Source organism: Mytilus edulis, chromosome 6 (assembly GCF_963676685.1).
Source record: "Mytilus edulis chromosome 6, xbMytEdul2.2, whole genome shotgun sequence".
Lineage (NCBI taxonomy): Eukaryota > Metazoa > Mollusca > Bivalvia > Mytilida > Mytilidae > Mytilus > Mytilus edulis.
In genome coordinates, this window is record NC_092349.1 from 55,039,558 (window position 1) to 55,183,736 (window position 144,179).

The 144,179-nt window shown below is 32.0% G+C and overlaps 5 protein-coding genes, 2 long non-coding RNA genes and 2 pseudogenes across 11 annotated transcripts in view; 7 read left to right on the forward strand and 2 right to left on the reverse strand.

Moving 5' to 3' along the window:
- Nucleotides 1–2,838: 2,838 nt before the first annotated feature.
- On the forward strand, nucleotides 2,839–43,162 carry LOC139527907 (alpha-N-acetylgalactosamine-specific lectin-like). 4 transcript variants are annotated; one of them, XM_071323581.1, is made up of 17 exons: nucleotides 2,839–2,940; nucleotides 4,827–4,964; nucleotides 5,295–5,469; nucleotides 5,896–6,108; nucleotides 7,754–7,875; nucleotides 8,726–12,471; nucleotides 13,667–13,769; nucleotides 14,602–14,821; nucleotides 21,818–21,928; nucleotides 23,318–23,487; nucleotides 26,344–26,422; nucleotides 28,201–28,440; nucleotides 29,255–29,272; nucleotides 37,334–37,422; nucleotides 38,286–38,388; nucleotides 39,287–39,506; nucleotides 43,084–43,162. In XM_071323581.1, exons 11-17 carry the CDS (start codon nucleotides 26,350–26,352, stop codon nucleotides 43,109–43,111), a joined length of 771 nt encoding a protein of 256 aa, XP_071179682.1. In that variant the 5' UTR covers nucleotides 2,839–2,940; nucleotides 4,827–4,964; nucleotides 5,295–5,469; nucleotides 5,896–6,108; nucleotides 7,754–7,875; nucleotides 8,726–12,471; nucleotides 13,667–13,769; nucleotides 14,602–14,821; nucleotides 21,818–21,928; nucleotides 23,318–23,487; nucleotides 26,344–26,349; the 3' UTR covers nucleotides 43,112–43,162. The 4 variants fall into 4 exon arrangements, 1 of the variants encoding a protein (XP_071179682.1); XR_011665485.1 differs by lacking the exons at nucleotides 26,344–26,422; nucleotides 28,201–28,440; nucleotides 29,255–29,272; ... (2 more) ...; nucleotides 39,287–39,506; nucleotides 43,084–43,162 and having other exon boundaries at nucleotides 8,726–11,803; nucleotides 12,393–12,471; nucleotides 23,318–23,481; XR_011665486.1 differs by lacking the exons at nucleotides 26,344–26,422; nucleotides 28,201–28,440; nucleotides 29,255–29,272; ... (2 more) ...; nucleotides 39,287–39,506; nucleotides 43,084–43,162 and having other exon boundaries at nucleotides 13,667–13,773; nucleotides 23,318–23,481.
- Nucleotides 43,163–44,621: 1,459 nt separating this feature from the next.
- Nucleotides 44,622–45,672, forward strand: LOC139527908 (uncharacterized). The gene is made up of 2 exons (XR_011665487.1): nucleotides 44,622–44,901; nucleotides 45,056–45,672. It is a non-coding gene; the product is annotated as an uncharacterized lncRNA (long non-coding RNA).
- A 9,448-nt stretch (nucleotides 45,673–55,120) lies between these two features.
- Nucleotides 55,121–66,571, forward strand: LOC139527910 (methyltransferase-like protein 27). 2 transcript variants are annotated; one of them, XM_071323582.1, is made up of 6 exons: nucleotides 55,121–55,363; nucleotides 60,409–60,509; nucleotides 61,338–61,469; nucleotides 62,110–62,245; nucleotides 63,057–63,149; nucleotides 66,372–66,571. In XM_071323582.1, exons 1-6 carry the CDS (start codon nucleotides 55,357–55,359, stop codon nucleotides 66,548–66,550), a joined length of 648 nt encoding a protein of 215 aa, XP_071179683.1. In that variant the 5' UTR covers nucleotides 55,121–55,356; the 3' UTR covers nucleotides 66,551–66,571. The 2 variants fall into 2 exon arrangements, with proteins under 2 accessions (XP_071179683.1, XP_071179684.1); XM_071323583.1 differs by lacking the exon at nucleotides 61,338–61,469.
- A 1,828-nt stretch (nucleotides 66,572–68,399) lies between these two features.
- LOC139527912 (uncharacterized) lies at nucleotides 68,400–71,482 on the forward strand. Its single transcript, XM_071323584.1, has 4 exons — nucleotides 68,400–68,500; nucleotides 69,627–69,725; nucleotides 70,124–70,182; nucleotides 70,961–71,482. The coding sequence occupies exons 2-4, from the start codon at nucleotides 69,639–69,641 to the stop codon at nucleotides 71,385–71,387; spliced, it is 573 nt and encodes a 190-aa protein (XP_071179685.1). The 5' UTR covers nucleotides 68,400–68,500; nucleotides 69,627–69,638; the 3' UTR covers nucleotides 71,388–71,482.
- Nucleotides 71,483–82,304: 10,822 nt separating this feature from the next.
- On the forward strand, nucleotides 82,305–86,712 carry LOC139526492 (uncharacterized; annotated as a pseudogene).
- A 5,857-nt stretch (nucleotides 86,713–92,569) lies between these two features.
- On the reverse strand, nucleotides 92,570–95,757 carry LOC139526494 (uncharacterized). Its single transcript, XM_071321645.1, has 2 exons — nucleotides 95,754–95,757; nucleotides 92,570–93,276 (listed from the first exon to the last, which is right to left on the reverse strand). Exons 1-2 carry the CDS (start codon nucleotides 95,755–95,757, stop codon nucleotides 92,570–92,572), a joined length of 711 nt encoding a protein of 236 aa, XP_071177746.1.
- Nucleotides 95,758–98,277: 2,520 nt separating this feature from the next.
- LOC139527909 (uncharacterized) lies at nucleotides 98,278–104,022 on the reverse strand (annotated as a pseudogene).
- Nucleotides 104,023–130,937: 26,915 nt separating this feature from the next.
- Nucleotides 130,938–132,309, forward strand: LOC139527913 (uncharacterized). Its single transcript, XR_011665488.1, has 2 exons — nucleotides 130,938–131,070; nucleotides 131,787–132,309. It is a non-coding gene; the product is annotated as an uncharacterized lncRNA (long non-coding RNA).
- Nucleotides 132,310–141,328: 9,019 nt separating this feature from the next.
- Nucleotides 141,329–144,179, forward strand: part of LOC139526495 (sodium- and chloride-dependent creatine transporter 1-like) — an 8,391-nt gene continuing 5,540 nt past the window's right edge. Inside the window, exons 1-3 of the mRNA XM_071321646.1 lie at nucleotides 141,329–141,404; nucleotides 142,242–142,401; nucleotides 142,718–142,849. Coding sequence (XP_071177747.1) covers nucleotides 142,242–142,401; nucleotides 142,718–142,849 — 292 coding nt within the window. The 5' untranslated portion in view covers nucleotides 141,329–141,404. The remainder of the gene's footprint in view (nucleotides 141,405–142,241; nucleotides 142,402–142,717; nucleotides 142,850–144,179) is intronic.

Genomic DNA, 144,179 nt, shown 5'->3' on the forward strand with positions numbered 1-144,179 from the left:
ATGTTTTAAATTCTGTAAATGAAACAAACAATAGATATAATATGTAATTAAAGCAATTAAATGATGTTGTATTTAATCAGATTGGGATTATTGTTAATTGTCCATGTGTTTTTATTTCATGGTGTCCATTTGCGTTCACTAAAATGAGAATTTCGATTGTCAAAAGGAGTATAAATACTCTACCTTAATGAATTACTGGAGGGTGAATGGCGACCATAAATCTCTAGAGAAAGAACTAAATAAATCCATTTCACTGAAGGAAATAAAACCTCCAAAATCTGAAATAAGTCGAATTTGAAAAAAAGGTATGTGTTGACAATCTATCAAACGAAATTTTAAGAAATAAAAACTTGACTATTCTGTTACAAAATTAATAGATAAGTGAGTCGTTCATGGATTTGTTCAAACTGGTTGATTCTAAAGAGGGACGAAAGATACTAGAGGAAAAGTCAAACTCATAGATAGAAAATAAACTGACAACGTCATTGCTAAAACTAAAAAGACAAAAAAAACAAACAACAGTACAGAAGACACAATATGAAAAACTAAAGACTAAGCAACACAAACCCCAACAAAAACTAGGGGTGATATTAGGTGCTCCGGAAGGGTAAGCAGATCCTGCTCCATATGTGGCATCCGTCGTGTTGCTTAGGTTATTACAAATCAGGCAAATATTCTTATTCGGTAGGACACATTCGTTAAATAGGAAAGGGTATTGTAGTTAGGACATAAGGAACATATCCGATATCATCTATGAAACGGTTATTTCATAACGGTCAACCGACTCGTGATGTCGTCCGTAAAATTTACGAAGGGATAATTTCAACTTCACTATTTGAAACTATTGGTTCAATAGCTTCCTTGTGAGTAGCAATCATCTGTCAAGGAAAGGAAATCATGATACGAAATACAAGCCCGGGCATATCGTATAAATTTGGTGATATGTACTCCGTATGCAGGCGCTGCTGGAATATTGCTACATAGAAATGGAAAGCTCACAATTGCGAAGCTATAATCATCTCTATTGTCGTAAAGTTTAGTTTTCAACCGAACCTCACTGTCAATTTCTAGATGTAAGTCAAGATATGAGGCAGACTTAGCTGTATCTGTAGTATCCTATATCTCTAGTTCAATGGGATAGATTCGTTCAACATAGTCACCAAATTTTGTATAATTTACTGAGAGAACCTCATCTATATAGCAAAACTATCATTTATCCAATATAGAAAGATAGAAAAGGTTATCGTGATTCAGAAAGATAATAATGTAAAATATTGATGTTAAAAACGAAAAAATCACCTTTTTCTTTTGATAGTTTTGTTGACTTTAATTCAAGAAAAATGACACTATTTTGATACTCTATAAATATACATTAAGTTTACAAAACCAACTGTTTGTCGTTGTCAACAATCTGAACCTGATACATTTCATACCTAAAATTGTTACGCCTTCAAATTACGAGTGTTAAATTTCCCACTGAACATTGATAATTTGAAACTTTAATAAGTCGCATGAATAATCGCAAATACAATTGTCTACTTATTTGTTGATTTAATAACATAGCATCTAGTTCAGCATATATCGTATTACATATACTTAAAAGCTACACACGAACTTAGAAACCTTTAACTATAGAAAAAACGACAAACTATGTCTTTAAATGTATGATATAAAATTATCCGTCTATAAAATACGATGTGAAAGTTCTACCGTGTTTTACATCATATTAAAAAAAATGGCTGAGTGAATAATATAGTGCTTATCATGTAATAAGGATAACACATTTTTTAACAACAATAATAGGTCATAGTTTAAATTGTGTACTCATATGAACAAATGTATGAATTACCTCTAACTAGTTTTTAAATGATCAAACATGACAAAGTGCCTAAAACAAAGTTGATTTTTGTAAAATTTGCATGTGAAAAATGAAATGTACGATGATTCGAACATACCTTATGACCTTCATATATGATATAACAAACTTAATATTCCTTTTTTATACATAATCCTTTTATTAAATTATCAGACGACCAATGAATAGCATGACTACTTTAATCAAACATACAACTGAGACATAAACTCAGATGACAAATGCAATATTAGCCTCGGGGAGAAAACCGTTAGTGTTTTATATTATTTTAACGTTTTATGAATATTTTCAGGATGGACTGTATAAGTAGGGTCTGTCTTGTACTTTGGTTAAATGTTTTAAATAAAACTCATCATACATACATTGAAATTCTGAATTTGCGCCAGACGCACGTTTCTTCTACAAAAGACACACCAATGATGCTCGAATCAAAAGATCGAATAAAAGAGCATTGAGAACAAAACATTCCGAAAAGTGTTGCCAAACATAGCTAAGGTTATCTATTCTTAAGAAAAGCTTTAGTATTTAAAATGACAATGTACACAAAGTACCTAATATGATAGTTGAAGTAGTTTATTGATCATGTTGATAGCTTGTTCAAAGACTTTATACTATTGAATACCTATAGACCATGTTTTAAAGATTAAAGTATCTCTCAGTAGACCTCCAACTGATTGAGTGAAGAGAAGTCATAGGAAGTTTTGGTCTTGTGCAATGCCTATATAATAGTAACTTATTGGTTTTTTATAAGCTTCGTGCATGTACTCTATCTGATTGCGATTCATCCGGGTGAAAACTTTAAACTTTTAACAACTTTTACCCAGAGGACCGATATTAATAATAATAACTAAAAACACAAAGGTAAAAATAACCCACCCGTGAATATAGCACATATTTGTAATATTTTGTAATAAATATAATAGGTCATGCCCAGATGAGAAAATACATCATGTATCGTATGATAGCTAACACCGGTATTTAAGTATTATTATTCATTTTTTTTTCTTTATTATTTGGTCACATATTACACCTGTATGAAATATTAAAAAGGACACCTGAAAATATGGGTAAGTTGTTTATTATTTGAAACTATTAATTACATATTCAACTTTTTTTTCGTAGAATTCATTCCATTCATCAACAAATGTAATTCAGTGGTTACACCGTTTTATAAGTTTTGTAGAATTAACTGTTCCACTGGACACGACTTCAGATAAGAAAGTGCCAAAGAAAGTTTTCAGTGTGAACATTCTATACAATGATGAGATTATGATCATATAATTTGTTTTTACGATTTTTGTTTAATATCACAAACGATTCACAATTTAGTTTTGCAACTTGAACTTTGTAAACCTACGCTTGTTCTTTTAGGCTGAAAGTTGAAAAAACATAACTGCGACAGCACCACACAATATCAAATGACATCTATTAATCTGTATTTTGTCAAGAAGCAGCATAATAAATTAAGAATATACGTAGCTACACAATTAAGAGTAAAATATTGGCTTGGAGTCCATTTGGTGAGATAATTTATGATTTCGAAATCTAAATTTGGAACGCGCTATGCACATTTCTAATACAAAAGACTAACCAGTGACGCTCGAATCATACAAGTTTTAACGGACAAATAATGTACGACGTTAATTATAAGATCATCAAAAACTCAAGTTTCCAATTGTGTTGGCAAATAAAGCTAAGTTAATCCATTCCTGTGGTAGAAATCTTCGGTTTCCATTTTTCCGCATGATGATTTTTGCTCTTAGTTTTGACCATCAGATAAAGATATATTGATCATTTCAGGAACATGATTTCGAAAAACATAAAACTCCTCTGATTATATACATGTAGCCTATATATATCTCATATAAATATGACTCATAATTTCTACAAATCAAGGTACCTATGCCATATTGTCATTTATTTTATAAAATGGTAAAACACTAGTGTTTTATCACGTAATCGCATGATGTTTAACAGTTGTTTAAGTTACATCTTATGACAGTACGTATTAATTACGTGGTATAATCATAAACATGACTGACCAGTTTGACTGAGTCAGTGTTCATTTTATTGATGGTCTTAACGATTGAAGATATTTTCTTGTATATCACATATACTTTCTATCATATCTATAAAGCTACAGATTTACTACCGCGTAAGCTGTGGCCACCTCTTGGAAAGCAGTCATCTTATGATCCTCCTATTATAAGAATGAAATATTTAAAATATGGAAATTTCTTTCGTCTATTGACAAGACGAATAAATTAAACGTAGTTGAGTAAACCTAATTTTTAATAGTAAAAAAGTATAAATGGCTTCTGTCGATTTTGATTGAGATTGAAGTATCCCAAATCGCAAGTTATCGCCATGCTGTCCCATGTTAGAGTTGTCTTTTTGACAAGGTTTTACATCTTTCTTATCCACATAATCATTATTGTTTTGAAGGACGTCATAGGTCAAATTTATTCGATCAGTGTGTGTTTACATGTTTTTATATTTTTGTCTTGTTTATCGAGAAGAACTATTTTAATTGATATTTCATATTAAAGGTCTCTTTTTATGTTGTGATGTTTTACTACTGTTTAAGGTAAGGGTGAAGTTTGGCACGTTTTTAATATTTGAACCCTCTGTATTTGTTTGCATCTGTTCTAAGGCTGTTGTTAAATGGTTGTCGTAAATTGAGGAGGTTCAAATGTGTTTTTTTTTCTGGTTTTTCATACAAATTATACCACTGGATTTCCAGGTTGAATTGTTTAACACTAGTCATTGTACGTTCCGTTATAAATGGCTGTTCGGTATGAGCGAAAATACACATTTACACCAAATGATAAACATGAAATTTAATAACATTACGTCAAGCCGTAAATGATACAAACTCTTAATAATTTGACCTAATCTAACACAGCTTTGAAGATCAATGTAATGAATCAAAATGATTTTTGTTTTATTTCAGAATCATTTTTCCAAATTCAGGAGCATATATGTTTAACGTTTAAGCGTCTTGGTAATGATATATGCATTTCAATCAACATGCAATGACATACACTTGTGATGGTTGTGTTAATAATTGTTATCTGCCTTATTATTCAAGGTAAGGAATATAAATGATAATTTTAACTACTACTGCTACTATTAATAATAAAACTACAATAATAACGTAGAAGAAAACAATAATGAAGTTGCAATAAACATCCTGACAAAATGACATGTGATGATTATTATAACATGTAAAATCTTGAGCGTTCCTGACGATAGCTAACCCCAAATATCGTTTCAGACGCACTACAATTTAGAAATTGTTGGTTTCGTTTTTTTTAAACTTGTGTCAAAGTGGTGCTGTTCTTTAACGTACATCTGAATAGTTTTAATAAAGATAATTAAAAGAAATGCAAAAACTATTTTCTATTTATTTTCATTCCAGGTGTTCAAAGCAAGCTAATATTTTCAACAACTGGTAAGATCAAAGAAATTAACTTGGAAAATGGAGAAGTATCAGAACTTTTTACCAATGTTGAAAGTAACGTTCACTCTATGGATTATGATTATACACATGGCTATATTTATTTTTCGAGAAATGATAAAAACGATATCTCTAGGTATGTCTAGTTCCGATTTACCGGAAACATTTTGAATTATGTTTCGATTAATATATAAAGTTCATTTTGCTACCCTACAGTTTTGTTTAATTTGTTGTCGCATATCGCTTTCAACATCAAGTCTTAGTCTTATTAAAGGAATATTTTGCTACTTTTCAAATGCATATTAAATGATTAAATACTCATTATTTATTATTCTATGTATTTCAAGCTTGAGTGGAATGTACTTGTTTTTATTATTATTATATTTAAAAAATAGTATATTAACCTGTGACTTTCAATTTCCTTGAAGATTTCGAATAAAATAAAATACAATTCCAAATACATTTCCGTTAATCCTTTTAGTTCTTCTAACTTTAGGTATCATACAAATATAATCGTTATAAATATTGAAATTTCTAACTAAAAGCATAACCTTTTTACAAGATTTCGTTACCCTTCAAACCAACCTTATAACTACGAAATTGTGACAGTGGCAGATAGACCAATCGGTGTGGCTGTTGATCCGGTTTACAATCATGTTTATTGGACAGAGAGGTATACAGGAAAGCTTTATCGATGTAACGTTGATGGGTCAAACAAAGCATTTATATTGGAAGATGGCCAACTGTATGCCCTAGCATTCGATCGTTTTAATAGGTGGGTATCTAACACTTTCTTAGAGGTCAATCACAAGAAAGTAATCTAAGAAAATACTGTTGTAGTTTCTTCGATGAACAAAGTAAAGTTAGGAATGTCAGCATTAAAAATGTATTGCCTAATTTTGAGTTCATCAAGTAAAATGACTGTTACTAGTTTGGAGAATGACACTTTTTTTCACTTGTTGCATTGATAAACAATGTCTGGTTTTGTGAGATTTTATAAGCGTCACCTTTTTAAATTTTCATTGTTACGTGGATTTTTTTTTCATATTTCTGTTGTTAGACATAGCTTTATTTCTGACATTGAAGCAAACCGTCCAAATGATACATTCAGTCCTGGTATCTATAATGAGTTTATTTACAACCACTGGGTCGATGCCACTGCTGGTGGAGATTTATTTCCCCGAGGGTATCACAAGCCCAGTAGTCAGCACTTTGTGTGCTGACATGAATTGTCATTGATATGGTTATATTTATAAATTTACTGTTTACAAATTTTTTGAATTTTTTGAAATACTAAGGCTTTTCTACCTCAGGCATAGATTATCTTAGCTGTATTTGGCAAAACTTTTAGGAATTTTGGTCCTCAATGCTCTTCAACTTCGTACTTTATTTGGCATTTTTAACTTTTTGGCATTCGAGCGTCACTGATGAGTCTTTTGTAGACGAAACGCGCGTCTGGCGTATATACTAAATTTAGTCCTGGTATCTATGATGAATTTATTTATTCATTATGCCTTTATGTCATCATCTGATATAGATATGATCAATTGCATTTTCATAAATTTTGGTATGGAACATGCTTCACCTTCAAGCTAGATGGAGAGGAAATACAATTAAACATGTTATATGAATTGAAATACTTACAAAGGTTTTTACTTGATAAAAAGGTGAAAGTTGAATCACATAAATAGTACTTTTTATTTTCTGTTTGAGCATCAACAATTAAAGAGCCAGACAATATCGTGGAGCCATTATAAACTTTTTCAGTCGCCAAAAAACTGACAGAGTAATGTAAAAAAATCGAAAAAAGCACGTCTACAAACACTACATAGAAGAAAAAAATGACTGTGTAACACAAACACAACCAGAAAGCCATATATTCATGTGTATGGAGCATAGGCAGTTCCTGCTCCAAATGTAAAATTGAGAAAGGAAATGGGGAATGTGTCAAAGAGACAACAACCCGACCATAGAACAGACATTTGTTTCTGTGCTCATGCGTTGTGCACTAAATGGATTGTAAGTGCATTTGATTTGTAGAATGTCAAATATACCATTAATAACTACCAAATACAAGTCAATACAATTGTGAAGAGAAGGGACCCCCCCCCCACAAATAAAAACCTAAAAAGAACTATAAAAAAGAAACAAAAGAAAGCAAACATTGTACAGAGCAATTGTTGAACTGTAACTTGATCAAGATTCTATAAAATAAGGTTGATTTATAGTGTTGAACAAACATTTAACTCCGATGTCAATTCCAAAACGGGAAGTCTATAAATCCTGACAACTTGAAACACTGTCATTAAACGAAGGGAATGAAAAATAACTGCTATATTAAAGAGTTGATACATGTCTGTTTAGTATTATCATGCATTCATCATTTTTTGAAGAATAGTGCTATTTACTTTTATTTACAGGTGGCTCTATTACAGTACATATGATGTAATTAACAGATCGATAAAACGAGTTCGATTAGATGGTACTGAAAAACAAACAATGTTCAATGTGCATCCAGAACACGTGACTGGTTTAAGTATAGGTATGGTATTTTACGATTTACATTATGATTACAACTAAAAAATGTTATCCAATTAATTCCACGAGAGTATGTAAGATGTCACACAACCAACTCTGGCGGTTCAAAAAGAAGATACTGGAACGAGGAATAAAATGTTTCCTACATTGTACGAATAGAAGTAAATAACAAACAATATAGAAAATAATTTGGTAATTTAGTTATGAAATGAAAGTCGCAGAACTGGTGATCCCTGTAGAACACCCTTTAACCCAGCAAAGTTCATCTTGCTGTCTATACAATTATTTGTTTATCCAAATACACACAAGTTTAACTGCAAACAGGGTGATTACATACTTGATCATAACATACAACAAATAACTTGAAATGAATGGTCATACTGTGCTTGCTACAGAAATCCAGATTATTTAGCAACAGCTTTAACTATGTTTCTCATCAGAAAACAGTAAAAATAAGAATCGACACTAGTAACAGAATTATGAAATCGGATGTATTGTTATCATACAACCTATATTACACAATCAAAGATCCTCGAAGCACATACTTAGTTCATCTTATCGGTTAAATTTGTCGAGTTTGGATATAACATTTGTATTTAATAGCTAATAGCGTCATAACATACATTTTTCGACAAACTAGAAAAGAAGCCAGACAATTTGAATTGATACACCATTAAAGAACAATACAAATCAAGAAACAGACACGCCACCCACATCATGGAATTCAGTAAAATTCAGGTTTTTAAGTCATCAGGACCATCCCTTATACATCAGAACATGTATTTTTTTCTCAACTTGAAATAGCATGTGTATGTAAATAATGTGTAATGTACATTATTTATCTTTATTTTAAGACTCTAATGATAGAGAAATAATTTATTGGATGGAACATGACAAAGGCAATTTAAAATCTAGAAATGCTGATGGAACAAATGACAAAGTTTACAGCACAAATACAGCTAGTACAAACGTAGGCATTCACGTGTATAGTAGCAAAATATACTGTTCGAATAACCGTCGAATACTTATGGTAACTTTAAGACCGGCAACAACAGTGAATGTTTTATACGCAGATACAGGACAAGTTCTTAGTGTATTTTACCACGATGAACAATGTAAGTATCAATGCAAAATTATGTTATGTCATAAGAACAAAGTATACATGCGTCTACATGTGTCTTACAACACCATCACATTCACAGACATGCATTTTTAGTTTGATTCAAAGTTTTCAAATGAAATTTAAATAATATGTGAATGACAGATTATAGATTATTTGTAAAGTAAAGATTGAAATAAAGAAATATAACATTATGAATAGATTATACCTCGTTTTAGAAATTATGTTATACTTGTTTTAATATTATGTATATATACATATATATATATATTTCAAATTTATCACACGATACAATTGAATGCCTATCATTTAAACTGTTTGCCTCAATAATGTACTTATATGAAGGAATAAAGGCGTTTCCAAATGCTTCTGCTTTAATGTATATCTTTATTAACGCAAATTAGTTGCTGATAGTTAGCATATATCAATAGTATAGCCAACAAAATCAAAATAAATCAGTAACATGTAACTCATTTATTCAACAAAAAAGTATTTCCATCAGTGTTAATTCTTAAAAAATGTGTTCATGTACTTTAACATGTTTAACTTTTAATTAATGCATTGTTGTAATAGGAATGATTTTTTTCTTAAATATATTACCAACTGAAGTTGGGTAAAAGTAATGCCAAACATCTAACAATTGACGCCATTCAGAGGGCCATACTACATTAATCTGTCAGTTATAGTATTTATGTTTTTGAATTTGCATAAGGGTTTCACAATGCTTTGTGAGACTGATTTTCAGGTTAAGGGTTTTGAATATCTGTCATCAATAATCAAGTGAGTAGCAGATTTACGTAAACAAATGTGTTAATGACAATATATTTCACACAGATGTTAATGTAGGTAATAAATAGATATCTATGTTAGGATGTTGCTAATATCTATTTTGTCCTTAAACTTTTTGTAAATGACCAGCTAGGCACAAATAAGCTAACTTCAACATGTCTTTGACGTGACATTGCCATGGCAGGTGACTTGTCTGAACTTCAGGGTCAACTTGATTATGTATAAAAAATATTATTTTGTAGAGCGTGAGTAAGTATCCTATTGTTTAGTGAAGTTCTGTAAAGCTACTGGCAATTATATATCTAAATTGCTATTAGATTCTTCTTTAAAACAAAAACAAACAATAATACCGAAAACTTTTCATTTTTTTGTAGATGAGTAGGTATGATTAGAGACATTATTTTGATACAAAAATTAATATTATATATGTACACCTGAAACGCTTATTTTCATCATCAGGAGCAATTTAAGTACTTTCGATCAAAAACTGTAAAGAATAGAACAAACGCTGTCAGCTGTATAATTGAATACGTCGATTTAAATACATGTACATCCATCAACATCATGTTCCACAAAGAAGAACATGTTGACGCGGTCTTATAATTTGTCTTAATTCCGATAATTGCCTGAACTAGTCTAGTCTTTGTCCATTTGGTCATATTAACCGTATGCCAGCAGAATGTTTCTATTATGAAATAATTAATACTGTTAATACATCTGGGGATTTTTGGGTTGCCAAGACATGAATGTTATATTTTGTTTTGTTTACGGTGAAATACATGTAGCATATACAAATGAAGGTTGAATTATTGTAAGAAGTTCATGATAATACTAAACTATTTTTGCACGGGAATGTAAACTATAGATATTAGATAAATTTGTATTTATTTTGTTTTGAAAATCTATTAGGAGAGTAAATGAATGCTTATATTTTAACTATACTATTACTGTTTGATCGCAACTGTAGAAAAATAGTAGGTGATGTTATCAAAATATATTTCAGAATCGTGCGTTTGTAAATTTACTGGGAACATTAAGTAAAACAGTTAGGCATTATAAGATTTTATCAAAATGTTTAAAATTAAAATCAGATCTATTGTTTGTTGTTCATTTTTTATTAAAATTTTTAACTGTATTGACAAACATCATGCCGCAACGTTTAGAACAATTACAATTGATTGCTAACCTATTGAATATTAGCTGATTCGGTACTTAGTACATAAGACATCACCATGAAAGTTAAGTTCATGCATCAACTAAGACTCTAGGATGACCCAGGTAGGCATACAGTTTTTATTTGTAACTCATCAAATACATTCTGTTTTATCTTTTATTTTCATAAATGCCATGTAAGGGATAACATTTTACTGCCATTTTACTACCAAATGATATGTATTTCAGTGATTCTTAAATTCACAAGTAATTTATCTCCTGTTTATGTGTTACACAAATAACGTTTTGTTTAGTTCTTAAGATGATGTGTGCTAATAATTAGTTTTTTTTTACCAAAGAATGCTGTTAGCGTCAAAACTGTGTGGTTTTGTAATGGACCTATTAACAATAAAGAAATGTACAGTAAGGGGTCGTACCAACACATGTGTCATCATTGCGTTAAAGATACGGACTAAATACCTTGACGCTAACCAGACACTCTGTGAAACAGATATAAAAGATACATATACAATAACTGTTTATTGTCTTTAAATATCAGCTGGTTTTTAACGAGGCTAGGAAACAAGGTGTATGCGAGCCTTTAGCGAACTACTACACCTGTTTCGAGCCGAGTATAAATACAGCTGATATTAAAAGACACTAAACAGTTATTTTCTTTATCCTGCAATTAATTCTATAAATTATCTGTGTTTTGAAAGACACAAAAACACATGTTTTGCATTTATTTTCAATTTGAAATCCCTTGAGGCCCGTGTAGTAATACAATACAGACTGAGTAATCACACATTCAGCTAAAGACGGGTTCGCAAAACAAAAATCTAGAATGGTCAACAACAATACATCGCTAAAGGTAAATAATTATCTATTGTAACATAACAACTAATTTCAACAGTAAAAACAAATTATAAAAAAACTTTGTTCAATTTGAAACAGGAGTGTACGAGTTGTCAGACTCGACATTCACTTTAGAAACAGGCATGTTGAAATTGACATTGTTGTTTTTTTGTTACACAATTATACTCATTCAAGTTTTGAAATCGATAGTTTTCATCGTAGAAAAGACTGGTGTTCATGTGTATGTTATCAGAACAATGATGTGATTCTTATAGCGCTAAAGAAATGTTTGAAAACAAACAAAATGTATAAAAGTAATCGTTAATTCGCAATAAATACGTCAGTGGACTGCGACTGCAATACACATTCTTAGGTCACGTAGGTTCATACAATACTTAGTCCGACAGTGGGCGAAGCTTTTAAGCGATATCTGTATAGTATACAGATACAGCATAGCGATAGCTGTTGGGCTGTATCTGTATAGCAGAACACCCAAGTGCAGGATAAATATGAAATATTTGCTACCTTAAAGACAGTTATTCGATTTCAATAAGTCTTCGCTCCGATTTATGTTGATATAAAAAAAATATTTCGATGTTTTGTAGAACATGATGGCGTTTTCGACAAGCTATGCACTCTTCTGTGAAATATGGGTTCTTGGTATTTTGGCCGCACATGTAGCAGGTATGCTTTTATCAAGAACGATTAATAAGAGTTACATGATATTCAATTTTTAATAGCATTAATGTACACATCACATAATAAGTTGGTGTCGAGTGATTTACGGATGTTGTTACATTAACATGCATTAAATACATTGCATTTGTGTCTGTTGGTTTTTATAAACCGTGTGTCCACCTTTCGGTAATGGTTGTGTGTATGTATATCTTAAACTTAAATATACAAACAATTTAGTGTCAATATAAGTGATTGCCTAATAAAGTATGCATATTCATTGTCTTATGACAATTTGTCAATCTTGTTTTGAAAAGACAAGCACGTCACAGCATACCAGAAAGAATAAATAAATCTAAGTACTGCCTGCTAACTCCAGAAACATAGAAGCCTTGACACGTTTTGATCTTGCTGCAAATGACATAGAAATGCGCAAAACAATTAATAACATAATAAATTAATGGCCTTTCTGGATTGGTTCGAACGGTCAACATCGATCGATTGATTATACTGGAACAGTAAATACAACAGTATGTATGGACTTAAATGCAAAGATTGGTCAAACACGGGTTTTAATATGACTTTTGACAGACAAAGGCTGTTCGCAGATCAGCACCTTTGTTCGCAGATCAGCATAACTATTGTCGAAATCCTGAAAGAGACATATTAGGACCGTGGTGTTATACAACTGACGATGATACATTATGGAAAACTTGCATTTCTATTCCTTATATATTCCTATATTCCTTACTATTCCTTTCTGTGGTATGTTGTATACGGTTATTTTTTCTTTTATTTTTCTCCCTTTCTTCTTTCTCTGTTACCGGTATTCTATTGATAAACAGTATCAAAACATGATCAAAACATAAGATGTCAATAAGGTAGCAAAAATATTCAATCATTACAACACGTACACTATACAATTGTTTGGTTGGCTGTTAACCTAACTCTAACCATTTCAGTATTCATTAAAATATAAAACTTGGAATTGAAAGTCCACCAAAATGATAACGGCCAGAATTTCGTATATTCTGTTGCCCCTAACTTGTCAAAAATTACATCCACGAAAACATTTATTTATTATTAAATTATATTGCTGTGAAATAAAATATAAAACAATGGAAACACTATTCTGTGTTCGTAGTGGCCTCAAGTAGAAACAAAATGTAATGTCCCTCAAATTGAAATTTCTTTTTGTTTTTAGAACTTCTGTCAAGAGAACCTCAATGCGTATTTGGCCGAAATTAAAACAGGTGGAGAAAACAACTTTCTGACGAATATCCTCCCAAAGCCAACAATCGATGACAGTAGGTAATTCGTGAGACATTCCTGTTAATTAATAAGTTTTTGTTGGAATCCAATTTTTGTGGATTTCGTGGATACTGATGAAGCAAAAAAATAAATGTTCAACAAATTACCGATTTTCAATCAGGTTGTTTGCAGACGTTTGCAAGCCACGAAATCAAATGTCCACGAAATTTAAAGTGTTCCTCCATTCCAAAATATAAGGACTCACGAATATGATTGAATCCACAGTACTATACCAGATTATAATCTAGCTAAAAAATGGCACACTTACATGTAGCGACGCTTCAAACAAATACAGTACACACAATATATATGCAAAGTGTCCTGATACTTAAAGCATGCATATTCAAATTGAATCGAGAGTAGATTTTCGGAAAAAATGAGCTAGTACACATTTTGCTTATGGGACGGCTTAAGACCGCCTCAGGGTGTGGAATTTTCTGGCTGTGTTGAAGACCATTGGTAGTCTTCTGTTCTTTGGTCGGGTTGTTGTCTCTTTGAAACATTACCTATTTACATTCTCAATGTTTTGCATGGAATCACTTCAATGTTTGATAATGATAAATTCGAAGAAATAAACCTGATTTCCTAATAAAAACTGCGCTCGAAGTACTGGTATCCTATAAAATCGCCATGTGAAAATGTAATGTTGACATGGTTGATGTTATGTTTGTAAATGCATTTTCATTTCTTTATTGGTAAGCATGTTGATGCAGCCAGGATTATTTTCTTACGTGAAGTGAATGAAATTCTCTCAATTATTACATGTATTAATTCACCAGTTTGAGAATTGCTAACATGGACTTTTATTTATACGTCCATATTTTTTAGCTGATCTAGAGGTTTGGCTCGGTGCAAATGCTTTAAACGTTAAGAGACGATTCATCTGGAACACTAGCTACACCTACTTGGGTTTTACTGACTGGGGACCTGGCGAGCATAATTGGCGTTCTTATGTGCACTGTCTATCAATGCACATGTACAATGATGGTAAACTTCATTGGAACGATAGGGCATGCTCAACCTCGCACTTCTTTTTCTGAGAAAAAAGGTAATTTTAATAACTTATCTCGATGACACTGCATGATAGAAACCAAAACATCGAGTTATAATTAAAATAATACTGATTTATATATAGAGATACCTGTTTTCAGAGACCATTTAAGGGAAATTAAGGGAAACCAAAAATGTGGAATCTTAAGACAGGTGGCCTTTTGACTTAGGTTTAATACTTAAAAGTTTCTACTTAATACGTGTGGTCTCTAAAGCAGGTGTGGTTGTAGTTACTAAGTTTGATATTGTTCAAATTCTTTCCACAACTAAACACAATGTTCATAGTTTTATTTTATGATCATGGTTAGATGCTGTAATATTACTGTCGAAGAACACAGGATGTTTGATATAAAGTATATTTACGCCGACATATTATATAATGTGCCTGTTCGAATTTAGAAGACTAGTATACACTGTTGTCTTGGGTTGCTGTACATGTCTGTCATATGTGTTGTTCATTTATGGTTCTGCCATCAATCAGTTTGTTGGTTTATTCATAAAAAATACCTTTTGTCATGCCGGGACCTTTTATAACTGAATTGAATTTGAAAACTGTTAAATGCTCATTGTGTCCTATGCTTTTTCAAATCCACTTCATTTGGAATTTGCCAGATACATGTAGTTGTCTCATTGGCATTTATGCAACATCGTGTTATTCATTAAGAGTATTTTAAGTTTAAAGCAAAGTTTTAGTAAATAATTTAAAAACATCAATTATTTATTTAAGAGATCGTTTGGAACTAGCTTCATTTAAAAAATTATGGAAAAGTCGGGCATTTATCGATTTTTCAATAGTGACTGCTACCTTGATCAGTACGTCAAAATAAATAACTGTCAGCAAATGAGTATATGAGAACCAAAAAATGTTCTCCAAAAAGTTTTATTGTGGACTGAAAATTAGGCTGCGACTGTTTATAAAGTTTATATTCCCTAACCTTTTTTTGAAATTCAAGCCCTAAAAGTGTAAATTAAAACCCTTTAAAACACTAGCGTTTATTGCATTAGTACAACGCCTTTAAGTCTGTCTCCTGAATAGACCGAAATATTTGAAGCATATTACACAGCAAATTTTATAAAAGAGGGGAGAAAGATACCAGAGGGACACTCAACTTTATAGATCGAAAATAAACTAACAATGTCATGTCTACAAAAGCCAAACAGACAAGTTATAATAACATACACAACCAACTCTTTTGAGGAACACGGACAAGATAACTTACATTGTATAGAACTAAGAGTCTAGGCTAATATGTGTCAACAAATAAATTACTAATACATGTATTTCATGTATAATTTCAGTGTTGGACCTTCAGGTTGCGGAGAATAGAATCCAATGTGGCTGATAAGTCTTTACCAAAATAAAGATATTTAAACTTATTTTGATTTTTATTTACTTATCCAACCGCCCACATAAACCATATTGAAATTTCACTCAATGATAGCTTGCAAGAATAAAAAAAGAGAGGGAAGTTAATAAAATTGAGAATGGAAATGGGGAATGTGTCAAAGAGAAAACAACCCGACCATAGATCAGACAACAGCATAAGGTCACCAACAGGTCTTCAATGCAGCGAGAAATTCCCGCACCCGGAGGCGTCCTTCAGCTGGCCCCTAAACAAATATATATATATAAGAGTTAGTGATAATGAACGCCATACTAAACTCCAAATTGTACAGAAGAAACTAAAATTAAAAAAAATACAAGACTAACAAAGGCCAGAGGCTCCTGACTGGGACAGGTGCAAAATTGCGGCTGGGTTAAACATGTTTATGAGATCTCAACCCTCCCCCTTTACCTCTAGCCAATGCAGAAAAGTAAACGATATACAATACGCTCATTTAAAATTCAGTTCAAGAGAAGTCCGATTCTGAGGCCAGAAGATGTAACCAAAGAAAATATACAAAATGACAATAATACATAAATAAGACTACTAGCAGTTAACTGACATGCATGCTCCAGACTTCAATTGAACTGATTAAAATATTATAATGTCTTCATCATATGAATATCAGGCACAATCCTTCCCGTGAGGGGTTTAGTATCATACCATTATAACTTATATGAGAAGAACATAAGCCGTGTCATGCCAACAACTGGTTTTTAAATTAATGTGTTTAGTTCCGATGCAGAGACCCTAGGCCTATAAGTGAATCAATATTAATGCCAAAACATGCAATCTTTAATGACCTGACAACAGTATCGTACCTATATCCCTTCTTAATAAGTCTATTTAAAGGTTTTGTTAGCTTCTGAAGTGAATACTGTCATTTGTGTGCTTGAAAAAGAATATTTCCATAAAATATTGGATGTGAAATACCTGAACGTATAAGAAGTCTTCATGTTGAGCTGTATCTACGATTTATGTCCTGATACCGATAATAAAATTTAGTAAATGTTTTTACTAGTTTGTGATATCGAAAACCCTGGTGTCATAATTTTGCAGTAATACATAAATTTCTCTCATTCAAATCTAAAACATACATACACGAGCGAATCGTACAAGTTGAGATTTATAAACACCGTAAGATGGTGACAAGGGAACGTCACCATCTAAAAATGGATAATTAACAATAGGAAATGAGAAATCATCTCTTTTATCATAAATTTTAGTATTAAGCTTACCGTTAATGATATAGATATCAAGATCGAGGAAAGGGCAGTGGTCATCATGGTCATTGTTAGTATTAGCTTTATTTAAAGTAGGTTCAACAGGGTAAATTATTGAGAGCCAAAATATCATCCAAATATTGAAAAGTATTATTAAATTTGTGTATCAGATGTTGTTTCGATGGGTCTTTGCTGATTTTTGTCATAAATTGTAACTCATAGCAATACAAAAACAGGTCCGCAATAAGTGGTGCACAGTTAGTTCCAATTGGAATTCCGATAACCTGACGATATACGGAATCTCCAAAGTGAACAAAAATATTATCTAGTAAAAATTTAAGGGCAGATATAATATCAAAGCATGTCCAATTGACATAGTTTTTTTGTTTATTGCTACTTAAAAATGACCTAAAAGAATTTGAACACATATATTCACATTCTGACTTTTTAAATGCCCATTTAATTAGGTGTGTGAAGTTTTCTTAATGAGAATGTGAGGCAATGTGTTATATACGGTAGAAAAATCAAAACCTATCTTATAAAAAAATAAACAGAAAGAAACGTCACTACAAAGAAGCTAAACAGATAGCTTCTTTTTCGAATTAATTTCTTGCTTCAAACAAACCATATACTCGGTCGATGCCATTGATATGGATTTGTTGCTATATTCCCCGAGAGTATATAACCAGCACTTGTAGACATGCATTATCATTGAGATGATGATAATTGTAAATTAAATGTTAACAAAACTTTACTTTTTTGGAATACTATTTTTTTTTTACCTCAAGAAAAGATAACCTTAGCTGTATTCGGCAAAACTTTTAGGAATTGTTGGTCCCCAATGCTTCATATTTTATTTTTATTTTTATTCGAGGGTCACTGTTGAGTCTTTTTTTAGACCAAACGTGCGTTGGTGCAAATACAAAAATTAAATCCTGGTATATATGATGAGAATATTTATTCACCTTAACATCGTGAGATCGGAAGGATACAATATTTATAGTGTACACTCGATGACCTTTTAATCTACCCTCTAAAATAGCTTTAATACATAAAAAAAACGATTTCAAATATCTACCTTTGTGATTCACAAACAAATTCAAAGCGTTGCTTGAACTGTTTAAATAGTTTCAAAAATTATATCAAGGAATTCGTTAGTTGAATGTGCTAATGAAATCAAATCAACAAATTTGCTGACAATGAAAATAATTACAGACTTTCCTGTTTCTACTTATTCTCACCATATATAGTGTGAACAATTGTAAAGGGATAACTCGAGACAGATGTCAATATCTTTGTAACCTTTCCTTTGAAAAAAATCTGTGATGAAGTTTCGAACCAAGGTGTCACTGATGTTGTTAGATTTCAAATAAAAAAAAGAATGGAACTATAATCAAATTAATTACATGTCTTTTGACATTTAGAATTCTAACTCCTCTCTTCATCTACTACGTATGGTTTTATCCCTAACCCAATTCGATGCTTGTCACAATTTTGGTCTTGGAACTAAACAATGTCGTGGTACGTAGATACGATTCAAGTAGTCAGTCTGTCGAAGGGAACGAGGGAAAAATCTGTAGCTATGAATCTTCTTAATGCGTACATAGTTATCAAAGGTACCAGGATTATAATTTAGAAGGCCAGACGCGCGTTTTGTCTTCATAAGATTCATCAGCGACGCTCATATCAAAATATTCATAAAGCCAAACAAGTACAAAGTTGAAGAGCATTGAGGATCCAAAATTCCAGAAAGTTGTGCCAAATACGGCTAAGGTAATTTTTGCCTGGGATAAGAAAATCCTTAGTTCAAAGTTTTTGTAGTCGGAAATTTATATAAACTGTGGTTAATCCCATTTTTATCATCTAGGGACTGCCCTGTTTACCTTTAAGAAAAAATATTATAAAAAAATAAACAGAAAGAAACGTCAGTACAAAGAAGCTAAACAATAGCTTCTTTTTCGAATTATCTTCTTGCTTCAAACAAACCATCGCACGCCGGCAAAGTTGGCCGCTCACTCTGTCGAGAGTACACATACTTTCATGACCTGGCCAATTGTTGCTAGAACACTTACAGTGTTGCCTGTTAAAATAGAACCTAACAATGAAATGATAATTCCAAGAAAAACAAGACCTTCTAATACCAGAACTCAGACAACTCAATCTTCCTTAGAGAGCCCATTAATGTCATCACCTAAAAACCATTATGCAATTGAATCAGAGTGTCGGGGCAGTCGATAAGTCTTTGATCTTCCCATTGACATATATGTTTCATCCGTCTTAAATAGTCCACCTACATCTGAATCTTAAATAAAACATCTACTAGTTTATCGTCTGCATCTTGTAAAAATTCTACTAAAGCCGGGTCTCTTGGTCGTTCTCCAGAACAGAAGAACGTCACAAAAACCAAAGAAAATCCATCCTCTCAGAAGTCTTTTGATTCGAGGTCTCGGGGTAGGGGTCGAGGAGTCAAGGAGATCGACGAATCTTCTTACACAACAGATTTGCAACACTTAACGACGAATCGGAAATAGAAATCAAAAGTGGTGTGCCACCCTAATTATCACAATCTCAGGATGACCTAAATAAGAATGCTGGCAAACTCGATAGCATTTGTACTTCTATTATAAAAAAAAACATGACAAATATCATTCAATGGAATAGCCGAGGTCCTTAATTAAATCTTCTTGAGCTTACGCTTCTACTCCAGTCTTTTTTGCACTTTGCATTTTGCCTTCAAGAAACCTATGTAAAAGAAAGTGACAACGATACAACATCTATAGCACATTTTCTAAGATACACGAACGTGCCGTAGGCGGATCAACCATTTTTGTGACGGACAACGTCATTCATAGAAAAGTCCAACTCACCACAGATCAGCAGGCAGTTAGATATAACAATAGCAGTAGGTTGTTAATATATTCCACCATAAAGCTAAACTCGAAAAGTTCACTGACCAATCACCTTCACCTTTTTATACTTATGGGAGACTTTAATGCCCACAATCCTTTGTTGGGAAGCAAGTCTCATAATGCCAAAGGTAATATCATTGTAGACTTTGTCACTCGAAAAGGATTATGTATTTTTAATGATGGATCTAATAATTACCATCACCCTTGGTACGATTCTTTTTCACCTATTGATATCACTATTTTCGATCCCTCTCATCTTCCGGATTATTCATGGTGTGTTTTTGATGATTTACGTGGAAGTGATCACATTCCAATAGCACTTTAACATATTTTGAATCCTTGCTAGAAACTGTACAAAGCAGACTGATCTCCTTTTGAGAATATCGTCAAGCGAAAATTCAGTAAAAGATGTTTGAGACTGTACAAGATTCAATTTTAAATTCTAACACATTTATAACGGCAATTGCTAACAGAACAATTCCTAAGACCTTGACAAATCCGAAATATCCAAGCAAACCATGGTTTGATGAAGCTTATGATCAAGTCATACATGACCGAAAAAAATTTTGTCTCGGGAATGACATCACGCACTTCGATGACAAATGTATGACATGTATGAAGCATAATACAAAAAGTAAAGGTAAAAATTATAAAACAAAATATAAAGCCACAGTAAAATATTTAAAAGATGGCAATAATTTATTAACATTTGAAAAAGATATTGCCAACAAGCTTGGTGAAACTTTTGCGAAGTCTGCTTTCTTTAACAGCTACAGGGAAGATTTTAAAAAAGATTAAAAACAAAAAGAAAACAAAAAGTTGAATTTTAAATAAAAAAAATAATAACTCTTTTTCCTGGAAGAACTTAAAATGTCTACATGTATGTCAAAAGACCATACCACAGCTAGTGTGCCTGATAATATTCACTTCTAACTCGTACAACACTTTCCAGATTCCTCGCTTGAAAATCTTTTACAGCTCAAGAATAACATCTGGGAATCTGGTGTTTTACCACCAATTAAGAAGCTTGCAACCGTCGTGCTTATTCCAAACCAAGTAAAGATCACACGGATCATATTTATCATTAACCTAATGCTCTTATCAATTATGTCTGTAAAACACTAGAACGCATGGTCAATGATCGCCTTGTTTGGTTCCTGGGATCAAATAAACGGTGACCTATAGTTGTTAATGTCTGTGTCATTTTGGTCTTTTGTGGATAGTTGTCTCATTGGCAATCAAACTTCTTTTTTTATATTTAAGCCAATATCCAGTATGGATTCTGACAAGGTCGCGTTACTCTTGATCATCTTGTTCGATTCGAATCATTTTTCAGTAATGATTTAGCGAAAAAAGAACACGCGGTGTCGGTCTTTTCTCTTTCAGAATGTATATATAAATATATATATATATGAACTGACTGATGAGTTGGTACGATGCTATGTCCATATCTGTAATTGTGTGTGTGTATTTTTAGGAAAGAATATGTATTTCCGTTCATCCATATGCAAGCTACAGACATAAGTAAAATGTTCCAGCTCATTTGTTTTTGCATGTATTGCTGAGAGGAATTCGAAGTGAATACAAGGTAATTTAATATACATATATAAACTTTATGAACGAACATTTAATACATGTATGAATAAACTAAAGACGATAATATCATATTAACCAACACAATGAACAGTATAGCTCGTTAACAATATTCATATCTTTTTATGTTCTAATTCATAACTTCAAGCGAACATAAATTATTTACAAAATAAACTCAACACCTTTGTATGGGATCAGCTCGCCTGACAGTGTGCAGCAAAGCATTAATTTTATTAAAGACAAATGCAACGTAAAAAATGTTCATCAGTGTTACTGTCTGCCTAGGCCGCTGCAGGTAACAAACACAAAAACCAATCTACAAAAATAAAAACAATTTTCATTATGTACGAAAATACATATGAATCAAATAAAGATTCTGTTCTTACACACATTATTTTTCACATTAATAAAAAATAACACAAATAAAATACATTAAGTCGGGTGGGAGGGTGGGAAACTTTACTGCACCAAAAGCGAACCTCGAATGACAATATCTTTAATTTACAAAACCGCCAAAAGTATAGCACGAAATATTTGAAATGACCTTATTCAAATATTATGGTCAATTCTACCTCGACCAATGAAAAACATTTAACCTATTATATACTTTCAAACACGTGTAATTTCATAAACAAATACACGTGGTAATGTTTACATACCGGTGTACATAACTTTAATAAATATATATATCATGTATATAATATGGCAATGCAATCTGATTTAAATACATATATAAAAGTCTTTTTCGGATCTACCAATCAACATCAAGATAAAAAAAAAGATGAACATGTTGATGTACATGTATTGTTATAGTTTTTCCCGATTCCGATAACTGCATGAACTAATTCATGTTTGCACTATTTGGTCATATAACCGTATGGCAGCATAATTTTTTTATTATGAAACAAAAAAATGTTATTTCATCTGGGGATCTTTGGGAGTACAAATTCATTTAAGAAATGAATGTTAATTTTGTTTCTGTTTAAGGAGACATATCTTAAAACAATTGAATGTAGAATCATTGTATGAAGTTCATGATATTACTAAACTTTTAGATAATACTATTATAATACTATTTTTCCACCGGAAGGAAAACTGTACCAGTTAGATAACTATATATTAATTTTGTTTTGATAACCTATTAGGATAGTTAAAGTATGCTTATATCCCAAATTTACTGTTGCTGTTTATTTATAATTTGACAGAAATTTAAAAATGTAATGTCATTTACAGAATTTGTAGAGAATATAGTAGCAATTGTAATTTCAGAATCGTGCGATTGAACATTTACTTGGTAAATTTAGTTGAACAGTTATGCATTATAAGATTTTATCAATCTGTAATATAATATTTAAAATAGATAATGATAACTATTGTACTATAGTTTATTTTTTGGTGAAAGGATAAGAACTGTTGTTACAAATATCACGCCGCAACGTTTATCACAATTACAATTGATTGCTAATCTTTTGAAACAGTGCTGATTCGACACGCAGTACAACTATAAAACATCCCCACTAATGGTATTTTCAAACAGCAACAAAGCTCTGAGAGGTAAGCACAAACTACTGATTTTCTACTCTCCAAATACAGTGTTTTATTTTTGTTTTATAAATTACATCTGAGAGGTAAGTATACAGTACTAATTTTCTAATGTCGAAATACATTGTGTTTTATTTTTATTTTATAAATTACATTTGAGAGGTAGGTATACAGTACTAATGTTCTACTCTCCAAATACATTGTGTTTATTTTTATTTTATAAATTACATCTGAGAGTTAAGTATACAGTACTAATGTTCTACTCTCCAAATACATTGTGTTTCATTTTTATTTTATAATTTATATCTGAGAGGTAAGTATACAGTACTAATGTTCTACTCTCCAAATACATTGTGTTTTATTTTTATTTTATAAATTACATCTCAGAGTTAAGTATACAGTATTATATTTATACAAAGAAATAACCCCAAGTCTATAAAAAGGCGAATAAATTAAACATATAGCCTTTAAATATTTGAAATCTACTAAAAAATTCTTATTCCACATACTACTTGAACTATTTCTTTAGATAACCACAGTGAATTATTTGACTTAAACTAGCAATATTCACACGGATAACAATATAAATTTGGAACAATTTAAAAAAAAACTAAAACTCTGTCATTTATTATTGATCAGTGAAATAGCTAATAGAACATGTCGTTTATAATTGATCAGCAAAATAGGTAATATTACATACTACTTATACAATCAATATCAAATAATTACTTGAAAATCAGTCATCACAAACCGCAAAACTCTTAGACGCAGACATCAAATATCCAAATATACAATAATGTTTTCACATAAAGCAGTGAAATGCCTCATTTTTTATTATTCATAGTACCTATATAAACATACTGATGAGGCGGTACGATGTTTGCTGTAACCATGGATACGTTATTTAGGAAAGAAATACTTTTTACATTTTATAAATACGCCAGCTTCATACAAGAAGAAATGTTCTGGCTGATTTGTTTTTGTGTGTATTGCTTAGAGGTAGAAAATTCGAATAAAAATTAAAAACCTACAGAATCAATAATAACTGCTGTTAATCTGGGGATTTTTGGGAGAAACGACTGTGATTTTTCTGTATATGGAGAAATAACATAAAAAAATTCAAGTTTGAATCATTGTACGATGTAATGATGCTGTTGAACTTTTAGATAATACTATATAATTTCTACATGGGAATGCAAACTGCACAAATTAGATAAATATATATGTATTTTGTTATTAAAACCTATTACAGTGTATTAGGAAGTGAATTGATGCTTATCTTTAAAATTTTCTGTTACTGTTTGTTAATAATTTGATAGAAGTTTGAAATTGAATTTACTGCAACTGTAAAACAATACAGTAACTAATGTTATCAAAATACATTTCAAAATCGTGCGTTTGTACGTTTACTGGGAACATTAAATAAGACTGTTAGAAATATTAAGATTTTATCAAAATGTATAATATCCAAAATAGATTATGATAATAATTGTAATATAGTTTATTTTTTAATGAAATATTTTAACTGTTGTGACAAACATCACGCCGCAACGTTTAGATAAATTACAATTGATTGCTAACCTTTTAAAAAATTGCTGACTCGGTACGCAGTACATATTATATAAAACATCACCAGGAAAATTATTAAGTTCAAGCAGCAGTAAAGCTCTGAGAGGACTTAGGTAAGCATAAAGTATTGATTTGCTACACTCAAAATACATTCTGTTTTATTTTTTATTTTATAAATTACAAGTAAAGGTTAACATTTTGCTGTTCCTTTCAGGGATTCTTAGGGCGAAAATATTTTCAATTTGAATAACATTTTTTTCTCAGTTTATAATCTGTCGCCTTGCACATTGCAGTAATATCATATACACAAGCTTCTTTCAGAGCAATACAGTGAGTTTGATTATGATTAGTATGAAGTTTATTTATCAAATAGTATGTATTCGTATGTTGAGCTGTTTTTGTCAAAACGTTTAGGTGTCTACAATCCCCTTCCCTTTCATGAATGTGACTAACCGATTTAGACGATTTGCTGGATTTGTTATCACATGAGCAACAAGACGGGTGCCACATGTAGAGCTGGATCTTCTTAGCCTCCCGGAGCACCTGATATCACCCCCATTTTTGGTGGGGTTCGTGTTGCTTATTTTTTAGTTTTAGTTGTTGTGTCATGTGTACTATTGCTTGTCTGTTTGATATTTTCATTTTTAGACATGGCGTTGTCAGTTTATTTTCGATTTATGAGTTTGACTGTCCGTCTGGTATCTTTCGTCCTTCTTCTTGGAATAGTCTGTCCTCAATGTTCTTCAACATAAGTTATTTGTATGGCCGTTTTAATTTTTTTGATTTCAGAGTCACTGAAGAGTCTTTTGTAGATGAAACGCGCGTCTGGCGAAAATTCAAAATTTCAATCCTGTTATATCATCATGATCATGTATATATAACATGTATAATGAGTTTATATTCTAAACTAAAATCCACTTAATTGCAAAACCAAAGGTTTAAAACACATCATCTTAATTCAAACACTCTTTACTTTTAGTTTTATTGACTGCTGCAATGTGTGGTTTTTATACACAATTCAAAATGTAATACTAAAAACAAAACAAATGAAAGATATATTTATATAAATAATATTTTGCTGACACGTTTATCAAATATACACACATACATATGTCTACTTAATGCATTGAAGACCTGTTGGTGATCTACTTCTGTTGGCTGTTCTATTGTCGGGTTGTTGTCTCTTTGACACATTCCCCATTTTCATTCTCAAATTTTGTTAAAGACAGTAATTCGATTTCAATCAATCAGTACTCTGATTTATATATTATAAAAAAAAACTATTTCGCTGTTTTGTAGAACATAATGGCGTTTTCGACAAGCAATGCACTTTTCTGTGAAATATTGGTTCTTGGTATTATGGCCGTAAATGTAGCAGGTATGATTTTTTTCTAGAACGATTAATAAGAATGCCATGGTATTGAAGTTTTAATAGCATTAAGGTACAAATTACATAATAGTTTGATGTCAAGTTATTAACGGTAAGTTGTTACATTAACATGCATTAAATACATCGCATTTGTGTCTTTTGGTTTTTTATAAACCGTTTGTCTTCCTTTCTGAAATGTCTGTGTGTATGTAGACCTTTAACCTAAAAATTCAAACAATTTAGTGTCAATATATGTGACTGTATGATAAAGTATCCAATCACGGCATAGGTATTGTCTTATGACAATTTGTCATTCTTGTTTTGAAAAGACAAGCACGTCTCAGCATACCAAAAGGAATGATCAAATCTACGTAATTTAAGTATTTACACGGGAAACAAAGAAACCATGACACATTTTGATCTTGCTGCAAATGACATAAACATGCGCAACATAATTAATAAAAATAATAGATTACAGACCTTTCAGGATTGTTTAATACGGGTAGGGGGAGAAGAAAGGAAACTAAAATTTGGGGAAAATTTACGTCATGATACTATTGATGTAGTTATTACTTTTTTAAACGCTGTACAATACTCAGCTAGTTAATTTACATTTAATGACGGAAAATATTGTTATAGCCGTAAGATTATCGTATATCATAGCTCAACTTTAGACTTTTCATTTGAGGCTACTAGTAGCTTATCAAAGGAATTTTCTATATTTTCTTATATCATATCTAAATGTGTAGCAAGTGGTCAGCTTAAAGCTTAAAGCTGTCAAATTCATGTTCACCGATTTGACTTAAATTCTCATATTCAATTTATAACAATGAAAAACTTTTTTCCGAATTATTAAAAGTATAAAATAAACAATTTACAAGGCAGGGGCTCGAATATATGTAGCTTCGTTTCGTGTTTATTTTTATCTAGACACCATCTAATTAAGTATCGAGATTACCTCTAATACCTTCGATGACCATATAAGGGATTTAAACATACATATAGATATACATATATTAAACTAACTCTTGCAATTCAATTTTTTTCAAGTCAATTTAGTATCATATTCTAGATTAAAATATATGTCAATCATCGTTGTTACTTATATAAGAACTTTTGTGGATCGAATCAGTCAACCAAATGATTTACCTTTGTTTCACTATCAATGTTGACGTTCTTTTCCTTTTCATAACGGATCGTGTATGAGTATCATGCGTGATCTCTCTCTTGCTAAGTGGTTACACTAAAGTTCACATACATACGGATTCAATGAGGTCGAATTATTTACTTGCAAGTGAATACTTCCACATCAATGTTTTTTGCTAATTTTGACTAAATTGAACCATATTTGCTGCCGAAAGAGAAATATTATTATTTAAAAAATCTCCTTTCATTATTAATTGATAAAAAAAAATCATATTTCATATTTTTTATATAGCTCGTAGCTAGTACCCTTTAAAAATTTAAAATGTAACAACTGAAAGATTCAAACAAGTTAAAGAAACAAAAATAACGAACTCCAAATGGATAACAATTGTCATATTCCTGACATGATACAGGCAAACCTGGTTGTATAGCTAGCTAGACCCCTCACGAGTATGAGAGTCACATACAACTTCATTATATTGACAACTTCGTGTATGTATGAACAAAACAAACAAACATAATTGGTAAAAATATCAAAAATAGGGATTGTGTTATAATCTTAACCACCATTAAAGCAAACAAATATGTAACACAGAAACACAAAATCTAATGCATACTGATTCCAATGTTTTCCAATTAAGCAAAAGAATGTGTGGACAATGTGGAGGGTATTGATTATACTGGAACAGTAAATATAACAGTACATGGACTAACATGCAAAGATTGGTCAAAAACAGGTTACAATATGACTCTGGACACACAAAGGCTGTTGGCAGATCAGCATAACTATTGTCGAAATCCTGATAGGGACCCATTAGGACCGTGGTGTTATACAACTGACGATGATACATTATGGCAAACCTGCACTATTCCTTTCTGTGGTATGTTGTAAACGGTTATTTTCCTTTTATTTTGCCCCATTTCTTCTTTTCCTGTTACCGGTATTCTATTGATAAACAGTATCAGAATATGATCAAAACATAAGATGTCAATAAGGTAGCAAACATATTCAATCATTACAACATGTACAATATACATTGTTTGGTTGATTGTTATCCTAATTCTAACCATCTTAGTATACCTTAAAATATAAAACTGGGAATTAAAAGTTTACCAAAATAATTACGACCAGTATTTCGTATATTTTGTTGCCCCTATATTGTGAATATTTACATCAACGAAAACATTTATTTATTATGAAATGATATTACTGTGAAATTAAATATAAAACAATGGAAACACAATTCCGTGTTGTAGTGGTCTTAAATAAATTTTAAATCGCAGATATAATGACTATTACATTGTAGAAATTCATGGGTGTTGATATCTGTGTGGTGTGTGTTCAACACAATTATAGCATTAAATACTATTCATTATATTCTGCATCACTTAATTAATCAATTTAAAAGCGTGCTGCTGAAGGTTTTCATAAATTCATACAGTAATTTCCTATGGTTGAAACTTTTGAAATGTTAAGAATTTGTGCAGTAAAAGCTTGATTGTATTTTATGGAAATGATAATTTCCTACGACATAAATGTAATTAAAACAATTCTTTAGCGTATCAGAAATTCAAGAACAGTAATGCTAATCAATTTAAATGATATCAATTCCAGTCAAATCATCAGTATTGTAACGGCTTCAAACTATTTAATCAAATGAAATGAATTATAAGCTTGTATACACATTTTTTCAGAAGGAACAGATAATCCAGGTAAGATGACATTGTAAAGCGTACTTTGGATTCATTCTGTTTCGTTGAGTTCCGTTGGAACAGGTGAACCACAAATTGAAATGTTCAACGAAATACAAGTTTCTTAAAAATTGTATCCAGACTTTGGTAGAACCAAGAAATCTCATATCCGCGAAAATGCAAGGTTTCCGCAATCTACGAAAATTTGTTCACACGAAAATAATTGAGTCAAAAGTATGTCGACATAGGGCATATCTTAATCTTGGTGTTAATAAGGTACAACTGAGCTATAAGTATTATTCACTGAATCAGATATCGCAAAAAATAAAACAACAAAACTATCGAAATCCAAGGAAGTTTCAAAACAGAAAGTCCAGTATCAAATGGTATTAACACAAGTTTAAACGAATCTCAAACGATTGGAAAACAAGTCGTATTCATGATTAAAAACAGGCTATCTTTATGTAAAAAAAATGGTGGATTATACCTAGGTAAACCTATTATTTGTATGACAATCGCACAAAAAAGTCAATTGCATTAAAACCGATGTTTAACAAAGCACATAGACATAACAGGTAAAAAAGTCAAAATTGGGTAATAGTCGTCAATATTGTGTTTAATTAGTATTGTCAAAACGTACAGTGTTGCCTTACCGGTAAGTCAGGTAATCGTTCGACCTACTAACCGGTAGGTTCAGTTGACGTTTGAAGGCCCTATGTATAACACCCCACAAATGTACGTTTGTTATAATACGACAAGGTGTGTACGTCCTTCGTAATTATAAGACTTCCTTTCGAAGCTTGACTTTTAATAATCCAGTGCACTGAAGCTTTTGCTTCGTATTGAAAAAAATATAAAAAAAACTTCTTGAACTTTTCGAATTGAAAATGTCTGAAACCGATGATTCGATCTTTCATTTCTCTTGATGTCTCAGAAAATAAGATGGAATGTTGCAAGTTGAAATGATAAATTAGATATAAGAAGATGAGGTATGAAAGCCTGTTACTAGTACAAAATAAATAAAAAAATGTACCATGTAGTATACATTATAATAATACAATGGTGAAGTCAATCCTAAGATTAAATCGGATTACTGGTCTAAAGTTACCGTTTCAAAAACATGTATACTAATTATGTGTAATTAAAATCTTGCTCCTAACTAAAAGACAGATTGCATAAGTTCTGATTAATTTATGCTTTAACAGTTACAATACATATAGCAATCAATTTACTGGACAATAGATTTGTTGAAATATTTACCACGATGATAATTTTCAAATAGAATACAAGTATTTAATGATTTAAAAACACATTTATATCAAATCTATTAAAATTGAAATTAGATTCTGGTAAAACGGTTAGCGTTTTTGATATTCGATTTTCGGTCCTTCTGACGTTTAACCGGTAAAAAAACTTAAGGATGTACTTACAGTTGGGTGCAGACCAAGCATTACATAAAGTAAACGCAAGTTAACGCCGCGTGCACATATTTCGTTAGTTAACTTCAAATCTCCCGTTTACTAGTAAACGCACGTTTACTATAATTACGTTAACGTGATCGAAATGGAAATTTCTAATGTCTACCCTAGTAAACGGGCGTTTACTATGTGTCCGTTTAGTCAGTAGTAAACGGGCGTTTACTTCAGAATTCTTCAAATTTATTTTTACGTGCACTTAAAAGTAAACGGGCGTTTACTACAGATTTTACAAGTGTATTTTTACGTGCACTTGAAAGTAAACGCACGTTTACTTTTCGCGTTAACTGATTGGGTAAATTTAGAAATAAACTTCAAGTTCATTTGCACATTTTCTTTTCAAAAGTTACAGGTGCAAATATCGATACGGAAAGAAAGGTTATCTGAGACATAGGGAGAATATTTTTACATGATGGGATGTAAACATCATGGTTTACGTTGTTTCGTTCGCCATTTATAATTTGTCTCTTCGAATTCCTAACTATAACTCGGTGCATTTAATACATTATTATTAATCGAAATTCACCTTGTTTGCCTTGGATTAACATGATAAGTTTCTGTTATGACAAATGATAAAAAAACGTAAATTGTACAGTGTATTGAAAGGGATATCAATAAAGTGTAATATAAGTATGTACATTTGTACCATCTCGTCAATTTAAATGTTCATATATTGTATCTTTACATGGATATATACCTATTTTACTATGCAGCTATATATAGTGCTAATATGGTCTGTTTTGGTTATAATTCGATTAGTCTGAGGTTAGAAAACTACTGAAATTTGTTTCAATATTCAATATTTTGAATAAAAAAAGGACGTGCTGGCACTCTTAATTGATGCAAACAAAATTTTTTAGTCATACTATTCAAATATTGCTACCTTTTTCATTATACAATCAATCCTTACATGAAAATATAACCCATTTACTATGCGGCTGTATAGATTTACATGATAAAATGCTGATATGGTCAGTTTTTGTTGTTGCGGACAAATAATTTTATTATATGAGTCTGTCTGAGGTATGAAAACTACTGAATTTTGTTTACGATTCAATATTTTGAATAAAAAAAGTACATGCTGGCACTCTAAATTGATGCGAACAACATTTTTTAGTCATAATATTCAAAAATTGCTACCTATTTTATTATACAATCAATCCTTACATGAAAATATAACTCATTTACTATGAGGCTATATATATTTACATGATAAAATGCTTATATGGTCAGTTTTGGTTATTGCGGACAAATAATTTTATTATATCAGTCAGTCTGAGGTATGAAAACTACTGAATTTTGTTTACAATTCAATATTTTGAAGAAAAAAAAGACATGCTGGCACTCTAAATTGATGCGAACAAAATTTTTTAGTCATAATATTCAAATATTGCTACCTATTTTATTATACAGTCAATCCTTACATGAAAATATAACTCATTTACTATGAGGCTATATAGATTTACATAATAAAATGCTTATATGGTCAGTTTTGGTTGTTGCGGACAAATAATTTTTTTATATGAGTCAGTCTAAGATATGCAAACTATTAAATTTTGTTTACGATTCAATATTTTGAATAAAAAAAGGACATGCTGGCTCTCTAAATTGATGCGAACAAATTTTTTAGTCATAATATTCAAAAAATTGCTACCTATTTTATTATACAATCAATCCTTACACGAAAATATAACTCATTTACTATGAGGCTGTATAGATTTACATGATAAAATGCTTATATGGTCAGTTTTGGTTGTTGCGGACAAATAATTTTATTATATGAGTCAGTCTAAGATATGAAAACTATTGAATTTTGTTTACGATTCAATATTTTGAATAAAAAAAGGACATGCTGGCACTCTTAATTGATGCGAACAAAATTTTTTAGTCATAATATTCAAATATTGCTACCTATTTATTGTACAATCAATCCTTACATGAAAATATAACTCATTTACTATGCGGCTATATAGATTTACATAATAAAATGCTTATATGGTCAGTTTTGGTTGTTGCGGACAAATAATTTTATTATATCAGTCAGTCTGAGGTATGAAAACTACTGAATTTTGTTTATGATTTAATATTTTGAATAAAAAAAGGACATGCTGGCACTCTAAATTGATGCGAACAAAATTTTTCAGTCATAATAATCAAATATTGCTACCTATTTTATTATACAATCAATCCTTACATGAAAATATAACTCATTTACTATGAGGCTGTATAAATTTACATGATAAAATGCTTATATGGTCAGTTTTGGTTGTTGGGGACAAATTATTTTATTATATGAGTCAGTCTGAGATATGAAAACTAATGAATTTTGTTTACGATTCAATATTTTGAATACAAAAAGGACATGCTGGCACTTTTAATTGATGCGAACAAAATTTCTTAGTCATAATATTCAAATATTGCTACCTTTTTTTATTATACAATCAATCCTTACATGAAAATATAACTCATTTACTATGCGGCTATATAGATGAACATAATGAAATGCTTATATGGTCAGTTTTGGTTGTTGAGGACAAATAATTTTATTATATTAGTCAGTCTGCATGAGGTATGAAAACTACTGAATTTTGTTTACAATTCAATATTTTGAAGAAAAAAAAGACATGCTGGCACTCTAAATTGATGCGAACAAAATTTTTTAGTCATAATATTCAAATATTGCTACCTATTCTATTATACAGTCAATCCTTACATGAAAATATAACTCATTTACTATGAGGCTATATAGATTTACATAATAAAATGCTTATATGGTCAGTTTTGGTTGTTGCGGACAAATAATTTTTTTATATGAGTCAGTCTAAGATATGCAAACTATTAAATTTTGTTTACGATTCAATATTTTGAATAAAAAAAGGACATGCTGGCTCTCTTTATTGATGCGAACAAAATTTTTTAGTCATAATATTCAAATATTGCTACCTATTTTATTAAACAATCAATCCTTACATGAAAATACAACTCATTTACTATGCGGCTATATAGATTTACATAATAAAATGCTGATATGGTCAGTTTTGGTTGTTGCGGACAAATAATTTTATTATATTAGTCAGTCTGCATGAGGTATGAAAACTACTGAATTTTGTTTACAATTCAATATTTTGAAGAAAAAAAAGACATGCTGGCACTCTAAATTGATGCGAACAAATTTTTTAGTCATAATATTCAAAAAATTGCTACCTATTTTATTATACAATCAATCCTTACACGAAAATATAACTCATTTACTATGAGGCTGTATAGATTTACATGATAAAATGCTTATATGGTCAGTTCTGGTTGTTGCGGACAAATAATTTTATTATATGAGTCAGTCTAAGATATGAAAACTATTGAATTTTGTTTACGATTCAATATTTTGAATAAAAAAAGGACATGCTGGCACTCTTAATTGATGCGAACAAAATTTTTTAGTCATAATATTCAAATATTGCTACATATTTTATTGTACAATCAATCCTTACATGAAAATATAACTCATTTACTATGCGGCTATATAGATTTACATAATAAAATGCTTATATGGTCAGTTTTGGTTGTTGCGGACAAATAATTTTATTATATCAGTCAGTCTGAGGTAGGAAAACTACTGAATTTTGTTTATGATTTAATATTTTGAATAAAAAAAGGACATGCTGGCACTCTAAATTGATGCGAACAAAATTTTTCAGTCATAATAATCAAATATTGCTACCTATTTTATTATACAATCAATCCTTACATGAAAATATAACTCATTTACTATGAGGCTGTATAAATTTACATGATAAAATGCTTATATGGTCAGTTTTGGTTGTTGCGGACAAATAATTTTATTATATGAGTCAGTCTAAGATATGAAAACTATTGAATTTTGTTTACGATTCAATATTTTGAATGAAAAAAGGACATGCTGGCACTCTAAATTGATGCGAACAAAATTTTTTAGTCATAAAATTCAAATATTGCTACCTATTTTTATTATACAATCAATCCTTACATGAAAATATAACTCATTTACTATGCGGCTATATAGATGAACATAATGAAATGCTTATATGGTCAGTTTTGGTTGTTGAGGACAAATAATTTTATTATATCAGTCAGTCTGAGGTAAGAAAACTACTGAATTTTGTTTACGATTCATTATTTTGAATAAAAAAAGGACATGCTGTCACTCTAAATTGATGCGAACAAAATTTTTTAGTCATAGTAATCAAATTTTGCTACCTATTTTATTATACAATCAATTCTTACATAAAAATATAACTCATTTACTATGCGGCTATATAGATTTACATAATAAAATGCTTATATGGTCAGTTTTGGTTGTTGCGGACAAATAATTTTATTATATGAGTCAGTCAGAGATATGAAAACTAATGATTTTGTTTACGATTCAATATTTTGAATAATAAAAGGACATGCTGGCACTCTTAATTGATGCGAACAAATTTTTTTAGTCATAATATTCAAATATATGGTAATTTTTGGTTGTTGCTGACAAATAACTTTATTATATCAGTCAGTCTGAGGTAAGAAAACTATTGAATTATGTTTGCGATTCAATATTTTGAATAAAAAAGAACATGCTGGCACTCTAAATTGATGCAAACAAAATTTTTATGTCATAATATTCAAATATTGCTTCCTTTTTTATTAAACAATCAATCTTTATTTCAAAATATAGCTCATTTACTATGCGGGCTATATAGATTTACATAATAAATTGCTTATATGGTCAGTTTTGGTTGTTCCGAACAAATAATTATATATTACGAGTTAGTCTGATGTATGAAAACTACTGAATTTTGTTTACTATTCAATATTTTAAATAAAAAGAGGTCATAGCCGTCAGGCTGGTAAAAAAAATTCTGTCACTTGTATTATATGGTCAATTATGGCATAAAAATATAACTGAATTACTACTATATAGAATAAGATACATGTAGTTGTTAAACAGTTAAAGGGTAAATATTGTCAGTTTTGGTTAATTTTACGAGTCAGTATGTCTAAGATGAGAAAACTGTTTGATTTTGGTGAGGATTAAATTACATTTATTTGAATCAACATACTTAAACTATTATTTGCGAAGAACAAGAAATTTACTATAATTATTGTTCAATTAAATACAAATGTGTGATAACATTTTTAAATAACTGTAATCGTCAATATGTCAAGCGGAAATGACCAGTTGGTCAATTAATTTTAATGTTCCTTATCATTTCATATTTTATGTCAATGTATCCAGGTTACGATGATAATCTGCGTTAACGGGCGTTTACTACAAACAGTAAACGCGCGTTTACTCATTACGGAAATAGAAGACGCGCATTTTCCCACGTTAACGCGGAGGTAAACGGGAAAGTAAACGCCCGTTTACTCTTTACAAAATTAGAAGACGCGCCGTTTTTGCGTTAACGCGGAGGTAAACGCGAAAGTAAACGCCCGTTTACTTTTAATGTCTACTGCAATTTCGGAGTTAACGCACAGTTAACGCGGCGTTTACGTGAAGTGCACGCGAGTAAACGCCGCGTTAACTTTTTCGGCCCGTCTACATGTAATGCTTGGTCTGCACCCAACTGTAGGTGAGGTTTCAGAATTTGTGTCAAATGTTCGGACTCCTTGGTGTTTTTCCATACAATACAATGTAAAATATTTTGCCCCATAACACCCATTTATTTTTTCGTATAAGACTGTTAAAATAGCTCATGAAAGGTCAATTGCCAAAATCTTAGAAGATTCTTAATTTTTGTATTATTTTTTTTTGAGACCTTATAATACCAATGCAAATATCAAATGAATATAAGGTAAAAGTCTGAGTCAGCCTTTTCTCGCCATATATGAAATCTCAAATATCTCGAAAAGGAGGTCCATGACCTATCAATATTTTTAGCTTATTTTTATCCTTAATTGATGCTCTATCAGCTTATGGTATCAATTTTAACTTCTTAATTTATTAATTTTCACCTAACCTCACCTAAGTACATCCTTAAATTAAAGTTATTGCTGTATTAAAATTTTTGACATTTAAATAATCGAATTAGAAAATTTACCGGATTTCTAATAACATAAGCAACACGTCGGGTGCAACATGTGGATCAGAATCTGCTTACCATTCCGGAGCACCTGAGACCACCCCAAGATTTTGGTGGGGTTCGTGTTGTTAAGTCTTTAGTGTTCTATGTTGTGTTTTCTGTACTATTATTTGTAGGTTTGTTTTTTTATTTTCAGCCATGACATTCTTTCTATGAGTTTGACTCACCCTCTGGTATCTTTCGTCCCTCTTTTGTGATTATTGTCTAGCACATGCATGTATTGTTATCATATGATATACTATTTTAAATGTCTATGATAGGATTGCTTGTTTTCGTAACGATATAACACAATTTAACAGAAATTTACCTGTCTAGATTGACCGCAAATAAAAAGAGGTGACAAGGATTATACATTATAAACTACATCAAATTCATGATAACGGATATACAAGACGATGATATAAAACATAGATTGAAGTGGTAATATACTGTATCAGTGTCGTACTACTTTATAGTTGTTTTGGTCTTTATTAACATTTTTACTTCATTTTATTAAAATACATCAGGATGGGCCTATTGGAAACATGGCTGGCAAAAATATGATGATTCGTGTTATATAATTCAATACGCAAGGAAGACTTGGCATGAGGCAAAGGTATAGTAAACAATACAAAATTGTATTTCTATTGTTACTTAACTCTTTGTTTGTTTGTGTATTGATTGTATGTTATGATGTTTGTTTGCCATGATGTTATCTAATCTTATCCATTTATTTGCTTTCTAGTGCACCTTTTTTCTATATTTATTACAAAAACGATCATGTATCTATACATTGTTCATTATGATTATTTTATCTCTTTACATAGGATGTCGTTTTCTGTTTCTCCTTTTTTTTTATATTCAGCCAATATTTCTCACATTTAATTAAGTAGTAGTAAACTTAGGTTGTCAATTGAAAAAAACATATAGTATCCCATTCTGTGGAACAAGCTATACAGTCACACGTAGGTGTATTGGTTTATTAGACCACGTTCGAGTTGTGTTCTTCACCGGAAATGTACGTCAATTTTGTGCGACTCTATTTCGTCATGAAGTAGATACATTTGTAGAGGGGAACACCTGTATACCTTCATTATTAATGTGCAAGCATGTTCGTGTTCGTGTAAGCAGGATGAGCTAGAAATATGTTTGTTTTGTCGGTACTTAAATCACAATTCCGTAATGACAGAGGTGCTGATTATCAATTAAAGAAATTTAATTTGACGAATTGTTCAAATCAAATTGATCCAATTTTAACAACCCCTCGCTCAACATGAGAAAGAAGTGACAATGACCCTTAACGCACCAATGGTGCAGTTCACTAAAACCAAAGTAGTTTTTGACAGAAATGCAAAGAACTCTTAAGAGGTATATTGTCTAAGGTAAAATTAGTGATTCATTGATACACAAACATAGAAAAAAACCTAAGTTGAAGAAAAATGTAATGTCCCTCAAATTGGGAATACCTTTTGTTTTTAGAATTTCTGCAAGGACGACCTCAATGCGTATTTGGCTGAAATTAAAACACCTGGAGAAAACAACTTTTTGATGAATATCCTCCCAAAGCCAACAATCGACGACAGTAAGTAATTCGTGAGACATCATGGTTGATTGATAAGTTTTTTGTTTGATTCCAATTTTCGTTGATTTCGTGGATACTGATAACACACACAATTAAATATTCAACGAATACAAATTTTCCATCAGGTTGTTTTGCAGACATTTGCAAACCACGAAATCAAATGTACACGAAATTGAAATTGTTCTCCATCCAAACAAATAAGGACCCACAAATATAAATGAATCCACAGTACTGTACAAGATTATAATTCAGCTATAAATGGCTACGCTTCAAAACACAGACAGTGAACAAAAGTTTTGCAAAGTTTCCTGATACTTAAAGCATGTATATTCGGATCGAGAGTAGATTTTGTGGAAAAAGACAGATTTATGCTCTTGAAAACATTAACTTTATGCATGTTATTTTAATTGTGATTCATTTATATGTTTTGGGGTTTAATGTGACGTCCAATTGCATTGAGCTAGTACACATTTTGCTTATGGGAAAGCTTAAGCCCGATTCGGGGTGTTGAATTTTATGGCTGTGTTTAAGACCATTGGTAGCCTTTGGCTGTTTTCTGCTTTTCGTTCGGGTTGTTGTCTCTTTGAAACATTACCTATTTACATTCTCAATTGTTTGCATAAAATCACTTTAATAATTGATAATGATCTATTCGAGGAAATATTCCTAATAAAATTTGCACTCGAAGTACTTACTTAATATTCCTGTAAAATTGAGCCGTGAAAAGGTAATGTTGATGTTATGTTTGTTAATGCGTTTTCATTTCTTCATTGGTAATCATGTTGATGCCGCCGAAAATATATCTTTTTTACGTTCAGCGAATGCAATTCTCTCAATTATTAACCAGTTTGAGAATTACTAACGTGGATTTTCTTTTATTCTTACATATTTTCTTTAGCTGATCTAGAGGTTTGGCTTGGTGCTAATGCTTTGAACGTTAAAAGACAATTCATCTGGAACACTAGCCCCACTGACTTTGATTTTACTGACTGGGGACCCGAGGAGCCGAATGGTCGTTCTTATGAGCACTGTCTATCAACGCACATGTACAATGATGGTAAACTTCATTGGAACGACAGGGCATGCTCGACGGCGCACTTCTTTGTGTGTGAAAAAAGGTAATTTCAATAACTGATCTTGGTGACAAAACATCGAGTTAAAAGTTAATTAATACTGATTTATATACAGTGAAACCTGTTTTAAGACACAACTTAAGGGGGATCAAAAATGTGGAATCTTTATACCGGGGGTCTTTTAATTCAGGTTTCACCGATATGCAATGTACTATAGAGGGACATAAAATAAATGGTCTTATAACTACAAAAGATTTTGCTTAATTAAGGCGAAGTGAACGTAATTAAACTACAAAATGTTTTTTTTTATTTCATATATGAATTCTGCTTGTAAAATTACACCAGAAAATAAAATAAAAAAGGGGGTAACCGTTTTCGTTTTTGAGATACGAGCCGTTGAAATTAATAGCATGATACGCCAAAAATACAAAGGATATATAGGGAAAATAATCAAAATTAGCAGATATATTTACATTATCAAGATTTTCTATTTTGTTTGTCAACAGATTTTTTTTTAACTTGATATACGATTCAAAAATGAAAGACGAATCCATTGGTGCAAAGAAAGTCCTTAGCAACCGTGCTTGTTTTTACGCTACTCCTTGTTGAAGATTAAAATTATTCGGCGACGTCATGGTCTACAGTAACGTCGCCACAACTTTTACGTCGTAACTCTATTATACCGTACAATGTCGTAGCAATGTCGTGCGTGTGTATTACCCATCTTCCTATGTATTACAAATGATCTAGTGTTGTAAATTGATAAGAAAAGAAAATAACTAATTTTAAAGAATATTTCTGTCGGCAAAAAATTGCAAGTTTGTAATTAAATTTCCCGCAAATGAGAGAAAGGTACCGTATATGTTATGCTTTTCTATATTAGAGTGGTTTCCACACCTTTTTAAATGCTTGCATGGATTGTAATTTTTTTTATGAATCACATATCGAGTTTGAATTTGTCTCGGTTAGCACAGTGTTGTCAGAATGAATTCGTGATAATGAACACTGTCTATCAACGCACATGTACAATGATGGTAAACTTCATTGGAATGATAGGGCATGATCAACGTGGCACTTCTTTGTGTGTGAAAAAAGGTAATTCAATGACATATGTCTGTGACACTAGTTTGCTAGATACCAAATATTGAGTTAAATGTAAACCTATACTTTTTCATAGTATGCTAACTCTTTCGTTAACTCAACAAACTTGTATTAGTCATTTTTATGATATGCTGTTCTATAACGGTCCTGGAACCGGAGTTTATCTAATGCATACTTACGACTACACATATTATGTGAACCTGTTGCAAGTCAAAAGACTAATAAACACAGTTGCCGTAGGTTGCTGTCTTCCATATCTGTTTTTCTTTTATGGTTTTGTCATATATCAGTGTGTTGATTTATTTATGACAATTCATATTTTGTCATTCCGGGACCTTTAATAACTAACTATACAGTTTGAATTTGAAAACTGTTTAAGGCACTTTGTGTCCTATAAACATGATGATAACATTTGCTTTAAAATCTTGTCTTGATAGCAATTATACCGCATCGTAATTTTTATTTAAGATAGGTGCCTTACACTTCTGCTGGTATTAAAAAGATAATCGTAACTGGAATCACGATTATCCCAATATGCATGGCGACGGCAGATATAGGTAAAATCTTTACAGTCATTTTTCTCAAATGTAGCATGTTTTGTCAATAGTTACTCAGCTGCAAGGTTTTTCCATACAATTACATCGTATTTAAATCTTAACGTTGCACTGGAATTGTCTAAGTGCTTTGAAAATTGCCGTTGAAAAATTCGGGATGATAATCGTAACTCGGAAAAAAGATAATCGTGATTATGGTATTAAAAAATGAGAAGATAATCGTAACTGGATAGTGTTTTATTGATAATGACACTAAAAACGTATATATGATAGCACATGATGAAATCATGGTGATAAATAAATCACGTTTTAACATCTTATGACATTTCTTTTTGTGCATATATTATTAATAGTTCTAATGAAAACAGCTACATACTATTATATCATAAAATTTGAAGGTTAAACAAGCTTCAATAAATTTGGAAATGGGAAAAACACAAACTATGTTAAAATACAGAAAACTCCAAGAACTAGGAATGTCACAAAATATGGGAACGAGCGAAGAGGCAATTTTAAAGGAAGTTATGATATATGGCAATAATTTTCGGGCAAAATGCATGTGTCACCCTACATCAGATTTGTGATTAAGACTGTTAAAAACATTGAGATTTATCCTGAATAAAATATATTGTTTTAAATCATTTGTTGCAGGTGGCTATATGTGCTATTTGCCCCCAACCCCCGGGAAGCATGCAACTAACCCTTGTTATTTGTTTCGCACGAATAAAATTGAAAAAATACAAAATGTCCAATATACTTGTTGGTAGGTGACCGTTTTGTAGTGGTGGACATTTTTACATGTATTATCTCCCCACAATCCCTATATTGCAATAGTAACAAGAATGATTCTATTCATCAAAGCACGTACTAAGCTGTATACTGATATTTTTTTCATAATTTTCAAACCAGATACTGAAGGAGATTTGAACCGTTTCGTAGTGGACATTAACATAAATACGGTATCACTCTGGTCCATATGATGTGCTATTTTTTTTTTCAACAATTAAACTGCCGTTATAAAAGCATAACTTCTTTTGTAAGACCCTTATGTTTATATATCTTGCAAACATTGAGAATGAATGTTGAATAGGGCGTCTAGGGACATGCTATTTTTGGTTATTTTGAATCATTAAGGAATCAATAGCTTATTAGTCCCTTTAAAAATAGTATGTTTCTTTGCTTAAATTTGTTAAATCTAATTCCATGTACTGACTACACAAACACTCACTTGTAAAGATGAAACACATTTTTTTTAAAGTGGCTGGGACAAAAAATCACGGTTTTGTTGAAAAACGCCCATAAATCGAGATATATAAGTAAATTTGTCTTAGATATAAACCTGTAAGTTTCTTCATTTACTTTTATTTTCCGTTAATGACGTCATCAATTAGCTGGACATTTGAATTTTAACACACAAAATACCATTGAAATGCTGAAAGACACATTTATTATTTTTCAGTTACTATTATCTGATAAAGAAATTACGATTATCAAACACGAAAAATTCCATAGATTTACGATTATCAACGGCAATTTTCAAAGCGCTTAGACAATTCAAGTGCACCGTTACGATTCAAATATGATGTAATGGTATAGAAAAACCTTGAAGCTGATTATCTATTGACAAAAACATGATAAATTTAAGAAAAATGACTGTAAAGATTTTACCTATATCTGCCGTCGCCATATTGGGATAATCGTAATTTTAGTTACGACTATCTCTTTAATACCAGTGACTTAAACGCTAGGAAAAAATGAATAAAAATAGCATGTCATTATTAAATCAGCTCGTCGAGTCTGGAACTAACATCATTTAAAAGTTAAGGAACCGTCTTGCATATATCGATATTACACTAGTTGTTTCGACATATCAGCACAGAAAAGAAACGAACAAGACAACTTATACTGCATGGACTAGTCTAACATGTGTATGTACACTGATGCACATCTTTCATGTATATTTTCAGTGTTGGACTTTCAGGATGTGGAGAGTAGGATCCAACATGGCCGATTTCTCTTTACCAAAATAAAGATATCAACAATGCTTTTAATTTTGATTGACTTATCAAATCGCCACTTAAACAAGACAGAAACGTCACTTAAAGATATCTTCCCAGAAATAAAAATAGAAAGGAGAGATACAATGGTATCACTGAGAATAAATAAATCTATAAAAAGAAAACATGTACATGATATATCACCAAGGCTACACTTTAGCATTGTCTAATCGACAAACATGACAAATCGGTTTTTTTTTATGTTGAAGATTCACAACAAAGGAGCAAGCACTTACTATCGGTTTTTCGATCCACATGATATAGATATAAGAAGATTGGTATTATTGCCAATGAGACAACTCTCCATCCAATTAATAATTTATAAAAGTAAACCATTATAGATCAAAGTAAGGTCTTCAACACGGAGCATCGGCTTACACTGAACAGCACACTATAAAGGGCCCAACAATGACTATTGTTAAACCATTCTAAACAGAAAACCAACGATCTAATATATATATTAAAACTAGAAACACTTATAGCCCAGGAGCCAGTACTTCGGTACTGGCATGAAAATACGGATTTTTTTGTGTTATTTAAATTTAGTTACAAAATGTTAGAAAAAACGATAAATTAAGGAATGTATCTCCCTCATACAAAGCTCTGATTTCTTTCACGGATTTGACTATACTTTTTGGACCTTTTTTTATTATAGCTCTTCATCATTTATATAAGCTTTGGATTGCAAATATTTTGGCCACGAGATCACTGAAGAGACATGTATTGTCGAAATGTGCATCTGGTGCAGAACAAATTGATACCTTTAAGGTTATTATAAACCGCACCAACAGACGACAACCACTGAACATCAGGTTCCTGACGTAGGACAAGTGCATACATGTTTCCATAACCATTAATCTTGTATCGTTTGGGAGTGATAAGCTTGGTCTTTACAATTTTAACAGACAGCCATTAACTTGTCAAGTTACATTTGTATATTGGGTTGGGAGTAGCACATCGTGTTATGCAATCAGCGGAATTCAATTATTTGGCTTGTTCATATAAACTTGTCATTGAGTAGATAAGTCATCGTTCTGTCATAAAAAGCCGAGTGCTAAATTGCATTTGTCTAACTAGGCGGGGCATGATATTGAATATAATGAAGATGTGGTATGATTGCTAATGAGATAACTCTCCGCTAGAGACCAAATAACACAGAAATTAACACTTATAGTTCACCGTACGGCCTTCAATAATGTACAGCGCCAATACCGAATAGTCAAATATAAAAGGCCCCGAAATTGTAAAACAATTCAAACAGCAAAACTAACGGCCACATTTATATAAAAAAAAATAACGAAAAACAAATATGTAACACATCAACAAACGACATGCAACAAATTACAGGCCCCTGACTTGTAACAGGCACATGCACACATAATGTGGCGGGGTGAAACATGTTAGTGGGACTCTCCTAACCTGGGACAGTGGTGTAACACTGTAACAAACTTCAGTTAATTATTTATATGATTTATTTTACACCTAGGACTATATTTTATGTTATCTCTTATTTTCACTAACACCGGTAATCTAGTCAAGCAGACCGTGTTTATCACGTGATTACGCACCTATTGAAATTTAACAGGTGAGTCTCAAATCAGTCGGCACATGATCATTGAGAGTAGCACACGTTTGTGCAGTTGGGTTTGTGGTTTAGATAGCAATTTGGACATTATAATTGTCAGGACAGGACATGGATGTCCAAAGGCTAATTGAAACAACACTCAGGTAAGTTATTGTACTTATATTTTATGGTACATTGAGGTCAATTTGCTGTCGAGATGATATTTCTTGCTCGCGGTCCAAATGTACGGATAATTGCCATATTATTCATATTTATAGATAACGTAAGTAATTTTTGGGTTCAATTATTATTTTGCAGGGGTTTTTAGGCCCGGTTTTAGTGTGCGTTGGCACGTTGCTAATTGTCGACTGGTCGGAGATAATGGTGTCGATGAATTAATGGTGTCGGGGTTAAAAATGGTAACAACTCGGTGATATATTGGTTGGAGTTACAACGCATGGAGGCGGTGATAAATTTATAGTCCGTTTCTATTTATTTGGAGCAAAAAGTCCGTAAAATTATATACATTTTTAGTTGAGAAATCGAGAAGTCCGTGCAGTATTTATGCAGTTTAAAGCAGTTATAGTTTGTTATTCAGCATTATATTTATTCATACAAATTTAGTGTTCTCTTCAATCAATTTAGAAGCAACCAGATATATGTGAAAATTAGTTAATTCGTCCGTTTAATTATAAAGAGAAATTTAAAGGGGAACAACCCAGTTCATCATTTACATCTACAGTACGTACAACGAGGAACGTATCCGGGCAGTGTGCGGAAAGTGTGCAGGCCGAAATTTGTTTGATTTATGTTTATTTCATGACATTTTGTTTTGTTCCGTGTGTGTTTATTTAGTTACATTTGTGTTCTCATTTCATATTACATTTTTGTTGAATTTACTTTATTTTGTTTTGTTAATTAAATTTATATTTTAATTTGGTTTTGTATGACATTGGCCACCTGACAATTCCCAAAGAACTTACTTCGTTACAAACACTACAACATAAGAACGAACTATAAAAATCCGTTGAAAGAGGTTCTTTTTCAGTATTATATTTTGAATACTTTTTGTGTAGATCTCTGTACCTCCCCCTTCAAAATAAATTACATGAACAATTTTTGTTGAATCCATTATCAGGATATATATGATGTACTAACCAAGTGTTTTTACAAATAACCACATCCACGAAATATAGAAATAAGACTTTGAAGCGGAAATTTGTTCTAGACCGTCACATATAGCCATTTAAGACAATTCACGTGCGTAAATCGTATGGCTACACGAATAGCCTTTCATTACTTTAAAACATACTTTACGTGTATTTAAGTCTGGTGATATGAAGGTTGATATAAGTCTACGTTACGGTGTACCAAAATAAATATTAGGGTATTTTCGGTGACTCTGTCGTACTGGAAGCCACAATTGTCCCCGGACGTAAGCACTAATTTCCAAATCGATCTAATTCCAATAAAGCATTAGCAAAACGTCAAAGAGATGAAATTCATTTGAAGGCCCATCTAAAACATTGAAATAATCAATTACAAAGGGTCATGAAAGAGGTTTACTGTGTGATTGGCATTGGAAGCCTATTCTCAGCCTTTTCCTCTACTGTTGGATGCCTATTTCCAGTTTTCAGTTATTTTTGATGAGACAAATTGTCGTTGGTTCTACGCATTTAAGGCTTTCCTAACACATACTTTTGATTTTGTGTGCGACATGTGGCAGTCATTTCTCAAATTTTAGCATATAGATTCCACAACTGCAACAAGCGTGTTACGATATTTATCCACTCGAGACAGTTAAATTTTATTGAAGAAATATCGTAACACATGAGTTATAGTGGTGAATTCTGTTTCTCTAATGATTTTTATCCTTTCTTTTCAAAGATTTATGTGACGTCATGAGGCATGACCGCCTTTTTTCATGACTTCACAATAGGAAAACTCATACGAAACCAAGAAAAATTAACGTCACAATAAAATTGTGACCAATCATTTGCCGAGAACAGATTTTTCACTAGAGAAGCGAAATAGTTTTCTCACCGATCAAGAAATGTGAAAGTAGCGCAAAATTTAGGGAAAGTCATTTCTCACATTTTGAAAATTGTAGATAGTCTTGGTAAAAGATCATGTCATTACTCCATGAGACACTAACTTACTTTGAATTCCTTTCCATAAATGGAATGCTAGCGAAATTTATAGTATCTTATTGCCTGGAAAATGTCTTCGGAACTTTTTAACCTCGTTGCACCATATGATATTTTACGGGAGATACAGAACCATCTAATTGCGAACCGTATTGTGGGAAACGGCACAGTGGTTTGAAAAAATGCATAAGAACGGTTTCCTCATATACATGTCTAGAAAAGTCTTTCTTGTGAAAACATTAGTAGCCTTTTCAACTTCGTATTATCTTCCAAATGAATTTTGCTAGATTAATATATTACATGTAGGAATATGAATAATTGTTCAGCTTTTTACACTGAGAACCGGTATATATTTGTGTAACTGACAAGCATATGCATATTCATCAATATTTTTAAAAGTACTAGCATGTCACCATTTCTACTATAAATGAACTATAATTCAATCTTATTCATGTATATACTACCAAAATTGATGATATGGCAGTGCCTGGATTTCTTTTCCAAACTGGAAAGGAATTTATACAATACTCGGATTATTTCGTTCAACATAAGTTTCTGAATATCTCTTCCTTACGCTAGCGCTGTATTCACTTTCCGTCTGACATAAATGACATTTTTGGAACTGTATTAAGGAAGCTCGCTACTCAGTTTCAAAATAACAAGCGTTTTATAACACTAGTATATATTGATAGAGGTTTAATAAACAAGATAAAGGAACCAAAAAGTGAAATATATATATATATATAGGTCAATATGCTTATTTTCGAGATAAGAAAATTTTAATTGATTTTTCATAGCTCTATCATTGACAAGTTAAAGTTCTAAAAAACTATTAGAAAATATCAAATTTAATAGATGCCTTATAATTATAAGCAAGAAAATTGGCGGTCAATGTGCAAAATTGTTTAAGGCATAAAAACCGGAGTATTCCGAAAATCTGACAAAAATCCCAAAACATGGCAAGCTTACATCCTTAACATTAGGAGAACAGAGACAGATTGAAAATGCCCTCATGGCATTAAAAATGTCGCCGTAAATGAAAAAACAACTTGTAAATTTGAACCTGAATTTTTAGCACTTTACAAAATTTCTGAAAACATAAAGCCTACAATGTACCTGGTAAAAACATTTGACCGAACACACATGTTTTGCAGTTTAACCATCTTTTGCTGTAAGACTGATTTCTTCATCGTGTTACCGTTGTATATGAAGAGGGAAAATATCAATTGATACCACCATTAGAACATGTACCATCTGTTGGAAGCCATACACAGTGACATGGGACATCCTGGGAGATATCAAACATCACTGGGCAAGGATATTTTTTACTGGCATTATAAATTGCACCAATGCAAAATATACAGACACGAATAGAGGAATGTGGAAGATGCGTCCGTAGGAAATCACCTACCAATCAACGTGGAAACCATGTCAACGATATGGGACTTAATGTGCATGGACTTCCTTTCCCTTGAACCATCGAAGGGAAGCTATCGACACTATAAGTCATCACGGATCACTTCACTATATTTGCTGAGGCAGTTAGAACCACGAACCAGCTAGCCAATACAGTACGAGTTTTATTACAATTTTATTTTACACATAATTTATAAATCATAGTTAATAATTCTGGACTCATTCAGTATAATCATGGTAATATCAAAACAAATTACCGAGTCAATGTTTACGTAAAATCTCTAAACAATTATAGCGAAAAATAATGGTATAAATAAAAAGTTTTTGCATAAAGCATACGCATGCCACACATGTCTATTCAAATTTTTTTTTGGTTATAATTATACGATATTTGATTTTGTACTCCTATAAAACATGAGGAAATTAACATGCGGTTACGTAACAGGAAGCAGTGAAGAACTAATGCAAATTCCTAATAGTAATGCAAAACATAATTGCAAGTGAAAATCATTTTACACAGACTTACTTCAAGGATGTAGAAAAACTGTCTGACAGAGCAAAGGCTTACTATACTAAAGCAAAATATGGGGGGAAAAGGAGAATGTCAGACCACATTACAAGACTTGTCACTTTGTATCCTGTTTAAATACCTAATATGGAAATCTATTAACTCAATGACAAAAATAAATTACTAAGAGTGCAGATACAGCACAAACAAACACCCGTTACAAAGAAAAGCATGATATATCTGTTGCATTTTTTTTTTTAGTAAAACTGAGTTCCAATTTACATACATTTTTGAAAAGGATAATTCACAGTGTAGATACTATTCTGTACGCTATCCAGAAGTCGCGATTTTCGAAGCGAGAACTTTTTGGATCACATTTTAAATTAGAAGGGTATACTGAATTAAACGGTAAGTTGATCGTCTGTACATTGCTTAATGATTAATTTAGCCGACATCGATATTCTCAAATGGTTTAGAATTAAATTCCGCACATTCATTATTCGTATCTTTGCCTTAATCAAGAAATGTTCAAGTGCATCACTAAGAAAAATCAGTCGGCGAACCTAAAAACAATCTTTTTACCCTATTAGTGTACAAATTAACGTAAAAACCAGACTTAATTAACTAAATGAAGAATATTTCAAGTGGTGGTAAAAGTTTCAACCAGATCTTTGAAGCCAGAAATAAGAAAATTACACTTGTTTGAATTTCTCACTGTACGATCAGTCTCGCTTGTATATTTTTAAACTGTATGATCAGTCTTTATGTCACTGTATTCTAGTGGTGATTTCAAAGCTATTTACGATACATTAGAAGGTGGCATTTTTCTCAATAACACAAATATATTTCAACACATTCACATCCTGAAAACTTATGAATCATTTTCCAGCTTAATAGGGTGTACTCGACTTACTACATTAAGTATAAGGATGTTTAAATGTTGCTAAAATAAGAGGAAGGTTTGATGTATACCAGTATATAAGTTTCAGAAATGTCCTCCGTTATACTTAAAATTGTACAAACACACATATTTAGTTGTTATATAAACATGCATGTATTTACACACATTCGAGGCCGTACTGTAGCCTATAATTGATCACAGTTACTTCACTTTGTTTAAGATGTAAAGCTGTCTCTTTGAGTATTTGGTATTTCGGTTGATACGAAAGGATACAAGTTATTACATTATACCGGGAGGCTGTGTAAAAATGAACAAGGTGAACTCAACAACAGAAATATTGAGGTAAAACGCATTACTTAGGAAAGTGATCCATTAAACACTAGATGCTTGGTAAAATCTTTCAAAATGTTTTCTTTAATTCCACGTTATTGAAGGTTTTACTGCAAGTGTCTGGCCTCAGACCACAATTATTATTCTCCTTTGTTACAATGCTTCTTTTGGTAAAAAACAAATCAAATTAAAAATTTGCACCGTTTCAAACATGAAATAAATGTAACTGCTTATATATATGGACCATTATTAGTCTAATAAAATATGCTTCTAGGACAATCCTATCAGTGCTTTTTCTTTTGAGAGCCTTATTTACATGCCAATGGTACGATATGAATCATGTATAAATGACTAAGACCGACTAAGGCTTATTTGAGGGGTGGTCGAAGGGGTCCTGATCCCGAAATCCCGAAATCGAAAAATATATTCCCGGATCCCGTAAGGATCAATCCCCAAATCCCGAGCTTAAAAACACCGATCCCGACGCCTCGAAAAAGGTCCTGCCTGCCTCTAATCTCTACCTTACTTTCATTTGTGACAAATCACTATTTTCCCTTTCAACAATAAATTGTTATGCCCCATTTATGGGCATTATGTTTTCTAATCTGTGCATCCGTCCGTTCGTTCGTTCGGTTATCCGTCCGTCCATCTGTCCCGCTTCCGGTTAAAGTTTTTGGTCGAGGTAGTTTTAGATGACGTTGAGCATGTTTCACTGATTTTAATATATATGTCCGTCCGTCTGTCCCGCTTCCGGTTAAAGTTTTTGGTCGAGGTAGTTTTAGCTGTCAAGTTGAGCATGTTTTACTAATATTTTAATATATATGCAAGTGGTATGACCCCTTAAATAGTAAACATACAAAAAAATCAGTAGAGAGAATACAGAGAGGCTCTATATATTAAAGTAGTATAATCGTAGTTTACATATAATAGATAAACGCGAAAAATAATTGTCCTCTATAAGGAGGTATAATAATTGTGATTCTTGCGATCTAAAAACACCATGATATGGAGAACGCTCTGAATGGCTTATTTATTTTTCATTTTTGTTATCCATTTTTCGATTGGTTTGTACTTGTGTCACATGTTTTACTTTTTTTTAATATATATGCAACTGGTATGACCCCTTAAGGTAGATTCATGGTATACCGCCATCTTGGATTGAACAATCACAGTAAAAAATCGGTCTATTTATTTGCCTAAATCTGCAAATTTGAAGACAGATTTGCAATTTATTGGTTAGACTGTTTAATAATATAACGAAAACTTGGCAATTTATTGTATAATCCAAAATATTTAAACAAATATAATTTTTCTTGCTTTTAGAATCATTTTTTTCAAACGAGCCATTTAAGGGAAGATAACTCTTTTAGTAAAAAATTTATACTGGACAGATAGGGATTTTTTTTCTTTTTACTTGTAGCAAGAAAACAAGTTCGGTGACACCATCTTTTCTTTTTATTTTCTTAAAACATATTACAAAACCTATCTTTTCACATTTTTTTTCAAAATTCTATCTCATAGATTTTTTTTTATGCACACAAATGTGTTTTCCCATGAACAATCTAACCAAATTTAGGCAATTTTCAACGACTCATAGCTTGAAAAATAGCACGGTGACCCCTCCTTTTTATTATATATTTGAAAAGAGCATATTAAAATCTTCACTCTGGCTAAGTATAAGAAAATTCTGTCTCAAAAAATATTTACTTATGATCTACCTTAAATAGTAAACATTCAAAGAAAACAGTAGAAAGAATACAGAGAGTCTCTATATATTCAAGTAGTGTAATCGTAGTTTACATGTAGATAGACGCGAAAAATAATTGTTCTCTATAAAGAGATATAATAGTTGTGGTTCTTGCGATCTAAACACCATGATATGGGAGAACGCTCTGATTGGCTTATTTATTTTTCATTTTTGTTATCTTTAATACCATTGGTTGTATTTGTGCATGTTTCAAACCGGAAGTCTTATCTATGACTAAAAGTCAGTCCGATGACGGAATCATATCCGGATTCCTTTTTGTCGTTTTTCTCCCAAAATAACTCAATCTGAATAATCATAAGAATGGAATGATTATGTTTATTTTCACATAGCCTGGGTCGTTGCTTACACTTGGGACAACATTCTTATATAACGATTCATGAATCCTAAAAAAAACAAGATAATATAGGGTATGTAATGTAAATTTACCAAACTTCTGGAAATATAAACGGAAGAGGAAGTTGTCTATGAATAAAAGCCGGAGTGATGACGGACACATATCCGGACTTCTTTTTTTCCGTTTTTCTCCCAAAATAACCAAAACTGAATAATCATAAGAATGGATGACAAATGCGACTATGCATGGTACCTATAGGACATATAGTCACAATGATCAATTTATTTTCGAAGGAGGAGAAGCGACACCCAAAATGAGGTCTTCTCGTTTAATAGTATAGATAAGAGTCCGTTAGGAAGTATTACAAGAGAATGTTAGCAAAGGATTAGAGCCGCCATCTGACAATAATTATATAAAAGAGGAAAATGGGTTGACCGTTCGAAAGAATTATCGAAATGAAAGCGAAAACAAAAAATTTCAAAATGATTACAATACAATGACAATAAAATGTGCTAAATTCAATGAAAAATGTTGTCTTTTCAAATATCGAAAGAGATACGATTTTTAAATTTGAACTACGTGTGAATTAAAATTGTTGGTTCATCACTGTTACTATTTATACAAATAATTAATGTATATTTAAATTGCTATGGATCATAAATCTTTTTCCTAGTTGAACTCACTTTCCTGAAGGCAATATTTTGCTACAGTAAATTTGGCCCTTTGTTTGTGATTCAATACTAAGAAGTTCAACATGTTTTGTTTCGTGGTTCACTATTAGACATTTGCGGAAACTAGGTCTATACCTAGGATTACACTTTAGACTTACGATTACAGGTGACTAAAACAAAGGGTCATCTCAAAATACACCAAAAAAACACAATACAGATACAAAATAGCAAATGGTGTTTTCTATAAAAAAAAAAAAAAAAAAAGAAGAAAAGATGTAAGCAACACGTTAACATTTCATGTTTCTGAAGCGCTTTTCTGGATTTACTATCAGGACCGCACAAAGCCGAATATTTGAAGACAAGGATGATCAAGGATTTAGATGTATGATATATATATTATCAGCTGGAGCAATAAACTTTCCCCGCGAAACAGGATACTTTTAAAGGAATGGTTAGTATACGAAAACTAGCAAAAATATTGTTCAGAGGATACTCAACAAACTATTTAATTTGAAAAATTAATGTTGGTGTCGTTTTTGTTATGCACGATTACAACTTTGTATCCGCAACTGTTGCCTTGCCGACTTAAGTAGATTCTGATTTGTATGCCTCATTTATGGGCATTATATTTTCTTGTCTGTGCGTCCGTTCGTCCGTCTGTCCCGCTTCAGGTTACGTTTTTAGGTCGAGGTTGTGTTTGATGAAGTTGAAGTCCAATCAGCTTGAAACTTAATACACATGTTCCTTATGATATGATCTTTCTAATTCTAATGTCAAATGAAATGAGAGTTTTTATCCCACGGTACACTGAACATAGAAAATGATAGTGCGGACGGGGCATCCGTGTACTATTGACACATTTTTGTTCTAACAATTTCTTCTCGCCTGCTACACTTTTGCATTTTTTTTATCCCTAACAATTAATTGAATAGATTTACGTATAAACTTTGTGTTGAAATGAACAATGTCGTAGTGAGAGATCACGGGCTGTTCCGGGGGTTGAAACACCCCTTTTCTTGTCGATCAATGCTTTTGAATAGGGACATATGGTCGGACCCTCCTTTTTATCTTGGGTTGGAATCCCCTTTATAAAATTGCTGGATCGACCCCTGCGTTGTCAGTGCACTCTATAATCTATATAACAATTTCATGAAAATAGTACCAGTCTCGGAACAGGGATAAAAGCACATGTTTCGAGCATACCAGTCCCACCCATGTTCATGGGGGATAATTATCGACATCACGAAAAAAACCGTCCATACTTAATGATTCCCAAGATCTTTATTATAATAATTGCATAAAAGAAAAACAACTTGGAACTCTTTTGTCATTTTTTGTTTGTTGCTGTTGAAAACAAATATAGCAAGGTTTTAACTATTTGAGTACACCTATTCTTACATTTCAACTGAGTCTGGCGAACAGTCTAAAATATATTTCCAACATAGAGAAGTTCGTTGATAACTGTTTTGATTTTGGTTTTTTTCTAGGATAGTTGTGATTTTTTTCTATTGAAACCAAATTCGTAGACAGAAGTGTTTTGTCCTATTCAAGAAAAAAATTAAAAAATTAAAAATTATACCGAACGGCAAGTCAAATTTCATGAAGAATAAAAAAGCTCAAAACCACCCGTCCGCTGTATTTCCCTTTTCTCTTTAAAAACAAAATAAAAGAGAGACATTTTCTAGCAATTGTCCCAATCTGAGGGGGAGGACAGGGGGGTACCCTTCTCCCTTCTCCCACCCCTCTTCTCCTTTCTCCTACCCCCGTTCTCCATTCTCCCATTAGAATAAAACATCTCCTTTTGAGATATTTTTTTCTTGAAATATTAGAAAAAAATTTAAAAGGAGAGATATTTTATTTTTTCTCCTTTCTCCAACTTTTTCTCCTTTCTCCCAGCCTTCCTCTCCTTTCTCCTACCCTCTTTCTCCTTTCTCCCACCCCCTTTCTCCTTTCTCCTACCCCCTTTCTCCCTGTCTCCCTTACCCCTGTCCTCCCCCTCCAATCTAGCTACTGCAACGACAATTGCGATATTTTTTGTGACTCGTGTTAAATTTATTTTAAAAATAATGTTAGTTTATTCTATCACACCTCGAACAATTACAGCATTTTCAACCTGGATAACACCGTATACAATAATTGATATTAACACATTGCTGCAATATTAGAAAAAAAATCGTTGTTCAACTAACAGAAAAACATCACTATCGTAACATTGTTTTGGATCGACGGTTTATTTTTACACTTTGAGAAAGCCCAAGATTTACATGCTACCTGTAAGTGTAATTGTAATCCTAATCGTAGGGTATGACAGTTTCCGCAAATGTCTATTAAGAGGGTAACAATTCTTGCGTTTTACCCTTGTAAATAATTCTCATGTACAGGTAATCGAAAACTGATGTACAGATGAAAACTTTTTTTATCAGAAACTAATGTGCATTGAAAATGTTGAGTAAAATAAATGTTTTGTAAACAGATTTGCAGTAGATGAAGATTAGTGGGACCCCGGCTAAATGTGAACCCGGCCTTAAATAGTGTGATAAAAACATGACAGGTAAGAAATATGTCTGATTGTGTATGTATCTGTTTGTGTATTATGTGTGTGTATTATGTGTGTATTTTATGATTCAACGATTTTAACATTACAATGTAGATGTTTATATTAACATCTCATATAGAGCCATAGATTAACTCTAACTAATTAAATCTATGGTAAGACAATGCAGTAACAGTTAAATTCAATTCAATGCAATTCAAATATTTATTGTCATATAAACTCTGAACAATAAGTTTGTGAAAAATAATATAAACATACACAAAATACATTTAACAAACAAAACCATGAAAGATTTAGGATATCCGGAGTCAATATCTCGCTTTCTCGTGATTTCACTTAAAATCCACTTAAACTACGTGTTCCAGCCAATCTGACCCCTTGAAGATGAAACTGCAGAAGAAATGTCAAGAGTATTTCATCTGAGCAAATCATTTGATCAGAGAAGAATTTAGAATGAAATTCAAAACAGTGTGGCTGTGGCTATTGATTGACATATTAAATTCATCCATTGGCTGGGACAATTTAGGTGAACGTTTGTATGTAACGATCACTGCTCACTATGTACTTTTAAAGACACTTAAACTATTGGGTCACCAAAGGTTCTCAACACCTTAATAAAGTAATTCGAAAAATTAATCAGAAATAACACGATGTTTTGATTCATACCAATTATATAAATCAAAACATAAAGGTTATTCCTGATTATTTTTTGGAATTATTTTATAATTAAAGGCGTTAAGAAACCTTTGGTGACCCCACAGTTTAAATGTCTATCAGTGGTCGTTACAGACAAACGTTCGCGTAAATTGTCCCAGTCAATGGATGAATTCAATGTGTCAACCAATGGCCACAGCCACACTGTTTTGAATTTCATTCTATCTAGTGATGATCTTCCAGAACCAGTCTAATCCACCATGATGCCTTGAATATCGACACCAATGCCAAGACCTTCTGCCTCATCCATTTTAGTTGATGTCGAGTATGCGGACAATGTTTGGCTTCACTGGGCTAGGGAAGTAGCAAAAAAATGTGAGCAGATGAGACCCAAGAAAAAGAAGACAATGAAACCAGGAAAGGGAAAATCGACAAGAGAATTAATAAAAGAAAACGAAGAAATAAAAAACGAAGAATTGAAACATTTGGTAAAAAAGAAACAAAAAATATTACAGGACTCTTCATCCTCTGAATCATCCTCATCAGAGGAGTCAGATTGAATTATGCACATACAGTACTAATAAATATATAAGTTAGCAAAACGTTTTAAATGATTTTTTAATATTGAAAATGAAAGTAACAAAATTTTCACCACCTTTTCCATATTTTCCCCCTCTTTTTTTCCCTATTCTTGATTTTTTTTTGATACGATCTTTGTTGACTCAATCATAAGCTATATTTGAATTATTATCTAATATCATTCCAGAGAAGTAATGATGATTTAAGTATCGAGTGTTATATATGAACGAGTTTACATAAATACTATCATGTATTATTATTTACATAGTGTGCTAGTGACCTAATACGGTATATATAGGGTCAGTAAATTCCATATGGGGTGAGAGCGAATTTCGAATCCCCATATGGAATTTACTGGCCCCATATATACCGTATTAGGTCACTAGCACACTATGTAACGAGTTTATCTTACCGACTATATTTAGTGTGCAAATTAGACTAGTGACCTATCAAAATGAGCAAGTCCTCAATACTGTTGGCATTAAGAAACTACTTCCATTGATCCTACAAAAACAGATACCAACAATAACAACTTGTTAGGTTCAAATGTGTTTTATGAATTTATTTCAATCTTAATCATCACTTTCGTCGTCTGTTGAAACCTTTACGATTTTTTCTCAGTATACCGTTTTGTTTTTATAAAGAGACGTAACACCACTACTAACCGTGTATGGAATAAGCCCCGCCTCCCCACTACCTTATACGGAATATAAAGGGACGTTACTCCACTACTAAGATAAAATAATATATATATACTATCATGTAACAAAAAGATTGTAAAAATACAATGTAATTTTAGGCGATTGTCATACAGGTGAGAGGTTATGCTAGTTAATCTTTAATCCAACATTGTCTACATACATGTACGAACATGCATGGACCAAGTATGGAATATGACTGTCACAGTTGTTATCCATGAGTTTTGCTTCATATGTTCGAGCTTATTATTTTGTCATTTGCTTAAGGAATTTCCGTGTAGAACTTTCCTCGGAGTTCGGTATTGTTATTTAACTTTAAATTATGATAACCGAAATTTTAAAACAAATGCAAATTAATGCGAATGTTTGTTTTGTTTGCTTAACGTGCAGTGACAAATATTTATAGCATGTCGAGCGCACCCCTAGAAAGTGTTCTTAAATGCTCCATATTTATGTTTGTTTAAAACAATTTATAAGCTCGTTTTATTTCGGAAAAAAATTGCTAGCACTGCTTGCAATAATCCTCTTTCCATTAAGAACCGAATTGCCAAATATTAGAGTACGCCGAGGAAAGGCTGTGGATTTTCTATCAAATTTCCAAATGGTTACTAGCACTGAATCAACACACAAGGATACATAATCTTTAATTTTCCTTTTTATTGAATAATCAATAAATCGAACACACATACATGTATAAGCCAAACGCACCCTGCAATGATTGAAAATTTCTCAGTGAAATCTAATTAACACGTCTAAACAACAAAATACCTTACAACATAAATAATCCACAGCTTTACAAATTCTAAATTAAAAAGGAAATCACGCGTTAAAATCATTTGAAATAACCATTGCTAAAATGCCAAAAATGGAAGGGATTACAACTTGTAGCCAGAAAAATGTCGATTGTTGTGAGACACATATCCGGAATTGAAATAAAATAAAATGCAGATGTTTCACCAATCATATCGTTTAGCATTTATCTTAATGTATGTAGTTCAAGAGTAACCCTAATAACCAATTTACTTCACAAATCATGGTTAGAAATGTCAACTGTGATATAAGTCTATCGAAACAAGAGTCATATCGCTTATTACTAACTTTCTCCAAAAACTAAATCGGGTCGAATGAAGTTTAATACGACGGTTGACGTAAAAATATTGCTTGGTGAAAATCGAGGGTGTTTGTGGGCTTTTTTCCCACAATTTTGAGATGCTTTGCTTTTCATAGAGCATTAACTTAGAGTCCCCTCATAAAGTATGAAGTTCAAGAGTAACCCTATTTACCAATTTATTTCACAATGTTGAGAAAATGATTTAATTATGATACAAGTCTATCGCAACAGCATTCATATCGCTTATTGCCAACTTTTAATACACGAAATCGGGTAGATTGCAGTATAATACGACGGCTGTACGCATTTAATGCACACACATGCTTATAATGATTGGTGAAAATCATTAATGTGTGTGTGTCTTTATTCCACAATTTTCTAATTCATATGTTACAGCATTAATTAAAAATCCCCTTTTAATGTATGAAGCCCTGATAACCAATTTAGTTCACAAATCATGTTTATAAAAGGGTTGATAATGATATTAGTCTATCAAAACAGCGGCGGGGTCTTCGATGGCAGTTAGGTATGGTCATTTAGGGACGTTTTTATCGGCAATGACACCTTATTTGAAGAGGGGGCAGGAGGGGTTCGGAAATGCCAATAATAAAACCTTGCCATCCCGGACCCCGATATAAGAACAATCCCGAATTATGAAACATCTCTAACCCCAGATGAACGGGTTAGTCATTAATCATAATTCTTTCCATTTGATACCATTACTTTTGCATATATATTGCTATAAAACTGAAGAAAGCAAGACATGGCACCCTCTTGGAGAAACTGGTAAACCTTTGTAGAATTGTGTAATTAAAGAAGTTTTAATTTTGAATCCGTACTCCGTAATCGACAGTTTAAAAAAGTATTTTTTTTAAATTCCCTTAGTTTTTTTATTTGAGTTATACGGATTTTGAAATTTGATAGTTGGGTTTTGTTGTTGGCCTTGTGCTGTCTTTCGGCAGTAAAACTGAAATATTTGTCAATTCAAACGGAGTCTAGCACGATCTGCTTTTCAAAGCCGATCATATTCTAACTTATAACCCCAATGCTTACAGGATAGTATAGTAGTATAGTCAGTGATGAGTATAGCCATCATTACCAGTTATGGGTTGTTTTTAAAAACATGAAACAATTGCTACCCGCATCATTTTCATCAAATTTTATATTCGATCAACATAAAATGAAAAAAAAGCAAACTCCGATGTATATACCGAGAAGGTTAAAAATATAACAATGCGGTCTCCAATGCAACACAAACTATCGAACCTAACTTCAAGTTTAATCCGACCCACAACAAGGGATTGGTGAAATTGTTTGCTATTCATGTTTACATTTTAATAACGCATAACGCTACAATATAGTTACGTTTTGCTTGTGCAAATAATGTGAGCAACCTTCTTTAACCTGTCTAGTAAGCACATTGGTATAAAATGTTCAGTCTCCAAAAAGTCTTTTTTTTATTGAAACAGAAGAAACTCAATAAAAGTAGTATAACACACGCATTTTTCAAAGTTAATCCTGACAATAGCTCAATCAATTTATTTAAAAAGTTTGTGGTGGTGTTCGTGTCGCTTTGTCTTTAGTTTTCTATGTTTTGTTTTCTGTATTATCTTTTGTCTGTTTGTCTTTTTTTTTATTTTTGGCCATGGCATTGTCAGTTTATTTTCAATCTATGAGTTTGCCTGTCCCTCTGGTATCTTTCGTCCCTTTTTCGTGATAACATCATACACCTTATCGCTAATCCCGACTGACGCGGCCGCTTGAACTTTTGACGCATACAACAATCACTTTTCCATTGTGGCGTCCGATATTTTGTTTTATGACGTCAAAATGTTACGAGAACCTGTGTGATATCCAGCAATGGCAGACAAATAACGATTACTTGGCTTGTAAGCGTTTGCTCAAATGAATACACTTCGTATTGAAAATGCCGTTACCTTTGATAGTGCTACATATAAATATAACATAAAATGTTTTATAAATTTCCTCTTTTGTTTTAGATCATTTTAATGAGAGATTGAAGGAAATTTTGGTAGGAAAAGTGACATCAGACACAGCAGTCAAAATCTATGATGAATGGGGACAGAACGGATATGACCAGGTAGTGTATGGATATAAATATATGTATATATAAAAATAACATCAAACTCGAGTCAGTATTGTATTCTGTCTACGATAGTAGGGAGCAGGTTAAGCATTTAAATAGGAACTGTTTATCTATATGCCAAATTGGACAAGGAAATTCTTAGAATTCGTTATTCTGAGGTCAACATTAAGTGATGCCTTAAATGATTACCGGAATCGCTACAGCAACTAATACCATTACATCAGTAACGAGTTACTCCAAACCTCAATACTTCAGCATTGTTGTATAATGTCCCTTCTTTATAAGTTGCGATGCCAATTAAACAACTATCAAACAAAGTTCAATTGACGTGGGATACAAGTTTTACTCTTGACGCTAACCATATACCTCATTTAGAAGGAGCATTAGGCTCTATGCACGTTACGAAGGCATGCAACAAATCTTTCCGGGGTCGTCGTTGACCCGTTACAAGGCTACATTTTAGTCCGTAGTCAATTTACGTTACTATAGGTCATCGTTAGGTCTTCACAAATTAGGGGAAATCATAATCTCTTAATATGTTAAGCTCTTTCAAACTTCATTTGGACGAATTCAAAAAGTTTCTACATCAGTCCGGTGCATTTGGTGCTTACAGAATAATGTGTTACTAAATTCTATAGGAAAGTTTCATTATTAAAGTAAAGTTTGTGTTCTGAATCAGCTGTAAAAACAATGCATACAGTAATATGGCAATAGATTATCTTACACTGTGTATATTTTTATCATAATACACGTAAGAGTATTTATATTTGAAAAAAATAACTTTTGTGACAAAGTACTTGAATATGTTTTTCCGATGAACAGTCGGTTTCAGCACAAGCGTACATTGGACCAGCAGTTACAGCAAAGACTATAGCCTCTTTATATGACAAATCTGAGAGGGACACGATTCAATTGTTGGATATAGGTGCTGGAACAGGGTTAGTTGGAGAACAGGTATTTTTAAGACAACTAACAGATAAGGAAAAACAAAAAAGAACTTATTAAACTCCAATGTATTGCAACAGGAAGTTAACATCTTCTTTCTTTGAACTCGGTGGACATGTGGTCTAAATAGTTATACTAGTGTAATCACTAGCCAGCCAATACTCAGGTTGTGAAAACCGCCCGTATGGGTGCTCTCGACTCCAATCTTAATTGTCTAGGATTGTCAGTTTTCCTATGGAAGGTCGGTAGTTTTCTTCAGGCACTCCGGTTTCATCCGCCAATGAAAACTGACCGCCACGAAATAATCCAAAATGGCTCTTAAAAACACGAACAATCAATTCTTTGGACTTGGATAGTTAACTATCTTACCACATCACCGTTTTTTTTTCTATTATATAATAATAAAAATGAATTACTGGTAAGTGATTATTAGAAATGGCTCTTATAAAAGAATACTTTAAGCAAAGACAGTAGTCAGTAAAACACTAGTTTTGTGCTGAATTAAATAAAATGTATTCCAACTTTTAATTCCAAAGTTCTGGTCATTAAATAAGTGCCTCATAGCACAACATCACATTATTTTCAGTGGAGATGTTATCCAAACGCAGTCTTTTCAATAATATAAATTTTGAAATTGAAATTTCTTCAGCTACGTAAATATGGATTCAGCAAAATCGATGCACTTGAACCAGCAAGTGGAATGTTGGCGAGCGCAAGACAGAAGAACCTTTACAGAAACTACTACAATCACTATTTAAAGAAAGATACATTGATCGATGCAAATGGTATGATGACTGAGGGTTCAGATGGGTTCCTTCATTTTTTGTATGCTTTATATTTTAGGTTATTTTCTACATTCCTAAAATATATACCAGCACCCCATTATTCTCTATTTTTTGCATATTTTACTTTGTTTGGGGGTCTATTTTCTGCAGTATGAATCCATTATGTTGTATTCTGTGAACCCCACCGCAATCCCTCATGTATTATATGTATACACACAGTACAGTAGAGTGACGTGACGGGCAGGTATACGCCAGTGATACAGTAACCAAACGCAATCATAGATATCTAGGAGTGTTTTCTTCTAATTGGATCTCTGTTTACGAGGGTCTTGGTGGTGTTGGCAGAATAGAGAATAATAAGGCAATACTACAAGAAATGTATGATGGTGGTTTTGGTGGGGGCTAGAACATAAACTTTAATAATTACGGGTTAACACATTATAGAAAAGAGAAATAGTAGCAAATAAAAAGACAATGTAGAAATGAATGACTGACCATCCACCATCAAGTCACTTGATTGATTTTTTTTATGTGACAAGCTGTATTCTATGAATTGTAGACTTAACACGTTTTCATAAAAAAAAAAAGCATCATTGCCTAAGCTACAGAAACTTATCTATTAACTTTTAAGATTACTACAATTCTTGTGATTTTGCGATAAAAAAGGGGGTGTTTCTGTGATCTTATTTTTATTTTAAAATGTACTTCAACATGTTTGAATGCTAAGGTCGTCTAGTTTATGTGCTTTACTATATAAGCTTTTACTAGTCAACAGCAATAACGATACTCGTATAATTTGTATTTTTTGCAGGTTTTTATGATTGTGTTTGCACATGTGGTTGCCTGGCTCCAGGTCACATTCCTGTTGACTCTCTTCATAATTTTCTGCGTTTTGCGAAAAAAGGTAAAATAAGTTATATATTTAGGATATTGTATGCAACATTGATAGTTTGTAATAAATATCTGTATCAAGTCGGGAATTTGACAGTTGTTATTCATTTGCGTGATGTGTGTGAGCTTTGATTTTGCCATTTGATTAGAGACTTTCTTTTTGAATTTTCCTCGAAGTTAAGTTGTTTTTTTTATTTTACTTTTTGTTGCATATATTTCATTCTTGTTAATGACGATTGTTCAATGTTCAAGTTCGTTTGCGTACGAAGCACACATTCGTGAACAATCATTAATTTACTAACCGCAATAGTCTTGAGCTCTATTTGTTACTAAAAGAGGGACGAAAGATACCAAAGGGACAGTCAAACTCATAAATATAAAACAAACTGACAACGCCATGGCCAAAAACGAAAAAGACAAACAGAAAAACAATAGCACACACGACACAACATAGAAAACTAAAGAATAAACAACACGAACCCCACCAAAAACTAGGGGTGATCTCAGGTGCTCCCGAAGGGTAAGCAGATCCTGCTCCACATGTGGCACCCGTCGTGTTGCTTATGTGATTACAAATCCGGTAAATAGTCTAACTCGGTAGGTCACATTCACGAAAGGGAAGGGGATTGTAGTTACGACGTAAGGAACATATCCGATATCATTTGTGAAACGGTTATTCCATAACGGTCAACCAACTCGTGATGGAGTCCGTAAAATTTACGAAGGGATGATTTCAACTTCACCATTTGGAACTCTTGGTTTAATAGCTTCCTTGTGAGCAGTAACCCTCTAAATGTCGTTATCAAATTTGTTATTAGATGCCCGTTCGAACCAGTTGATACCATTAATAGGGGCATGCTAGGGTCTCACATTTTTGTTAACAACGAAGAGTTCGGAAATAGCACATTGATCTGTTCGAAAGTACTGTTGTAGACCTGGAGATATAAAGGTAGTATAGCTAGTTGAGTTAGGTAAGATATTTTTTTGCTCAATTGGTTAGAGCGCTGCCTTCAGATCCCGAGATTGGGGGTTCGAATCCTGCTGGTACCATCCATGGATTTTCACAACAGTAATGATATTTTAGATCATCAATAAATCAGGACTGCCTAACCTTCGTATGCATCTGAAATCACTCCTGGAATTTATAGGGGTTGATTATGCTCATTTTTTAGTTTTTTGGTAGACTGTTGCTTGTCTTTTTGTTTTTCAGGTTTTTTTTTTACCATGATTTTAAGACTCACGCCTACCGATGAGTTTTGAAAGCCCTTTGTTAACTTCCGCCTCTTCTTTTCAATACATGTATCAATTTCTTTTAGATCATCAATAAATATAACAAAATTTCCAATTTATTATAACCTTTGGTTCCTGACGATCAAAATATTTTTGAATTGCGAAAAATGTTAATTATGTGTAGTATTAGACTTAAGGGGGCTCGCGGGTCTAAATAATTTTTACAGAGGATGACCTTGAGGTCACTCCGATGTATTGTTATCGCTTAAATTTCCGTCATGCATAAATTAGTCAAATTAGTTTTGGGTTTTCAACACCAGTGAAAAAAGTGCATTTTCATACCTGCGATTTCTGTTCTCCGGTTGTACGATGTTTCAACAAAATATGGAATCATTTCAGTTGTTGATTTAGCTTGGAGAAAATTTGACTGAATTATATCTTATTAAATACGGTTTTATATGTTTAATTGGTGTTTAAGAAAGAGGTCAGGTGCTCTTGTTCATTCATAAAATTATCGTTCATTCATAAATTTATCGTAAAATCAAAATCACTACACAGGTTTATACACCGTGACGGTGTAGTGTAAATGACTACCTGTAATCTAAAAATAGCGGTCTCACTAATAACGACAAGAAGCATTTTAGCGACAAGAAGCGTCAAGAACGGACAAGAAGAATAATTTTAGCGACAAGAAGACTATTTAGCGACATGAAAACTTCTCGTATCGCATGAGGATGACACATATCAAATCAACAATTATGTGTGGGACTTAGTTTTAAGAAATGATGTCAAAGTAACACTATGAAAATATTTTTAGTAAGCTGAAATATATATTTATTTTTTACATGTTTATGTCTTGTAAGATATTTTATTTCTGTCCCATTTTTCAACATTAGCGTCTCGAAAGGTGAAATGTTTTAACTGAATGGTTAATTTAAATTAATTATGAAAATTGTTAAAATTAAATCAATAAAAGTAATTAGTGCCCAGTTATAAACACTACCAGGGGATAATCCATAATTATCCCCAACTTTAGCCTGGTAAACTTGTTGTCTCCTTGTGAAATATAAAATATATTAAAAATGATTTCCTGCTTAAGTCTTTTATTGATATAAAGTCAAAACCTTCTAGCTTTTCACTAGACTATATATAACAACAAACCAGTGTATTCTCTACGACTATTATTATATAAGTATAATAGTCCAAGGTATACTGATTTCTTGCACAACAATATAATAGTTATTACGGTGAGGTTGTATTTCCTGTCATTTATTCATCATCCAAGCACGAACTTGTATCAGAAAAAATATCTCTGTAAATTAACCCCAGTTTCAGGTATAGAGATGTGAACTGTTTCTGTGACATGTGCTTTTGACCATCCACAAGAACCTGCGGTCATCCGATGTTCAGTACTTCAGTACTTTGATTTTAATTTAATATAGGATTTCGCTATATTTTTCTATAAATGAACTTTATCTTTTACTTAATAGAAAAATGAAATGAAAAAAAAATGTGTCACCGTTCACTTACGCTCACAATCTGCCTTCGAAACAAGCATACATCTTTGTTTATGTCCCTTTTTTTTCTGTTGAATGAACTAATAGGAGAAATAGAGGTAAATTAAATATCGAAATAAAAAAAATAACTAAATTACAGAAATCGCTTAAATTATACAATTATTTAGTTTATGTACAGGTTATTCGAAAACAACAATAAAAAATATAGGTCACCGATGAGTTAAAAAAGATATTTCAATTTTAATGCTAAAAAAAGCATTTTTGCAACAAAGGGAGACAATTTGGGGCTTTTTTTAATGATATCTACATTTTAAATGGCCAACAAGAATTGATTTTTGGAATGATTTGTGTACCATATATGATAAAGTAACAACTTCTAAAGGTAATTGATAAAACTTGAAATGAAAAATAAATGTTTTTTTCTGAAAACTTTATACCCGCGACCCTCCTTAAGTTTGTTTTAAATGTTGTTTTTTTTTGTTTTGCAGGTGGAAATATTGTTATGACAATGAAAAAACAATATGATGTTCCAGGATATTCCGAATCAATGCGATCTTTGATAAAAGATTTCGAAAACAGTGGAAAATGGGAAAAGAAATTAGAGTCACAATTCCCAAATTATTTTGAAGATGCTATAGGTGTCATCTACGTCTTCCAACTTCTATAAATAAATATGCTGTTCCTTTCATATACTAGTAGACTCCACATTCATTCATTATTTGGCATAGTTAAATTTCCTTGATATCCATACTTAATCAAACCTTGATGGGTCACCAACAGTAGTTGATGGCGGACATAAATGATAGATATACAAGAAATAAATTGATTACGAGACATGTCGGTTTCTTCAAAGACAAGCATAATACATATAGGAAGATGTGGTATGTGTGCCAATGAGACAACTCTCCATCCAATGTATGTATCAAAAAAGAAGATGTGATATGATTGTCAATGAGACAACTCTCCACAAGAGATCAAAGTGACTCAAAAATTAACAACTATAGGTCAGTCTTATGAATTTCCCTTGTTGCGGTTATCAACGGAACACTTTGATAACCTTAACAGTCAATGATTGGACTCGTTGCAATCTTGTTGTTAGTTATGAATAATAAAAGATGAAAAAGATATCGCAATAAAACAGCAAAGTTTAACCAATGACACAAATAACCAATACATGTCAACATAAAGTCTTCATGAATAGACAGCTGCAAACAAATGACACAATGATAACCAAACAAGGTCAACATATGGTCTTTAACAATAGACAGCAAACCAAACACAAATAACCAAAACAGGTCAACAAAAAGTCTTAAACAATAGACAAACCAAGGACACATATAACCAAAAACTATAGACAGCTTTTTTTAACAATTTTAATTCATAACTTATTGCTTTAGACCTAAGTATTACAGCAACATCAACGGTGTTTGTATATTTGGTTAATGCCTACCTAGGAATGCCCTTTCATTCGATATATGTCCTGTTTTTTTCTTCATAAAATCGATCATTCAATTTGTTGTTGTTGAATAATTACATTAGATGTATGTTTCATTATGATACTTTATTCTGATTGGCTAACTGCACATCTCGTGTTATTCCGTAAGCAATTGCATTGCTCAATAAAACTTTTCATTCATGATAACACGTGGTCCCACAATAAAGTGCACAAGTGAATTAAATAAAACAATAATAAAATTCGAGTTTTCATGATCATAGCTAAAAAATGTAATTACAAGTATTGAATGCTTCTTTTTGTAACTTCATTGGGGTGTAAAAGCGTTGACCGTGCGCACATTTTTAGTATGAAGCGCGGAAGCGCTTCATACAAAATGTACTTCGGTCAACGCTTTTACACCCCAATGAAGTTACAAAAAGAAGCATTCAATTCTTAAATAAATGAAATATTTTAAGCTAAAAGGCTATAATTTGTTAAAAATAAGAATATGTGGTATGATTACTAAAGAGAAAACTATCCACACGTGACCAACTGACATAATGTAAGCAATAATAGGCCACTGGTAAGACCTATTACAAAGCAAACGTATCCCGTATAGTAAGATATATAAACGTAACTGACATGAATAATGTAAAATATTTCAATCAAGACAACCAACGATCCGATGTCTGATGGAAGAAAACAATTATTTCAAGACTGGTTTAGACTAAAGTTGTAGTGAACTTTCCAACAAGTAGTATAAAGTTTTAAGAATCTTGGTGGTTTGAATGGTAATCCCCTTTCAAAAGGAAAATAATACTTAGTGTCTCACAAAGTGTACTACTACATGTATATGTACTAGTGATTTCTGATAATTATTTGACTTTGTCCATTCCGCTAACGTTTATCTATAACAGAAACAAGTCATGATCTATTTACACTACATGACGCTGAATTTCCGGAAAAGCTTAAAATATTTAAGTTGAAATGAAATGAAGTGAAATTTCAGAACATCTTGTGTGAAGAGGTTTTGTCGTTCTCAAACGGAAATCTTCACTTTCTGATGAAGGCGTTTAATAACAAGTATTGAAGTAAATACATATAAAGGGACATTTGATATAGCATCGTATATGATCAGTGATCTACCAAATATCTACATCAGTAAAGCTGAACATTGTACCGGTAAGTGTGATATAAAGATTAGGAAAGTTTTGTTGCAATTATAAAGAATATATTTTTAAAATGCAAATGAATAATGTTCTTGTAATATATTTTATAATCGAGATAATTTGACTTTTTAACTGTAATTATAACGTCTGTATGTGTATGAAATTATTAGCCTGGTATCACATGTATCATTAATTAGTATTTTATTATATTTCACATTTTCTTGCATTTAATTTATTTTGGTAAAAGTGTTGGTTATTATAATAATGTCGGTACATACCAGGGGCGAATCCAGCCAATTTTAAAAGGGGAAAAGGGAGGGGGGTCAAACACATGCAAGTCATTTAAAAAGGGGATTCCAGCCATATGTCGCTTACAAAAGGTATACCTTATACTGTATGTGTATGACGCATATCAAAAAGCTACTGTTGGCTTGATCATTCAATAATTACTCAATATTTAAAGTATGAAATGTTTTGGAAACTAAACATTGTTCGATTCGGTGTAAGTAAAGTATATCAGAGCGACGATACAAGCAGAATACATGCACATGCATTCATCCTCATACATGTAACTCAAAAAGATGAGTCTAAGCACAGTTTTATACATAGATTGCCTTCAGTCTGGTTCCTTGTTCTTGGTCTGTTTTGGTACGATATGACTCAGATACCCGTATGTTGCAGAGAAACAGCTTAGCTTTGATTTCGTCAACTACTATATCCAATATTAAATATTTTTTGGAATGTTTAAATATTTTCTCATTAAGTAAATAAATTGTTTGTAACGTCTAGCTTAAAATATTACAGGTACTTCAGGCCAAAAAATCACAAGTAATTTCAATTCCAAAATATAGATTATTTTAGGGTGTCGAACCGCATGAAAGGCGGTACAAATAGACAGTCACAAAAACAAATATCATATAGGATATGGTCAGATCTTTTTACATGCAGATGAAGACTGGCCAACCCTCCTTAGACTTGTTTTTGATTGTTTGTGATGGGCTTTTGTTAGGAAGAAATGAATAGTTACACAAAAACACTTATTATGACGACATTTCTTGCGAGTTCCTAATCGTAAAATACATCTTATACAAGAATATATAATAGTTATAAAAATATATATTTAAATTATATTCATTCAGGGAACCACAGTCATGAAGATATCGATAGTATCAAGTATCATCTGTCTAGTTATAGCTGTGGATCTTACATTTGCAATACCAACTGCCCACAGACAAAAAGTAAGATATGTGTATATACATGTCCTTTGTATGCATACATTTGCACACGCAGTTGCTTTATCTTTAGAAAATCAAATTATATTAACCACATTTAAGCAAATGATTTTTGGAAATAAATGGAAAGTTTATAATATCAGTAACAAGACATCCATCATACTGCCTTCTCATGTGCCTTAATAAATAAAACTACGCAAATTATGCAAGGATACAAAATGAAAACTTCATCGATGCTGGAGCCGATACTATAAAAGAAGGGATACGAGGTATGCATTCCTGACACAAAATAAAAACATGCTAGCTACTTAAAAACCCAAAACGCAATGTAACTGAGCTTTTAATGCTGTCAAAGTCACAATGAGGTAACATATCCTTATGTTTTTATTTATGTTATATTTTAGAGATGGGATTGGTTTTCGAGGGCAAGGGAATTGTATAACAATGCCAGAGATCACATTAGGTAAGACATAAACAATTATGTTCCTAACATCCAACCGTCTACAAGGTTAAATGCGAAAATAAAATGTATCGTACTTTCAATAATGGCCATTCACCCTTGCGATCCTCACTTGAATAACAGTTGCCCTCTTTAAGGGTAATGAAAAAACATTAAAAAAAAACAATGAATATTAAAAAATGAATGTTTCATCCATAAAATAGAGAAAAGATATAAGATTTTAAAAAGTATATGTATAATATATAATAAAAAGATTACTTTTGGATTTTAAATAGCGATACTTTGTGACGCGATGTCTACTTTAATTATTATCGTTATTTATCCAAAATTTAGGCGTTTGTTGGAAAGTAAGTGCATGTATGCGTTAGTATGTTATCGTTGGAACTTTCCCCTTCGACAAATAGACAGTACAGGTCCGTTTGTCTGGTTAATGGATGCCTGTATTTAACATTTCAAACTTCACCATCAGCATAAATGTTTGAACTTTAATTTGTTTATAATGTTTGATCTGTAAAAGGAGGATGTGAGTATACGAAAATTAGACAGCAGCACAACGATACAAAACATTTAAGACATCTAGGGGAAATACATGTAACTATACTATGAATTTGTAGTAAGCTCCATGATGAAGACCGTACTTTGACCTATAATGGTTTACTTTTACAAATTGGGACTCATACCACATCTTCTTGTATTTATTTTATCATGTTGACATTCACTAAGGTCTTACATGCAAAAACCGAAGTTTGTACTAGATATTGTATTTAATATTGTGTTTCAGTGATGCCGTTGATACCGCTGGAGATGTGGCTGATACCATAGGGGTTCATGCACGGGAACACCTAAATCTCGCTGCAGACCATTTAGAAGACCTAGGCGTCCCACGTGAAAGAATTGACGAGACAGGCGAAAGAATAAGTAATATAACAAGTCAGGTGGTTCAGAGAGGACAGGACATAATTGAGAATGGTCAAAATGGACTTTCCAGAGTAGCAGAACACGCAATGAAGAAAGCAATGGAAACTATCGAAAACAATAGAGATTTTCTAGAAAACAGTCATAAGCATATTTCGAGAGTAGCCGATTCTATGGCAGACATATTCGGCAATTTCCGGGATTTGGTCAACAACCGACGGAATCAACAAGAACCATCAAGCAATTCTAGATTGACACTAATCACTGATGATGACGTAAAAGTGATTCATTGAACATTTGAAATTTGAAGTCGGAAATAATTTGTATTTTACAGCTTTATACATTATATTCGTTTCCCTTACTCCTTCAATAAAACCATCAAATTATATTGTATCTTAGAAATTCAAAAATGCAGCCTTTCTGTGCTACATGTATCAATTCACACATGTTTTCAAACAACTAGAAAACACACACTTATATAATACCTCGGGTCATTGTTTTGTATGGCCCCGCAAACGAAGTTGTCGATGCCAAATAGTTTTACCCTTGTCCGAAATTCCAAAATTCCGTCATTTCGTCATTCCGCAACAAACCATTATACAGAATTTTTTCTAAACGCCTTCAGATATTGGGCTGATTTTTGGTTTGTACGTTCACCATGATGAGTTACAGATCAAGTTGAAGTTTCGTTCCGCTCCACTAATTTTTACTGAAATTAAGAGCTTTGGACTTTGAGAAAATTTTAAAAATCACAGTTATACTGACTTTTTTTAAACGCCTTCAGATATTGGGCTGATTTTTGGTATGTGAGGTTACCATGATGATTTACAGATCAAGTTTAAGTATCGTTCCGCTCCGCTAATTTTTGCTAAAATTATGGACTTTGGACTTTGATAAATTATTGAAAATCAGTTATACTCATTTGTTTCTATACACCTCTAGATTTTGACCTTATTTAATTTTGATATGCGAGACTACCATCATGTTTGTGTCCATATGTGTTATTGAAATTGCAAATTTTTCAACTTTTTGGGACGGGACCATTCGTGTCGCTTTGACACATCTAGTTTTAAGTATAATATGATTAATGATTTTGTATAAACATATTACAATGTAATACAATGATTCATGTAGGCGATAATATTTTGATGCACTAAGACAGATAAACAACTGAAACATGTTCAACAATGACTATTTCCCCGCAAAAATAGATTTAAAAATAATATTTAAAAAACACATTTTGTAGTTTTTCTGTCTGTGAAGAAATGTCATAACAAATGTGATACACACTCAATAAAGGCAACAGTAGTATACCGCTGTTCAAAACTCATAAATCCATGGACAAAAAACAAAATCGGGGTAACAAACTAAAACCGAGGGAAACGCATTAAATATAAGAGGAGAACAACGACACAGCACCGACAATCAACACACACAGAAACGGACCAAGCATCAGAAAAAGTCCCACGAGAATAACAAATATAACATCTAAACCAAATACATGAATTTGGGATACACAAGCTTAAGTACTGTGTCACGCCTTATCTTAATATATCAAAAATAAGAGAAAATAAACGACACAACATTAAAATACAACACACACAGAAACGAACAATAATTTAGAAATGGCCATCTTCCTGGCTTCGTACAGGACATTTCAATAACCCGTGTTTAAAAGGTGTGTACCACATTTTTTTATGTTACTTTGTCTGTTTCCTGAAAACCACTGATCTTGTTAGTCCGTTATTGGCCATGCACAAACTGTTCGTCAAAAGCCTTAGGCTTACTGCAAACAGAAGTGTTTGCCACCTGTATGATTTATTTAATAATGTTCCATTTACAAATATTGTTGCTTTTTTAAAAGAAATTGGAATTTATCATAGAATATAAAAATGTTATTATATTTAAATCGATTTTAATTTTTATCACGTTATTTTACTGTTAATTTTTATTTGTATATACTCAATTTGCTTTAGTCAAGAATTTTAGTATATTGAAGGACTTTTTGTCTTATTTTAAAAATATGCTTTAAATTGTAAAAATATTCGAATTAGCTCTTGCCGCGATATAGCCTTTTTGTGCTAATGCGGCGTAAAGCAACCAACAATCAATCAATGTAATTTCTGCCAATCATTCAAAGAATGCCAATGAATAAGACGGTTACATATGCTTCTTGGAGTAGGAAAACATGTATGGGTTTCATCTTAACTAGTCGAAACACTAACTTCAACTATATCATTAATGAGACTGGTACGATTGAAACCATAACAAACTAGAAGCTATCAAGAGCCTGTATCGCTCACCTGAAACAACCTGGGTTTTAGAATTCATAAAAAAAAGATAAAATTTGGCCAGAAATTAACAACACTTGGCTAGAACCTCATAAGGAAAGGAACATTTATGCTATGTTTGGTTTCATTCAACTCAGTGTTTCTCTAAAAGAAGAAATTTGTATGTATTTCCCATAGGGTCCTATGTTGAACTAAGTCCCCCCCTATGGCGACCATCTAGGAATTTGGATTGGCGACAAAGTAACAACACTTGGTCGGCATCTCATTAGGAACATTCATGCGATGTTTGGTTTCAATCCATTCAGTGGTTCTCTAGAAGAAGTCATTTATATGCATTTCCCATAGGGTCCTATGTTAAACTAAGTCCCCCACTGGTGGCCATCTTGGATGATGGATCGGCTATAAAGTAACCACACTTGGTCAGCACCTCATAAAGAACATTCATGCCATGTTTGGTTTTATTCCATTCAGTGGTTCTCTAGAAGAAGTCATTTGTATGCATTTCCCATTAGTCCTATGTTAAACTAAGTCCCCAGCTGGCGGCCATTTTTGATGATGGATCGGCTACAAAGTAACAACACTTGATCAGCACCTCATAAGGAACATTCATGCCATGTTTGGTTTCAGTGGTTCTCTAGAAGTCATTTGTATGCATTTCCCATAGGGTCCTATGTTAAACTAAGTCCTCCGCTGGCGGCCATTTTTGATGATGGATCGGCAAAAAGTAACAACACTTGGTCAGCACCTCATAAGGAACATGCATTCATGCCGTGTTTGATTTCATTCCATTCAGTGGTTTTCTAAAAGAAATCATTTGTATGCATTTCCCATAGGGTCCTATTTTAAACTAAGTCCCCCGCTGGTGGCCATCTTGGATGATGGATCAGCTACAAAGTAACAACACTTGGTCAGCACCTCATAAGGAACATTCATGCCATGTTTTGTTTCATTCCATTCAGTGGTTCTCTAGGAGAATTCATTTGTATGCATTTCCCATAGGGGCCTATGTTAAACTAAATCCCCCGCTGGCGGCCATCCTGGATGATGGATCAGCTACAAAGTAACAACACTTAGTCAGCACCCCATTAGGAAAATGCATGCTATGTTTGGTTTTATTCCATTCAGTGGTTCTCTAGAAGAAGTCATGTGTATGCATTTCCCATAGGGTCCTATGTTAAACTAAGTCCCCACTGGCGGCCCTCTTGGATAAAGGATCGGCTACAAAGTAACAACACTTGGTCAGCACCTCATAAGGAACATTCATGCCATGTTTGGTTTCATTCCATTCAGTGGTTCTCTTAAAGAAGTCATTTATATGCATTTCCCATAGGGTCCTATGTTAAACTAAGTCCCCCGCTGGCGGCCATCCTTGATGATGGATCGGCTACAAAGAAACAACACTTGGTCAGCACCTCATAAGGAACATTCATGCCATGTTTGGTTCCATTCCATTCATTGGTTCTCTAGAAGAAGTTCAAAATGTAAATTGTTTACGACGACGACGGACGACGGACGCCAAGTGGTGATAAAAGCTCACTTGGCCCTTCGGGCCAGGTGAGCTAAAAAATGGGTTTTATATCCCGGGGAAAGCTAAATTTAATCATCCTGACCGGATCTCTGTCTAAAGAGACCATCAACGTCGGTTATTACAATATGACTAGGATATTTCCATGAATTTGAATTTAAGATTGGTTTGTCGGTGGTCAAGTCAGACTAAGAATCAGATGACGAATGAAATGTATTCCAAAAGAACTGATAGAGTCTGTATTAGGGCAGGCAACGTTGCTTTGGTTAATATATGTTCTCCATCCATAACGGGGATCTAGGTTAAATGCACGAAATACACTTAGCAATTATCTATTTTTTCCAAGGACGTATATTAGTTATACGTCCTTGATTTTTTTCCGTATCAATAGTTCCACACTTAACAAACACGGGTGGTATATAGTAATTGGGAGTCTTTCATTTTATTATGATTATACTTTTGTATTCGAATCTTCTGCCTCACTGACTTAGATTTTGTGGTCTTTTTATCAATAGCGTTTAAATCTTGTCAAATTATATAATTTAAAACAGTATTTTACAAATGTTTGTGACGTGAATGATACATGTACATGTTATAAATTTCGCGTTGTCGATTTTTTGTAGAATATTCATTTATAATTTATTCTAAAGAAATATGAAGATATTTCGTTATAAATGATGTGTCATGTAAAAATTATTATTATAGATTATACTAGCAAAGCGGATAAGTTTAAATGATGTAAAATAGTTTTCCATGATACATGTAATATAATATCAAACTTATTTCTTAAAAAAATAAGAAAAATCATTTTTTCACAAAAAAGTTGAAATTCAATCTAAAATAGAGTTCACAGACATCATTAACCATGTACTTAGAAAAAGCTGTGAGAATATTTAAACAAAGTTCTTAGGATCCATACATTTAAATGCTTACGTTATTATAAAATGTAATGTATGTTTATTACGTTGAAGGCAACTTAAGTTTCTGTTATTGTATTTGTAGATCTTACTTTACTGAACATTCTTGCTGCTCACAACTATCTCTATCTATAATGAACTTGGCCAAGTAGTTACAGTGGAAAATATTTTGCATAAATTTACAAAAATTTATGAAGATTGTTAAAAATTTACTTTAAAGGGCAATAACTCCTTGAGGGGTCAAGTGACAATTTTAATCATGTTGACTTTTTTCATGTCTTATTTGCTGAACATTATCAATGTGTTACAGTTTATCTCTATCTATAATAATATTCAAGATAATCAAAAATTCCAAAATTTTCTAAAAATGACTAATTCAGGGGCAGCAATCCAACCACGGATTGCCTGAACGGTCTGAACATTTCAGGGCAGATAGATCTTGACCTAATAGTAATTTCATCGTAATTTCAGAGATATGACCCCAAAACTGCATTTATCCCTATGTACTATGTTTAACCATGTATGCCATCTTGATTCACGCGTCGGGGCCATCGGACACAATTTTTAAACTATATACCCTAATGATGATTGTGGACAAGTTTGGCTAAATTTTTCGTCTTTAGTTTACTTAGTAGTTTCAGAGGAGATCTTTGTAAAAGATTACAAAAATTTACGAAAAATTGTTAAAAATTGACTATAAAAAGTAAAAACACAAAAAAAATGAACTCCGAGGAAAATTCAAAAAGCAAAGTCCAAAATCAAAAGGCAAAATCAAAAGTCCAAACACATCAAACGAATGGATAACAACTGTCAACTGTCATATTCCTGACTTGGTACAGGCATTTTCTAATGTAGTTAATGGTGGATTGAACCTGGTTTTATAGCTAGCTAAACCTCTCACTTGTATGACAGTCGCATCAGATTCCATTACATTGTCAACGATGCATGAACAAAACAAACATACTCAAAGAGTAAAAATGTCAAAAATAGGGGTACAGCAGTCAATATTGTGTTATCATGATCCTTATCACTATCAAAACAACAAATGTAACGAGGAAGCACAAAAAGGCATACATCAAATTTACCATACACATTTTGTGTATCTTATACGACTTTATTTATCTATGCAAAGTCTACATGTACCCGTTAAGGATGGAAGGTTTTCAGTACTCGTGTAAATTGCGCGTTTGAAATTCGCACAGGTAGACATAAAATAGTTTTGTCGTTCAAAGTATGACGGCATACATAAATGCAGAGTCACTTAAGGGAGCTATCATTTGATTTTTATGGGGGGGGGGGGGGGGGGGCTAAGATGAAATTTGAAAAAAATAGGCAGGACAGGAGTTTTGAGTTAAAAAAAAGACAGGATGAGACACTTGCAAAAAAAAAGTCAGGACGACAATTTAGGTAAAAATAGGTCAGGATATACTAAAAAAAAAGGCAGGATCGAACAGAGTGATTGAAAAATAAAAAGGCAGGACAGAGATTACAGCTAAAACAAGAACTATCTTTTATTTAAAAAGATATCCGACGTATTTAAATTTGAGTATATTATGTTCAAAACTATCATTTCGATAACCTTCAGAAGCACAATGACTTAATGATGCAGGACCTCTTTAGTAAAATCTCCATCTGAATGTAAATACAAGAAATTCTTTACTAAGTCTGGTTATATTAAGCAAAATAATATATAAGAATATTATGATGACACCTAAACATTTTATTTGTCAAAAAATCCAGTGCAATTAACAAGAAACAAATATACATTTACTACTGTTTACATTAAACTTAATCCATGGTTAACAAAGCTAGAAACTATTGGTAGTATATAATTCTGTTAACATTCACCAAAACCCCGCGGAAATCTCACATGCGTACAAATGTAGGTGCGTTCTAAAAGTCATTTACGTTCAACAAAGTTCACATTACAAATTATGTAATTGTCCCGAATAAACAGCTGTCATGGATGCAAAGAGCTATTGGAGAAACAATTATTTTAATAAAAAATATAAATCTTTGTAAGATCTAGTTCAAATATTTATAGTTTTTCACTTGCTTTCCATCACGATATAATTTTTTGAGACGTTTTTTCAAACACAACCAAATCACCAACCATGACAGCTTTTTGTCCAATTACAGAAAGGATTTTCGAGCATGTGTATTATGTTGCCATAGTTAAGCGTCGTTAAGTTCAAAGGGCACAACCCAAAACTATACCGACTACGTCGGAAAAAAATGCAGGACACAAATGTTCATCCTAGCCCCCCCCCCCCCCCTAAAAATTAAATGGTAGCTCCTTAAAGTAGATATAACCAAAAAAAAAACAGACTTTACAGTAAAAGTAATAATGATAAATAAAATAATTGTGTGGTTTAAAGTATGACACGATACAGTACAGTTTCACGTCAAATGTATATAATAAAAAACAGACTAAACAGAAAAAGTAGTATTATTGAATAAAATAGTTTTGTTATTCAAAGTATGTCAAGATCCATAGGTAAAAGTAATATTAATAAATGAAATAATTTTGTCGTTTAAAGTATGATGTTTTAAATACGCACAGAGTCAAGTCAAATGAATATATAAAAAAAAAAAGACTTTTAAACAGTAAAAGTAATATTAATAAAGACAAATTAAAGAATACTATAACACGTTATTAAGATGATAACCAACGTCAGTACGCAAAATCTATACTTCAAGACCATCTTGTATCATCTGTGAAGTTGATACGGAATATTTACCAAAAAGTTCTTGCTATCTTTCGATGAACTTTTTTTTAGAAGGGCAATAACTCCTTAAAGGGTCAATTGACCATTTTGGTCATGTTCACTTATTTGTAGGTCATACTTTGCTGAACATTATTGCTGTTATCAGTTTATCTCTATCTATTATAATTTTCAATATAATATCCAAACACGGCAGAATTTCCTTCAAATAACCAATTTAGGGGAAGCAAACTAACAACGGGTTGTCCGATACATCTGAAAATTTCAGGGCCAATAGATATTGATTTGATCAATAATTTTATTCACATTAGATTTGCTCTAAATGCTTTGGTTTGAGATATAGGCCAAAATCTACATTGTACCCCCTATATTCTATTTTTATCCATGGTGGTCATCTTGATGGCATGGTCGGGTCACCGAACACATTTTTAAAACAAAATACCTCAATGATGATTGTGGCCAAGTTTGGTTTAAATTTGGCCCAGTAATTTCTGAGAAGAAGAATTTTTCGTTAAGTAATGGGAATAGCTCACTAGGTCTTTCTGGCCAGAAGAGATAAAAAGACATTTGACCCCATTAGTCGAAGAGACAGATTCCACCATCATGATAAAAACTGGACAAAATTACAAACAGAAATTCCATGATAAAAAAAAATCCACAAAGAAACGAAGAGTTAATTTCTACATGACGATAACAAAAATTCAACATATTTTGCCGAATCATGTTTTTTTTTATTATAACGGTAATATCTAAAATTGTTGAGATATCTGACAAATAGGGATTTTACAAACCACAATATCAAATGTAATCAAGTTGATCGACGCTAGGGATACAAATGTAGCAGTAAATTATCCTTTGGTGCTGGCGGTAAAAGACATTTCAATCATTTTAAAGATTTAATGATCATTTATTACAACTAAAGGGACCGTATAATATTAAGACGAAATTAAACAACAAACAAAAAAATCAGTAAACGTAAGAACAGCGAAGAGCCACTTGTCTGACAAGCGTTTGAAAATAGTCTGAACTCTCTATAAAAGAGGTCCGAGTTGTCTTTAAATTGGCCCGAGTAGTCAGAATAGGCTTTGGTCCTACATTTTGTAGTTGTCATGATTCTAAATTTAAAGCTGTCAGATTTCGAATTATTACAACAGAATCCACCATGCACTTGCACTACACTATTATTAGAATAGTAAAATAAAATAATATACTGTACAAATGGATGAAAATAATATACATGTAACTGTTATCATATACAAATAATAATATAATACATAACAACTAACCAGACTATACTGATTTGTATCACTACAATTTAATGGTTATCACGATGAGGTTGAATTTCCTGTCATTTATTCATCATCCATACACGAACATGTCTCAGTAAAAAACATATATCTGTACATAAACCTCACTTTCAGATATGGACATGTGATTTTTTTCCTCCGGTAAAGAAATGTGATTTTGTTTTTCTGAGACAAGGTGCTAGTGACCATCTACAATAAATTGCGGACTTCCGATGTTCAGTACTTCAGTACTTTTATTTACAAGGTCAGTTGCTTGATTTCTCGTCTACTCTCACCTACAGTGAAAAAAGTGTATGTGCTTTGCAATTAGCTACACGTATTGTACACTCTAAGTTTAAAAATTTGAAAGAAAAATAATAATAAAAGTTTTATAGACGTATTTACACAAAAACAAGACTAACCATGACATACTGTTTAAAGTTAGAATAATCAGTACACTTGTTTAACTTACCAAATAATCGTTTTTCGTTCTGGTAAATAAATCCACTTTGAAAATGTATTGCTAGGGTCTAATCTAAAAATCTATGAAGTATGTTATAAATATGAATGCCATATTTGTCAGTAAGCCTAGAATAAACAAGAAAAAACATTTTTACTTTTTATAGTTTTTGGTTAAAATTTTCATTTTTTTTTTATAATTATTTATAATTTGAATGAATAAAGTTGAATGAGAGACTAATTTTGTCGAAAAAATCTTAGTACATTAATTCTTTTTAGTACATGTATCACCAATGCTTGACGTCTTTATTTTTAAATACTGTAACTGAAGTGTAAATTTATTCAACAAATTTTTATAAAAGACAATTTCGCTATGCTGAATGACTTCGATTTATCAGTCGTTGTCATACACGAGGCTTAAAAGCAGGTAAGTATTTTTATATATTTATTTACTTCGCCCTTGACTTAATTGATGCCTTTGTACTTTTTTCGGCCTTTTTTTACTCTTTTGTAGACGAAACTTGCATCTGGTGTAAATACAAAATTTCAATCCTGGTATCTATGACGAGTTTATTCAGAACGTCCGGTGAAATTATTTTTTAAAATACATTATTCAGAAAACACATATAAATTTGGCATTTTAACTTTTTTTTATCCGAGCGACCCCTTTAGGAGTTATTGCCCTTTATAGTCAATTTTTAACAATTTTAATAAAATTTGTAAATTTTTATTATCATTTTCCACTGAAACTACTGGGCCAAGTTCATTATAGATAGAGATAATTGTAAGCAGCAAGACTGTTTAGTAAAGTAAGATGTACAAACACATCACCATCCCCAAAACACAATTTTGTCATGAATCCATCTGTTTCCTTTGTTTAATATGCACATAGACCAAGGTGAGCGACACAGGCTCTTAGGAGCCTCTTGTTTTTCTAGAAATAAACGTTATCCTATACTTATTAAAACAATAAAAATATAGGGTCACTTTTAATATAAGCTCACAATCTGCCTTCAACAGATGCATGTATTTTTTACTAAGCTACTTTTTTTTCTGTAAATCATGTATTACAGGACAAAATGTAGGAGGAAAAACATGAAATGTCATAATAAAAAGAACTACATTAAAGAAATTGCTTAAATTTTAGAATAGTTTAGTTTAAGTACAGCTTATTGAAAAAAATAATGAAAAATATAGGTCACTAATGGGTAAAAGATATCTCAATTTGAATGCAAAAAAATGTCATTTTTTCATCAAAGGGAGATAATTTAGAGCTTTTTCAATGATTTGAACATTTCAAAAGTCATCTGGGGCCAAAACAAATTGATTTGTTTGGTTGATTTTTGTACCATATCATATATTAACCTCTGATAGTGTAAGAAATAAAATATGTAATGAAAATTTTTCTTAAAATTTTTGCTGAATTTTTATACCCTCGAGTCTCCTTAAGATACAACTTCAGGTGACAGGAACGGTCCTGACTTGGAAAAGCCACATGCAAACTCAATATTGCTCCCCTTTTAAATCTCGACCAGTGTTCGTAAAAAGTAAAAAGTAACATAAAAGAATGCAGGTTGCCAGGAACATTCAATTGGAGAAAGGGAAAATAACACAACTCTAAATAATTTTGAAAACTTATTGGCTATACTATCTTTATGGATCAAAATTTCAGAAACGTTATGTACATTATGATCATGTTGATTGTGTGAAACGTCACACAAGGCAATCAAAATGGTCAGGGGGGAAATAGGTGTTATTAAGTCTTTCCACTATTCTGTAAGGGATATAAGCCGATAACAGTCCATTCTGTAAAATATTGGACCTGTCCAATATTTTACAGAATGGACTGTTAGAGGCTTATATCTTACTTAAAACATTGTTTTACTTGTTATGGACCATAAAAAAGCATACAAAAATAGTGTTTTTGCAAATTTTTTCACATCAAGTGTTTAAATAGTTTTGCAAAAACTTTATTAGTACTATCCTATATCTTGGCCCCTTTAAACACTAGCTCAAACTCAAACAATAGATAGAAAAAAAGAATGTACAGTTGAAGGTAAACTACATGTAAAGGTACATGCAAAAACAGTGCATGCGTATCACGAATTTTACTTGCTCTAGGCCTACATATAAACTCCCCGTGAGTACTTTCAATGCATTTAATGTTTGGAAATGGATATAGACGACGATGAAAGTATTTTTATAACGCAGAATACTTTCCAACAAGAAGAAAGCGACGTTGACGATAGTGATGATATTGTTTCCAACTTTGTGTTAAAATTGGATCTTTATTCTGATATATCCAGTGCGGACAACGACGAAGAATTAGTAATGGCAGCTAATAATGGCAAGTTTTTAATTTATCTTAACATGGGCGGAATCCAGTAATTTAAAAAAATGGGGTCCCACACCAGAGTAAAAAAAGGGGAGTATTCCAACAACTTTTCACCATTCAAATGTATTGATCGGCCAATAAAAAGGGGGTTCCGGACCCCACCCCCCCCCACACCTGGATACACCAATGCTCAAAATGTAATCCTATTATTAACTGATTCCTCAGTTCCTTTTAAAACGCAGTGGCGGATTCATGTATTTTTGTAAGGGTTTCCGCTGACTGACATAAGAAGAGGTCGATCCAGTCATGCTTCAGTGATTCCCCAAAAATATTAATTGAAATTTTCCTCGACTAATTAGAGGATGGCCCAAGGTCCCCCTTGGTCCGCCTTTGAATAACATTATACGTTTAAAGACGGCCGGGTTCAAGTTGAAGAAAAAGGTTCAATTATATTAAATGCACCGCGTTCAATTTTATTTACAATGCAACACCATATATACATGTAGAATATAATAAAAAGCACAAGTAAAAGAGATAATATGCATGCAAGCAATTTGAATTATTTAGATGTTCTTATCTTCTAAGTTTCTGCATACTAGTATTATATCATACCAATCAAGTTAAAATTTATGAGTCCTTCTGTAAGTCTTTGCTGTACGAATTTTGTACTGTGCAAACATATTACATCAGAAATACTGAATAATAGAGACATGCCATAGTGTACATATACTGAAATAAATTTTCTTTTATTTCAAACTTGTCATAGAAAAATCGATTGTTGTTGTTGCAAAAGATCTGACCCAAAAGAAAAGGCAAAAAAGAAAAAAATACAACAACAAACAAACGAACAAAACATAAAAAAAAACTCGCACACATTCACTTTTCGATTTTTATACAAGGTTTGTGTGGCTCTTTTTATCCGATTATGTTTGTGTTACTCTTTTCAGTGTTTACCGAAATATTTCGTCCCTCGATCCCACTTGGCAAATGACAAAAAAACAAAACAAAACATTTTTGTTTACATATAAAAAAAGAAGATATTGTATCCTTCTTGTGTTTTCGTAATATACATTGTATACACTCAATATGACCTTTTAGGTGAAGACTGTTTGAAACTGTTGTTACATTTCAACGAAACATTTATTGATCATAGTATGGCGTTTTTAAATAAAATGCATTCATTAAGACCCCCCTTTTTTAATCAATAAAATGCAGAAACGGTTTTAATTTTTGACTTAATTATATAACACAATTGCAAACTGCTTAGAATTTGATTTTACAAACATAATATGATTAAATTTGTCAAAATAAAATGACTATACTTTAAGATATATCCGTTTTTAAACAGTCACTTGGAACAACGTGCGAATCAAAAACTTTTTGATCTCTTTAAACTGCTGCAAAGGTTATTTATTTTTAAGTTTGTCATATTCCAATACAGGCAATACTATCCGATATTTAGATAAAAACAAACTTGAAAACAAATGCCCAAATCTGTGAATTAAGAAAAAAATGATGTCCTTGATTGATTAAGCAAGTGTCCGATTTGCATTTTGTACACAGTAGGAGGTGCACATCAAATGAGCAAATTTCTCTTAATTTTAACCAAAATATTTTACTGAAGGTCTTCGAATTTCTGTCCCTATCCAAGATACCCTCATTTTTCAGTGGCAGTCCAAATTTCTCCGACCGTCATCCCAGATGGCCTCTATCGTATCAACCTACCAATTGTATTTATTGTGAACTTGTTCTCGTCCTGAATATGCATGAAATATTTGCCACTGGATGTTAAGCAACCAACAATCAATCAATCGAATTGTGTCATTGTCTATAAAGCGTTAATTGTTTTCATTTTTTTTTATTGTAGCTGAAAATGATGGTCAACAGAAAGAGATTAACAACAACAAAAGCGGAAGATTTGTATATCCGAAGACCGATGACGACATAAAACAGCTTGTGCAAAAAGAAATCCCCAAAAGCACGAAAAACAAAACTGAGTGGGCTGTGAAACTGTTCGAAAATTGGCTAGAGCATAGAAATGAAATAGCGAAAACTGATAATGAGATTTCTAAAATTGAAGGTAGATTAGTTACCATGACAAATGATCAACTCAACACAGTTCTTGGGTATTTTATTACTGAAGTGCGCAATAAGAAAGGACTTGAATACTATCCAAATACACTGTATGAACTAATAATTTGCATCCAGCGTTTTTTAAGACAAAATGACCGGTCCATAAGTATTTTAGATGACAGAGATTTTAGTGCCTTGCGCAGTGTTCTAGATTCTAAAATGAAAGAACTAAGTAGAAACGGAATTGGTCTTAAAACAAAGAAGGCGGATGTTATAAGCGCTGACCAGGAAACATACATGTGGAGTAACAATATTTTAGGAACTGATACGCCAAAAAAACTCTGTGACACCTTATTGTACTGTATCGGGTTAAACTTTGCCTTGCGTGCCGGACAAGAACACAGAAATCTACGTGTTGGTACTAATTCACAAATATTCGATATTTCGATGCTCTAAGCCCCCGCAATTCGTTTTTGAAACATCCTCTGTATATTCTAAATACTTTCTTCCATCAGTAGGAGATATTTTCAAAGATATTTGTGAATTAGTACCAACAAATTATAAATTAATTTTATAAAGCAAAATATTTTACCCTGTATTATAGGGAGAAAAAAAGAGTCCAATCAATTGACAAAATTTCTAAACCTTATCATCTAAGTACATCCTTAATGGTTGCCGAGATAGTTAATAATTTATACCAATATTATTCTTATATAAAGTAATCAATATTTACCTCAGTGACATGTACTTTTGGTACATATTTATAATGCATCTTTCAGGACAGTCAGTATTCTGGTATGCCCTCACTACTTTTGATTGGAAACATTAAAAAAATCCAATGCAAAAAAAAAAGAAGTCCAAGACAGCCTTTTACCGCCGTTTTTTTCAAACTTCAGTTTTACTATCTTTAACCTATCAATACTTGTAACTCATTTCTTTGCTGGAACAGTGCTCTTCTGACTTGTAGTATCGATTCTATATTTTAGATTTTTTCATCCGAGTACATCCTTAAGCTCATACTTTCGCTTTTCTTTGTTAATGATTTGTCCCCATTTTAGTTTACATGTAAACAGTATCAAAATAATATAAAATATGTAGATGTGATACGATTGACGATGAGACGATTATCCAACAAAGTTTAAATGAAGTTGATACTCGCAATTATGAACAACCGTTCAGCCTTTAACAATGAGAAAAAAAAACATTTTTTTTCTTTCTTTTTTTTTAAACGCATATCATTGTGACAATACAAATTTTGAAATAGATTTGATGCAATAAACATTTGTTAACAGTTTTGTGCAATACATGTAAACTATTCTTGCGCTGAAAATAATATTTGACGACACAATTCATCTTTTTTTCACTTTGATTGTTCAACAATTGTCAAATGGTTAGATTGCGGAGCATCAATACCCGGATGACGTTTTACACAGATTTTTGGAGCATGCCTTAAATTAAAAAAAAGATATCCCTCCCCCAACTCCTCTCTTTAGGTTGATTGGTCGTTTCATTATTTAACTTTACACTTTTTTCAAAATGAGGTGCTATGTAGAGTTTAATTTTGATATTTGCATTTCATTTCAGACCAAATGAGGGAAAATGTCAGGCGTTTTACTTGAGATCAAAGAAATATCCAACAAGTGATGAATGGTACGACGATTGTCCAATCGGAGTCCACCAGCTGCAAAAAACGGTGTCGGATTTGTGTAAAGGTGCTCAATTTTCTGGTAACTTCACAAATCATTCTCTACGTGCGACGGCAGCGACAAGGCTATACGCGGCAGGTGTAGATGAGCAGCTAATTTCAGAAAAAAACTGGTCATCGTTCATCGGCAGTGCGTGGGTATAAAAGGACATGTGAAGATCAGCTTATAATGGTCAACAGCGTTGTTAACGCAAAAGTTCACAAGACGCAAGACTCCACACTTACAAAGAGCATTGTCGACAAAGTCGACAAAGTCGACGTCAAGGGAGACGACCCGAAAATGAGAATGGCCGTGAAATAAGCATTGACGCTGGAAGTGTTAAAATAATTTTGAAGTTCTAAAAAACTGTCCACAAAATAACTGATTAGGAAAGTTACCTTAATAAAAATGTGTTTGTCAAATTGCCGTCATGTTTTCTTTCGATGTAAATTTACAGGAGACAGATGTTTAATGTTTAGTGAGTGGACAATCATTTACTTGTAAGAAACTATTATGTTACCTTAAACTGTCCAATATTTTTAAGAAAAGAGAGATCTATTCTTAAAAATATTGGACAGTTTAAGGTAACATATTGGTTTCTTACAGGTAAATGATAGTCCAATCACTGAAATAAAGAACACGTAGAACAATAGAATTACGTCACAACAATGTTTTAAGTGGAAAGACTTATTGTTTTTCTTCTGATTATTATTTTTTTTTCCGCCAAATTTTGTTCTTGCGATAAATGTTTGTTTCGCAATATGTCGCTTAGATATTTTTCATATTGTATTGTATAGTTTATGCGCTTTTAAATTTCACCCTGCTAAGCCGAACCATTTTCTTTGTGAGAGTTATCTCCCTATTCACTGTTTATCATCTGTGTGCATCTCCTTCGTAACAAAAAAAGATATCGACAAAATTCTTTTTACACATTGTTCGTCAAATCCTCAGGAATTTTTGGCTAATTTGGATCAAGCGATTCGATGAAATTTTATAGGAGTTATCTACCTTTACGGAATAAATTTCTTCGTATGTTTTTTCAACTCATAAACCGTTAACCGTATAACCCTGGAATGTTTTTATTTGAGTCCCCTGGGTCCTAACTTAGAAAATTAGGTCAAGGTCAAAGGTCAAGGTCAAGTTCTCAATAGTGACTTTTGCTTGTTTTTGCATTTTCTCCGACACTTTGAGAGATACATTTAAAAGAACAAGTGCAAAATGTCTGCTTTATTGTAATGAAGATATGCTACATTTAGTCTTATCCAATTAAATGGCATCTTATAGGAGTTAGTGCCCCTGGAATGTCTTGATATGAGGTTATTTGATTATAACTTCAATTAAGTTCATTATAAAGACATTTGACCTTATACAAAAGGTTAAGTGACAAATGACCTGGAAAAATGGCTACCGGAAGTGACCTTTAGAAAACCGGAAGTAACTTTTTTTGCATTTTTTTCACATAAAAGTACTCAAAATCCATATATTTTGTCATATAGATACATGAACAGATTACTGAAGACTAAAAATGACTTCCAACAAACCGGAAGTGGCCAATTATCTCCCATTCTACATACAAAAGTATATAAAAACTATATATTTGTGGAATCAGTGTGAAAGAAGCTATCATATGAGACCGAATGTGACATTCATTTGACCGGAAGTAGCATATTATCTCCCTTATATCACTCAAAAAGATAATTAAACCATCATTTATCGCATCAGTATGAAGAAACTACCTTCTTATCCAAATTTCTATGGTGTGGAAAGACTTTCAATTGTTCTCTGAACAATTGGTTTTTAATTATAAATGTCAAATAGTTATTGTCTCAACCTATCAACATAATCAAAATTGTTGATTTCACAGTTAATATTTACTTTTAGCATGTTCAGTAGAATAGAATGTTTTTATTATATTTTATTAAATGTTAATTTACTTTTCTCTTATAGGAAGGAGTGAAAGGAAGAGAAAGCAGGCATCAGTTAAGAAACAGATCAATTTATATCAAAATGTAATAATTCCATCTGAATATAACAAACATTGCACATCCTATGAAGATTTATTCACATTTAAATACTATGATTTGTAGTAATATTTTATTATATGTATTTGTTATATATTAAAAGTACATGTATTTTACTTTAGAAAAATATTTTAATTTTTATATTTTGCTGTGGAGAATATCAAAGAAATTTAGAAAAACATAATTAAAGATCCAAATGCATAATTTTTGCTTGTTGATTTTATTTCGGGATTTAAAAAAAAAATCTATGTAACAAGTGTGTGTCTGATATTAGATTTATAATTTTCCCGAAATGTTAAGGTATTCGGCCCATAATTAGCCAATAAACAACAAGCAAAATAATTTACATTTTTATCAAGGATTGTGAGTAGGGGTATCTAAGAGTTCTTAATATGAAATAAAAATCCGCAAAATATTTCAGGTTAACAACAGAACTGGGTTACAGTGACCCCCATTTTTTGTCCTCATATGCCAGATAAGGGGTTTAAGTAGTATGTAATTTAAAAAAAACCTATATAGTATAATTTACTAATCTTTCTTTCAAAAGGGACTTTACATGTAACCTTGTAACCTTAAACAAAAAATTTAAAAAAAAAAAATTTGCTTTTCTATTTTTAGAACAGTGTTATTGTTACTAATAATAGAAAAAGGGGGAAATTCTAAAATTTGTCAATCTTATATCTTCACCAGTTCAAAAGTAAATATTTAAGCAGAGCATTCAAAATTGACATTTAAATTAACTTTACATATTGTTGCATCCTAAAAAAAAAATTAGAAACTTTTACAGTACCGATTTCGAGAATTTTTATTTATAATGTCAAGGTCGCAGATCCTAAATGGAGACTTGGTATCACTGATCTGATGTTATTTGGTATAGTTTATGTAAATCTTTAGAAAAACTCAATATACTTTATATAAACTTATAATAATAACTAACTTTGATATTTATGACATGTAAAGGTCAAAAGGTCAAAGGTCAAGGTCATTTTTTGAGCTAAAATAGGACAATAATCTCCTTTTTTGTTAAATTTTCAAAAGTGTATCTACCTATTGGTCCCATAATTTTCATGACCTTTGTTAATAAAGACCATTTAATGATATCCAAAGGATCAAGGCTTGGTTCCGACCTTTAGGGGTCAACAGGTCAAAGGTCAAGTAATTTTAGGAGCTAAAATTAGACCATGATCCCTTTTTTTGCTCACTTTTTAAAGTAAACTTTATTAAAAGAATTGCTTCATCTGCAATTCATCTGTTGTGGGAAATAAATTTATGACATGTGGGTTTTTGATAACTTTATGATCTACAGTACATAAAGAAATAACTTCAACATTGAGATCAAAAGGTCAAAGGTCAAGGTTATTTTAGGACCTGAAATTAGACAATTCTCTCGTTTTTTGGAAAAATAAGTAATTGAAACATGTTAAAAGTAGGATGAATTAAAAGTATAGTACTTAGTGTACATATTTATTTACTTTCATTTCTGTATGCCCTTGAAATTTGACCCTTTGACCTAAAGATTGAACACTATCCTTTATCTAATGAATATCAACTAATGGGATCTATTGGTTAAAACATTTATTTTAGCAACATAGTAAAATACATGTATGAATGTATGTCCTGTTTGTATATGTATGTGAATAAACAGCTGCGCCATGAGCGCATGATACGCCCGACGTCTTGTGTGGAAGTTTTATGCAATAATCATAAATAGTTTCTGAGAAAGTTATAAGCAATAACCATATATTGTTTTTGAGACACGGCGGGACATGTGAAACCCCCAACCCTGGTTTTTTTTTTACAAAATACTCAATAACTCCAAAATAAAGTTTTGAATCATCACCAAAAAGTATACAGATCTTTAGATTAATATAACAAAGAAGTGTGTAAAGTTTTAAGCAATAATCATAAATTGTTTTTGAGATACGGCACAACATGTAAAAAAACCCTCCCCCTTTTTTACAAAATACTCAATTACTCAAAAATGCAATTTTGAATCATCACCAAAAAGTATATAGATCTTTAGATTAATATAACAAAGACATGTGTAAAGTTTTAAGCAATAATCATAAATCGTTTTTGAGATATGGTGCGACATGTAAAAAAAACCTCCCCCTTTTTTACAAAATACTCAATAACTCAAAAAAAAAATTTTGAATCATCACCAAAAAGTATACAGATATTAGGATTAATTTAACTAAGAAGTGTTTAAAGTTTTAAGCCATAATCAAGAATTGTTTTTGAGATACGGTGCGACATGTGAAAAAAACACACCGCTGTTTTAGTTACAAAAAGTTTTAATCTTATTTTCACCAAAAAGTATACAGATCATTTGACCATCATAAGAAACAACTATGTTAAGTTTCATGAAATTTGGATAAGTCGTTCTCAAGTTACGGTGCGACATGTTTACGCCGGACAGACAGACGGACGGACGGACACCGGACATTTGTATACCATAATACGTCCCGTCAAAATTTTGACGGGCGTATAAAAAATGAATAATGTGTTTTATAGTGGCAAATATATTTGTTTGATGGTTTTTGAAGAATGCAAACATAGACAATATTTATAGTTTTGCCAAATATATCCAATGTTGTCCAATGTGTAACACCATTTATTCAATTTTTGATGAAATCAAACAAAGTTTAATTTTCGACCCCGATTTGGACCAACTTGAAAACTGGGCCAATAATCAAAAATCTAAGTACATTTTTAGATTCAGCATATCAAAGAACCCCAAGGATTCAATTTTTGTCGAAATCAAACTAAGTTTAATTTTGGACCATTTGGACTTTAATGTAGACCAATTTGAAAACGGGACCAAAAATTAAGAATCTACATACACAGTTATATTCGGAATATCAAAGAACCCCCATTATACAATTTTTGATGAAATCAAACAAAGTTTAATTTTGGACCCTTTGGGCCCCTTATTCCTAAACTGTTGGGACCAAACCTCCCAAAATCAATACCAACCTTCCTTTTATGGTCATAAACCTTGTGTTTAAATTTCATAGATTTCTATTTACTTATACTAAAGTTATGGTGCGAAAACCAAGAAAAATGCTTATTTGGGCCCCTTTTTGGCCCCTAATTCCTAAACTGTTAGGACCTCAACTCCGAAAACCAACCTTCCTTTTGTGGTCATAAACCTTGTGTTTAAATTTCATTGATTTCTATTTTCTTAAACTAAAGTTATTGTGCAAAAACCAAGAATAATGCTTATTTGGGCCCTTTTTTGGGCCCCTAATTCCTAAACTGTTGAAACCAAAACTCCCAAAATCAATCCCCACCTTCCTTTTGTGGTCATAAACCTTGTGTTAAAATTTCATAGATTTCTATTCACTTTTACTAAAGTTAGACGCAGACGATGACGCCAACGTGATAGCAATATACGACGAAAAAAAATTCAATTTTTGCGGTCGTATAAAAAGGATACAAATAAATAAGATCATCTTTATATAATAAAAAAAGACTTTTTCTTTAAAATATGTCAGTAAAGCAAATTCTAATTGAATTACAAATACCTTTTCAGTTTTAAAAAAAAAAAGAGAAAGCTTACAGGAGTGGACAACCAGAAATGCATACCTGTTTCAATGTTTATTATTGACTTATGTTGAATTTAAAAAAAAATGTTACACTATATACATTATATATAAATGTAGTACATTAAATTAGCAAATTTATGTATTTGAGATAAAGGTGACATAAAATGTTGATACATGAAGGCGGAATAATCATTTCATACAACAAATTACAAGAAAACTGAACTTTGACTAATAAATCACACAATGTGGTCAATTTGAGAGAAAACAAGTAAGCACAATTCATTTTTATTCTAAATGGTAGCAACTTTTAGAAAAAATGTTTATGAAGTCATTTATGAGTTCACAGAAAAATAATGCATGATAGAATAGTTTGAATACTCAAATATACAAAAAAATTACACATACATACAAATTTATAATAACTGCTCAAACATAGTACTAAAGTATAGATTATAATACAAGTCATGACATAAAAGATCTCTTCTTCAAGCAATCTCACAATTCTTAAAACATATTGCCCATTTTTTGTACCACAGAACACATTAATTTTTTATCATTAGAAACTCTTGGCTTACCAAAAGCATTTTTAGACATAAAAACATCAATAAGTCAATCTTCTCCTTTACGAGTATAAATAAGTTTTAAATGAGCACAGTTCAAACCTGATCCAGCAATATTCTCTGCTGTTGTCATTTTCATTACACCGCTAGCAATCAGGGGATGAAAGCTTGGCAAGTTTTTAGCTTTTGCCTTGATGAAGTTTTCTTGCAGTAAATGAGAAGTAGAATTGTAACAAAGTTTAAGCAACAGTTCTTTAGAAACATTAGCAGCACTAAGTATTTTACCAAGCATATTAACATCATCCACATCATTGTGGGCATTATATTCCTCCTTACAAAAATGTTGTGCTAAAAATGGCTGATTATATTTTTCTATTTTGGGAAAGTTTGATCTTAAAAGGGCCAATGAGTCTATAAATCCCATAACAATCTGAGAAAAATTATCATACATATTACAGTTATAAATAGCTGTTGACAAAACCCGAAAATCAAAATTTTCCCCATTTTGTGCTACAAGTACAGCATTACTCAATTGATTTAACCACATAAAAAAATCAGATATGGCAACCTTTATATTAACAAAGACTAGTTCAACCCCTTTGTTAAAAAGCTTTCGTCCATCCCAAACAATACCAGTCACCTTTTCGGCTTCATTAGACATTGGTAGCTGTGGTGGTATGTAACGGTTAAAACTGGTTTGAGTTCTGTGTCCTTTGGCAGCTATCTGTACTATGTGAGGAATGATGTTTCTTCTGACTGAAAATATACAGAAAATCAATACCAATTTCAGTTTTTCCAGATGTTTGTCCAAGTTTGTTGACCTTTTTGAAGGTGTTTTGTTTTCATATTGTCTACAGTATTCCTTTGTAACATAATTATAATGAAACTGGACTAAGTGCAATTATAAAGATATATCCTCTATTGTTACGATTATGGAGCCATGATAAACAATGAAAGATATAATACAAAAGTTATTACTAGTTTTATATAGATTATTGTTGGTCATCTTCACGAAATTGATTTTCTCACTATAGGCGTAAACCACGGCCGACACTGGGCTAACCGAGAGATTGGTCGGTTAATCTATATTGAGTATGCGGCTATATGGGAGATTGGTCTGTTAATCGGGTTGGTTATACGTCTGTTAAGAGTAAAACTCACAATTTAATGTTAAACTGTATCAAATATACAGATTTTTGGCATATTATAAGAACCAAATCAAAAAAAAGAAAAGTGTCTGACAAAATGATATCTATCATAGAACATTTTCCACTTGTAAAAACATTTCATAGTCTACGCAGTTTTCAGTAAAATTAAAAGGCGTCGCGCAAGTATGTAGTATTTATGCTTATACGCATAGGAATTTTTTATTAAAAGTCGAAACAAACAATTTTAGATATCATTTAAAGGACACAAAATAGTACTTTGGGTCTAAAAAATAAATTTGCATTGGTGAATATTTTATAATTGTAATATAACTTGAATATTACCACGTTTTAGTGAAAATTATGGGAATAAAGTCTGTTAATGAGTTGGACAATTGAAATTGTGTCAGTTAAGAGTTATTTAGCCACAGTTATTTTGCTACCTTTATATTTTCCCATAGAAAATTAAGAATGAGATGTTCCTAAGTAATAAAAAAAAAATGATAATACGGTGCAACAGTATCCTACAGAAGCGAATTAGCACCACACATTTTTTTTTTCTTCCTATATTTGCGTTACAACGCAAACCTCAAATATCTTGATTGCAATTCGCCGTTTCAGAATCTAATGCATCCTGGGTAATATTTTCAAAAGCGTACACCAAAGCGTTTTGATTGGTTTAAAACGTTATAAACAATGGAAATTCAACCAATGACGTAACGTTATTCTCACTTTGGGGTACGAACAATGAAATTACCCATGATGCTTTAGATTCTGAAACGGCCAATTGTTCATTAAGTTTTGTAAAAAATGTCCGTCTGTCATTCATTTCGGTTGTGATTTACTAGTAAGAGCATTTTTATTTTGATTTTCTTTGCATTTTATTGAAGGGTGTCACTTCAATATAGCGTGATATAAATTGGCGGCTGGAATATGCATGAATTTATTATTAATGTTTTCAATCAGCCTCAATTTTTGTGTCTGTTCAAAGTAGCACGTTCTCAAATCCGACTGAAAGTGTATTTCTAATACAACACAGGGTACCGGTAAAATAAATATAAACTGTACATCTGTCCAGTGCATATAACGTGTTGTCATTCTCATATGCACATGGTATTTGTCACTGGACGAAAAACCCTAATTCGTAAGCATCCTCCAATTGGTTCTTTATTTCTATTACTTAATCATATGTTGTTTACAAAAAAAAGTAAAATCACAAAAATACTGAACTTAGAGGAAAATCAATTCGGAAAGTCCATAATCACATGGCAAAATCAAATAACAAAACGTATCAAAAACGAATGGACAAGAACTGTCATATTCCTGACTTGGTACAGGCATTTTCAAATGTAGAAAATGGTGGATTAAACCTGGTTCTATAGCGCTAACCCTCTAACTTTAATGACAGTCTCATAAAATTTCGTTATATTTACATTGATGGCGTTAAATAAACAGACACAATCAATAAAATAGTCAAAATATGGGTACATCAGTCATCATCGTATAACAATTTTAAAAGGAACAATTTAACAGAACACAAAAACATCTACTATCTACGAACACATTCATTGATTTGAGTGTCTGACATCAGAAAATTTTATACGTCACATAAATTTGTCGTTCAATGTGCATACAAACGATTTTAAAATTTTACATAGGCAATGTTAGACATTCTCAAGAAGTAAATGGAAAGGAGCGAATGCAGCAACATTTTGTCATCTTAAGTTTTAATACATTTTATTCCGTTTAGTTCCTTTCTTCATAAGTGTAGAGGAGAACGGCAGTTGTCCGCATGTAAACTTCTAGCATTTGTCACCAATATGAGTACATCGCAATCCGTTACTGTTTCAACACCCAGGGGTGTTTCATGTGTGTATTCTTGAACAATTATTATTTTTTCTCTCTTTTTTAGCAATGCATCACTCTCTACTGTCCTTATCTATTATTCTATATTCTGCTACTCCATCCAGATTATCGTGTATACCATGAGGGTTCGGATTGGGGGTGTTGTTTATTTCTGTATTCTTTAAATTGTTATGTCACGTTTCTTCCGTGACGTTTTTTTCTTTTACCTTTTATTTATCTTACTCATTATTCTTTCTCTATTCTTTATATTTTAGCATCCCAATATATTTTACTTACTGATGTTTAGTTACATTACGACGTTTATCTCTGATTTATATACTAGTTACCAAATTGAATGTAGATGACAAGTTGGTGTCATGCATGACAATTAAACAGAATCCACATGACATATGCGACCATTCTTGGATGAAATTAACATTACTTTAATATTACACTTTTTGAAACCGTTTTTATCAATTTTCTATTTCCATTGTTTAAATTGTTCATTGTTCACAGTGGCGGATCCAGCCATTTTAAAAAAGGGGGGTCCAAACCCAGAGTAAAAGGAGGGTTTCCAACTATATGCTTCCATTCAAATGCATTGATCGGCAAAAAAAGGGGGGTTCCAACCCCCGGAACCCCCCCCCCCCCCTTGGATCCGCCACTAGTTCATGTGCTGTTTCCGTATATTTTATGTTTCATTGCTCATGTGTTGTTTCTGTATATTTTAGCCGCTCGTCTTGAGCCTACCCATTTGATCCGATAACACCCCATATAGCAATAAAATTATACTTTTATTGCCATTCATAACTCTTAACAGACCATTTAACAGACCGGGTTTTATACATCCGACCCATTAACAGACCAGGTTTTAATTAAAGATTGATTTATGTCACCAAAATACAGATTTTCGTGAAGATTTTTCACACAATGATTTCAGTATGGTTAACAAACATAATGCCTGTCTTTTTCGATGTTTAAAATATTGCATGCACGTAAACTCAACCAAAACGTGTCATTTTTTGTACAGTTTGTGTGTGTAAAATGTGTATAAATTTATTGATGAGTAACCCGCCTTATCATTTTATAGATCGTACATTGAAGCTAGAAAAATAATAATTACACCACTGGATTCAGTACATTGAATTGTTTTGTTAGACATGAATATTTTTTTATGATAAACATATATTTAAAAAGTTATACAGTGAAACATGCTGAACTTTCAATGATTTTCTCGATAACACCTGATTAACAGACTTTAGCCAACCCGATTAACAGACCAACCGCCGATATAGCCGCAGACTCAATATAGATTAACCGACCAAACTCTCGGTTAGCCGAGTGTCGGCCGTGTAAACATCGAGAGTGAGAGATTGAGTGAAGAGGATATATCATAATCTGTGTTTTGCTGTTTTGCCCATGACTAAAGTGACGCTTGCATTGACAATGCTTAGATATCAGCAATAATTTGAATCAATATCAATGTTTTTGTTCAATGAAACTTTTTTGCTTTTGACCTTCAAAGGAAAAATTAACAAAACAGCAATAATTTGAAATATTGATGTCAATGTGCAAGTAATTATCTTTAAAATTATTCTTTTTTCAATTTTTGTTTCAGAAAAATACTTACTCAAATCTGTAGTTTCTAAATCAATGATTACAAAAGTTGGGTTGTCTAAGGAGGACACTGCCGTAAATAAAGGCTTGGGGTTAGCATCTGGAATCCTCTCAATGTCCTCAGCTTGTTCACTAAAACTTATTTCTATAAAAGATAACAAAACACATGCATTACGGTATTAAACAAAGGACACTTTCCATCAATTTCTAAACATTATTTATACCAGGGATTATGTAACTTTTGATATTGTCTTACATTTGTATATATGTGATACTACTCAAACCGCAGCTAGGAGCTGTCTTGAAACTAGCATTGATGTGAGAATGAGTTCTCTTTGTTGAAAATATCACTTATTTCACAGATGAAGAACAGCAATAAAAACATGGTTCCTTTGCTGCAACTTACGTTCCTTTTTTTTTTAACTTTTCAGGATCTTTTTAACCATATCCATTTTAATCCATTATAATATATTCATGTTTTTGAAATTCCTAGTAAATCCTTATAAAACATACTTGACTCATATTCCACTCACCAGATTCATAGCTAGCTCCTTCTGTTGCCTCACAGGCTCCTTTGGATGTAATTCTTTCTTCTTTAAGTTTTAATCGTCTTAATTTTTGTTCTGGTAGTTTTGATTTCTTTTGCCTTTTTTTTCTTTCATGGTCTTTCTTGGAATTGTAAGGGACTGTGAAACTCCAGGAAAAAGTCCATGTCTTTTGAATGTCTGTAATTACAAAAAAGATGTTCATTTGTCAAATATTTTGGTATTGTATAATTACATCTTTAAAGACTTTAGACTTTCTTTGGGGAGGCTCAATCTTCAATAATCAAATTTAATTCAATAATTTGTTTTCTCCATTAGTCAAAATACAAAAAAAACAGGATAAAAATGGAAGCAGAAGAATGCAGATACCATAATTTATAATTTTGATCTTCAACACATATTTTGTTTTGCTAAATAGTAATGCATTTTAATAATAAATTAAGTTTGTCATTTATATTAACACCAGTATTTAAAAAAAATGTGACTGATGATGCATGTTAAATTCTACAGATGAATTCTATTGTCCAATTGCAGAAATATGTTACCTAAATAATGAATTGTAATTGGATTTCCAATGGAAATAGTCACTACATTCAAAACAAATTCTTGAAATCAACCTTTGAAATGACAACATGCACAGAAATTACATGCAAGACAGAAAAACAGAAAAAAATAACATAAAAGTTTCATTTTGATTAACCTCGAACAAGTAGTTTCTTCCTTCATTAATACAGGCAGCAGAGGCTTTTACTCGAAAATCCAAGCTTTCAATCTCTCCATAGTGCAGATGTTTTGGAGCATGCAAGGAAGCTGCTCTATTTGCATGCTCACATGCCTGGCTAGACCCTAAATCTGCATAAGAAGCTGCCTTCGAAATGACTGGCTCAAAAAGGTTTTGCAGTTTTTCTCGTAAAACAGGATCTGATAGTGGAGCCTTGTATGGTAAGCTTCTATGAAGGTATTTCACACTAGGTTTCCTTTTGTAGCCACAGAACCTGGGTTGACATAGGTTATGATCCCCAAATTGATGTGGAATTAATGCTTCCAGGTTATTTTTCATGTCATCTGGTTGATCTTGATTTTTGGCAAAAACATATTAGATGGATTTTGTCAAATGTCTTATGACCAAGCTGCTAATTTTCAAATTCTTGTTACTTTTTTGTAGATCATATAATCTGGCAACAATATTTTTGATGGTATGATTTTTGTCAAATTTTTTAGTAACTGTTAAATTAAGTTCAGATTTTAGCCTTGCTATCAATGTGTTATCCCCATCTCCCTTGATAGTCTTTACAGGGGTTCCTTGTTCCAGTAACTCTTTGACAGTCTGCATTCCTGCTTGGCTTTCCATCAATCTGGCTGACCCTCTGTGATTCCACACACATCTGTGTGGTCTTGGTTTTCTACCTGGCCTATTTCTCTTCCACCATTTGCATGTTCCACACGTACAATGCTAAACAATTGTTTTGATAACTTTATTACCATACTCACGCTTGCTCATCAAAAATGTATGACCTACAGACATATAACTAATCGCTATTTTATATCGAAGAAAAATAGAAATTAGATGTGAAGGAATTGATTAAAATTGGCCTAATAGTTTCAAATAAAAAGATCTCTATTAGATGATTTAACAGATAATTCATGGTAGCCAATATCTATATTGTTTACCACAGTTATGCACTTTAAGACCTTGACAATCAATAGACTTCAAGATTTTGTAAGAGCTAAGTAGTAAGTATGTACAAAATGGAATGATGGACGGTAGCATGACTAAATCTCTCTCTGTCAATGTCTGTCAAAATTTTATAATTTTAAGATAATTAAATATACATTACCAGTTAAACTATCAAATCCCCTTTTCTGCCATCCATGGTCAGCACAAACAGTCATTCCAGAAAAATTAACAGCTGGCACAGATTCATTTCTGTTGAAAAAAAGCAAACAAAAAAAAAGATACACACTAAAGAACAGCAATCAACATGTCAATATTTCAGTGGAATAAATCATACAGCTGGTGGTTTGCTTCTAGTTTTTGTTTGTTTCACCCTCAGCTGCCACTATATGTAATGCTAAAATTGAAAGAAAAAATTGTTTTCGACTTAAACAATGTTAAATAGTCAAAAAATCTATAGTTAAAAAATAGACTGTTTTTCGCCGGCCAGGGGAACTAAAAAATGGTGGAAATGATTTCTCTGTCTAACATGACATCCCTAAAACGCTTTGTTGACAAGGCAGTATTAAAAACAACATTATTTGGCTGTTTTGGAGATTGCACTGTAATTTTCAAGATAAACAACAAAAGAGGCACTTTTTATTTGCTTCAGTTTTCTGTTTTGTCTCGTGATTTGGTTCACCATACCCCTTCTTATCCATCATGATCATCCAAAAGTACATCATTGGAGATGAAAAACAGCACCAAAAGCATTGTTTAACCCACACATTCTGTATGTATGTGCCTGTTCCAAGTCGGGGGCCTGTTAATCGGTGGTTGTCGTTAGTTTATGGGTTACATATTGGTTTTTATTATTTTGTACATAAATGAGACGTCAGTTTTCTTGTTTGAATTGTTTTACATTGTCATTTTGGGAATTTTATAGCTGACTATGCGGTAGGGGCTTTCCTCATTGTTGAAGGCTGTACAGTCCCCTAACGTTGTTAATTTTTTTGTCAATTGGCCTCTTGTGGAGAGTTGTCACATTGGCAACCCTACCTGCTATATTCTTTTTTATTTTTTCCTATGCTTAGATAAATACTAATTTTATGTAAATTCTGGATTTTGTGTCAGTTTACAATGTAGTTTTACCATATCCATTCTTATATAAACATTGTGTAATTAAAAAATCAGTGTAATTTATACATATTATTTGAATTAGTATCTGTCATGTCAGTATGACTATCAGTATTAGTATCTGTCATGTCAGTATGACTATCAGTATTAGTATCTGTCGTGTCAGTATGACTATCAGTATTAGTATCTGTCATGTCAGTATGACTATCAGTATTAGTCTCCAGCATATTCTCAGTTCCAATTTCATCCTCTGCAGCATTGCTGTAAAATATTCAATACACAATTTCTATTAATGAAATTCACATCAATTGAACCAAGATCAAACAGCAATAAAATTATATCAATTTCTTAACCAATTTTTAAGCTTACACAACTTTTTGCAAATATTGCGATTAAAACAAAAATAACAATGAAATAGATATGTTATGAAAATCTATTTAAACCATAAAATATATTCTATATGAGCCAGTCCATGCGAAAAGGTACAAAAACGAAAAATTTACGAAATTCTAAAAAGTGTGCATAATTATTGGTAATAGACTTGTGATTTATAAAACACATTTACTTTCCCTCATATCATCAAGCTGTGAGCTACACGCACCTGCGAGTGTTGAGACCCCCCCCCCTAGTTTTATCAAGATTTTTAGTGAATTATTTCATATATTTCAATCATTTTCAAAATACAGTTTAAATGGCTTGATTTGCCTATTGATAACGTTAAACCTGGTAGCAGTGGGGATAAGGCTCTCGCTTACGATGCGGATATCAATGCAATCAAACCGGGCAACGGTTCGAATCCCGTGCAACTAAGGTTGATTTATATAATATTAAATAACTTAACTTAACTTAACTTTATAATATTAAATAACTTAACTTAACTTAACTTTATAATATTAAATAACTTAACTTAACTTAACTTAAATTTCAATTTCTAAAACACAAGATGTCATAGTTTTTGCATTTTCCCTCATGTTTTAATGTTGTCTTTCTTTCTTTAAACCTGTAGAACTGACGGAAATTATTGACTTTTGTCTCCGTAGTGTCATAATTTTTTATAGTTTCTGGTCGGTATAGCATTAGTCCGGGGAACAAATGATTTTACACTTGCTCAAAACCAGAAATTCAGATATTTCTACGTCTTTTTCGGTTTTAGTTGACAAATTCGGGATAGAATTGACAATCTTATGAATGTTTACATTAATGTAATTTTTTTTCGTATTAAATCGTTTTTCAAAAATACTATGACAAACTTTGATAACGTGTCCTGTAAAGTTTACCAAAAGGACTTTTTGTACCTTTTCGCATGGACTGGCTCATATATATGAGGGGGGGATAGGAGGGGTCCTCATTCCAAAATCCTGGGCTTAGAAACTCGAAATAAAGAGTTCCCGATTTTAAATAAATTGAAATCCAGACATCCCTAAATTCGAATAAAGAATTCATGGATCCCAACAATTAGGTCAATCCTGAAATCACGAGCTTAAAAACACCAGATCCTGGATTCCCGATAAAGGTCCTACCCCCTTCCCCATATATGGCTATGAAGTATTCTATAATACAATTTTGATGATTCCTAATAACAATCACACACAAAAATCACCCCCCCCCCCCCAAACTGTTGTTTATTTTATTGAAAATGTCTGTTTATGAGGAATAGTACTATGACTTATCACTTTAGAACTTCAATAAAAAGGTGTTTAACATGTTCTTAATTTGTGTTAATTAGGCCATGCATTTGTACAAACACTTTCTTTAAAATAAAAAAAAAACTCTTATTTTTGTATGCTTTCTGCATACATGATCATAAGTCTCAAAAAAACATGTATACATGAAAACTAACCTCTTTTCAGCTTCAAATGCCTCTCTGCATCTTTGATCCATACTTAAATTGGCAAAACCTTCTATCATTTCCCCTGCTCTCCTTTCCATAACTTTTAAATTCTTATGTGAAATAGGTGGCAGGTTCAAAGTGGACAGTACATTGTTTACCCTCTGAGGACCACCTAAGGCATCAATCATTGCTGAAAAAAGTAAAACATTATACATCATTGTACATTATAACAACACTTGTACATGTATGTTTAATTTAAGTGCAGACATTTCTGACAAAAGCTTTTCTCAGCAAAATCAATTTGAGTTAATATATGCTGATCATATTCCTCTGTAAATGTTTTAAATAAAAATATTGTCCGTTCATCTTGCTTTTTCTACATGTATATTAAAAAAATGCTGTGGAGTCTAACATCTTTTATTTCCCAAAATATCATGCAAGATTTCCTACATGTAAGCAAATATTACCATTTGTAAGAAAATAATAAAAAATGGTGTCTCAAGAATAATGCTTTAAAAAAAGGATAAATATCTCTCATATAATTCTTACTTAGTACATGTAACTACATTGAATAAGTTTCTATTGTAGGAGTAAAACAATTTTTCATATAAAAACTTAAGTAAAAGAGATCTTGAAAATGATTTTGGCTTATACACACGATAAATACTATAATTCAGTCCTATTTTTGGCAATCTGCTCATGAATAAAACATTCTCTGATTTCTCATCCAATGTCTTGATGAAAAGAGGGAGGCTTTTATCTGGTGTTTTTAAGCTCAAATTGGTATGATGTAGAATGTTTTTATTTTGGGATTATAGACCAGATTGAATTTTTTTTATCTCAAGACCTCAGGATTTCTCTTACTTGTGTTTAAAAGCCCAGGATTTTTTGGATCTGGACCCACTTAATCCCTCTTAAAATACATGAATGGGGTACCTGTGTTTGAACTAAAACTTACATGTTTTTGTTTTATCCCATAATCCTGTCTTGAAATTATGACAATAAAATGGAATTCAGGGGAAATCATAGAGATGGAATTGAAGGAAAACCAACCATTTTTCTGTTTAATGAAAAGCCGGAAATTGATAGATATAAATCTGGGTCTGTTCGCCCTGTTACACATTCGCCCTTGATCCATTCGCCTATTTTTTTTTTGGGCATTGTTGTTCAATTGCAAAATATGCATTGGTCAGGTTCAAAGTTGGTTGAAAAATCGCAGAATATTTGCATCATATGTATGGCTGCAACTAATAACTATATAAGAACGAACTCAGGGTGGAAAAAACTAGGACGTACCAACCTACGGGAAGTATGTAATCAGGGTGAACATACCAGATACCAATACATGTAGTACAGTACATGTTCAATGCTAAATGATGAATCGGAATGAAGGATAGGATACAAATAATAATTAATAATAAATAAATACTGAAAGGCATACTAGATTGTTTCTTACCTGCCCCAAGCTTAGTATTAACACAGAAACTTGGCATGTCCTTGGAACTTGGCTTTTCTTTGTGGGTTGATCCATATGGAACCCTGTTCAATTCCTGGCACGATGTGCACTAGATATAAAAATAGCCACCCAGTCCACATTTCATTTCTCCTTTTATAGTCTGGTGGCTTAATATAAGAGGGCCGTTATAACACCTCGAACAAAATTTAAGATGGTCCAGCAGTGTTCCCCATTCCACCAATCTTCTCCCCGAATGCCAAGAGGTACTGGTATTTATCTTTCATTCTGTGTACTCCCCAAAAGTTTGTCAAATCTGGGGCAGCAAACTGCCCAGCCTGTTGCTCCGGCTATACATTAGTGTCCCACACCATAATTGTGGTCAATTTCAATGTTTTCTGTACCTTCAGGTTCACTTGTTTCTTGTAGTATCTTTGAAAACCTCCCCCGTTTGTCGCGACAGACGACCGAGTCGGCCATTTTGTGTTATTGTCACAAAAGTGAGAGGTTTATCAAGCTATAAAACCAGGTTCAATCCACCATTTTCTACATTAGAAAATGCCTGTACCAAGTCAGGAATATGACAGTTGTTATCCATTCGTTTGATGTGTTTGGACTTTTGATTTTGCCTTTTGAATTTTCCTCGGAGTATTTTTGTGTTTTTACTTTTACATTGGATATGATTATTATGTTACTTTCAAAACACATATTCGGACTTAAAATTAGATACTATAACTAAATTAATCAATTTAAAATGGAAACTGAAAGAATATTTGTATTTGTCAAATTTTTTAAATGTGAAAAATAATATTATTGAAATCGCCGGAAAATACCGAGGTGAAAAGATAAGATCCACCTCGGTAGACTTCGACTAATTTTAGTCACGTGGTCTATTATGGGTCGGATACCTTTAAAGAAATTATTAGTCATGAGGTCTAGCATATACATTTGATTTTTCGGGATAAATCACGAAATATTTGAAAACATCTGTGTTATACATGTTGTACTTGGTTTTATTTTTGGTCGGGATATTTCCCGAAATGTGTTTCAAATCTGTTTGTTAAAATGCTCTGCCAACATACAACATATATGTAATAAATAATAATTTTGAGAATGATTTCGGGACATTTCCCGAATAATTAGTTGTCACATACATCTTTACTACAAATATTTTGAAACTTTCATATATTTTGGGAAATTCCCAAACAATAAATGTAAATTTTATCAATTATAAGAATAAAAACATGAGATGTTGTAAAAAAAGTGTGTTTCTTTATAAAATCTTCATTCAATTTATGGTAAACATTGAAAAAGGTTATACAAAGGAATAAAATGGATTTTACTCTTTTAAAATAGATTCAGTTTTTGATACTTACGGCTTAGTCAACTTATTTCCCGATGATTTTAAAAGTCGTCATGGGTTCTGTCGTCAATCGATGTCCTATGTTATCTTTCGTAACTGCTGAAGCCACAAAATTCATATTTTGCAAGCATGATGCTTTATTGAATATGTGAAAAGTAGGTCATTGTGACCTACTTTTACAGAGAGATATGCATTCTGTTTCAATTCCTTGTAAAACATTCTTTGAAATGGAGTTGGTCCATTTTTGTCTATTTCCTACCCTTGGGGAATTGAAGGGGGTAGTTTAGAAATTGTTGGTCAACTTCTGTCACGTTTTTTTCTTCTAAAAGAACAATGTTCAAATTTTTATTGTATGTTCCTTGGGTGATTCTTTATTGAATGTGTAAAAAGTAAGTCACTGTTACCAACTTTGACATCAAAAGTCGATCAAGACTTAAAACATTGCTTACTTGTATAAATTTACAGGGTGTGAATTCAATCATATAATAAAAAAAGCACCACCATATAATAAAAAAGCACCATAACATAATGAAAAAGCACCACCATCTAATAAAAAAAGCATCATCATATAATACAAATGCACCATCACATAATAAAAAAGCACCATCGTATAATACGAAACCATCACATAATAATAAAAAAGCACCATCATATAATGAAATATCCACAGCATATAATAGCACATGCCATGTAAGACAGCGATGGCGTTCCATGCTATAGATACCGTTTACAACGTTAATGGATTCATGACCATCTAGAGTAATATCTGGTAATATTATCCTATTTTGTTCAAAAATGAAAAAAATCATAAATATACCATTAAAATTCATTAGTCTAAGAGTAGATTATTTATCATGCAAATTAGGTAAACTCACTTCAAATTTTTGTGTTGTCTGATTTTTATATCTGGGGTCATTTTTAACAATATCACAACTAGAGCAGGATCTCAACATTGACGACTTCAAGTCTAAACCTCCTGATTGCGCCTGTGCCAGTTTCCAATTCACATGTAATCCGGCTGGCCATGTTATTACCGGATATCTCAACATTGTCAATAACACTTCCCTGAGAAATTTGTTATCCAAAGGTCCGAAATATCGTGAGCCTAAATCCATCAATTGGAAATACAACTTCAAAATACTGATGGATTCAGTCGAGGATTATGCCAGGCAATGGGCTAAACGCGGCGATAAAGAAGATGAAGATACTCTTTCCAAATGGATTAAAGCTGTGAGGTCGTTGATACAAATATCAATTAAGAAACTAAATGGGGCTATCAATACCCACGATACGTCAATTTTGAAAGACCCAAATGTTGCAAAACACTTGTGCTATGTATACCTCCATGACACAAAAATAAAGTACAATAACAAAATCACGTTTTATCTTTGAACTTCATGGTTTTCTTATTCTACAATCAGTTGTGTATTCAAAAGTACATCAGTTACATGTATGTTGGTCAAATTTCAGACAGCTACATATTTTGCAAAATTTTGACGGAAGAGGTCAATATTAAAAAAAAAAATTCAGAGCATTCTTAAAGTATGACCCCATTAATCTCAATGGAAGTGTTGCAAAACTTTTTTTATGAATAATACACAATAACATGAATAAACGATTAACATATTGAATGAGAATATAAACAGATTCTTTCAAATATATGGACATACTGACTATGGCACTATTGAAACACATAATTATGTCATAAATTCTGACTTGTGTAGAAAAAAACGAATGATCAGTATCAAATCCTACAATATTGACAAAGACGCAGAAGCAGAATAATAAGATAAAGTTTTTAATACAATGATTGTCACAACGTCAAACACTCATTAATAAGTAGAAAGTATAATGGTGTCATGTTGTTATCCTGCTATTTTAAGTCAGGTAGGCTGATATTTGGTAGTTATTTTGAATTTTGAATATTACATATTTTTTTGCATTGTCCATGCTATCTGCATTTTAGTGATGAATTATTCGTGTCAATTGTGGAGCACACTTCGACTAGCTAATGGTGACCGAGAAGCAATCATAAGGCATGTTGTAATATATGCTCCAATATATGTATATCTTTACACTCATAGATGTTTTATCGTTAACGATTTATCTAAAAACGGGTACAGTAATTCATGTAAAAAGTAACTTTTGAAAGTTTGAAAACTGCAGATAAATATAATTATTATACAAGTTGTATATAGCTTGCTGGAATGAAACCTTCCAAAAGAACTTCTTGGAATTTCGTTGCATAGTTATTAAATTTCTCAATCTTGTTTATCTTTTTTAAATCTAGATATTTGAAGTTAGGTATATGCAGATTCCTTTGGTCCTGTTCCCTTAAATCAATAAACGGAAGCCTATTTGTATTTATCACCACTACATTTCCAGGATTCTTTGCATTGGGAGCATAATTTTTGTTTAATGCATTTAGATCTGCACATGTTGAGATATATGTTGACGGGGTTCCCCTACTTCCTTTAAGCACATGATCAAAAACAGATACAGTAGATGCAGGATTTTTCGCTGAAAGTCCATGTGTGTAGTTTTCATCTTGTCTTAGTAATCGATAGACAATCATTTTCTTCTTTTTACTCTGCAAGGAAATACATGCTTATCATTAGAAAAAAAATATTTACTGCCACAGGTTAAAATATAATGCATTTTCATCCATTTATTTCAAGAGTTTTGGGTTTTAGTTTGCAAAAGGTAAGTACCTTCGACCGGTAGCTTTACCTAGATATTCCTTGTCGTCACATATAATGCATATCACCAAACTGCATACGATATCTTACAGACTCGTGCAACTAAGATTATCGCTTACAGTTGTGAGGGCCCTGAATAAATGTCTGTGAAAGGAAAATAAAACATAAAATTTGATCATATCGGATCACCTTATTAGGTTACCGGTAATTCTTAAACACTTTAACTATCTCTATAATGAATTAACTTGTTTCATGTAGACGTCTTTTGATATTATTGGTTTTTTTTTTCTCATTTAAAAATTAACAAGTGAGAGCTACAGATACAATGTAAACGTACGTTTTTTTTAAATGCACTTCCTAGACCCATACTTTCCTAATTGTATAATAAGATACAACAAGAATGTGTCCCCAGTACACGGATGCCCCATCCGCACTATCTTTTTCTACGTTTAGTGAACCGTAAAAATGGGGGGAAATCTCTAATTTGGCATTAAAATTAGAAAGATCATATCATAGGAAACATGTGTACTAAGTTGCAAGTTGATTGGACTTCAACTTCATCAAAAACTACCTCGACTAAATCTTTAACCTGGACTAAAAACTTTAACCTAAAGCGGGACAGACGGACGAACGGACGAACGAACGAATGAACGGACGCACAGACCAGAAAACATAATACCCATAAATGGGGCATAAAACTACAAATCTGATAATCACATATTGGGCAACACGAACCCGGGAGTCATCTCGGGTTTTAAAGAGGTTGAGCAGATCCTATTGCACATATGGAGTAGTCATTACCTCGATCATGTCCTTTTATATCGATTGCCTAATTATTGAATGGGAATGTGTACCAATTTGAGCACCTCAGGAGCACTTGAGATCACCCGTAGTGTTGGTTGTGTTAGTATTACTCAGTATATAGTCTAAAGTTTTACTCTATGTGAAAACTCTTATCTCGCAAACAAGAGTGGGTTCTCATTTGATGTAAATTCGACCAACATTTGTCACCTTTTTCTAATTATTTTACAAGACAGTCGCAGTAGTACGATTTACATACAAAGACAATATTATTTGAAACTTTGTCCGCAGTAACAAAAACAAGTTTATCGTAAAGAGATGATAGACATTTCACAGATAGTTTGTCTCTGAAAACGAACTTTGTTCAATCATTCACACAGTTTTATACTCATAAATTCGACGTCTTATCATGTTTATTAGAGACCTGATTTTTAAAAGTAATTATAAAATAACAACAATGTCAAACTCCGAGGAAAATTCAAAAATTAAAGTCCATAATCAATTGGCAAAATCAAAAGCTCAAAACACATCAAACGAATGGATAACAACTGTCATCTTCCTGACTGGGTGCATGCATTTTCATATATAGAACATGTGAATTAAACCTGTTTTTATAGCTAGCATAACTTCTAACTTGTATGACAGTCGCATATAAATTCCATTATATTGACAACAATGTGTGAACAAAACAAACAAACATAAAAGGTAAAAATATCAATAATAGAGGTACAGCAGTCAACATTGTGTTACTATCATAATCACTTTAAGAACAAACAAATACGTCAACAAATAAAAAACAAAAAGTCATATAGACAAAGCACATTACCAAAAACGAAAGACATTCTGACAATGTGTCCATTTCAACGTGTTCCCATTTAGTCCATGCTCTTTCGTAGTCCTTAATGGAATCTATAAGTATTTTAAAGTTATGGTTCAAATTGATGTTTTGGGTTTCTCTGAACATATATAGGATCATGGAACATGCGAAATCACCGTTCGGAGATGTTCATGTTGAATTATGTTTAGATCCTCCGTAATAACATGGTCAGAGGGGCTGTACATATAGGGCTAGTGAAAATAATTGCCAGTAAGTCGATAGAGTATCAAATGAATTTGGAAATGTTAATAGAGATAAAAACAAAATATGAACCTACTTAAAAGAATCAATTACAGCTTATTCTAGGGAAACTAGCTCTCAGGTTTATATCTTTCATTCAAATTTTCTGAGAATCTCAAATAGACCTTTCTATTATTTATATTTTTTTTAGACTTCGACAATTTCTAAATAGTGTAAACCTTGTACTATTGAACTAACAAGTAAACTTGAATTGATATATTTTAAACTGGTATATTTATCATTATGATCATATGTTTCTTATTAAGCAGAATTTATTTTCAAAATAAACTTTTTGCATTTTTGTCATATTAAAAATCATTTGATTAAACACGTTAAACGCACTATGATGGATATTAAATGTATTTATAAAAGCAAAACATGTAGATTGTGTTAGTATTACTCAGTATATAGTCTAAAGTTTTACTCTATGTGAAAACTCTTATCTCGCAAACAAGAGTGGGTTCTCATTTGATGTAAATTCGACCAACATTTGTCACCTTTTTCTAATTATTTTACAAGACAGTCGCAGTAGTACGATTTACATACAAAGACAATATTATTTGAAACTTTGTCCGCAGTAACAAAAACAAGTTTATCGTAAAGAGATGATAGACATTTCACAGATAGTTTGTCTCTGAAAACGAACTTTGTTCAATCATTCACACAGTTTTATACTCATAAATTCGACGTCTTATCATGTTTATTAGAGACCTGATTTTTAAAAGTAATTATAAAATAACAACAATGTCAAACTCCGAGGAAAATTCAAAAATTAAAGTCCATAATCAATTGGCAAAATCAAAAGCTCAAAACACATCAAACGAATGGATAACAACTGTCATCTTCCTGACTGGGTGCATGCATTTTCATATATAGAACATGTGAATTAAACCTGTTTTTATAGCTAGCATAACTTCTAACTTGTATGACAGTCGCATATAAATTCCATTATATTGACAACAATGTGTGAACAAAACAAACAAACATAAAAGGTAAAAATATCAATAATAGAGGTACAGCAGTCAACATTGTGTTACTATCATAATCACTTTAAGAACAAACAAATACGTCAACAAATAAAAAACAAAAAGTCATATAGACAAAGCACATTACCAAAAACGAAAGACATTCTGACAATGTGTCCATTTCAACGTGTTCCCATTTAGTCCATGCTCTTTCGTAGTCCTTAATGGAATCTATAAGTATTTTAAAGTTATGGTTCAAATTGATGTTTTGGGTTTCTCTGAACATATATAGGATCATGGAACATGCGAAATCACCGTTCGGAGATGTTCATGTTGAATTATGTTTAGATCCTCCGTAATAACATGGTCAGAGGGGCTGTACATATAGGGCTAGTGAAAATAATTGCCAGTAAGTCGATAGAGTATCAAATGAATTTGGAAATGTTAATAGAGATAAAAACAAAATATGAACCTACTTAAAAGAATCAATTACAGCTTATTCTAGGGAAACTAGCTCTCAGGTTTATATCTTTCATTCAAATTTTCTGAGAATCTCAAATAGACCTTTCTATTATTTATATTTTTTTTAGACTTCGACAATTTCTAAATAGTGTAAACCTTGTACTATTGAACTAACAAGTAAACTTGAATTGATATATTTTAAACTGGTATATTTATCATTATGATCATATGTTTCTTATTAAGCAGAATTTATTTTCAAAATAAACTTTTTGCATTTTTGTCATATTAAAAATCATTTGATTAAACACGTTAAACGCACTATGATGGATATTAAATGTATTTATAAAAGCAAAACATGTAGATTGTGTTGCCCTCCCCAATTTTGTTGTAAAAAGAACGTGGAACTTATTTCTGAGAATTTTGAGCCCTTGATTCCATTGAGATAGATAATTAATCGGTGGGAATATTGTGTCCCTTTTGTTCGCTTTGTATACTGTTACTGCATAATACAATGGCTAGGAAACCAATCAAATAAAATCTGTACTCTTAGTGGAGATATCGAATCGCTAGAAAATCGGTTAAATTTTAAGATAATAACATACAAAACATGATGTGTACTTACTTAAAAGTATTGAAGACAATTCAAGTACAATTTGTTCTTACTAAAATCTCTCATATATCTTTAAATCACGTTCTTCTGGAAAATTTCAAATTGATGCAAATTAAGAAAAAAAACTGAATGACACAAACAATTTTTAAATTAAAAATGTGTTAGACCTTGACGTATACAATAAGACAAAAGTAATACAACAAATTTAAAGAGATCTTTTATGAAAAGAGATCTTATGAAAAGAGATCGTCCCAAATAATTTTATTGCGTTGTCTAACAATGACAACTACACAAAAAGTTATTAAAGAACATTTCAACTGCGAACGAAGATAACGTATAAAGACTTTTAGTTATAACTAGTATTTAACCTCTATTTGTTAAGGTCATCCGCCATCTTGGATTGTAAAATAGCAGGAAACAACTGGTCACGAATTTCAATAAAATGGCAAATTGCGAGAGAAGAATGTAATTCATTTTAAATTTGTAAAACTTTTCAATGAACAGGATGAAGAAAATTACGACGTGTTCTATAAACTAGTAACTTATTTACGACTGTTTCTTTCAAATACAGAATACGTTTTGATTGATTTATTTTCTTTTCTACTTTGCCATTTAAATGGAGATTGTTCAGATAAAGTTACTTTTATAAAGGAATGAGTTATGGATTTACCTACTTTTTTGTAGCAAGAAAACGAGTCCAGTGACCCCAATTTTTATTTCTATTTTCTGAAAGCACAAGAAAAGAGCTATCTTCCCAGATTCAATCTTTAAATTCTGTGGTTGATTTTTCTATCACATTATTATTATCATGCATACTCAGCATAAATGCATACAATTTTGCACAACCTGTACATTAAAAAGAAGCCCTATAACCCATACGTTTAATATATTTATTTGAAAAAATGAAATAAACTACATTTTAGCTAATTATTAAAAATTAAAAAACATATATATGGGTTTTAATTAAGACTCCCCATCTACTTGTATTATGAAGAAGTATTTATTTTAAAAAAACGAGCCTAGTACATTCGATACACAACAATTGAATTACTATTTCGTTCATAAATCATTTATAATTTATCAATAGGAACTTGTAGATAGTTGTCTTTTTTCTCATTTGTACAAATAAAACGAACTGTGGAAATTCTGGACAATTATTTCATCTAAAACTGTTTTAAGGAAGTAAACTTTCTATTTAATTATATTTTAACATTTGGCTGCTTTTTATTCAGTACGATTATGATAAGGTACAACGTATTGCCAGGGATGACGAACAATGATCGCATTTATGGTGTTTATTGTTCAAACGGCTCATGATTAAAATAAATCGTCTAGTTGTAGTGTGTTGATAGATCGTGCTGCAAAGCATACGTCGACGTAAAAAGATACAAAACAATGTGTCGTGAACAGGTCGATATGAAAAAAGAATTTCATCACAATGACAAGGTGAAAAAGTTGAAGATGATTTTATTATGACAACAATTTGACATTTGACCTTATTTTTTTTATTAATACAAACTGTAAATAGTAGTAGGGTAGCTATTTCCAAAGAATGTCACATATCTCAACTTAACTATTGCTGCCTGTCCATACTTTGAGATTTAAAACATTCATAATTGTTCCAAAGACATCTACTGTGCAACTTTTCACAGATACCTTAGACTTCTTACAATGAGTAATATTGTGGGTATCCGGTATGTCACAAAGTTCAAATAAACTATTGTTAGCAGGTGTTACGGAGATATTTTCCCCTCTAGGCTCTACCTTTGTAGCATAGCTAGGCATGGCATTGAATATGCTAAATATCAGTAAATGACTATACGATCACTAGTCTGGAACCATAGGGTATTATGTATGTCACATAGCCCACTGCATGAACGCATGCGTTTACTAACATTTAATTTTTCAATAAATTCCTTTCTACTTAAGTTTAGAAATATACTTGAAATTTAAGGCAAATTATACTACAAGTTTGTCAGAAATTACTGAATTGATTCGATTTGAAAATTAATTCACATTAGAGTAAATTTACAATACAATATATATCAAGTTTATCAGAATTTATAAAAAGTTTTTTAGTTGGAGTTGAATAACGAATAACTCGAATTTAAAAAAATTTCTACTTCTAATATATGCGAATTTAATCTGTTATGTTTTTTTGCAATTTAAAGTCTAGTTAAATTACATTTGACCCCATCTTTAATGAGAGTTATTTTTATAGTATACATATAGTTAGGAGTGTTTTAAAGCAAATTAGCAAAATATAGCATTAATTTAATATTCAAGTTATTCTATTCTTTTTTTCTTCTTTGCATTTGTTCACTGAATTATCGGATAACGAGGGAAGTTACTATACATTACTTTTGTACAGACATTTGAGACAACAGTTATTTAATCTGAGGTTGGATTTATCGGCTAATAAATCATTTATTATAAAAGACTATGTTTAGGGGTCAAATTTCAAGAAGTTGATACTAATTCTTTACTCCCCTTTCCATTATCATATAACTTCTTTTACATTGCAAATTCCTATTTTCCTCGTACATAATTTAACAATTTGGGGGTTATTCAGAAATAAGGCTTTTAATTTTCTCAATTTAATTGTTTCATAGTTTTTATGTCGGGGCTTATTGTAGCCGACTATACGGCTTAGGGTTTTTCTCATGGTTGAAGGACGTTCTGTACGGTTGCCTATAACTTAAATCCACTTCATCTGAATTTTGGTGGATATATATATATATATATATATAAGTCTGAAAATTACACCAAACAGTGTTAGAGTTAGATTTTCTACTGACAAATTTTTGTCCGTCCCTCAGCGGGATTCGAACTCACACCTTTGATACACTACAGCACCAATCGCTTAGCCTCATGTCCAGCGCTCTAGACCACTCGACCACATCCGCTATATTAAAATATAACTTCAATAGTCGTAGTGTTACCTTGTCACGGAAGGTGAATCTAGAGATAGACATGAGACACGTGTTTTTTAAGCGTGTGTAGATGTTATATTATTATTTTCATACACAATGTATTTATCATTTGTCAGCAATCTAACTCAATAATTTTTATATATCATATAGGATCATGATTCATTTCATTATACAGTCACTAGAAATAAGTATATTTTACAAACAAGTCTAAACAAGTGACAAACCATACAATATACATGTCCACTGGATCTAAGAGTGATATAGATACAAGGTTAATACAAATATTTATATAAGTCTGAAAATTACACCAAACAGTGTTAGAGTTAGATTTTCTACTGACAAATTTTTGTCCGTCCCTCAGCGGGATTCGAACTCACACCTTTGATACACTACAGCACCAATCGCTTAGCCTCATGTCCAGCGCTCTAGACCACTCGACCACATCCGCTATATTAAAATATAACTTCAATAGTCGTAGTGTTACCTTGTCACGGAAGGTGAATCTAGAGATAGACATGAGACACGTGTTTTTTAAGCGTGTGTAGATGTTATATTATTATTTTCATACACAATGTATTTATCATTTGTCAGCAATCTAACTCAATAATTTTTATATATCATATAGGATCATGATTCATTTCATTAAACAGTCACTAGAAATAAGTATATTTTACAAACAAGTCTAAACAAGTGACAAACCATACAATATACATGTCCACTGGATCTAAGAGTGATATAGATACAAGGTTAATACAAATATTTATATAAGTCTGAAAATTACACCAAACAGTGTTAGAGTTAGATTTTCTACTGACAAATTTTTGTCCGTCCCTCAGCGGGATTCGAACTCACACCTTTGATACACTACAGCACCAATCGCGTAGCCTCATGTCCAGCGCTCTAGACCACTCGACCACATCCGCTATATTAAAATATAACTTCAATAGTCGTAGTGTTACCTTGTCACGGAAGGTGAATCTAGAGATAGACATGAGACACGTGTTTTTTAAGCGTGTGTAGATGTTATATTATTATTTTCATACACAATGTATTTATCATTTGTCAGCAATCTAACTCAATAATTTTTATATATCATATAGGATCATGATTCATTTCATTATACAGTCACTAGAAATAAGTATATTTTACAAACAAGTCTAAACAAGTGACAAACCATACAATATACATGTCCACTGGATCTAAGAGTGATATAGATACAAGGTTAATACAAATATTTATATAAGTCTGAAAATTACACCAAACAGTGTTAGAGTTAGATTTTCTACTGACAAATTTTTGTCCGTCCCTCAGCGGGATATATATATAGTTTAATCTTAGTTGTCTCATCGGCAAATATGCCACATCTCCTTATTTTTATAAACATCAAATATGGTGTATTATGCTATTAAACTGTTTAATCATTCGTATATTAATCGGCATTATTCATATTCCTTTGCATTATCAGTATAGTCAGGGTTTTAATTTTTGCAATAAATTAGCATATGTTGTAACTGTTTAGCATACATCTAGTTGTGCTTAATATGAATCCAAAATTGTATCTCTATGTTCGTAGAGTTTACCTCCCTTTGATTGCAAAAGATGCATCCAGGGGAACTAACTGCGCTGCATTTACAACAACGTTTTATTTGGTTATTCTCAAATATTAAATACATGCTAATTGGTTAATTTACCGTTTATATCTTTCTATTTACTACCACAACAACGCCAGCCCATAAACGAATTTGTAATATACAATCAAGGTTAAAAAAAAAGAAAAGGTAAAATACTGTAAAATGTTAAGGACATGATGGCTATTTTCCTAAACAGATCATATATCTAGCTAGTATCTGTTTATGTAAACAAAGCAGTTGAAAGAGTCTGGCCAATCTTTGAATTAAGAAGCCGAAGAAAAAGAAAAATATGAAGCAACTGTCAGATATAATAGTGTCCTGTGAAAATGTGTCCACCTGGACAGTTTTTCATTGAATTTTGGTATTTAATAATGTCCATTGCCATGAAATATTGTCGCTTAAGTGGACATATTTTTACTGCAAAAACCATGAAATAGTGTTAACCACAGAACAACTTTCATAGAATCTGCTATTAAATTGTGTCCTCCAAGGGAAGTAATACAAAGGTCATTAAAAAGTTTTAATATACTTGAATTTTAATAAAATCTGAACAATTGAAAAGAAACTCGCATGACTGATTAATATACAAATGTTAACAACCATATTATGGTTGGAAATGAATATAGAGACATTAATTCCTTGGAAATACCCAGTTAATGCTAATGAAAATGAAAGAAGGAAGTTTGTCAAGTATAAAAATCAAATTTGAGCAACTTTACTATACTTATTATGAGAAGAAGACAAAATAAAATATAGAATTTTGATATAAATAATGTCCATTGTAATAAAATGTTGTCCTGTAAGTGGACAGCAGTTAACAATAATAGTTACAGGTATGAAATATGGTCCAACTACAGGACAATATTTATTAGTAGTTAGTGTTATTAAAATATGTCTATGTCCTTGGAAAACAATACTGAAAAGCATTTTGAACTTAAATCATTATACATGTACATTTACTATACATAAGAAGATAAGGATGGTATACATGTGTACTGATGAAACAACTCTTTTTTCAACGTAACAATGTATTCAAGTTCGCAATTATACATGTAGGTTACAATACGTATAGTTTACAAGGCGATGAATATCATTTAATACTTTATCATATAAAAAATTGTCGGTGTGGACACATAATCCCTGGACAGAATTATAGAATTAAATAATGTCCACGTCCATGGACGCTTTTTCATACCTGAGGACATATTATGCATAGGAAATCGTGTCCATGGACAGTATTTACTATGAAATAATGTCCAGTGGACAATATTTCATGAGGGACACTATAAAAATTCTACACAATTCAACCACTACGAAATGTAGAAAATCGGTCTTTTTTTCTCTTATACTATTTATTTCGTATCTGCTAATTCATTTACTGTAGTTGCATTCAGATTCCCTTATACAAGTGTGTGTGTGACAATCTGTCCATGATATTAAAACAAGTATGACAATGATTATAGGGAAATCATAGTGCAATGGTTATGTTGACATGATGACTATGTTAAAGGGGCACTAGCTGTCAAATTCATGTTCGCCGATTTAATTCAAAATCTCACATTTTATTTATAACAATGTAAAACATTTATCCAAACTATTAAACGTTTAAATAAATAATTTACACTATATTGTCTTCTATAAATTTTTATTTTCTCACAACTAAAAAAAACAATTTGTATTAGGATAATACATAAATCCACCAGAGACCAACAGATATGGGTTCATCGCATGACCGTCACCAATGAGCTAATCTCATACACTGTATTGAAATTAAGCCACCAATTACAAGTAATTAAATATAAAACAATAACAATTAAGCGAAATTAAAAAAGCACGGTCAGAATATACAATGTACGTAAATAATAAACTAAACGAAAACAAGAAAACCCAAGGACTTGATAGTGAAGTTGGACAGGAACGTCCAAGAACCGGTTTAAAAATATCAACAATCCGCTTATATAACTTGGACAGTGTTGGAACAATCGCCGATGTCGGATTTAGGACAATGACTGCTCAATACTTATCTGACATAAAACATACGTCAAGTGCTTGTTTCTAATTGTTCTTACTATAAATATTATCTGAATCAATGTTCGTGATTAATGATTGTAATCATACTTGTAACATAAAATGTGTATACGTTATAATATTTGGAGTGTCCATAAAAAGAAGATATGTTGGATAAAAGTTTCTGCTTTAAAAAGCCTCAATCTGAAAAGTCAAATACTTTTGATAAAACGGTTCTAACGCGTGAAAACAGAAGGTCACCAACGGGTCTTCAATGAAGCGAAGTATTCCCCTACCCGGAGCCGTCCTTCAGCTGGCCCCTAAATATTATCTAAACATGAAAGCAGTGATAGGTTCATCCTAGTACTATAACCTAGCCTTATAGTACTGAAATGTTAACTGCTTCGACAGTTTACCGTACCCTTTTGGGGTTTTTAAATATTTAGAACTAAATCTCATAGCCTATATCTAATCTATTGAACTGAAATCTTAGGCAAGTATGCTCTCTGCAAATGTGAAAAATCGTATATATATTCGATTCCCGACTGTATCAAACCAAACTCTTGAAAATAGTGTTGCAGACGAATCACAAAGCAGTATACTATATTGTGTACTGATCAGAATATGACTTTATTTTACATCGTAATTGACAAATGTGTAGATCCTGTCTGAACGTTTAAAACGCGTTAATTTAAAAACAAATATATTCATATATATCTCAGTAGCATGGTTCGAATCCCGGCGAGGGAAGAACAAAGAATTTCCGAAAGCAAATTTACAGATCTTACATTGTTGGGTTGATGTTTAGACGTGTTGTATATACAGAATGTACACAGCCATGTATCACCATCACTGCTGATGATCCGATGGATAAATCTGTTGTAGAGTTGTCACTGGTTCGGAAGTACTTATAATATATATATATAAAATATTGACCGCTTACTTCTCTCATAAAGCGAAGGAGAAAAAAAACAGGAATAATGATGGACTTTAGCATGCGAAGCACCAGCTTTTTTTTAATCATATGAGAAAGTTGAGCTGTGACTGTTTTGTTTCATAAATGAAAACTAGACAATCTTGCAGAACTATTTGAAAGTTTTAGTAGTCAGTTTATAACAACCGATGACGAAAACACAATTTCCATCCCATTATTACATTTTGACGTTATGCATTTCTCCGTATATTCTCTACACCCAGGTTGTCACATATCACAGAATTTCATAATCTGGCTAAAATTAGTTCAAGTTGTTATTGTATGAAAACTATCTTATCTTAATACTGAAATCTATCTTTGTTTTTTATTTAATGTCACACGAACATAAAGTTCGAAACCGAGAACTTTTTCTAGAGAACCAATATCATGCATACATGTAAGTACGATTGACAAAAAAATACACCGACTCATTTAACATCAAATCAAAAAGGTCGAATCAAAGGACTATGTTCGGAAAGGTAACATCAATACGAATAATCCGACATTGATATTTTGACATTGAGACCGAACTTAAAGGTAATTTACATTTTGTACAATTCATGATGACAAGCTCAAAATCATCGTATGTCGTAGGTCTTCTTCAAAAGAAAGTTTTTTTACAAGAACTTCCACACAGGTAAAATGGCAAACACAATATGCCTACATTCTTTGAAAGGGCAGTTATAAAAGAAAGTATTTTTACTTGAAGTATCCTATACAACAGTTGCATGTTGCTTTTGATTTAAGTTCTATTTAACTCTAGATTTTTTTCTTGTATTACAATTATACCACATCGGTAGTTTCACGGTAAAGAGTTTGTAATTGTCCTATGTACAGGCTTAGAGGTTGTGGGTTTGTTCAAAGAGAAGAGACAAAGTCTTGTAATAATATCAAGCAGTGGGTTCTTTTTCGCACTATAAATGGAGTCATTATTTTAAAATATCAACTCAGTGTATCGGTCTACACACATTGTAAATCAGAGTATCTTCTAAAACCGTTCGCATTAAAATTGAACTGTTTGTTGATGTTACGCAGCTATTTAAAAATCTTAATCAATTTTCTCTATAAATATGTATTAAAATAATAAAGATTTTCTTTGTTTATATGAGAACGAACATTTGATATTCTTTGAGGGAGATTATAACACCTGAATCTTCTGGTCTTGTTATACATGTCTCTGGAAAAAGACCATTTTAGATAAATGAAAGAAAAAGCCGGCTTCGCAAAAGGGGAAAATTGATATTCTCCTCCCGAAATCGTCTACTGCCCCTCTACAACAATAACATGGTCATCCCCTTAAACAGTACGCAGGAAGAGAAGTTGAAAGAGAACAATTTCGCAATTCCTATGAACGGTCAATAGATCGTTTCGTCGTGCAGTGGCAAGTATTACAGATATATTTAGGACGAACCAATTCAACAAACCGTATCCATTTCAATGAATAGGATATAGAATATTCATTTGTCATAAGAAAACTGGATCTGTCGATATGTGAAGGGAACTTTATCACCGAGTTGTCTACGTATACAAAAAGAAGATGTGATTATGATTGTTAATGAGACAACTCTCCACAAGAGTCCAAAATGACACGGAAATTAACAACTATAGATCACCGTTCGGCCTTTAATAATGAGCAAAGCCCATACAGCATAGTCAGCTATAAAAGGCCCCGAAATGACAATCTAGTATTTTAATGGCCACTAGCGTGTCAAAACTGAGGCTGTGACTGTGGTTCTTTTTCGGCAAAGTGTGTTTAGCTTAGATCTTTAAAAATAAACACACGTTACTTGTTTTCTTGTCGAAGGCCAGTGGTTTTCTCTGGCTTTCTCTACAAATTAATCTTGATTGTCATGGAAAGCCAAACGTAACGAAAGTGTCACTAAAACCAGAAAACAACTAATTGTTCATATGATTCTTTTCGTTTACGGGTAAAATGATTTATTTTAGTTTGAACCATGTTTTTGCAAGACATAAGTGCGCACACATTTTTTATCACTTTTTTATACTGATTTTCGGAGAACCCTAATTGTGCGCCTATTCCTAAGAACAGATATACTGTATTTTTTCCCAAAATATTGAATAAATAATTTTAATTTCGGTGATCTTGAATAATATAGTTAATACAAGAGTAGGTATGCCATTGTATCATTCAGGTTTGTTTTTAATTTTCACCGGCAGACGACTTTGTCAACACCGACTCCAATGAAGCGAAATTTCGATTACAACTGAGAGAAGATGAGGGAGTGGGGAGGGGCAGAGGAACGGTCCCCCTTATGGAATATCATATTTGTAAAGTGCTTACACTTTTTTAAAAGTAACAGTCAAAATATTTGCTTACTAGTCCCTTTTTTAAGTGGTTTATCATTTTCAGACAAAATGGGTATTAAACGGATCTATGAAATGTTGTAATATATGGGCAATCGCACCGCAATCCAATCTGTAGAAATCGAGAAATCGTTATTATGTGTCTTTGTATGTACATGTAAATTTCATCTTTTAGTACCATAGAAAGGAAGATGCAAATGTGGTTTAATGGAATCTTTTGTGTAACTATTACAGCTATGTTTGTTTACCAATCACAGTTTCTATGATAAAGACAGATGTGGCATATACAATTTGGTATACATTGGCCTTATGTATTAAAGCAGAGTTCAAGATTTAGATAAGCAAAACTTAAAGGATATGGAATTTTATAGAGGTACGGTTAATTTTCCTGTATTTTTTATACCTCATGTAACGTGTCGAAATTTCGTACTTGCAAAAATCCAAATTATCCATTGGATAAAGCACATATGATTTACATAACAATGCACATTACAAGTGTACAACATATAAAACATAAATGAAAATTAATCACAAGTCTATTTTATTGGAAGGGAAAATATACATGGTCCATGATCGCATGCTTTGTTCTTTTAATGCTAGCCTAGCGAATCAAACTCTGAACCTTTCCAAATGCACTGTCTAGGCATGGAAGTAAAATTTATACTTCCATGGTTTAGGTATCTATTAAAATCTGAGATCCGAATTTCCACAAGTTTTTTTTAAATATAAAGGTCTGTATACAAAGGTCGTAACATGAGTTTATCAATTATAATCCAATATGGAGTTTAAAACTCCCCTGCGATTTAAATTGCTTATGGGTGTCCAACAGATCGTTTAATAATAAATACTAAAAATTTGCAAATACATGTACATGTATCTGTAAAATTGAAGTCGTGTGCCGTCTGAACAAATTTCTATAATACAGTTATAAGATAATCACGTGTCCGAAAATATGTAAAACAAATATATGTGTAAATCTAAAAGAACACATTTGACACTACATGTATGGTCTTAGTAAAAAAAATATTAAAGGAAATTAGCTGCTTTCCATGTTTAAACTATTTTTTTCATTTTTGCCCTTTAAAAGTTATAGATGGTGAATTTCACTCCTTCTTTCATTGCGAAATAAATAAACATGTAAGAAATAATAATTTCTCTGCAAATGCTTTTCAAAATACTGACTTTATGTGTTGCACTAACAAACAAAAACTATAATACATACTCATCATGATCAATCAATAAAAAAATTCAACACATTTTAGGCTCGTTTTTAAACTGAGGACAGGGCTTGATTTACCGATGCATAGTTTGAAGTTTTGTGGTTAATTAATATGCTGTAATTTATATTTAGATTTTTCACTATATTACATGTATATACTTGCAACAATAGATATATACATATATATTATATGTGTGTGTATATGTTAGGTTTTTTTTTCAGTTTGTCACAAACACGTTTAATTTGTTGAAATATATATGACAATAAAGATTATTATTATTTATTTTATCAACGCCTGACTTTTAATTATTCAGGTTTTTTTTACCCTAACCATGGAAGTGAAATAACTAAAGAGGTTATATGACCTCATTGCCCCAACTCTAATGTAAATTAAATCTGGCAGATATTTTCACATCCGCAAGAACAAATGTTTCGTAGAAGGGTGCATTTTCTGATAAAGGATCAAAGGACGCCAATAGTACTTTATTATAAAACTTTCATCACAACATGGAAGTATTATATTAACAGGAACTACTACGACCCGACTTCAAACGTTTCATCTGCGATGCCGCGCGCAATTTAATGACATGTTACATGTAATTAGCTTGAAACATGGCACGTTATTTACACGTGTGGTGTGGTGCCCTACAATATTGTCATTCTCGGTTGCTTTCGGGATTACGGAAATAAACGAAGAAATCGAAAGTTGTTATAAATTCTTAGGAAACAGCAATCGGCAAACCTCGGCAGATTCCGTTACCCTACATCTGCATACGTGTGCCAATTGAGTGATTGATGGATTAATGCGAGTCATCATTAATTCTATAGAAAAACACATTGACGATGGAAATTTGTACCAAATGTATTGAATAATTGCCTCATTTTTATTGATTTATTTTTCGGTAGAAATTGGACTATATGTAATATATATCGCAAGTTGTGATTATATAATAAGTACTGTTTACTCCACTGAGTGGCACGCATTTCCTGCATATTTAAGACGATTGTAAATTATCGTTCTGATAAAATCAAAAGATCAAAGAGATTTTAGATCAATGTAGGAATTATTAAGCTTCGCTCTAAATCCAGGGTAAGACCACTGATTGGTTGGTATATACGAATGTTCAGCTGAACCCCGATGTGTTGAATTTTTTTTTAGTACTGCGACTCAAGGATTTGTATAGTGACATTATACAAATTCTTGTGCGACTGTTTAATAAAATATATACCAGTATCATTTGGACGGTTTCATTTGGTCGGATAGTGATAACATATTTTAGGGGACAGAAATGTATTATATAAATAGCTATATAACGTAGTTAGATCTTTGCTGTATTTTGTTGATTGGTACTTGCTCGATTAATTTTCGTATTGTAAACTGGAAATTTCTACTTTCCAGGATTATCCAGTAACTTAACCATATATATTACTCTAAACTTCGCAGTTTTAATATTTATCAAATATATTTATTGTTAACCGGCGGTAACCGGAACACACCTTAATCGCGATTTAAACTTCACCCACAAACTAAGAAAATAATGTCACTCACTATTTCAAATCGTTGTAGAATAATTAATTCTGGGCCGATTTTCATTTTTTATGCATCAGTCTATTTGTTTAAATAAGTTGTTCACGAATAAAGGTCTACCGACGCGATTGAAATAAGTAAAGGTGTTTTCCGACAGGTAATATTGTTAAGCTGTCTCGATTAAAACCACGTGATTGATAAGAAGTATCTCTGGTCAATTTATGACCGCGGCATCGCAGATAGTCACAAAAGAAATTAACGACAGTGTACTAACTAGACAGTTTCCATATCTTTTCTACAGGGCTACCCGGGTTATAAATAAGTGCTAATTAATCGTTGTAGTTCCTGTCAATATAATACTTCCATGATCACAATAAGATCGTGGCGTTCCTGATCAATTAACTTAATGGGACGTGTTAAACTATTATATGATACTTTGAACTCTGAATTGATAGTCGTTTATCTACAAATTTAGAAAATCGACATATAATCTAAACAATGTAAAGTTCTTTTTATACAAATACAAATATAAATACAAAGGACGCCAATAGTACTTTATTATAAAACTTTCATCACAATAAGATCGTGGCGTTCCTGATCAATTAACTTAATGGGACGTGTTAAACTATTATATGATACTTTGAACTCTGAATTGATAGTCGTTTATCTACAAATTTAGAAAGTCGACATATAATCTAAACAATGTAAAGTTCTTTTTATATATTTACAAATGTAGACGGGTGTTTAAATAGTAAATAATATAATTATATATTCCATACAGTTTTTCTCTTTCTTTTATTTATTTTTTGCACCATGCATGAATAGACTAAAAGAAAATATGTCTTCTTAGCTAAAAAGCTGCTAAGAAAGGCGAAGTAAAAACATTTAAATTATATTCTAAAATACATTTTATAATATCATAACGTATTCTATGGTAAACATGTTAAGACAAGGAATCTACATTTTTTGTATTGATCCTTTATAAAATTATTAAGAAAAAAATGCATAATGGATATTTTACTATTTATCAAAAGATACTTCAAAATTGTAAGTGTTTTTATTCTTTCCACATACTGTAGATAATTAATTCCATGTGTAAAATGAGAATTTATAACCAAAAATTATTTAATATAATGCAATCGAAAATGGAACAAGGTATACAAATAGTAGACTCCCTTAAAACTTCTTTTTACTTCATACATGTATTCTGTCAGCAGAATAAAACGAAATAGGAAAAAAATCGGCATAAAATGTTTACTGCCATTGTAGAAAATAATTGCTATATCTATATAAGTTTATATCTTTAATTCCAATTTTCAATAAATAGGTTTTATATCTTTCATTCCAATTTTCAGAAAATAGATTTATATCTTTTATTCAAATTTTCAGAAAATCTCAAATTGACCTTTTTATTTATAGACATGTCTAAAACGTGTCAGACCTTGTACTATTCAACTAAATGAATTGATTTAATATTTAATTACAAAAATGTGTTGTTTTTGTTAAAACTTACATTCCACCATTCCAACGGCAATTGTATAAGTATTTGTATTGTCATTATAACATGTTCCGTATCATGCAGAATTTATTTTCAAAATAAACTTTTTGCATTTGTTTCGTCCTTTTAACAGATAATTGAAACAATACGTTTACGCACTATAATGGAACTCAAATACAATTATCTTAAAAGTAAAACATGTAGGATGTGTTGCCTTCCAATCTTTTGTTGTAAAAAGAACAAAATATACTGCTGTTTTATGTTAGGGTGATGGTTGGCGCCTGTTAAACAGTTAAAAAACCGCTGTATTTGTTTGCACTTGTCAGGAACCTGTTGTTCAGTGGTTGCCGTTGGTTTTCTTGTTTAAATTTTTCGAACACTAGTCAATTTGGGGCCCTTTGTAGCTTGCTGTTCGGTGTTAGCAGAGGCTCAATGTTGAAGGCCGTTCTTTGGTCGATAATGGTTTACTTTTTTACAGATTCTGACTTGGGTGGAAAGTTGTCACATTGACACTCATGCCACATCTTCTTATATCTATAAAGAACTTACTTTTGAGAATTTTGAGCTCTTGATTCTTTTCATATAAAAAATTAATCCGTGCGATATAGTATATCCCTTTTCCTCGCTGTGTGTTCTGTTACTGCATGAAACAATGCTTAAGAGTCAGTCAAATAAGATTTCTACTATAACAGGTAATATAGAATCGCTATCAAATCGGTTAAAATTTTGAATAAAATTTAAAATAAAATCATACAAACCTGATGTGTACTAACTTGAAAGTATTGACGACAATTTAATTACAGAACTTTGTCAATTTGCTATTATACACCGAACTGCAGTCTATTTAAGCGTTTGATAATGCATTGATATCATTTTGACGTATCACAAACAAACAACTTGTAACGTTTAATGTCATTGGCCAAAAGATTTAAATAATGTGCATGTGAACAGACACAGGTGACAGACAATGGAATGTACTACGTTACTCCGAACATTTAAAGAATTAAAATAGTGGGGTCGAAATATTATACTGAAATCATTGGTGGTTATATATAATCCTTAAAAATGATTTGTGATTTTACATAATCACTGAAAATTATAAGAATTGTTTTACAATTCCCAAGTATGTGTTCAATGATTATCAATAATGAATACAGTCTCTCTTTGTTAAAAATAAATCAAATTCAGAAAAAAAATCATCTGTAAAATAAATAAAATTCAGAAAAAAAAATCATCTGACTATACAGATGATTTTTTTTCTGAATTTGATTTATTTTAAACAAAGATAGACTGTGTTCATTATTGATAATCCCTGAAAACATTTCAGAGATGTGTAAAACAATTCTTAAAATTTTCAGTGGTTATGTAAAATCACTGATAATTTTCAAGGATTATGTATACTCACTAATGATTTTAATGTTTATACAAAATCCCTGAAAATTCAGGGATCATTCTACATAATCCCTGATTATACAAATTCAATGTAACATATATATGCGTATGGTCATGACCATATGCGTATACTTATATGGTCCGACCATACGCGTATTTTTTAATTTTTTAGTCAACATATTGCCATTTACTCGTAATAACAAATCGGTTATGACCATCGGTAATGACCATCGGTATAAAATGTGTTTACTTTAAATTTGACAATTAAGTAAAATTAACAATGTGAAACTTCTTATTTTTATTTAGCTTATCTTTTTATTATAATATAACGATAACATTACCTATATGACAGCGTCTTTTGAATGAACGGTCATACCATATGAAGAGTTTAGAAGTATTAAAAGTAAACTGTAACAGAGTGTTAATTACCCCGACCATATGAGTATATACCCATATGGTCATGACCATACGCGTATGGTCCAAATACTCATATGGTCCGGAACATTTACACGAGTTGTATATTTTTATATATATCAACACACGGATACGATTATATAGAATTACCCACAGTTAATTTGTTTTATTTTTAAAATGAGAACCTACATGTTTGTATTGATATAATTATAATCGATTTCTGAAGTAGTTATTTAAAGGTTTTGTATTCAATGTACACATATGACGAACACATTACGGGACGTATATTTGGGAAATAAGTACTGCTTGGTGATCTGCAGGGGATTACTTAATTTAAAAACTTGTACTAAGTCAACAATTTTATGAAGTAATCGAATGCTTCAAGTTGGTGTTATGATTTTTAGAAATTATCTAAGACATTAAGGTTAATTTCTTAATTTGAAACAATTAGAGATTTTCCAAAATAATATAGTTTAAAGAAACACTTTATTGCGGCCAAGCTTAGCGAAAGGCCTTTTGACATAATCAGTCAAACAAACTTTATTAGATCAACGTGTTAAGGAACGATCGTTGTCACTGTTCAATTACACCTTCGACCTCAAACAAACGTTCAAGCCCCGCCCAAGCACACCTGCGAAAAAAGAACAAATTATGCATGTTACGGAACATAATTTATTATAATGATTATGAAAATACTTATACAATTGCCGTTGGAATGTTTGAATGTAAGTTTGAACAAGAACAACACATTTTTGTATTTAAATAGATCAATTCATTTAGTTAAATAGTACAAGGTTTGACACGTTTTGTACATGTCTATAAATAAAAAGGTCAATTTGAGATTTTCTGAAAATTTAAATGAAAGATATAAATCTATTTTCTGAAAATTGGAATGAAAGATATAAATCTATTTTCTGAAAATCGAAATGAACGATATAAATCTATTTTCTGGAAATTGGAATGAACGATATAAACCTATTAAGATATAGCAATTATTTTTCACAATGACAGTAAACATTTTGCCGTTTTTTTTTCCTATTTTGTTTTATTCTGGTGACAGTATATGAAGTAAAAAGAAGTTTCAAGGGAGTCTACTATTTGTATATCTTGTTCCATTGTCGATTGCATTATTATTAATAAATAATTTTTGGTTAAATAAATTCTCATTTCACACATGGATTTAATTATCTACAGTATATGGAAAGAATAAAAAAAACTTACATTTTGAAGTTTATATTATCTTAACCATCATTAGATACTTAAAAAACAAATGTTAGAACTGCGTTTTATAACAATACATGTATAAGACAGAAAAGAAGAAGTTTGTTGTATACTTAGACTTATAAATTTCAATACGTCATATCGTTTATTCAAGCATGGCGGTCAGTTTTTATTGGTAGAGGAAGCCGAAGTGACCGGAGTTTAACGAACTGTTATTATTTCATGTGAAATGTAGTTAGCGAATTTAAAATTTTTAATATATACCTTCTGCACACCGTTTTTATTTACTTTTGCGACATATATGTATATATATATATATCTATACATACCGTCTAAATATCAACCCAACAATGTTAGATCTATAAATTTGCTTTCGCAAATTTTTGGTTCTTCCCTCGCCGGGATTCGAACCCATGCTACTGTGATATCCTGACACCAAATCGCCTGCACTGCAGCCGTCCCGCTATATATAAGTTATACGAGAAACATCTTAAGTTATAACAAGAATGTGTCCCCAGTACACGAATGCCCCACTCGCACTATTATTTTCTATGATCAGTGAACCGTGAAATTGGGGTAAACCCTCTAATTTGGCATTAAAATTTAATAGATCATATCATAGGGAACATGTATACTAAGTTTGAAGTCGATTGGACTTCAACTTCATCAAAAACTACCTTGACCAAAAACTTTAACCTGAAGCGGGACAGACGGACGAACGAACGAACGGACGGACGAACGAACGAACGGACGGACGGACAAACGGACGCACAGACCAGAAAACATAATGCCCCTCTACTATCGTAGGTGGGGCATAAAAAATACCACTAATAAAAGCGAGTTTCTCTGTTTATAATCGGATCATTGTTAGCTATTCCACATGTTTGAAATGAAAATGTTTACATTCTAGGTGTTCATTTTTGTTTTATAAATCAATATAGTCTGTTTATTCGCAAATTCCTTTGCTAGAAAATCGTGATAGACTTCTTGTTGAAAATTCGGGCACATGCTTTAAATATATGCCATATATATGGTTTTTGTCATGTTGTTGTCCCCGGCTTTGACATATTCCCCATTTTCATTCTCAATCTAATGAGAAATAAGATAGAATATGTCTCATTTTGTCAAATATGTTCAGATGCCTGACAAATAAAAATCTTTAAGGACAGACGTGGTGTGTTCAACATGTATTTGTATTGTTTTAACCATTTAATCATGTTAATTGTAATATATGATGTATTGTAATGCATCGTTTGTCACGATAACATGGTTATTTAAACTCACTTACAATACCTTCTAATTAAAAATAGGCTTCATTTTGAATAGATATTATCACAAAAGTTTAAGTTATAGATACAATGGATAAGCGTTGATTCATGAAAAATCAACTCTTATCCATTGTATATATATATCACAGAATGCATGCACAATCAGTCATTCTCATACATGTAACTCACAAAGATGAGTCTAAGCACATTTTTATACATATATTGCCTTCAGTCTAGTTCCTTGTTCTTGATCTGTTTTGGTACGATATGACTCAGATACCCGTATGTTGCAGAGAACCAGCCTAGCTTTGACAATGAATCCATTTGATATTGGAAGTGTACTGACCGATATTTTAGTCTAGGATTGATGATTTGTTTGAACAAACTTTCAATGCGGTATGAGCTTTGTTTCATTTTGGTCTCTTGTGGACAGTTGTCTTATTAGCAATCTTACCACATCTTCTTTTTTATATTCAGTAGCTGGAACCTTTTAAACTGCATTATTTTTAAACTTTGTTCATATATATATATTGTGGTGTTATTCCACTGTTCCAGGTACTGGAATTTTCGGAACTCTTCTATTGGTCAATACATTCAGTAACTATATCATATTATATGCCTAAATAAATAAAACTACGCAAATTCTGCAAGGTTACAAAATGAAAACTTTATCGATGGTGAAGCCGATACTATAAAAGAAATGATACGAGGTATGCATTCGTGACACGAAACCAAAACATGCTAATTAAAAACCCAAAACCCAGCTTTTAATGCTGTCTTTCATCTCAAAATCACAGTGAGGTAATATATACTTATGTTTTTATTTATGTAATTTTAGAGATGGGATTGGTTTTCGAGGGCAAGGGAATTGTATAACAATGCCAGAGATCACATTAGGTAAGACATAAACAATAATTTCCTAACATCCAACCGTCTCCAAGGTTAAACGTGAAAATATCGCACTTTCAATAATGGCCATTCACCCTTGCGATCCTCACTTGAATAACAGTTGACCTCTTTAAGGGTAAAAAAAACATAAAAAAACAATGAATATAAAAAAATGTATGTTTTATCCATAAAATAGAGAAAAGATATAAAATTTAAAAAAAAGTATAATAAAAAGATTACTTTTGAATTTTATAGAGCGATACTTTGTGACGCGATGTTTACTTTTTATCGTAATTTATCTAATTTAAAGTTTAGGTATTTGTTGGTAAGTAACTGCATGTATGTGTTAGTATATTATCGTAGGAACTTTTCCCTCCGACAAATAGACAGTGCAGGCCCGTTTATCTGGTTAATGGGTGCCTGTATTTAATATTTCAAACTTCACCTTGTGAGTATACGAAAAGTAGACAGCAGCACAACGATACAAAAAAATCAAAGCCATCAAAGGGAAATAACTAATATGGATTTATAGTAAGCTCCATGTTGAAGACCGTACTTTGACCTATAATGGTTTACTTTTACAAATTGTGACTTGGATGGAGAGTTGTCTCATTGGCACTCATACCACATCGTCTTGTATTTATTTGACCATGTTGACATTTACTAAGGTCTTACATGTACAAACCTAGTACTAGATGTTTAATGTATACAATATTTTGTTTCAGTGATGCCGTTGATACCGCTGGAGATGTGGCTGATACCATAGGGGTTCACGCACGGGAACACCTTAATCTCGCTGCAGACCATTTAGAAGACCTAGGCGTCCAACGTGAAAGAATTGACGAGACAGGCGAAAGACTAAATAATATAACAAGTCAGGTGGTTCAGAGAGGACAAGACATAATTGACAATGGTAAAAATGGACTTTCCAGAGCAGCAGAACACGCAATGAAGAAAGCAATGGAAACCATCGAGAACAATAGAGATTTTCTAGAGAACAGTCACAAGCATATTTCGAGAGTAGCCGATTCTATGGCAGACATATTCGGCAATTTCCGGGATTTGGTAAACAACTGACGAAATCAACAAGAACCATCAAGCAATCATAGATTGACACTAATCACTGACGATGACGTAAAAGTGATTCATTAAACATTTTAAATTTGATGTTCGGAAATAAGTTGTAATCAACAACGTTATACATTATATTCGAATCCCTTACTCTATCAATAAAACCATCAAATTATATTGTAACTTAGAGATTCAAAAATGCAGCCGTTCTGTGCTATCAATTCACACATGTTTTTAAACAACTAGAAAACACACACTTATAAAATACCTCGTTTCGTTATTTTTTTTTAGGTCTAATCTGATTGTGGATTTTGTATAAACATATAAAAATGTAATATAATGATTCATGTAGGCGATAATAATTTTCATATTCATAATAATTTGAGGCATTAAGACAGATAAACAACTGAAACATGTTCAACAATCATTATGACTATTTCCTGGCAAAAATAGATTTAAAAATAATATTTAAAGAACACATCTTGTAGTTTTTCTGCCTGTAAAGAAAAAACATAACAAAGGTGATACACACTCAATAACCCGTGTTTAAAAGGTGTGTACCACATTTTTGATATTATTTTGAATAAACAGAAATAATATTACACATGTTACAGTCATTCCTAAAAATCTAATTATAAATCCCAACACAGCTAATCAGAAGACGAGTAACGAGTAACGCCATAATATGCACTTCTATGACAACATTTTCGAATTACATTACTAGCCATTGCAATATTTCTACTGTTTTCAATATTGTCAATATTTTCATGATACTGTTATTAATATGTACATGTACCTATGATAGTTTGATATTATTAAAATATAAAACCATGGGTACCAACATGTGACCAAAGGTCGCTTTAGGCGTATATCCAAACAAAGCCTAAGGAATTACGATTACGGTTGATGAAAAACAAGAGGTCCTCTCAAATTATAAAAAAACATTGTGATTCATAGTAAAATTAAATGATATTATTTTATATTTTAATCTTGTAATTAAGCATTTTCGACGACACACAATTACAGAAAACTTTGTGTTTTTTTTTTTTAATTTTCCGGTGGCGTGTTCAACCCCTACCCAATATTGTGTAATATGTCTATTTCATTTTCAACGCTTCATCTGCATATTCTGAGGTTTGTCTTGTGTATGGTGTCAATACTGGATATAAGTTCGGATATTTTGTTGCCTAGTAAAAAGGCTCAGTTGGGAAACGTTATTCTTATTCTTCATATCTTATCAACATATATATTGCTGAAACACTGCTCTTGTTTATCAGTTATCGCGGCCACAAACTATCCGTCGATAGCGCTCTATGCTGCAAACGGAAATTTTAGCCACCCACCTTGTAATTTCTAACAATCATCCAAAGACGCCAACAGTGGCGTAGCTATGCCATTTACACGTGTACGCCCGAACCTTGGCGAGAGGTCTGATGTGCAACAGCAGGTCCAAGGCAATGGACATCCTATTATGATACGAAACCACATAAAACTCTCTCGTTCTCGAGAAAGAGATACCACTTCTGTCCTTAAAAAACTCGTCAATAGCCACATTTTTGAACGGTTTTTATGTATCTCCCAGCTGATTCAATATTTCAGAGCTTGCATTTCCTATCGTGATTTCCTTGATAGAGGATTGCTGCTTACAAGGAAACTATTGAACCAAGAATTTCTTATAGTGAATTTGAAATCGTTCTTCAAAAATTTACAGTCGTCATCACGAGTTTGATTCACAGATAACAACGGATATGTTTCAATTGCTGTAACCACAATCCTGTCCCTTTTCTGCGAATGTAACCTAACGAATTGGAATTAATAGCAGGGTTGTACTAACACGAGCAACACGACGGGTGACACATGTGGAGCAGAATCTTTTTTCCCTTCTGAAGCACCTGATATCTCCTCCTGTTTTTCATGCGGTCCTCGTTACTTTTATACTGATCAGTCTAAATATCCTATGGGTATATTTCTCCTCACTTTTATAATGTAGTTTGTTTTTTGTGTAATATTTGTATTGTGTGGATTTATAATTTTATGGTAATTTGTTTTATAAAAGAAGAACAAACAGATACTTTTCAATATGGTTAAAAGGAGATTGGTATAAAACAATCAATCAGATTTGATAGAGATTATACAAAAAGCAAGTGTACATCTCAATGTTGTTGTTCTATTTTTTGTTTTCACCTTTTTACCCGCAAATTTTGTTAATGAACACAGTCAAAAATAATTAATTTTTATTGATAGTCAGGTGTAACATTCAAATGCAAGCCACTTATTGAATTTCATCATGAATAGAATTCACATTAGATTCAGACTTTGATATAAAATATAAACTATTAAATATAATATCATACCATTTAATTAAAAAGTAAATTTCGTCACTTTTGTCTTCAATTACAAGTGATTGGAAAAAGCATTATACAGCTTGTGTGCTCATAACTAGTTTTTATGCCCCACCTACGATAGTAGAGGGGCATTATGTTTTCTGGTCTGTGCCTCCGTTCGTTCGTCCGTCTGTGCGTCCGTTCGCTTCAGGTTAAAGTTTTTGGTCAAGGTAGTTTTTGAAGAAGTTGAAGTCCAATCAACTTGAAACTTAGTACACATGTTCCCCATGATATGATATATCTAATTTTAATGCCAAATTATAGTTTTGACCCCAATTTCATGGTCCACTGAACATAGAAAATGATAGTGCGAAGTTCAGGTTAAAGGTTTTGGTCAAGGTAGTTTTTGATGAAGTTTAAGTTACATCAACTTGAAACTTAGTACACATGTTCCCTATGATATGATCTTTCTAATTATAATTTCAAATTATAATTTTGACCCCAATTTCACAGTCCACTGAACATAGAAAATGATAGCGCGAGTGGGGCATCCGTGTACTATGGACACATTCTTGTTTTAATTCGTTTAGTTTGAAATATATTTTCTCCAATATTCCTGTGTACGCCGGGCGTTTTGACGTAAACGTAGCTACGCGCCTGGCCAATTATTAATACATAAAACGGTTATATATGGTTTTTTTTGGAGTAGGTATGTATGTGTTTCATGTTTGGTAGTCGAAACACTAACTTCAACTATTTTAGCTATCGTATGATGAGACGGGTACGATTGTTACCATAACACAAAAGAAGAATTTTATTTCTCGGGTAAAGCTTATGGTCCGACCGGTTCTCTGTCTGAACAGACCATCAACGTCAGTTAATACAATGTGCCTTATATAATTATTTCCCTGAATATTAAAGATTGGTTTGTCAGTGGTGAAGCTAGGACTACCAGGCTAAGAATCAGATGACGAATGAAATGTGTTCCAAAAGAACTGATGGAGAGTGCATCAGGGCAGGTAATGCTGCTATGGTTAATCTGTGTTCTTTATCCATAACGGTGAGAAATAAGTTAAATGCACGAAATACACTTAGCATTTATTCATTTTCCGTATCAATAGTTCCACACTTTACAAACACGGGCGGTATATAATAATTAGAAGTCGTAAATTTTAATATGATTATACTTTTGTATTCGAATCTTCTGCCTAACCGACTTAAATATACTGACCGACTTAAGAAACGCAACAATAGATTATTCTTTTTAATTTCCGTTTTCAAATATGTAATTTAAAAAAAAAACACTTATGAACAGATAGTTCTTGCATTACTTCAATGTTTAAAACAAAAATGCCAGTTCGAAAGTTGAATTGATTACGTCATTTTCAATATGTAAATGTTGTGGTATACACTGAAACCCTGGATTTCCCTTGACTTATGAACGCGTCACCGTCAAAAACAATGACTGTCTGTAACAAACGCTAAAATGATTATCTGAAAGGTCAACCAATTCTTTTCGGCACGTTTTAGGTTCTGTTTTGCACATTCTGATTTTGCCATTGTTCCACCCATTACAATGGGTTTTGGCAATTATACGGTTGAAAGATTAAGGTTTTAAACGTTTTTTCTGCAGTCTTTTCTTTGGCAGTTCGGTTAATGGGAAACATTTATGTCATAAATCTGTGCAAAATGGCATTCAGCAATTTGACGTTGCGGCCGTAGGTCTGTCTAGCAAATGACGTTGCGTAATCAAATTCTATTGACGTTGTATTGTCACTATGTGTTGAGCAGGTCTGTCTCGCAAATGACGTTGCGTAATCAAATTCTGTTGACGTTGTATTGTCACTACGTGTTGATCTGGTTATTGATTATCTTCAACAAATTCCGTCTATCGGTAATATTATCGAAAGGCGAGTTTCTGACGTCAAATTGTCTGGTTTGCAGCTTTCCAGTTTGCAGAATTTTAATGGGTTGATTCAGGTTTTTTTTCTTCAGTGTTGGAAATTTGGAGATGCAACATTTTCTAACTGATTTAAGGATGTTTGGTCCTCTTTTTTTTTAAATTTTTTGCCAGATTTACGGAATACTATGCATGGGTTTATCCATATATTGTCATTAAAAAATGTTGACCACTAACCCATACTTTTCTTTCCATAATTTTATTACATACAGTTCAAACAGCAATATTTCAAAATCTTATAAAATCCTTGTTATTTTTTCATAGTTTTTGGAACAAATAAGGTGCCAATGTTAAATGTATGAAAAGTCTAGACAGAATTATTTCCCGCTAAATTTTCTATGGCTTATATCTCGAAAACAAGCATGCGGACCCTCCATTTTTTTCTGCTTTTATTGATTTTTTATTTATATGCTTTCAATTCATAACTGTTTTTTAAAAAGCTTGTTATTTTTAAACAGAGTAGCGAACATCCTTAAGTGTGACCAAGGATTAAAAGAACTAAAAAAAAATGTAAAAATCTTTTACTGGTTCGAAATGTCGCTTTCTGAAATTCGTGCGATCTCAATAATCCGGTATGTTTAATAACGAATGGTAACTCAGATGTTGATTTTTTTGGAAGAGAAAGAAGTATGATAAGCATGAATAGTAGTTGTATGAGGATCAAACATGATTTGATAACTGCGAGTACTCTCAGATCTGTTCATTGTGTTTTTTGTGTCGGGATGTATAAGTACCCGGCCTCGTCCACTTGTATTTTTGTCCATCTGATGAGTTAAGCCTTTTTCAACTAATTTTTATAGTTCCTTCTTATGTTTTACTATTATACCACTGTCCCAGGTTAGGGGAAGGGTTGGGATCCCGTTAACATGTTTAACCCCGCCATATTATTTATGCATGTGCCTGTCCCAAGTCAGGAGCCTTTAATTCAGTGGTTGTCGTTTGTGTATGTGTTACATATTTGTTTTTCGTTCATTTTTTATATAAATAAGGCCGTTAGTTTTCTCGTTTGAATTGTTGTCTTATCGGGGCCTTTTATAGCTGACTATGCGGTATGGGCTTTGCTCATTGTTGAAGGCCGTACGGTGACCTATGGTCGTTAATGTCTGTGTCATTTTGGTCTCTTGTGGACAGTTGTCTCATTGGCAATCATAGCACATCTTCTTTTTGTATTGGTAAAAACAAATCTACAAAATGAGTGTTGCGTTTTTAGAGTCGGTCAGTATATTGTGGTCTTTTAACAATAAATTAAATGTTTAAATCATGTCAAATTATGTAATTTAAAACGGTATTTTACAAATGTTTGTGACGTGGGCGATACATGTACATGTTTTTTTTAGAATATCAGTTTACAATTTATTCTTAAGAAATATGATAATATTTCGTTGTAAATGATGTGTCATGTTTCAATTATTATCAAAGCTTATACTAGCAAAGTGGATAAGTTTAAATGATGTAAAATAGTTTTACATGATACATGTATTATAAATCAAACTTATTTCTTCAGAAATAAAAAAAAAATCATTTTTTCACAAAAAAGTTGAATTTAATCTAAAATAGGGTTCACAGACATCCCTGTACTTTAAAAAAAGAATATTAAAACGAAGTTCTTAGGGTCAATACATTTAAATGCTTAAGTTAATATAAAAGGTAATACATGTAATCAAACAATCAAAAAATAAAGCTTAAGTGTGTATTGTGAACAAGAAACCCATATAGTCAGACGGATTTATAGTTGAAATTCTAAACAATAAAAATGGAACTCTTTTTTAGAAGAATGTAAACAATGGACTGCTTACATCTGTTTCTATGGTCTTATTTTCTTGACCTATGTGCCGTAAGGCATAGCAAGGACTAAGTAACTAAGTAATGCATGTTTATTATGTTGAAGTCAACTTAAGTTACTGTTATTTTTTAAGCGAGAAAACGATTCAACTAGAGGCTCTAAAGAGTCGGTGTCGCTCACCTAGGTCTATGTGCATATTAAACAAAGGATAACATTGAGAATGGAAATGGGGAATGTGCCAAAGAAGCAACAACCCGACCATAGAAAAAAAACAACAGCAGAAGGTCACCAACAGGTCTTCAATGTAGCGAGAAATTCCCACACCCGGAGGCGTCCTTCAACTGGCCCCTAAACAAATATATACTAGTTCAGTGATAATGAACGCCATACTAATTTCCAAATTGTACACAAGAAACTAAAATTAAAATAATACAAGACTAACAAAGGCCAGAGGCTCCTGACTTGGGACAGGCGCAAAAATGCGGCGGGGTTAAACATGTTTGTGAGATCTCAACCCTCCCCATATACCTCCAGCCAATGTAGAAAAGTAAACGCATAACAATACGCAAGCACATTAAAATTCAGTTCAAGAGAAATCCGAGTCTGATGTCAGAAGGTGTTACCAAAGAAAATAAACAAAATGACAATAATAACATGAATAACAACAGACTACTAGCAGTTAACTGACATGTCAGCTCCAGACTTCAATTAAACTGACTGAAAGATTATGATTTCATCATATGAACATCAGGCACAATCCTTTCCGTTAGGGGTTTAGTATCATATCATCATAACATATATGAGAACATAACCCGTGTCATGCCAACAACTTCATGACAACATTGTGTTTTAGTGAAGATGATGTGTTTGAAGTTCTTATTTTACTGAAAATTCTTGCTACTTACAATTATCTCTATCTATTATGAACTTGTCCAAGTAGTTACAGTGGAAAACATTTTGCATAAATTTACAAAATTTATGAATTTGTTAAAAAAAAATGGCTATAAAGGACAATAACTCCTTAAGGGGTCAACTGACCATCTTGGTCATGTTGACTTATTTGTAGATCTTACTTTGTTGAACATTATTGCTGATTGCAGTTTATATCTATCTATTAATAATAATATTCAAGGTAACAACCAAACACGGCAAACTTTCCTTAAAATAACAAATTCAGGGGCAGCAAACTAACAACGGGTTGTCCGATTCATCTGAAAATTTCAAGGCAGATATATATTGATCTGATAAACAATTTTATTCACGTCAGATTTGCTCTGAATATTTTGGTTTAAGATATAGGCCAAAATCTACCTTTTACCTCTATGTTCTATTTTTAGGCATGGCGGTCATCTTGGTTGCTTGGTCGGGTCACTGGACACATTTTTTAAACAAGATACCCCAATGATGATTGTGGCTAAGTTTAGTTAAATTTGACCTTGTAGTTTCTGAGGAGAAGAATTTGTCGCCAAGTGATGAGAAAAGCTCATTTGGTCCTTCGGGCCAAATGAGCTAAAAGGGCATTTTGACCCCATAAGTCGAAGAGAAAAGATTTCACCATCATGATAAAAAATGGACAAAATTACAAACAGAAGTCCATAAAAACTCCACAAAGAACCCAAGAATGTATTTCTCTGTTTTAATTATAACGGTAAATATATCTAAATTATTGTGATACCTGACAAATAAGGATTTTACAAATCACAACAATCAAGTTAGTCGACGCTAACGATAGAAGAAAATTACCCTTTGGCACAAGCGGTAAAAGACATTTCAATCAGTTTGAAAGATTTTAGGAGCATTTATTACAACAACTAAAGGGTCCGTATAATATTAAGACGAATGTATAATAACTGATTTATATTTTCATTGCATTGAAAGATATTTGGTGCTTTATTTTTTATTTATTGATATCGTTAGGCCATCATTAAACAACTTATGGCTTCAAAACTTATTGAAATGCGTCAAACTGACCAGTTGACTCTGCAAGTTAAGATGGTCAGTTGGGATAAACTGAGAAGGAAAAGATCTAGACAAAAACATTGTCAAACAACAAAAAATCAGTAAAATTTAACGTAAGAACAACGAAGAGCCACTTGTCTGACAAGTGTTTCAAACAAGTCTGAACTCTCAATAAAAAAAGGTCCGAGTTGTCTATAAATTGGTCCAAGTTGTCTTAGTCAGAATATGCTTAGGTCCTAGTAGTCCTGATTCTAAAGCTGTCAGCTGTCGAATTATTACAACAGAGCGACCACCATGCACTTGCACTGCACTATTATTAGAAAAGTAGAATAAAATGATATTCAAATGGATGAACATTATATACATGTTACTGTTATATACAAATAATAATATGATATATAACAACAAACCAGACTATACTGATTTGTATCACTACAATATAATGGTTATCACGATGAGGTTGAATTCCCCGTCATTTATTCATCATACATGTACACACGCGAACTTGTCTCAGAAAAAATATATATCTCTGTACATAAACCTGTGATTTTGTTTTTCTGAGACAAGTGCTAGTGACCATCCACAAGAACTTGCAGACTTCCGATGTTCAGTACTTCAGTACTTTGAATTAAAAGGTCAGTTGCTTGATTTCTCTTCTACCCTCACCTACAGTGAAAAACGTGTATGTGCTTTTGCAATTAGCTACACGTATTGTACACTATAAATCTAAAAATTTGAAAGAAAAATAATAATGAAAGTTTTGTAGCACTTACACAAAACAAGACTAACCATGACATACTGCAGTTTACAGTTAGACTAGACAGTACACTTGTTTGACCTACCAAATAATCGTTTTTCGTTCTGGTAAGTTAACCGACTTTGAAAATGTATAATTGTTAGGGTATAATTTAAAATTTTATGAAATGTATTATGAATATGAACATGGTGAAATGCATATTTACCAGTAAAGCTTGAATAAACAAGAAAAAACATTTACACTTGTTATAGTTTTTGGTTATAATTTGTTTGTTTTTTATTTTTTGGTAATTATTATAATTTGAATGAATAAATTGATGGAGAACCAAATTTTTATCGACATAATTTAAGAATATTATTTCTGTTTAGCATCACTAATGCTTGACTTCTTTTTAAAAATACTGTAAATTTATTCAACAATTTTTATATACGACAATTTCGCTATGCTCAATAACTTCGTTTGATTAGTCTTCACGAGGCTTAAAAGCAGGTAAGTTTTATATATATATTTACTTTGCTTCACTTTATTGATGCTGTTGTACATTTTCGGCCTTTTTAACTCTTTTGTAGACGAAACCTTGCATCTGGTGCAAATACAAAATTTCAATCCTGATACCTATGATGAGTTTATTCAGAACGTCCGGTGGAATTGTTTTTTAAAATACATTTTACATAGAACACAAATAAATTTGACCTTATATTTTTTTTTAATTCGAGCGTTACTGATGAGTCTTTTTTAAACAAAACGCGCGTCTGGCGCAAATACAAAATTTCAATCCTGGTATCTATGACGATTTTATTATCATAAATAGTTAAGTACAAAATGAAGTTCTAGCTACTGTTTCGTATCAAGAACAACTAAATTTTAAATTTTCAACAATGGCCACATAATAATTATATATATATTTTTTTTATTCTGCAATAACACCATGCACGTTAAGGTTTGGTTATTTAATTCAAAATAGATATATATTTGATATTTTTTTAAAAGAACCAACGTACATGTATACTGCAGACTGCGAAGATGACCCCAAAAGGAACTGTCACACAAACAAAAAAAAAACATTCACATTATCGTTAACTTTGGAAACGGAATTACAGCAGGTTTTGTTCAACTACAAATTAAGCAAAAATATATTTTGTATACATGTTATTTGTATAATATTTGGCTGATTGCGGGGGGAAAAGTTAACGCTGACTATAGTACTGTATTATTTTATTATGAATATTTTTACATTATTATTCATTCTAAGTATGTTCCGGTTATTTTAGTTGATTGTTGTTTTAATGTATTAAAGCACACATCTGGCTTGTATTCATATCATAGATGTTAAAGATGCCGTTAAGAAAGACAACAACTGTAGAAGAAGGATTAAATCGAGGGCAATGGACAAATAAGATGGATTATATTTTATCAGTCATGGGTTGGAGTGTTGGACTTGGTAACTTGTGGCGATTTCCGTACGTGTGCATGAAGAATGGAGGAGGTTAGAATATAGCACATTGTCAAACCTGCAATCAAACAAGTAATGATCAGTGTCTTCCTTTTTATTAAGACTGAACACATTATTGAAAAATACTCAACGAAATTTGTTTAAAAAATAAAAAGTGGTAAACGTAATATAAAAAACAAAAGCGGTGTTTATGAGGAACTTTTTGAACTATACATAGTTTTTTCCTCTTTTTATAAAATCCTCTTGTCTGTTCTTTGGTCATGTCATGTTTGGTCAATATCGACTTGTTTTATTTTCGACAGTACGGTATATTGTTTGTAATATGATATTTGAAAATATATATTTTCAGGTGCCTTTCTAATACCGTACATCGTGTGTCTAGTGACATTTTCCTTGCCAATTTTCTTTCTTGAAGCATCTGTTGGGCAGTTTTTAGGAAAAGGATGTACAAATGTATTTAATGTTTGTCCGTTACTGAAAGGTAAGCATATACAATGTATGCTCCGAACTACATTAGTCGACAAATTCAGAAAGTTTGTACATTACTGAAAGCTAAGCACAGATGTTCCGAACAACATTAATTGACCAATTCAGAATGTTTGTACATTACTGAAAGCTAAGCACAGATGTTCCGAACAACATTAATCGACAAATTCTGAATGTTTGTCCATTACTAAAAGGTAAGCACATAGATGTTACGAACACCATTAATTGACCAATTCAGAATGATTGTCCCTTACGTTTGTTGCATCATATCTGACTTCTCGTAACATTGGGACCAATCAGAGTGTCAAAAACATATTTCACAATTGTTTCATTGTTAACGGTATCGACCCATTCATCACAACTCGGCCGATTCCGTACCTTCATTTCATCTAACATAGAAGGAGAGTATCAGATCCAACCGAGGATTGCCGATTGGGTATAATAATTATTAATAGTTATGCAAAATGGCGACTGCTTTATGTCGCTATTTATGACAAATATTGATATTTCTTATTAGCGCCACTAACTGAAAGTAACAAAATACCTAACGGAAATTCAAAGATATAGGAAGATGTGGTGTGGTTTTAGAAAACTTTCCATCCAAATAACAATTTATAAAAGTAAACCATTATTGGTCAATGTACGGCCTTCATATTCATTAGTCGATAATAAATTGACAACGTCATGACAAAAATATATATATATAAAAGACCAACAACAAAACAAAAACAATGAAAACATACAACATAGACAACAATACTGCAGCATGACCAACACGAACCCATAAAAAGAAAGGGGAACTGACCTTATGCAGGTGCTCCGAAAGGGATAGCAGATCCTTAACCGATGGGTATACGAATGCATTTAAAGGATGTTACTTTGTATAACAACAAAACAACTTCGGAACAAAAACACAATCGTTCAAATGTGTTTTTGTTCTCTATTATTTCAGCAACACCTTAAGGATGTTTGCTCCTCCATTTTTTGATTTTTTGCCAGATTTACGGAATCCTCTGGTTTTATCCTTGTATTGTCATTAAAATATTTTGCCCACTAACCCCTACTTTTCTTTTCATAATTTTATTGCATAAAGTTTAAAAAGCCCTATTTCAAAATTTTATAAAATTCTTTGTTATTTTTTCATAGTGTTTGAAACAAATAAGGAGCCAATGTTAAGTATATGAAAATTCTAGAGAGAATTATTTCCCGCCAAATTTTCAATGGTTTATATCTCGAAAACGAGCACACGGACCCTCAATTTTTTTCTACTTTTTTAGTTTCCTTATTTATTTTGCTATCATTTAAATATAGTGTTTTAAAAAGCT

Excerpts from the sequence above, each read along its gene's own strand:
- LOC139527907 (XM_071323581.1), top strand. The coding sequence starts at position 26,350 with ATGGCGTTTTCGACAAGCAATGCACTTTTCTGTGAAATATTGGTTCTT. Across the intron at positions 26,423-28,200 it reads TATGGCCGTAAATGTAGCAG|CAAAAGAATGTGTGGACAAT; the intron begins GTATGATTTTTT and ends TTTCCAATTAAG. Across the intron at positions 38,389-39,286 it reads AAAGCCAACAATCGACGACA|CTGATCTAGAGGTTTGGCTT; the intron begins GTAAGTAATTCG and ends TATTTTCTTTAG.
- LOC139527910 (XM_071323582.1), top strand. Across the intron at positions 62,246-63,056 it reads TACATTGATCGATGCAAATG|GTTTTTATGATTGTGTTTGC; the intron begins GTATGATGACTG and ends TATTTTTTGCAG. Across the intron at positions 63,150-66,371 it reads TCTGCGTTTTGCGAAAAAAG|GTGGAAATATTGTTATGACA; the intron begins GTAAAATAAGTT and ends TTTGTTTTGCAG.
- LOC139527912 (XM_071323584.1), top strand. The coding sequence starts at position 69,639 with ATGAAGATATCGATAGTATCAAGTATCATCTGTCTAGTTATAGCTGTG. Across the intron at positions 69,726-70,123 it reads CAACTGCCCACAGACAAAAA|AGATGGGATTGGTTTTCGAG; the intron begins GTAAGATATGTG and ends GTTATATTTTAG. Across the intron at positions 70,183-70,960 it reads AATGCCAGAGATCACATTAG|TGATGCCGTTGATACCGCTG; the intron begins GTAAGACATAAA and ends ATTGTGTTTCAG.